This window comes from Equus caballus, chromosome 9 (assembly GCF_041296265.1).
Source record: "Equus caballus isolate H_3958 breed thoroughbred chromosome 9, TB-T2T, whole genome shotgun sequence".
NCBI lineage: Eukaryota > Metazoa > Chordata > Mammalia > Perissodactyla > Equidae > Equus > Equus caballus.
Window position 1 is genome coordinate 96,919,368 of NC_091692.1, and position 139,781 is coordinate 97,059,148.

The 139,781-nt window shown below is 51.7% G+C and overlaps 5 protein-coding genes and 4 long non-coding RNA genes across 14 annotated transcripts; 3 read left to right on the plus strand and 6 right to left on the minus strand.

Annotated features, from left to right (window-relative positions):
• Positions 1-304: 304 nt before the first annotated feature.
• On the minus strand, positions 305-5,488 carry LY6K (lymphocyte antigen 6 family member K; the record flags this gene model as incomplete). Its single annotated transcript, XM_070221975.1, has 4 exons — positions 305-1,141; positions 2,317-2,418; positions 3,301-3,397; positions 4,805-5,488. Coding segments are annotated over 4 exons (1,167 nt in total), but the record flags the coding sequence as incomplete, so codon positions are not given.
• Positions 5,489-5,665: 177 nt separating this feature from the next.
• Positions 5,666-10,666, plus strand: LOC138915492 (uncharacterized). Its single transcript, XR_011421500.1, has 3 exons — positions 5,666-6,627; positions 6,735-7,388; positions 9,020-10,666. It is a non-coding gene; the product is annotated as an uncharacterized lncRNA (long non-coding RNA).
• Positions 10,667-17,088: 6,422 nt separating this feature from the next.
• CYP11B1 (cytochrome P450 family 11 subfamily B member 1) lies at positions 17,089-26,005 on the minus strand. Of its 2 annotated transcripts, XM_001505013.5 has the most exons (9): positions 25,746-26,005; positions 25,199-25,354; positions 23,444-23,643; positions 23,110-23,313; positions 22,690-22,844; positions 20,929-21,095; positions 20,421-20,499; positions 20,128-20,325; positions 17,089-19,903 (listed from the first exon to the last, which is right to left on the minus strand). In XM_001505013.5, exons 1-9 carry the CDS (start codon positions 25,982-25,984, stop codon positions 19,790-19,792), a joined length of 1,512 nt encoding a protein of 503 aa, XP_001505063.1. In that variant the 5' UTR covers positions 25,985-26,005; the 3' UTR covers positions 17,089-19,789. The 2 variants fall into 2 exon arrangements, with proteins under 2 accessions (XP_001505063.1, XP_070078078.1); XM_070221977.1 differs by lacking the exon at positions 25,199-25,354.
• A 20,162-nt stretch (positions 26,006-46,167) lies between these two features.
• LOC111775049 (glycosyl-phosphatidylinositol-anchored molecule-like protein) lies at positions 46,168-58,475 on the minus strand. Of its 2 annotated transcripts, none has more exons than XM_023649060.2 (4): positions 57,971-58,162; positions 56,754-56,844; positions 56,013-56,120; positions 46,168-46,638 (listed from the first exon to the last, which is right to left on the minus strand). In XM_023649060.2, exons 2-4 carry the CDS (start codon positions 56,824-56,826, stop codon positions 46,349-46,351), a joined length of 471 nt encoding a protein of 156 aa, XP_023504828.1. In that variant the 5' UTR covers positions 56,827-56,844; positions 57,971-58,162; the 3' UTR covers positions 46,168-46,348. The 2 variants fall into 2 exon arrangements, with proteins under 2 accessions (XP_023504828.1, XP_023504827.1); XM_023649059.2 differs by lacking the exon at positions 57,971-58,162 and adding an exon at positions 58,265-58,475 and having other exon boundaries at positions 46,170-46,638.
• A 3,315-nt stretch (positions 58,476-61,790) lies between these two features.
• On the minus strand, positions 61,791-65,084 carry LOC138915493 (uncharacterized). The gene is made up of 4 exons (XR_011421502.1): positions 64,946-65,084; positions 63,442-63,538; positions 62,458-62,559; positions 61,791-62,333 (listed from the first exon to the last, which is right to left on the minus strand). It is a non-coding gene; the product is annotated as an uncharacterized lncRNA (long non-coding RNA).
• Positions 65,085-66,012: 928 nt separating this feature from the next.
• On the plus strand, positions 66,013-78,365 carry GML (glycosylphosphatidylinositol anchored molecule like). Of its 3 annotated transcripts, none has more exons than XM_023649055.2 (4): positions 66,013-66,276; positions 67,695-67,785; positions 68,419-68,526; positions 77,910-78,365. In XM_023649055.2, exons 2-4 carry the CDS (start codon positions 67,713-67,715, stop codon positions 78,197-78,199), a joined length of 471 nt encoding a protein of 156 aa, XP_023504823.1. In that variant the 5' UTR covers positions 66,013-66,276; positions 67,695-67,712; the 3' UTR covers positions 78,200-78,365. The 3 variants fall into 3 exon arrangements, with proteins under 3 accessions (XP_023504823.1, XP_023504826.1, XP_023504824.1); XM_023649058.2 differs by having other exon boundaries at positions 66,228-66,343; XM_023649056.2 differs by lacking the exon at positions 66,013-66,276 and adding an exon at positions 66,438-66,570.
• Positions 78,366-87,836: 9,471 nt separating this feature from the next.
• CYP11B2 (cytochrome P450 family 11 subfamily B member 2) lies at positions 87,837-95,777 on the minus strand. Of its 2 annotated transcripts, XM_023649062.2 has the most exons (9): positions 95,331-95,777; positions 94,783-94,938; positions 93,027-93,226; positions 92,693-92,896; positions 92,273-92,427; positions 90,512-90,678; positions 90,003-90,081; positions 89,710-89,907; positions 87,837-89,485 (listed from the first exon to the last, which is right to left on the minus strand). In XM_023649062.2, exons 1-9 carry the CDS (start codon positions 95,567-95,569, stop codon positions 89,372-89,374), a joined length of 1,512 nt encoding a protein of 503 aa, XP_023504830.1. In that variant the 5' UTR covers positions 95,570-95,777; the 3' UTR covers positions 87,837-89,371. The 2 variants fall into 2 exon arrangements, with proteins under 2 accessions (XP_023504830.1, XP_070078079.1); XM_070221978.1 differs by lacking the exon at positions 94,783-94,938 and having other exon boundaries at positions 95,331-95,611.
• A 23,458-nt stretch (positions 95,778-119,235) lies between these two features.
• LOC111774895 (uncharacterized) lies at positions 119,236-120,895 on the minus strand. The gene is made up of 3 exons (XR_011421749.1): positions 120,652-120,895; positions 120,114-120,204; positions 119,236-119,947 (listed from the first exon to the last, which is right to left on the minus strand). It is a non-coding gene; the product is annotated as an uncharacterized lncRNA (long non-coding RNA).
• Positions 120,896-123,540: 2,645 nt separating this feature from the next.
• On the plus strand, positions 123,541-125,255 carry LOC138915653 (uncharacterized). Its single transcript, XR_011421750.1, has 2 exons — positions 123,541-123,633; positions 124,595-125,255. It is a non-coding gene; the product is annotated as an uncharacterized lncRNA (long non-coding RNA).
• Positions 125,256-139,781: the final 14,526 nt, after the last annotated feature.

Below are 139,781 nucleotides of genomic sequence, written 5' to 3' on the forward strand. Positions count from 1 at the left end.
GAAGGTTCCCGGCTGCCCCACACAGCAGTCTCCCTGTGTCAGAGCAGGTAGGGGCTGGCCGGGGTGAGGGCAGAAGAGAGGAAGGTGAGCAGTGGGGGGGGCTGCACCTGCCCCACACTGACTCAGCACCACAAGGGACAAGCGTCTGTTTTGCGCAGAACTTTGAGTCTGGCTCTCTGCCCTCTTTGGACGGCTGCATCTCCACTGAGCCATGAAAACCAGCTGACCCTGCCGCCGTCTACCCAGCCCAAGTTTCAGACGCTGGACAAATGTGTGTGTGAGAATGTGTGAGTCCACACACCCGTGCCTTGAAGTCCAAGTTTATTCAACAGAATTCCTATCTTCCGGCTCCTGGAGTCTGGTAGGGAGAGCTGAGGAAGAGCAGCCATGTGCCGCCCCCATCAGAAAAGGGCTGTCCCCAGGATGATGCCCCCGCATGCTGACGAGTCCTTCACTCCAGGGATGTCTTACTCCCAAATCATCCTGTCTCCCCTACTGACCCCGATTCCCCCAAAATGTCAGAAGCATCTGAGCACTCCTCCTCATGGGTGCACTTAGCTCCTCCTCCATCAGCACTGAAGCCCTGGGAGGTGAAGAGGAGAGTGACTGTCAGCAACAAACAGAAGTCAAAGAGAAACACTTGTAAACATCATCACTGTGGGGAATGTTTGGGCTGGCCCTGAATGCGAGCTGTGGGCTAGAGCCACCTGGGTTTGCTCCCCACCCTCCTACTCCAAGGTCCCTTGAAGTCAGACCACGACTTAAGGAATGGAAAACAAGTTTAATGCAACAGGTTCCGAGCACTTGCAGCGAGTCCACGTCATTTGTGCGGTGCTCCAGAAGGCGCGCCCTGGGGCTCAGGGCAGCCTGAGGCCCAGGAACACAGAGGCAAGTGTCAGGAAAACCAGCAGCCCAGCTCTACTGCTCCTCACGGCGCTTGCTTTTTTAGGTTTTTTCTTGGTGTTATCTTCTTCGTCTCTGATGTCTGGTTCAGCATCGTTGCATAACGACGTCTGACAGCACATCACGTATAAGAAGGGCATAGGCTTTATGATTACAAACGACTTCTCCAGGTATGGAGGCTTTATTGAACAATACTCTGCACATTGCTTTGAAACATAGAAGAAACGTGGAAATATTCCTAACAGAAAATAGAGAGAGGGAGAAGGAAACACGTGAATTCGAAGCAGCGACACCAACGGTGTTTCTGTCTGTCCCTTCTGGCGCCCCTGCCAGAGGCCCAACTCAAAAAGGCCACCTAGGGAGAGTCAGGAGCCATCAGCGAGGAGGAAGAGGGTCAAGCCTTTGTGTTCAGAGCTGCTTGTGGGGGTGGGAGGCGGCTCTCGTGCAGCCCTCGTCTGACCAAGTGCACTCGGAACCTGGGTCTGGGGCTCTCTGTCAAGGGAAGGTCAGGCTCCATCTGCCTCAGCCTCTCAAACACAGGGTGACTCAGGCCTTTGTGACCATGGACAGACACATGGGAGCAAGGGGCTCCTGGCCATCCTGGCCACAGCCCAGGGCTCGGAGCTGGCCTCTCAGTGAGCTGCTGCCCAGGGCCTGGGTGCGAGGGCCATGACGGTGAGCCTGCCGCACGGGCACAGCTCAGCGCTGGGCTCCAGGTCAGTCTCATGACTTCAACTCACCTTGTCTTCTGTGGTGCAAATCAGTTTCCATTTACTAAGTTATCAAGTCCCCGTGAGGCTAGAGAGGCGTAAGCCTCAACACAGCGCCCCACGCGTTTCCTGGAACGTGGAAGGCCCCGGAATGGTCCTGAACTGAAGCAGAACTCTCGGAACTCTCGAGGGCTGACAACGGCCCTGGGGTAAGGCTGGGCCTTCCACCCACTGCGGGACGGAGCTCATCGTGGGGCCGGAAGTTCTCGGGTGAATTACGGGTGGCAGAGCGCGGTCTCCACCACCCTTCTAAAGGACGCACACTCCTTTCAGAGCACATTGAAGCCCACACCCCGAAGTGTGGACAGCTCTTGGAAAAGCTATTCTCGGTGGGACGTTTGAAGTCACTGAAGCTTGGTTTTTCATTTAAAAATGAAGCTAAGTCTCGACTCATCTCTTCCACCCCCAGTATTTCGTCTTGACCAACTGCGATGCCTGCTGCCCTGGAGCTGCACCATTCCTGCCTGAGCTGGTCACCTCTGTCGCCTGCTTGCACTCCTGGCTTCTCAGGACTTTGCTCTTCAAAGTTAAACAACAGATCACTTTGATATTACTTATCCTCCTTCGAGGAAAACAGACCCTAATTCCTGAAAATAGCGTAGTGGTCTGCCTGTGGGACCCCGGAACGCTCCGAGATACTTACTCACAACAGCAAAAGAACAATACGTCTCTCTGTCGCTACAGTTCGTAGGACCAGCGCAGTTGAAATTATTCTCTCTCTCGCAAACGTGACATCTCAGTACGTCTGAAATGAGGAATGAAAAAGAAAGCGGGATGTTTGTGAAGTTCTCCAGTTCTAGCAGACACCCTCTCGCGCCTCCTCGGGAGCGCAAACCAGTGGGTGCCATCTTCCCCACACCCACGCCCACCGCGTCCCCTGAGTTCTTTCTCTTCTCTCCTGGGCCTCCCTCACCCACGCACAGGGTATGTCTCAGTCACGCTCCCACGCCCAGACACGCATTGCGGCGTGGACATGGACACGGACACGGACACGCACAGGCACCCACCACTACAGCCAGACACTCTCACCCTGACGTGCACGCCCACACCTTCGCACAGACACACCCACACACGACACCCCCACACAGATGTGCACACACTCGCTTTCCCACCCACCTTCCTGGCCCACCGAGCCTCCTCCAGCACCGGCTCCACCCTCCTCGGCCCCCCAGGCCCTGTGTCCTGACCCCTGCGTGGTAGCCCACTGTTGGGTCTGTGCTGGGGCGGGACTCACTCCGGGGGAGAAACTGCTCACCCTCTAGCAGCTTTTCCCCTGCTCAGAGACAGCCCTGGAAGCCCCAACCAGGGCCAGGCCAGGCTTGCCTTCCAGCCTGACGTCTCCCAAGGAGGCAGGGCCACTGAGGCGAGAGCAGGGTGCTGGAGAATAAACCAGGGTTCTGGCCACCCCTGCCGCCCAGGGTGCGCGAGCCCCACATCACGAAGCTCCCCCACTAGGTGTCCAGGTCAGCGGGTCGCCCTCCTGATGCACCCCTGCTCCCTGATTCCTGTGCCCACACCCACCTGGGCTCACTGCCAGGTCCCGACTTGGGTCACTGCCCCGTGTCCGCACAGCCATTCCAGCCTGCCTCCTTCCCCCAGCCCCGGAGGCTGAGGGGCCCAGACTTACCTTGTCTTCCAGACCCGGTGACGTTTGTCTCCACCTGTGGCAGGCCCATGGCCAGGAGCAAAGCAAGGAGGAGGGTCATTTCCAGTGGTGCCTGGCCCTGGACACGAGGAGCAGAGCCACTCGTTCAGCTGTGTGGCTGCAGGGTTACACCCGGCGCCTGTGCACCCACCGGCATTCAGAGCCCTTTCCCACCGGATGCCGGGGGCGGCCCATCTGCTCTGCTCCTCACCCGTGGGCCGGAGCCAGGTGTGGCCTGTTGGTGTGGGTGGCCTGTCACCACTACCACGCCCCCGTGGCCCCCGGCCCCCAGGGACCTCACCATCCCCTAGAGCTCTGTGCATTCACTCACTCCCCCTCCCCAGCACACCTTCTCCAGCAGCCTTTGCTGCTGCCTCTCCCTGAGGCTGCGCCAGTGGTCCCCCAACCACTGCTGGGCCTCCTGCTCTCTCAGGAGCCCCCATGGGGCCCACGTCCACCCTTTCCCCCTTCACCTTCCCCTCCCTCTCCCTGTCTTGGCCAGGTCATCCCTCCTGGTGCTTTCTGACCCCTGTGCACAGGAAGACATGGGTGTCCCTGCAGCGCCTGGCCCGCCTGAGGCCGGCATCAGACCCACCTCAGTGCCACTGCCCCTCTGAGATGCTGAGCCCAGCTCTGTGCTCCTGTGGCCCGCCAGCCTCACCCCCCACACACCCTCGGCCCCGCCCCTTCTGAGGCAGGACAAGGGGACTGCACGCTGATAAAACAAGGGAAGTCCACCCCCAGTCACCAAAGGTTGACGTCAGCACGCAAGTGCCGTATATCCTTCTAAACAGAACACTAAAGAGAACGAGATGATATAATTGGCTTTTCAGAAGATGAAAACGTTCAACAGGAAAACAACATCCAGCAAGAGCATCGAAGAGACATTCAAGAACAGAAAAACAAGATCTCCGGAGGTAAAAGACTCATTGGCGGGCCAGGCCCGACAGCCGGTGGTTAAAGTTCTGCTTGCCCTGCTGCGGCAGCCTGGGTTCTTGGGTTCGGACCCCGGGTGCAGACCGACTCCACTGAGCAGCCATGCTGTGGAGGCGTCCCACACGCAAAGTGGGGGGAAGACTGGCACGGATGTTAACTCAGGGCTAATCTTCCTCAAGCAAGAAACAAAACAAAACAAAACAGAGAAGGACTGGGAATGGATGTTAAATCAGGGGGAATTTTCCTCCCTAAAAAGAAAACCAAAAACACCCCCTCGTTGGATGAAATTAACCACCAACTAGGCTCAGCAAAAGGGAACGACAGGAAACGTGAAGACAGGTCTGTAGAAAATATCCAAAGCGGTAGTCAGAGGAAGAGAAAGAGGAGAACGAACAGAAGTGAGAGAGGGGACTGAGGAGCAGAGCGGACTATGGAGCATCTGTGTCCCTGGAGCCCCAGAAGGAGAGGACCCGGCAACGGACAGCGCAGTCCTTGCAGAGATCCCAGCAGACGGCGGACTTGCCCTGCCGCCGCGGGGATCAGCGCTCACCCCGCACAGTTCAGCGCAGCGGGTCCGAAGCAGAAGGCGCCCAGGGAGACGCTCGCGAGGCGCCACCGTGCAGCCGCGGACGCCGGTGTGAACGCGCGAGCATCCGCCCAGCGGCAGAGGGGAGAAAGGCGGGTCCTTCGGGCCGCAGCGATCCCGAGACGGCTGCACTCTGCACACACACTGGGCGACACAACAGCCGCGAGGACGACACCGTCCCCCAGACTCCGACGCCGCCGAAGGGCGCACACGTCCCCGGCCAAGGGCCAGCGAAGACGGTCTGCCGCGACCCCGGGGGCCGGCTCGGGGCTGGCCGCCCCCACGCGGGAGCTCCGGCCCTGTCACAGCCCTGGAAATCAAGGTGAGGACGAGCGGAGCCGAAGCCGAGGAGCCGAGACGGCCCGGGGCGAGCAGCTGGGCCCGCGGGAGGGCGCGGGACGGGCAGGGGACTATGTCGTCCGCCTGCACCCACGTCAGGACGTCGGGGCGGCACCACTGGGACCGCAGCCTCCCGGGGCACCCGGGACGGTCGCCGCCATGACCCGCCGCCGCTGACCTGGACTGAGGTTCGAGCCTCAGCGCGGCGCACGCCCGCCCGTGAGGCGCCCTGACTTTGTGGAACCTTCCGTGCCGCCCGCGCGTCTGAAGGAAGCGCCCAGAACCCTCTGGAACCTTCTGAGTGCCTGACACACACCCTCGCCCCGCTTAGTGAAGTGCCCAGAACCGTCTGGAACCTTCTCACCCAGGCCTCTGACGGAAGCGCCTTTGGGGAGACGCAGGCCGTCCGCAGGTCAAACGAACCTTCTAGAAGCAGCGCGAAGGCCCACGGGAGACAGCTGAGGACCCGCTCCTGCTGTGGGAACTGCGCTCAGGCCCTGAGCGTCCTCCTGGCGCTCACCCCCGCCTGAGCCCCGCCCGCCCATGCGCGCCCGCAACGTTCAGCTCCGAAGGTTCCAGAATGTCCGGGCGCTTCATGGGGTGACCGTTAAAGAAGGTTCCAGAAGGTCTTGGGGGGAGGGGTCACGGGCAGGCGGCGTGGAAGGTTCCGGAAGACTGCAGGTGCTGCTGGGCGTCCTGTGGGGGTGGGCGGGGCCTGGTGAGTCCACCGCTTCCCTGTTCCCCTGCCCGTGAGGGCCCCCTCAGGAGGGGCTGGGAGCGGGAAGAATGGGGACCCCTGGACTGGTGGCAGGGCGACCACGCAGCGGACCCTAGAAGAAGGAGCGAGGCCACCTCTGCCATGCGTGGCTTCGTGCTCGCTTAATGGAGCCTCTGTCCCAAGTGCCTCTGCCCCTCACAGGGACGCGCGGGAGAGGGCCGCGCTGACCCCCGCCCCCGCCGCCCGCGCCCCCCTCCACCCCCAGGCCGTCTGGCGAGCACAGTTCACGGCAGGGCCGTCAGGGAGGGGGGGTCGCGCTTCTGGCTGCACGTGCCCCCCCCAGCCTCGGCTTCCCCGACGGCATCCTGTTGGGTCCCCAGATGCCCTAGAAGAGGAGAAGAGTTTGCACACTCCTCCCACGCCCCTCCACCATGGAAGAGGCCAGCTGCCAGGAGGTGTGCTCCTCTCTGCCCCGTGAGGCTCTGCTGGGGGCTTGGAGAAGAGAGGAGGCTCCAGACTCTGCTCAGCTCTGGCTCACCGTGGGGGCCCAGCCCTTGATCCTTCTGAGGCTCACGTTCTTCCTACGGGAATTCTCTAGATGAAGGCCCATGTCACCAGACCCCAGTGAGGACAAGACTGGTGTATGGAAAGTGCCCAGGTCTCTGCCTCAACAATCGCTCAGTCAATGGGATGTCTCCTCCCGCCTCTCTATTTGTGGCCCTGCTCTGTGGTGAGTGGGGGATGTGTGACATCTGGAGTGGAATTAAAATATAGTTACCCTGTAGTGAATGTGTCATTCTGCCACGCTGGGCACACGTGTTCACTTGATCTTCACAGCAACCCTGAAAGGGAAGCACTTGCCGTCCCCACTTTACGGATGAGCAAGGACATCGAGGCTCAGAGAATTCATTTAGCTGCACGAGGAGTCGCAGCTCATCCATGGCAGAGGCACCACCTGAACCCAGGATGCCAATCCCACCTCTAATGCCCCATCACCTCTCCTCCTCATTAAAGGACCTGGATTGGGAGCGATCTTGCACAGCTTGGAAACGACTCTCAATATAATACTGAAGAAGTATTGTTGTTCCTGGCCCAGCATTCTGGAAAAGGCGTTTTTCCCGGCAGGGCAAGTTTGAGCCTGTGTGTGGGTTGTTCGAGAGTCGTTTAAGGGGAACCGGCATCTGAGAGTCCCACTCAGGTTTCCCTTCCTGCAGCCTACCCTCCCAGGCAGCTCAAGCATGAACTGTGCTCTCTCGAACTCCTCATTTTGGAATGTGATCCTGCCCACAGCTGGGAAGCAGATGCTCCTGCGCGGGGAGCCTGCAGAGGACAGCAGCCGATATGGACAACTCAACTGAACCCGCGTAAGGCACCCTGAGCCAAGCCACTCCCAGTTTCCTGACCCTCAGAAAACATGTAGGATAGTACGTTTGCTATTTCAAGCTGCGAAGTTCTGGAGGTTTTGTTCAGCAACAAAGCTAACTTATGTAGGTATGTTCAAACACACCTCTATGTGTGTATTTACACAAACCCGTGTACATTACATGGGTTTCTCTGTATAGCTGTCTCTATAATGAAACCGGCACATTCACCTTGAGAATTCCAATTCTGACACCACTGGGAACATTCTCTCCTGCTATCTTTCCACATTTGTAACTCTGTTCTCTAACTCTGGGCCTGTACCATTTTGCATTTTCACCAGCGGCAAATGAGACTTCTGCTCCACATCCTCAACAGCGTTTGGCGGTGTCAGTGTTTTGGATTTTGGCCTTCCTAATAGGAGTGTAGTGGTATCTTGTTGTTTTAATTTGCATTTCCGTCTTGATAGATGGTGTGGAGCATCTTTTCATTTGCTTATTTGCCATCTGTGTATCTTCTTTGGTGAGGTGTCTGTTAAGATATTCGGCCCACTTGTGGGGAGTTGTTCGTTTTCTTATGGTGGAGTTTTAAGGGTCCTTTGTATATTGTGGACAACAGTCCTTTATCATACGTCTTTTGCAAATATTTTCTCCCAGGCTATGGCTTGATTTCTCATCCTCTTGACATTGTCTTTTGTAGAGGAATTTTTTATTTTAATGAAATCCAGCTTATCAATTCTTTCTTTCATGTATTGTGCCTTTGGTATTGTATCTAAAAGGTCATCGCCATGCTAGGGTCATCCAGGTTCCCTCATGTTATCTTCCAGGAGTTTTATAGATTTGCATTTTACATTTAGGTCCATGATGCATGTTGAGTTAGCTTTGGTGAAGGATGTGAGATCTGTGTCGAGACTGATATTTTTTTCGTGTGGCTGTCCGCTTGTCCCAGCATGTGTGCGAGGCTGTCTTTGCTCTGTTGCATTGCCTCTTCTTTGTCAACGAAGAGTTAACTATATTTATGGGAGTCGATTTATAAGCTCTCTATTCCACTCCAATGATCTGTTTTCCCTTCACCGATACCGCACTGTCTTGTTTAGCGTAGCTTTACAGTAGGTCTTGAAGTCGGTTAGAGTCAGGCCTCCAATTTTCCCTTCTCTGTCAATATCGTGTTGGCTATTTTGGGTCTTTTGCCTCTCCCTATAAACTTGAGAATTAATTTGTTGATATCCACAAAATAACTTGGTGGGATTTTTTTCAATTTTTTATTGTGATAAAATGCACAGAACATAAATTTTATCATCTTAACCATTTTTAAGTGTGCAGTTTAGTGTTTTAGGTCTGTCCCTTTTATACTTTATGTAGTTGGAGCTTGCTCGCTAGACAAGTAGAAAATATTTTTCTTTATTAGGTAAGTTAAATCATTCATATTTATTGATATGATTGCTGTGTTTGGTTTCAACTCTCTCAGAGATACTTTCTGTATACATAGTTGACTGCTTCTTTATGTGATGTGGTGTCTTTCTCCTTTTAATAGTTCTTTTGGCATTTACAAGTTTTGTATTTTTGTTTTAGTTTTTACTTTTACAGTTATATCTTTTGAACTGACTTTCTTTCCCCAGGTTTTCTTATTTAACTGTTTATTCCCTAGTCTGTGACTTTTCAATGGTATCTATTCATTCCAACTGATTACCTTGGTTAATGATGGATTACTTAATAACTAATGAGCATATTCTCCTTTTTTCTCCCTTTTTCTCCCATTTTTAGTTCCATTATTTGTGCTTCATCAGAACAGCTAACAGAAAAGTTAAATATTCAGACCTACATATAAAGAGCTTGGAACCATCATTCCCAAAAGAAAACACTTGACAAACTGAAAATTAACATCTCTTAGACCCATCAGAGAGCTGAGGTCACAGGGTAGTCTGATACTCCCAAATCTGGCAAGGCAGGTGTACCCAGAGAAGCAACCGTGAAATATGTTGACCTAGATCAGAAGCTGCTGGAGCCGTAAACTGGTAGGAGCACTTCAGTGTAATTTTGACAAGTGCTGGAGGCTGGTGTGGACCAGCAATTCTCAGGAGTCTCATGTTCTCCTGATAGTCTGCGTCCAGCCTCCAGCAATTTGTAATCAAGTGTTTTCTTTTGGATGGATTATAGCTGAAAGTGCTGCAAAACACAGACTTTCTCCTAGGAGCAACACATAGGAAAGACTCAAAGATAAAATGGGAGACAAAAACAAGGACACTCAAGAAACGTGAAACCTGTGACACCTAGAACCACAGCAAACGTTAAACAGAGCCAAGTCCTTGTCCATACAACATAAATCTTCACACTGAAGACCTGTGCATCAGTTCCTATTAATTTATACAATACGTACAGTTTCAATGAAAAATTACAGGACATGCCAAAAGCCAATAAAAACAGTTTGAAGAGGAAACACAAGCACGAGGACCAGACATATACAACAAAGATATCAGAATCATCTGATAGGGAATTTGAAATAACTATGATTAGTATGCTAAAAGTTCTAATGGAAAAAGTAGACAACATGCAAGAACAGACATGTGAGCATAGAGATGGAAACTCTAAGAATCAAAAGGAAATGCTATAAATAACAATTGCTGTGCCAGACACGAGAAATGCTTTTGATGGGCTCAACAACAGACTTGACACGGCCAAGGAAAGAATCAGTGAGCTGGAAGACATGTCAGTAGTAATTTCCCCAACTGAAATGCCAAGATGAAAGAAGATGAGATAACAGAACAGATTATCCAAGGACTGTGGGACAGTTTTAAAAGATGTAACACACAAGTATCTGAAATGCCAAAAGGAGGAGAGAATGGTACAGAAGAAATACTTGAAATAATCATGGTTAAGAACTTTCTAAAATTAGTGACAGACAACACACCACAGATTCAGGAAGTTCAGAGAACGCCAAGGAAGATAAACACTGAAACACACACACACACACACACACACACACACACAAACAAAAATTACCCACACCCAGGATGTTCAAATTGCAAAAAATAAAAGACAAAGAGAAAATCTTGAGGGAACCCAGAGAAAAACAATACAAGTTGTGTACAGAACAAGAATAAGAATTACAGTTGACTTCACATCAGAAACCGTGTTAGCAAAGAGAGCGTAGTAAGGTGTTTAAAGTGTTGAAAGAAAAAACGTAGCAGCCTAGAATCCTCTATCCAGGGGAATTACCCTCAAGAGTGCAGCAGAATGTACATATATGAGAGCATGTAACATGCATTTTGTCCACTATTTACTTCAATATTTTTTTGGTGCTGAGTCTACAATAAAACATACCAAACACGGTTGGGTGTATAAAAGCCCATGATGTTTCAAATATCCAAATAAATAAAAATAGAAATACACAATAAAAAGATCTGCAAGGAAGCTCTGTTGGTGTATTTATCTGAGTTTTCTCTACCTCCGTGCCTTTTTGCTGATACCAGCCAGGGATGCAATGAGAGTAAGAGTTGCAGGTCAAACTGTCCCTGCACACCAGCAAGGGCACAGCTCCTTTTGTGGGGCTTCTGGCCTCCCAGCATTCACCAGCAGCGACTCTCTGGCTACTGTCAATGCAAACATCCATAATCTACAAATCAAAATTTGGGTGAGTTTATTATGAGCCAGGTTTGAGGACAATAGCCTGGGGCCTTCCCCAAGGAAGGAAGGGCACCAAAGAAGTGGGGTGTACCGCGTGGTTATGTACCATCTTGGAACAAAGAGCATACATTGCATATGACAGAAATATCTCTTCTTTTACTGTCACGAGATGGTTAGCTGGCAAAGTGAGTTGGTGGTCAGCAGGTCAGTTGTCATAAGGCGAGCACAACAAGTCAGTAGTTAATCCTTAGTTTCCAGGAACAGATACTTATCCTTAAATAAATGCTGATATGGGGAGAAGTTACATCTCTATCTTTAAGGGCATCGTACTTGTCTTTGGGATATTGTAAATGTTTAAAACAGTTGTACAATGCATACTCAACAGGCCACATCAGGCCCTTTTGGAAAAACAAGGTCAAGCCAAATTTCAAACCAAATGGCTTTCTCATATACTCCAATATATCCTACTGCATGTCATTAATTTATCGCTACTCTTCCCGACTGCACACACCTCCCCTTCTGGGCTGGGAGCCTCTCTGGGCAGGGACTGGGGCACTAGGCCTTTTCCAACATGAAGCCTTTGCCATGCTCACGCCTTCATCATAGACAGTCATCCTCCCTGCTCTCCAGCAGGCAGAGCGCAGTTGAATCAGTCACGTCCTGGGGCTGCCTCCACGTGGAGCGGGAGGTCCCTGCACCCCCAAATGCTCCTCCTTATTTACTTGGTCACTCCTGACCTCAAAAGCAACTTATGAAAAGTGCTTGAACGGTGTCCGTTGAGGTATTTCCTGCTCGTACATGCACCTTGACAAATGGGGGATGAGGGGTGTTGACTAGAATAGGAAAGCTAAAGCAGAAGATGCCAGAAGCATGACTTGCAAGTGGTTCTTAGTGTGTCCACATTTCCCTCAGATCCTTCAGATCCCAGAAGTGGAATTGCTGGATCATGTGGTAGTTCTATTTTTAATTTTTTGAGGAAACTTCATGCTGTTTTCTATAGTGACTGTACCAATTACATTCCCACCAACAGTGAACAAGGGTTCCCTTTTCTCCACATCCTTGCCAAGACTTGTCTTTAAAAGAAACTTTCACCTTCCCCCAACTGCTTAAAAGAATTTAAGATAGAGTTAGCTCCTTCCTCTTCCAGGAAGGAGCTAATGCCGTAAGATAACATTGTCTACACACTACACAGGTCCCAGCAAATGCACGTTTAACAGACATTTGCATTTCCATCTCCATGTGAATTACCTTCCTACCCCCCCCCCCCCCGCCCTTTATTTATTTATTTTTGCTAAGGAAGATTCACTGAGCTAATACCTGTGCCAGTCTTCCTCTGTTTTGTATGTGGGTTGCCACCACAGCATGGCTGATGAACAGTGTAGTTCCTCACCTGGGACCCAAACCCATGAACACAGATCACTGAAGTAGAGCATGCTGGACTTAACCACTAGGCCATGGGGTCAGCCCCACCTTCCTCCCTTTTGAAGTCCCAAACCACTACCCCCAATATCCACCTTTGTCTTTAGCTGAAGATGGTATTTAAGGTGGAAGCTTTGACCATTCAGGCTGAGTTACTTACCTTTCCTGAGTTTCTCCCATGTGTACACATTACTAAACTTTGATTTTCTCCTATTATTCTGTCTCATGTCTATTTAATTCTTAGACTAGCCAGAAGGACCTAGAAGGTAGAGGCATTGTCTTCCTCCACTATAGGACCTTACACCAAGATATAGTCAGGGAAGTGTCAGGCATCACCATGCTCCCTCTCTCCTTCCCACCTACAGTCACACCAATAGGTAACCAGTCTTAGGAATCTCTGGCTTATCCTCCCACGTGTCTTTGTTTCTTCCTTCCTCCTTCTTTCTTACACAAAAGGTAATGCTGTATAGATACACTTTGCATTCTGCTTTTCCTCTTAACAACGTGTCCTGGAAATCCCTCTGATGATGGTCACAGAAGTTTTCTCCCTTCTTTTCACAGCTGCACATTTGTCTATTGTGAAGATGTACCATACATTATTCAACCACTCTCCTGTGTATGAACATTCAAGTTGTTTCCAATGTTTAGCAATGCTATAATGAATAGCCTTGTGCATACATATTTTCATATTTATTTTGAGATAATTCTAGAGTTACCCAAGAGGTTTTTCTTTGAGGAAGATTAACCTTGAGCTCACTGCTGCCAATCCTCCTCTTTTTGCTGAGGAAGACCGGCCCTGAGCTAACATGCATGCCCATCTTCCTCTACTTTATACATGGGACACCTACCACAGCATGGTTTTTGCCAAGTGGTGCCATGTATGCACCCGGGATCCAAACCAATGAACCTCAGGCCACCGAAGCGGAATGTGCGCACTTAACCGCTGCGCCACCTGGCTGGCCCCGACCCAAGAGTTTTGAGAGAGTGAAGAGTACCTGTATCCTCTCCTCCCAGCTTCCCCTAATATTAATATTTTGCATAATCATGGTGCATTTATCAAAACTAGGAAATCAACATTGGCATAGCAATATAAACTAAACCACATCCTATATTTGCATTTCACCAGATTTTCCTCTGATGTACATTTTTTTTTGCTCCAGGATCTGGTCCAGGACACCATGTTGCATTTTGTCAACGTGCCTCCTTAGTCTTTGATTTGTGGCCATTTCTCTTCTTCCCTCTTTCTTCATGACCTTGACATGTTTAACAGCTTGCCCCTCTATTTGGGTTTGTCTGATGTTTTCTTTTGGTTAGACTGGAATTATGGGTCGTGAGCAAGAACACCACAAAGGAGAACAGCTAAGGGCTATTTTCGTATGTGTTCTTGTGTGCGTGTGTTTGAGTCGTCTGCTCATTAATTTTTACCATTTTATAATATTTTCAGTTTTACTATATTTTACCATATTCATTTTACCATATTATCAAGTTTTTATGTTTTCCCTCAATATTTGGAATTATTTATATATTAAGGACATTAACACTCTAGTGATGTATGTTGCAAATATTTTCTACTGGTTTATCATTTGTCTCTTGATTTGTTTGTGATATTTTTTCAATGTAGAAAACTGTTCTATTTTGTCAAATTTATCAAGCTTTCCTTCTATTTGTTAAAAAGACTTTCTCTATACCCAGACGTATCTCTCAGAGAAAGAAAACCAGTAGGACAAGTAGGATCTCTCTCTGTCTGTCTCTATTTCTCTCTCTCTATATATAATATACAGATATAATATATACACACATATATACATATATATCATGTATCTGTTTATTATATATATACATATTTTTCAAGGAATTAGGTCACATGATTGTGGGGGCTGGCAAGTCCAAAATCTTCAGGGCACATGAGCAGATTGGCAGCTCTTAGGCAGGAGATGATACTGCAATCTTGAGACAGAATTTCTCCTTCTTCAGGAAACCTCACCTTTGCTCTTATGACCTTTCAACTAATTGGATGAAGCCCACCCACATTATTGAGGGTAATCTTAATCTACTTTAAAAATCAATTACTGATAGAAGCCAACCACATCTACAAAATACCTTCACAGCAACATATAGATTATGTCTGATTGAATAACTGGGAGCTATGGCCTAGCCAAGTGGACACATAAAACTAGTCATCATATTGGGTAGGACAGTGAAAGTGTATTGCTGTCCTTGTCAGCTGATAGCAAACTACTCTGGTGGCCTTTGCTAACAGAACTTGTGACAAAAGCATTTGCCAGATCAATACTTGCATACTAGGTTCCAGGGGGCATAGTAATGTGCTCAAGCAATGACACTACATCTGGTACAGCAGCTGCAATTGGGGTCACCACCTGGTTAAGCTTAGGATAATTCACTGTTATTCTCCAAGATCCACCTGTCTTTGCAATGCCAAATATGTGAGTTGAATAGAGACGCCACTCCCGCATCCTTCAAGTCTTTGATGGTGGTACTTCTCACTGCAATTCATCCAGGTATGCAGTGTTGCCTTGGGTTTACTATTTTCCTAGGTAGAGGCAAATCTAGTGGCTTCCACTTGGCCTTTCCTTCAATAATAGTCCTCACAGGTCATGGAACCATTGTAGGGATTCTGCCAAGAGCTGAGTATGTCTATTCTAAAAATGCATTCTGGAACTTGAGAAATAACCATGGGGGGTGGGACAGATGGGGTTCAGGAATTGACTGGGCCCTCTGTGAGATGAACCTGAGCTAAAACCCTGTTGATCTCCTGATCTTCATAAACTCCTACTCTGACTGGACCACCAGTGATGTTTTAGGTCTCCCGAGATTAGCATCAGTTCAGAGCCTGTGTCCAACAACACCGAAAAAGTCTAGACAGTTCCTTTCCCCAGTGCACAGTCACCCTGATCAAAGGCCATGGACCCCTTTCAGGAATGCTGGCAGAAAGATTAACAGCACAAATTTTTGACATGTAGTGGGCTCCTACCTCAAAGGGGACTGGCGTCACCTTCGTTCAAGGGGTTCCAGGTCTGTAAACTGGCTAAAGTCTGGGAATTGATTCAGAAACCATGACTCTCTATATTTATAATTCAAATTAAACTTCAACTCACATTATTTAGAACTCTTCTGCTTATACTAATTAACTAAGAATTTAGTAGACTTTGTATCTATTTTTCTCCTGCGAACACCATGATCAAATAGCCAATACCGTAGATCTTTGTACGTCAGTCTCCACTTATTCTTTGACTCTGCCGTCCATTATGGTAGTCATGCTTACCTTGCCTTTGGTGATTAAGTGCCATCGCTAGGTCCCTGCCATCCCAGGATCCAGTTACTTCCCCTGTATCTCAGGTTTCCAGTTCAGTGACAGCAGTTCTCACTGTAATCTCTGGCCTACAGAGAAGAGCAAACACAGAGCTCTTCTAGGATACTGGCACTCCCTTCACACATTTGTTTCTCACAATCATGGTGAAAGGTGTGTCTTATAGACCTCTAAGGGTGACTGATCTCCATGGATTGGTTCAGGTCTCACAGGATACAGTACAACCTCTCTAACAGTTCAATCTCCTTAAGCCTTTGGATACATTTCCCTACAGTATACCAAGGCACTTCTGGTGTTTCAGCCTCATTCATTGTAGGCCACCTTCTGATCCATGTTCCAGTCAACCCACAAACAAACTGTTAGAGCCCATTTCTAATTCTCAAGCTACAACATTGAATCCAGAATCTCTCTGCTTAATGGGCCCATATCGAAAAATAAAATCTAACAATTTTCTTCCACCGTGATCACACTACCTTAATATCCACTCCCACATGTGGGCTCTTGTGAGCAAGGCTGTACTATGCTTCTTTCCAAAGTAGACCCTGTCTGCTCCCCTGGATGGCTGGGTCCTGGCTGTTCCACTCTCAATTGCTGGCCCTTTCTAGAAATCCCACTCTTAGGTCCATTTACAGGCAATGTTTCTGGATGTGTGTTAGGGAGATTGCAAAATTCTGATGACATAAATCAAAGAAGATCTAAATATTTGGAGATATATACTCTGTTGATGGATTGGAAATCTCAATACAGTAAAAATGTCAACTCTCTTAGAAATGATTTATAGATTTAATGAATTCTTATCAAAATCCAGACAAGTTCACTCTAAAATTTAGGTGGAAATGTAAAGGCCCCAGAAGAGCCAGTACAATGTGAGAAGCAGTGGAGAGGGAGAGCCACTCTTTCCTGGGTTAAGGCCTACTCTGTAATCACAGCGATCCAAACGGTGTGGTTTTGGTGACAGACACATAAATCAATGGAGAAGAATACAGAACTCAGAAATAAACCCACACAAATAGCCCAATTAACTTTTTTCAAAATTGCAAGAGCAATTCAATAAAAGATGTTGGAACAATTGGAGTTTCATTAGTAAAAAGATGCACCACAATGTGAACCTCATGTCTAATATAAAAAGTCACTCCAAATGGATCCTGAAATTAAAGGTTAATCATAAAGCTATAATTTTTTTGGAAAAAAATAAGAGAAAATCTTTGGATATAAGACTAGGCAAAGACGTCATGTACATGACACCAAAAGCATGATCCATCAAAGGAAAAACGGGTATATTGGATATTATAAAAATTAAAACTTTTAGTCTATGAAAAACTTCTAAGAGGATGAAAAGACACACTACACTCTGGGAGAAAAGATTTGCAAATGAGATATCTAGCAAAGGATATGCATGTACAAACACAAAAATTCTCAGAACACAGCATTAAAAATAAAATCCAATTATAAATGGACAAACTCATTTGTCTAACACTTTAATGAAGAGAGTGGACATATGGCAAATTCGCACATTCAAAGAAGTTCATCATCATTAGTCATGAGGGAAATGTATGTTAAAACCGCAGTAAGATATCACTATGCCTCTATTGAAATGGCAATTAAAAAATAATAATAAATAAAACACTAAACACTAGTGAGGACACAGAAAAACTGGAACACTCCTGGATCCTTCATACATCGTGGAATAGAAAATAGCACAGCCCTTCTGGAAAGTAGCTTGGCAGCTTTGTTTTTTTTAAAAAAAATTGGACTTGCCATATGATCCAGGAATTGCATTCTTGGGCATTTATTCCCCTACAAATGAAAACTAATTTTCAAGAAACTTATTCCAGAATGTTCACAGCAATTTTATTTGATAATTCCCCCAACTAGAAATGACCTAATGTCCAACAACGGGTGAATGCTTATGCAAACTGTGGCAATCATACCATGTAACACTGCTTGGCAATAAGGGAAGGGACTATTGATTCACACAATAAAGGGAATTAACTTCAAGGAAATTATGGTGAAAAAAGAAAAACTCAAAATGATGTATACATATGATTCCATTCACATAATATACATGTGATTCCATCCGTATATTATTGAAGATTCTCTTCATGTTGTGAAATAACATAGTTATAGAGATGGAGAACAGACTATTTGTGCCTGAGATAGGGATTAGGGGCTAAGGTGGCTCGAATGAATATAAAGTGGTAGAATGAAGGAGATTTGTGTTGATGGAACAGTTTTGAACCTTGACTGTGTTGGTGGTTATGCAAACACATATGTGTAATAAAATTTTATAGACTTATCCACATACACACACACACAAATAACTGGTAAAATCTGAACAAGATCACTAGATTGTACCAACATCAAATTCCTGGTTTCAGTAATGTACTACAGACTCACAAGATGTTAACTTTGGGGGAAGCTTGTGAAGGATGTGGAGGACCTACTTATACACTTACTTGCAATTTTCTGTGAATCTCTAATAATTTACAAATAATGAGTTTTAAAGAGATTTCTTAGCCTCATTTAGGATTCATGTGACCCAGTTATGAGCAATGAACCCAGATGGGTACTCTGGGGGAACTCTTGATTGAGAGCACTCTGGCCAATTCCTGTGTTCCTGTCTGATGCAGCACCCATTTCCCAAAGTGGAGCAGCAATCTGTAACCACAAAGTCACTAGGCTGAGACCCCAACAACATCATGGAACTACTGACCACCATTGGCCTGCCTACCTCTGGATTTCCCTAGACATGGGAAACAAAATCTCTAATCATCAGCAGCCACCATTATCTGGTTGCTGTGACACAGGTCCAGTAAAAATGATTTGGGAGGGGCTGGCCCTGTGGCTGAGTGGTTAAGTTGGTGCGCTCCGCTGCAGCAGCCCAGGGTTTCGCTGGTTCGGATCCGGGGCATGGACATAGCACTGCTCATCAGGCCAGGCTGAGGTGGCATCCCACATGCCACAACCAGAAGGACCTGAAACTAAGATATTCAACTATGTACAAGGGGGGATTTGGGGAGATAAAGCAGAAAAAAAAAAAAGATTGGCCACAGTTGTTAGCTCAGGTGCCAATCTTAAAAAAAAAAGATTTGGGATAAAGAAGGGTTAGTGAGGTGTGCTCTTAACTGGGGGCACTTCCCCTCTCCCTGTGTTGGTCCACCATAGAGTGACTAGTGATCAAGGCATCTACTTTCCTGACTGAATTAGGAGTACATGAGCACTGGAAGCCTATTGGCTTTGCTAACTGGTTTCTCCCAGTGCCAATCTCAGGCCCCAGAATATGGCATGTGTTTGTACATTGACTGGAGGAATGCATGAACAAAAGTCATCTGTCAAAATTGCTGACCCAATAATGATTATCCTCTTGCCAAGATACCTTTCCAGGGTACATCCAAGCCTCTCCCCCCAAACTTCTCCCACATCCTCAGGAGATGCCCAAGGCCCACAGTAAACGGTGATTTCTGAACAATATCTGGATCATAGGAGATGAGATCTGGGGTACCTGGCTGAACTAGTTGGTTGTGGGGTCACAATTCCCTCTAGAGAGTTTCTTGTCTTGAAAATGGAGATGTGTCAGGATAAGTGATTACAAGGGCCTTTTCACTCTACTCTGCAGATTCCATTCCAAGAGAAAGAATTTCACAGTGCTCAGTGCATTGACTTGAGCTGACTGGGAAGGTAGGCTGCAGCAAGGGATACTTGACCTGGACTCAGGGATTCTGAGTACCCTTTTAATGACTCTGAACCCACACAGATGTAGCATGGGAGCTTGCAGACAAGTAGAAGAAGAATATGACACTGGAGCAGAAGACAAGGGCCAGGATCTGAGGCCCCTTGTAGGGACATATGAAGAGCCTGGAGATAGTGCTGGGGCGACAGTGAGCCAAAGGCCCTCAGAGGATGCTCCCTGCTGGAGAAGGTGCTGGTGGGACTGGGCACACAGCTAGCACCTGCAACCAAGATTCATCCCTAGCTCTGCCCTGGCCTTGATGCATAGCCTGGCAAGCCTGGACCCTCGGAGAGCCCGGGCTGTTCCACTTGTGCAAAGTGCTGGCTGGACAGTGTGTGACACCATAAGCAGGGCCCATGGGAAAAAACAAGGGTAGCCTGGGGTCAGGGAGAGGGGGGCTGGTGGCGTGGCCGACCCAACAGTAGAGACGTGACTAGTTGATGGCCCGGAAGGTAAGGAGGGGGAGTGTGGAGGGCATCAATATGAACCGGTAGATCATCTTCACATCCTCTTGCGTTAGCGTCTCCACCACGAAGTTTTTCAGCACCTAGGACAGAGGCGCGGATTCCCCGAGACCAGCGGATCAGCCCCACGGTCCTGGCCCGGCTTCCCCCGCCTTCCAGGGCCCCGCTACGTGGGCACATCTAAAGGAGAAGCCCCCGGTCTCCAGCCAGGCCGCCCAACAGCCTCGGCCTCCCGCCCCACCCACCTACAGGCCACGCCCAGTCCGACCGCCTCCAGTCCCGGCCCGCCCCGCCCAGGCCCGCTCACGTGGTGCAGCAGAAGCAGCATCTCCACCTCCGCCAGGCGCCGCCCCAGGCACTGGCGCAGGCCAAAGCCAAAGGCCAGGTAGGGGAACCTGGTGCTGGAGGCCCTGTTGTCTAGCCAGCGCTGGGGATGATAGCGCTCGGGCCTCACGAACACGGCAGGGTTTCGACCCAGGGAGTAGAGCAGCACCTTGACTGTTGTCTGCAGGCAGGGGAGGAGGGGCAGGGTCAGCGGCCCGCTGGGCGAAGGTCACGTGGGCTTGGTGGCTGCTGGAGGGGCTGTGGGGCCTCACTCACCCCAGCCGGGATGTGGTAGTTCTGCAGCACCAGATCCGAGCTCACCTCTCGCTCCAAGAAGACACCCACCGGGTACAGCCTGTGGATAGGGGCGCCCGACAGGGTCCTCAGCTGTGACGGGGCCGTCGCTTCCCTTCCGCAGCCTTCCTAGCCAGGACACACCTGCCAGGGGGCGCTCCCCTCCGCCCTCACAGGTGGCTTCTGGCACCAGGAGGTCCAGATCATGAGGAGCTGCCTCCGTGCACCTCCTGAGATCAGCCAAAGCTCCCCCAGCCTGAGCATCCCCGGGCCGGGGAGGACACCGCTGAGGATGGCACCCAGGACACTGAAGTGGGATCCCAGAGGAAGAAGCGCCCGTCCCCTTAGGGAGAGGAAGAGGAGGTGCTGGGGGATGGGGCCTTGGGCAAGGCTGCTTATCAGCCCCGGGATCCCTCTCTGCAAGCCCCAGTGAGGCTGCTCTCCAGACGGAGCCACCGCAGTGGGGGCAGCCAGCGTCTGCCACACCTACCTCAAGGTCTCCTTGAGGGCCGCGCGCAGCAGGGGCAGCTCCGTGGTCGCCCTCCGGGGATTTTCAGAGATCCCGGCCTCAGCCACCAGGCTCTCCTGGCGAAGGGCCTGCTGCACTTTGGGGTTCCGAGCCAGCTCAAAGAGGGTCATTAGTAAGGGGTAGGCCGTCTGCAGGAGCAACAGGTGCAGGGCTCAGACCTCAGCAAAGGCCATGCACCTCAGACCCAGGCCACCCAACCCAGGAAGACGGCCTTCCCCTGGGGGCACGGTCGTCTCAGACCCACTGTGATGTGCATGCCCAGAGCAGGACAGAGCCTGGGGATGTGAGACCTCGAGATCCTAACACCCATCTCATCTCCTTTCCCTGACTCGCTCAGGAAAGGAGTCCCATCTCAGTGAGGACCCAGGCCTCCTCAGGGCCTGGTTCTCACTCTTCTGCGGGATGGGAGGGGCTCACTTTTGCCATTTATTTCAGGGAAAGGGTTCAGGAGTCCAGGTCCATCTGCTCTCCATGGGTGATCTCCTCTGGGCATCCACAGGCAGGCCAGCCCAGCCATCATGGTCATAGCACGAACTGGCCACCCCGGAACCCCAACCAGTTCTTCCTCCTGGCTCATTTCCATGTGTTGGGAGAGGCGCCCACCAGGCCAGCCCGAGATCTGGGGGCTGAATATCTCCTGAATGCCAGTCCCCCGGGCAGTGTGCCCCTGGCCTCGCCTGACATGCAGCAGTGGCCTCCCGCTGCCCCTGAGCTTCAGGCCCTGCTCTACCTGGTGGCACACAGGGACACTTAGGGAGCAGCTCTGACCAAGATGCTCTCCCACTGCCTTCCTCCAGCCTTGGAGATGGGCCTGGTGCCCGAGGCCCTTCCTGATGGGGCCCTGACCCTCGCTGCCTCATCTGCCCAGTTGCCCTGTGTCCTCCACTCAGCCTCCCTCCGTCGCTCGCTGTCGGCTGTTGGAGGCCCTGCAGCACTGCCCTCACCTCCTCCTCTTCATGGCCTGTCCGACTTCTCGGTGGTTCTTCCACACTCAGCTGAAAGGCCCCCTCCTCCCGGGAGCTTTCCCAGAGCTGCCCCTGAGACATGCCCTCCCCTGGGCTCTCTTGCGGTGGCTGCGTCTCAGCCTCTGCTCAGGGAGTTTCTCACTGCGAGTCTGTGCCCTGCTCAGAATCCCGGGGCTGGGGCCAGAGCAGGCCCTCCAAGATGCTGACAGATGAAGGCTGGGTCTGAACCGCGAAGCTTCGGCTACACTCCACACCCTGGGGCTCGCCCTGCCCACCATGCTGGGTTGCCATCTGTCCTCTCCTCCAGGAGCTGGAGGCCTGTGCTGTCATCAGCTTGTCCCCTCCAAGGATCTTTAGTGACAGCCAGATGTCACCTGTCACTGGGAAGGGTCCCCTGTGCAGCCCTCCAGCTGCCTCTCTGCCCTTCCTCCTCTTCCCAGGACCCAGACTGTCCCACTGGGGTCTGTGTGGCTGCACGTCCCCAGGCTCTGTCCACTCTGCACTCTGCCTGGAGCTCAGTTTCCCACGTAACTAACTGCAAACTCCGTCCCTTCCAGGGTGGGCTCCTGTGTTCCCTCCCCTCCAGCCTTCCATCAGTTCAGAAGCTGAGGTCAAGGTCAGCAGTCTGGAGGCACAGTGACTGGGGTGAGGGGCAGGTTTGGAGGGGGAATATGCAGGAGACAGCCGGCATGGGAGGGTGCTGCCTGGGGTTAGGAGGGCCCCCTGTTCTCTGGGCAGGGCTGGTTGCTGGCCTGACCGTGTCCACGCTCCCGGCAGTGAGGTCAATAGAATTGGCCCGGATGGCATCCAGGCTCATGTCCGCACGCAGCAGCAGCTCCGCCACGATGCCACTGTAATGCCGTGGGTGGCCGAGGGCCAGCTCCTGATAGATTTTCTGGATGGAATTGTTGGCTGTGGGGCACAGAGATGGAGGCCCTGGGCCAGGTGCTGGGAGGCACTTCATGCTGTCCTCCGACCCGCCAGCCCTCAGCACCCCCAAGTCTCCCTGCTCTTGTGCCGGGTTCTAGGGATCAGCCCACAGATCACTGCCAGCTCTCTCGGGGACACAAAAGCCACAAGCCCCTTATGTGGCCTCAGTTCTCCTGGACTGTGGTAAGTGGAAGTTGGGGAGCCTCGTGTCCCCACCACGCAGCACTGGCCGGCCCCTGGGCCTCACCATACTGGAAGATGTAGTCCCAGGCCTCAAAGTGCTCCTTCCACGCCTTGGTGCTTGTCCAGCGTGACAGGCTTCTGGGCATGAACATGAGCTGGACGGTGGATTTGAACATGGCCTCCAAAGCACGGATAAAGTGCAGGCTGGCAGGGCTCGGGCTGTGGCCAAGGAGGCCCAGCCGCTCTCCAAAAAGGGCTAAGTTGCTTGCTGCAGGGAGGATGCCATTGCTGAGCCTAAGGCAGCCGGGGCCTCACAGCTGCCTCGCACCGGCCCTCCCGCCCCAGTTCCTGGCCTCCTCCAGTGTCCCCGAGCCCGCACCGCCCCTTGTGCCCCACACCTTCTATGGTGTAGTGGAAGATGCTGGGCCGGGCATCCAGGGTCAGACTCCCCCGGGCATTCTGCAGCACCTTCGATTTCAGGGCCTTTGAGAAGTCCCTTGCCACCCCATCCACCATGGGGATGTACTTCTCAACAGCCTGTGGTGACAGCACGTCTGGGTTCAGCCGCAATCGGTCATAGCGCCATTCGGGCCCGTTTCTGTCGAGCCAAGAGCAGAGCTTCAGGGCAGCCTGAGTCAGCAGCTGACCCCCAGCCCCAGAACCCCATCTTCCTTATCCCCAAAGGGAAACGAGCGAGGCCGGGAGCTGCTCCTGGCCCTCGGGGGCAGGCTGTCGCCTTTGGGCCCCAGCTGCAACCCTTTCTTCCAGCGAGGTTGAGAGTGCTGTGCCCAGGGTGCTCAAGTCTGCAGTGGGGCTGGGACCAGAGCTTCTGGCAGGACGTGCTGTGTGGGCTCACTGAGTCTGCTCGTGCAAACTTGCAAGCCCGTGCCCGGCCCACACATGCGCCATCCCGGCCCTCCCTGGGTGTGGAGGCCTTTTCTCCGAGGAAGGAGGCCGGCCCTGCTCTCCAGCTTTGCCCACCTTGCTCACTCCATGCCCCAGAGAGGGAGAGGCCCTTCGCGACCTTCCTCTCCCCACCCTCCCCGTTCCTGAGAATGTGGCCTCTGGCCGGTCGCCCCTCCTCCTCTCCCTCTACGGTCTCCAGCTCCTCTACGGCAGGAACCAAATTGTGCGTCTCCTTAATGTGCTCAAAACAGAGCCCAGAGCACATGAGGGGCTCCAGGGATGTCCTCATGAGCGACGGAGGGATGTGCATTCTCAGCCGGGGTGAAGCGCAAACACCTGCTTTTCTGCAGCGGCTGCCTGTAGGTATTGAGAACGAGCACGTGCACACACATGCACATATGACACACAAGTGCAAGCACGTGCACACAGCAAGATGCACACAGATGTGCACACACATCTATGCTAACACAGAGGACACACATAGGAAAACACACTTGAACGCAGACACACAATTCTCACATTCACAGTGCACAATACACTTACTCAGACACCCAAAACATGCATGCACACGCAGACTCACATACACACATGCACGCAGGCACACATAAACCCACATGCAGGCACAAACACACGTGCAAGCACAGGAGACACATGACCAACACAGGCAGTGGCACGAACACATACACAGCACACACATGAGCACAAACACAAGAAAGTCAACATGGGCAACCACATATCCATCCACACACATGTAGCACCATCCACACACAGGAGCACATGTGCACACACACGGCACGCATTCTCAGGCAAGCACAGAGGTCCACACAAGCAGACACCGCAGATGTGCATGCCGCTGCTCACCCAGCCTCCTACCCTGAGCTCAGCCTCTGGGCAAAGGCGCCATCAACCTGCTGTCCACTGTCTCCCCATCCCCAGGGCTCTCCCCTCCTGAGCAAACTGTCTCAACCCCAAGACCCTTGGGGCCTGCGTGGAGGGGGCGCTCCCCCATGGTGGCTGCCATCCTTAGTCCTCTCGCTCTGCAGAAAGGGGCCCACCTGTGTGGCTGCTCCCCTTCCCCAGCCCCAGGGCACGATGCCCCCATGGGATGGGCACTCATGCATCGGGGGCTGTGTCCCCCTCTCTCCACTCGCCCAGATAGGCCCCAGGGCAGGCTTGCTTTGGGGTCCTCCCCGTCTCCCTCGTCTCTGCACCCAGGCTGCCCACCTCCCATCCCAACTGGCTCTCACAGCAAGAACACACCATATTTGTGCCCACAATGCTGTCGGTAGGCCAGCCAGGGCCCCACGGTCGCCCGCCTTGGGTGGTGGCTCTCCACCTGCTGCAGCCTCTTCACATCCTCGGGCAGCATCACAAACACCGTTTGTGTCCCTCCCATGTGGTACCTGTGGGACAAAGCGCAAAGCCCTGCTGTGGGGCCGTGTCCTTCCCTGTGCCCGCTGGGCAGAAGCAATCCAGACTGTCTCCTGCTGACCTCCCCGTTCTCCTGGACTGGGGCTCAGAACAGGCGGTCCTCTCGCTGTCTCACTGAAGCCTCTCCCACTCTAGTGTCTGCGTTCTGTGCACTCAGCGGCAAGCCGTGGAGTGCTGCATCCTCACCAAGAGCCACTGTCTCCACCAGCAGAGCTGCCCCCTCCCCACCCCGCCGGCCCTCCTGAGGATGCAGAGCACAGGGGCCTGGCGAGGATGCAGCAGCTCAGGGCGCCCAGCAAGCACTCACAGTCGGTAGGGACAGAGGCTTGGCGTGTTCTCAGCGCGCAGCAGGGAGGGCCGTACCTGAAAATCGGCCCCAGCTCCTGGAAGGTCTGATGTATCTCCAGGTGAAGGTTCTCGGAGCCCTGCTCCCTCCAGATCTGCAGCACCCTCATCCACCTGTTTCCCGGACACTCGGGTATGGCTTCGAAGGGCAGCACCGCCTTCGGGGCGGGAGTGGCTCTGGAGCCCAGTGAGTGTGCCCAGTGCAGGGACAGCAAGGACCCTGCCAGACGCACGTCTGCCTTCGCCCTGAACGCCATCCCTGAGCTCCTGACCCTCCTTTCAGCTCAATCCTTTTATCTCGCCTGAAGGCTGGACTGGCCGACTTGATCACGTCATGGAAGAAGTCAGCCCTGGACCCAGCCAGGAGACCTGGGCAGGGGTCAGGGCTGGAGGCCTCCAATGGGAAGAGGCAGAAAGAGATGGATGGGCACCTAGTGGGGCAATTTCGCAAGGCCTGCTGGGGGTGGATATCAGCGCAGGCGCAGGGTCTGGATGGGGGCTGAGTGGGGGTGGGTGGGGCAAGAGGGCTCTTCCCACTCCCCAGTGGGGGAAGGAGCAAGATGGATGGTCCCTTATCTTATCAAGAGATGAGAGGGGACCTTGGGTAGTTTCATCTCCTTCCTACATGGCCCAGGACAGGGAGGAGTTGGGAGGGGTTTGTGATAATTTCTTTAGTCCACATGCATTTTATCTGCTAGTCCCCAGGCCTTGTGTTGGGTGCAGGGAGTGGAGACATGAGCCAGCAAGGGTCCCTCCCAGTGAGGGCTTTCAGTCCCGTGAGAGCAGTTAGGGGATCCAGAGACACAACTGGGGGGCACTGATGTGCCCGGGGCCGAGTCTGTCGGGGCTTGCACTTCCAGCTAAGGAGAAGTGAAGACCCAGGAGACAAGGGTCGCTGAGGGCTGGCTGCAAGCCACTCCTCAGGCAGAGATGACAGGTGCCACTTGCCTTGGTCCGTGCTTGCCCCCGGGGCCCTGTGCTCTGGCCACACACACTCCTTCCTCATCCTAAGGCTTGTCTCAGAGGTACAGACTCTGAGCTCAGGCAGATGGCGGGAGGAGCAAGGTTGTGAGTGGGGGTGTGGACGTGCGCTACCCGCTCTCCCAGGCATTCTTTCCAGCAGGCACACAGTGGAGCCGACCCCCGGAAGGTAGATCCATGGTTTGGGATCTCGTGTCATCTCACTAAATCCTGTCGGCATGCCCATGAGGTGGATGTCACTGTCATTGTTCCCATTTTCAGATGAGGAGACTGACCCGCGGGGGTTCCGTCACCTCCCAAGGTCTCTGGTGCATCAGAGGGCCCCCGAGCGCTCGGTCCTCAGCCCTCTTCAGCTGTGTCCACAAGCCCTGACTCTGATTTCGGGAGGGCACACTGGGGAGCCATAGCTCAGGCTGGGGAGGCAGATGGAGAGTGTGTGTGGGTTTGAGGAGGAGGGGCAAGATCTGAGTGGCATTTTTAATTTTTCCTTGAATTGAATCCATTCCCCCCTCCTGAGCCTTCCTTGGACGATATTCAGCTGGGGCAGTGAGTCAGAACTGCCAAGGCCCCTTCAGCAAGCATCTGACATGTATGATGTGCCTCAGCCCCAAACGGTGTAAGAGCTGTCCTTGGACAGAGACGCAGGCTGGAGTGACTGCCTGCCCTTGGTGTGGAGGTCATCAGCCACGGCCATGCTGGACACTCCTCCTATTGCCCGTCCCTGCCTGTGTGCCTCCGCCCCACACCCTCTCGGCCTCCCCTGGTCTGTTCTCGGGCTTTCGGGGCTGTTGCCATGTGCCAGCTTCCCATGTCCCCACATGGCCTGCCACAAGGAAGCTGGGGACATGGGTCAGCCCAATGCCAGCCTCTCCTGCCCAGAGGAACTGCAGAGACGGCTGCAACACGAGGTGCCGGCACCAAATGCCCCTGTACTTGCACTGAACTCCTGGTGCCTCCCAGACCCCAAGCCCTGAACCCAAGGCGCAGGTCCGGGAAGAGCCTCCTGCAAAGCGTCACCATCGACGAGGACATGAGGTTTCTGAGAGCGCCTGATCCCCGTGTCAGCCCTGCACTGCCCTGTCTGCCCCAGCGGTCTGGCAGGCCCTCCCTGGAATCTTCCTCCTGCGGAGGAGATCCTGTGCCGAGGCCGAGCTGGGATGTCTCCTCTAACGTGGAGCTGGGGGCCAGGGCTCACCCATCCCGAGAGCACAGAGAGGGCCTGAGAGGGAAATGCCCAGCCCTGACATCCTCCTGTCCTGCTGAGGGTGTGCCAGTGTCCTATGCAGAAGTACACAGGTCACAGGCATCACAGGGCAAGGCATCCATGAGTATGGTGGACGTTCCTAAGGTCCACTGTCAGGAAGAGGGGCCATCAGCCTAGGGGCACACTGTGCCCCCTCCCCCTTCTCTGCCAAAACGCTGAGATGTGTGGGCCCCCTGGAGCACATCCAGCTCAGCCCCCCTTCCTGCCCAGAGCAGGACCTTCTTCCTCCCCTGGGAGCTGGGTCCCAGCTTCTCCACCCTTCATCCCTGGTCCTTCCCTGTCCCCAACTCCAGGGACTGAGCCTGAACCCCCAAGAAGGTTCTCAGACTCCTTCCCCTAGGCTAGGGCTGTGGGACGCCACCCCAAACCCAGCCCAGACCAGCACCCACCGCTGGCCCGTGGCAGGGCTCCAGGAGCCTCTGGCCCGGAAGTCTGAGCTCTTCGTCGCCCCCTGGAGGCAGTTAGGTCAACTGCAGCTGCGCCTCTTGAGCCCAGCCCCCAGGACCCTCAAGGGGTGGGGACTTGAAGAAACAGGTGGCCCCTCTTCTTGGAGTACTGGATACCATAGGATCCAGCAATTTCCACTGCCAGGTCCATGCTGTTAATAACAGTCTGTGTGCAAGAGAAATAGACAAAGAAAAATGGGGAAAAGGCCACCGAAATGCCCTGTTGGGAAGAAGGGTTTTAGAAAGTGGTACATTCCCGCAAGCGAAATTTTTTTTTTTTAAGATTTTATTTTTTCCTTTTTCTCCCCAAAGCCCCCCAGTACATAGTTGTATATTCTTCGTTGTGGGTCCTTCTAGTTGTAGCATGTGGGATGCTGCCTCAGCGTGGTTTGATGAGCAGTGCCATGTCCGTGCCCAGGATATGAACCAACGAAACACTGGGCCGCCTGCAGCGGAGCGCACAGACTTAACCACTCGGCCACGGGGCCAGCCCCTCCCGCAAGCGAATTTTAAGAGTGATGGAGACGAGTGTTCCCCTTTCAGTCACATACTTATCGTAATAAGAATGAACAGCCGTGTAACGTGCATGAGGGAAGGCACTGCGCTCTATGGCATGCGCACCATGGCACCTCTGACAGCTCTGGAAGGGATTATTACAGGACACACGACGAGAGGGATCACCAACAACAGAAGGACTCGTTAGCAGGAGAACCTTGAATAAAAAAGGACAACGCTCAAAGTTCACGGTATCTTGACACACTTTGTGTAGAGTTTCCAGCACAGCTGAGGACTAAGTCTCTGCACTAAATAAACTGGTCAACTTGAGGGTCACAGGCTTGAGAAAGGCAGAGGGCGTGGGGGCGGGGGGGGAGGTTGGGTGCAGTGTTCATTCCATGTTAAAGATCAGGTCTGGGAAAAGGCCCTGGAATTCCAGGCCTGAAGCCCTGAGCCGGTGGTGCACAGGTGCCTTCGCAGCGGGCCTGCTCCGGCGGCCAGGACCCACCAGTCTGCTGACAGGTCACGTGTACAGTGGCCTCTCCCCACCTGTGAGCTGTAGACCCGCAGAGGGCGGGACCCTGGCCACCTGGTCTAGCGCTGTGAAGACACGGAAGGTCCCTACAGCTCTTCCAGCCGGGGAGCTGCAGCCGGGCTCCAGCAGAAGAACAGGCTGACAGTCTTTGCCCTCATAGAGCTCATGCTGCGTTGTAATAAACCTCAGGAAACAAGCCAGCACACTGTAAACCAGAGAGCGCACCAGAAGCTATTCTGCAGCTTTTGCATCGAATCAGACCTCCTGTGCAGTTCCTGCGGGCAAACTTTCTCTCAGGGAAGAAAGGGGGTCCCAAGTGCAGCATGCTAGCCTTCTACCGTTGTCTTGCCCGCTGGACCAAGCACTTGGCCTGGCCTCATGGGTTCCACGGCTGACTCGGGTGAAGACTCAGTCAGTGTTTCTTGGATGAACAAATGCGTGCATTTCACCCTGACCACAAACAGCCCTCGTGTGCAGAGACCAACTGCCACGCAGGCCCTGCGCCCCCTCCTCACTGGCTTCTTTGATGCCCTGGAGAGCACAGGTGCCTTCCTAGGAACCATGAGCATCCCTACACCTCTGTGCCTTTGCACTCCCCATTTCATCTCCAGGATCACCTCCTGCCCGTGTGGCTCTGTGTTTCGGTCATTCTGCTCACGTTCTAGCTGTTGTCCTCCACATTTAAAACTGCAAAGCTCACTGCAATTGGGTCTCCATCAGGCTGCAGCCAGCAGTGGGCAGGAGGGCTGTGTGTGTGTGTGTGTGTGTGTGTCCTGCCACCTCTTATTTTTCTCCTTATGCCATCCAGCTTGCTAGCCAGTTTGAGATGGATGGAGTGTAAGAGGGTAGGAGAGGTTGCTGAATCTTGCCATCCTAGACTGAACTCAGCTCTCTATACCAGGCAGGTGGTTAGGCCGGACACTTCCTCTGGTGGGTGCTTCTAGAGTGGAGATCTCTCTTGCAGTGCCCTGACCTCCCCTCATGCATCTCTAGCCCAAGTGGTCAATTGAGAAGCTTCTGGAAGCCCGGAGACTCATGCGGAGTGTCCCTCTCCACCTACAGCTGCTCTGGTCCCTCCATCCCTCTAGGGAGCCTACTGAGCAGGTCGACCCATGCTGGCTCTCTGTCCTGGGGGGCCCTCATCTGGTCCGCTGAAGACACTAGTGCATCTCCCACCATGGATGCGTCTGTGTCCTTTTGGGTAATACTTGCTGAGATCGACTTTTCAATCCTGTGACTTTCAACCTTTCCGTAACTTGTATTTCAGATGTTACTCCCTTAAACACCATATTGCCCTATCTTGTTGTTTTATGCAGTCTCGCAGTCTTTGTCTTTTAACTCTCACGTTCATTCTGTTTACGTATATTGTGATAGCTCATGTATAATGATTATTTATACTTTATCTTCTATTTTCAGTTTACCTCGTTACCCATTTTTTCTTGTTTTTTGTTGTAGTAAAATACACAAGATGAAATTTACCATCTTGACCACTTCTAAGGATACAGTTCAACGGCATCACACAGCCAGCTTGTTGTGGATCCATCCCAACCACCCAACCCCGCATCTGTTTTCATCATAGACTGAAATTCTGTCCCCATTCAACAATAACTCCCCACTCTCCCTTGCCCTCAGTCCCTGGCAACCTCCATTCCGCTTTCTGCATCAATGATTTTGACTACTCTAAGGCATATATGTGGACTCATCCAGTATTTGGTTTCTTGTGATTGTCTTATTTTAATTAGTCTAGTGTCCTCAAGGTTCATCCATGTTACAGCATATTGCAGAATTTCCTTCCTTTTTAAAGCTGGATAATATTCCATTGTATGTATATTCCACATTGTGCTTGTCCATTCGTCCACTGATGGACACTTGGCATTGTTTCCACATTTTGGCTACTGTGAATAACGCTGCTGTGAACATGGGTGTACCAATGTCTCTTTGAGATTCTGCTTTCAATTCTTTTGTGTGTATACACTCAGAAGTGGAATTGCTGGGTCATATGGTAATTCTGTTTTTAACTTTTCTGAGGAATCACCATACTTTTTCCACAGTGGCTATACCATTTTACATTCCCGCCAACAGTACACACATTTCCAATTTTGCCAAGTCATCACTAAAGCTTGTTGTTTTCTGTTTTTCTGATGGTAGCCGTACTAACTGATGTGGGGTGGCATCTTGTTTTATTTTGGATTTGCATTTCCCTAATGATCAGTGATGTTGAGCATCTTTTCATGTGCGTATTAGCCATTTGTATATCTTCTTTGGCAAAAATGTCTATTCCAATCCTTTGCTCAATTTTTCTTTTATTTTAAATGTTCTCTCTCTCTCTTTTTTTTTTAAGATTTTATTTTTCCCCCTCCTCCCGAACACCCCCTGGTACATAGTTGTATATTTTTAGTTGTGGGTCCTTCTAGTTGTGACATATGGGATGCTACCTCAGCATGGCTTGATGAGCAGTGCTAGGTCCACACCCAGGATCCGAACTGGGAAACCCTGGGCCATCGAAGCAGAGCACGCGAACTTAACCACTCGGCTACGGGGCCGGCACCATTGGCTCATTTTTTAATTAGGTTATTTGTTTTTTGTTGTTGTTGAGTTTTAAGAGTATTCTACATAGTCTGGATATTAATGCCTTTCAGATGTATGACTTGAAAATATTTTTACTCACTCTGTGGGTTGCCTTTTTATTCAGTGGATGGTGTCTTTTGATACACAAAATTTTAAAGTTTTTGTGAAATCCAATTTGTCTATTTTTTCTTTTGTTCCCTGCACCTTCGGTGTCATATCCAAGAAAGCATTGCCAAGTCCAATGTCGTGAAACCTTCCCATGTTTCTTCAAAGAGTTTTATTGTTTTAGGGCTTACATTTAGGTCTTTGGTCCATTTTGAGTTAATTTTTGTACATTGTGTGAGTTAGGGGTCCAACTTCATTCTTTTTCATGTAGATATCCAATCTTCCCAGCATCATTTATTGAAAAGACTGTCCTTTCCCCATGGAATGGTCTTGGCACCCTTGTCAAAAATCATTTGAGCATATATGCAAGGGTCTATTCTATCCATGTCTCTATACGTGTGTCTTTATGTCAGTACCACACTGTTTTGATTACTGTAGCTTTGTAGTAGGTTTTGAAATGAGGAAGTATGAGTCTTCTAGCTTCCTTCTTCTTTTTCAAGATTGTTTTGGCCATTTGGGGTCCCTTGAGATTCCATATGGGTTTTCGGATGGGTTTTCTATTTCTGCAAAAAACCTCATTAGGATTTTGATAGTGATTTTGTTGACTCTGTAGGTCACTTTGGGTAATATTGACATTTTTAACAATATTAAATCTTTCAGCCCATGAACACTGAATGTGTTTCCATTTATATGTCTTTTTAAGTTTCTTTCAGCAGTGATTTGTAATTTTCAGTGTACAAGTCTCTTACCTCCTTGGTTAAGTTAATTCCTAAGTATTTTATTCTTTGATGCTATTGTAAATGGAATTGTTTTTGTTATTTCCTTTTCAGATTGTTCTTTGTTTGTGTATAGAAGGCAACTGATTTTTGTGTATTGACTTTGTATCCTGCTTATTTGTGGAATTCACTTGTCTTAACATCTTTTTTGTGGAATCTTTAGGGTTGTCTACATATGAGGTCATATCATCTGCAGAGAGAGATCATTTTACTTCTTCCTTTCCAATTTACTGGCTTTTATTCTCTTTCTTGCCTAATTGCTCGGGCCAGAACTTCCAGGAGTACATTGAGTCGAAGTGGTGACAGTAGGCATCATCGCCCTGTTCCTGATCTTAGAGGAAAAGCTTCCAGTCTTTTACCATTGAATGTAACACTTGCTGTGGGTTTTTCATATATGGCCTTTATTATGTTGAGGCATTTTCCTTCTCCACTTATTTTGTTGAGTGTTTTTACCATGAAAGGGTGTTTTATCAAATGACTTTCTGCATCAATTGATATGATCGTGTGGTTTTTATTCTTCATTTTGTTGATGTGGCATATTACATTGATCAGTTTTCATATTTTGATCCTTCTTTGCATCCCAGGAGTAAATCCCACTTGGTTATGGTGTGTTATCCTTTTACTATGCTGCTGAATTCTGTTTGCTAGTATTTTGTGGAATATTTTTGTATCAATTTTCGTCTGGGATATTAGTCTGTAGTTTTCTTGTACTGCCTGTCTGGCTTTGTTACCGGGGTTTTGCTGGCCCCATAGAATGAGGTAGGAAGTGTTCCTTCCTATTCTGTATTTTGGAAAAGTTTGAGAAGGAGTGGTGTTAGTTGTTCTTTAAATGTTCGGTAGAATAACCAGCGAAGCTGCTGGGTCCGGGACTTTCCTTTGTTGGGAAATTTTTGATTACTAATTCAATCCCCTTACTAGTTATAGATGTATTCATATTTTCTATCTCTTCATGACTTCCTTTTTCCTAGGAATTTGTCCATTTCAACTAGGTTACCCAATTTTTTGGTGTACTGTTTTCATAGTGCTCGCTGATAATCATTTTTATTTCTGTAGAATCAGTGCAATGTCCTCACTTTCATTTCTGATTTTAGCAATTTGAGACTTCTCTTTTTTTCTTAGTTGATCTAGCTCAAGTTTTGTCTTTTTGTCAATTTTATTGATCTTTTCGAAGAACCAATTTTTGCTTTCATTGAGCGTCTCTATTTGTTTTCTCATCTCTGTTTGCTGTGATCTGCTCTCATCCTTCCTTCTGCTAGCTTGGGGTTTCACGTGTTCTTTGTTTTGAGTTCCTTGTGTAATAGCGTTAGGTAGTTGGTGTGAGATCTTCCTTGCTTTATTGTAAGCATTTATAGCTATGAATTTCCCCCTAGCATTGTTCTCACTGAGTCCCATAAGTTTTGGTATATTGTGTTCTTATTTTCATTAATTTCCTAACATTTTCTAATATCCCTTGTGATTTCTTATTTGATCCATTGGTTGTTTAAAAGTGCTGCGTTTAATTTCCACAGTTTTGTGGATTTTCCAGTTTTACTTCTGTTCTGGATTTCTAACTTCCTCCTGTTCTGGTCAGAGAAGATACTTCATCTGATATCTATGTTTGTTATTTTTTTTTAAAGATTGGCACCTGGGCTATGATCTGTCACCAATCTCTATTTATTTATTTATTTATTTTTATTTTCCTCATCTTCTCCCCAAAGTCCCCCAGCACATAGTTGTATATTCTTGTTGTAGGTCCTTCTGGTTGTTCTGTGTGGGACGCCACCTCAGCATGGCCTGATGAGAGGTGCCGTGTCCGCGCACAGGATCCAAACTGGCAAAACCCCGGGCCACCGAAGTGTAGTGCACGAACTCAACCACTTGGCCATGAGGCCAGCCCCTGTATTACTTATTTTTTAAAGTCTATTGAGTCTTAATTAATGGCCTACCATATGGTAGACCCTGGAAAATGTCCCATGTGCACTAGAGAATATTGTGTAGCCTGTCGTTGGGTAGAGCGTTTGGGATATGTCTATTAGATCTTGTTGGTTTGTTGTCACCTATTTTCTTACTTCTGTCTGATTTTTCTGTTCTTCATTGTGCAAGGAGTATTGGAGTCTCCAACTATTATTCTAGAACTGTCTATCTCTTTCTTCAATACTGCCTGTTTTTGCTTCATATATTTTGATGGTCTGTCATTATGTGCATAAATGTTTATAATTGTTATATCTTTCTGCTGTATTGGAAATTTTTGTTAATATATAATGTTTTTCTTTGTCTCTTGTAAACTTTTTTTGACTTAAAGTCTATTTTTTGTGGTGTTAGTATAGCCACCCCTGCTCTCTTGTGGTTACTATTTGCATGGAATATCATTTTCCATCCTTTCACTTTCAACCTATTTATGTCTTTGGATCCCAAGTGAGTCTCTTGTAGACAGCATGGAGCTGTGTCATGTATTTTCTCCATTCTGCGAATCTGTCTTTCAATTGGAGAGTTTAATCCATTTACATTTGAAGTAATTACTGATAAGGAGAGACTTACTGCTGTCCTTGTACTATTTGTCCATCCTTTCCTGCATCCCTGACTTCTTTTGTGTTTAGGTGATTTTTTGTAGTGAACTGTTTACATTTCTTTCTCACTTCCTTTTGTGTCTATTCTATAGCTATTTTCTTTGTGGTAACTGTAGGGATTATCTTTAACATCCTAAAGTTGTGACACTCGAATTTAAATGTCTACCATCTTAACCTCAGTAACACACAAAACTATGCTCCTTTGTAGCTCCATCCCCATCCCTTTTGGCTGTTGATATAAAAAATTTACATCTTTATAAACTGTGTGCCCCCAAACATAAACTAATAATTCTTTCAAATGCATTAGTTTCCTAAATTATATAGAAAACAAGATTTGGAGTTAAAAACCAAAGTTACGGTAGCATTAGCTTTTAATGTATTAGTCTCTTAAATCATGTAGAAAACAAAATTAAGGTACAGTTTAAAGTACTGTTACAAAGCGTTGTTACAGTAATTCCTGTTTTTATAAATTCCTGTGTATTTACCTATACTGAGACCTCCACACTGCTTTGAGTGACTGTCTAGTGTCCTTTCATCACACCCTGCAGGACTCCCTTGAGCATTTCTTGCAGAGAAGGTCTAGGGTGCACGAACTCACTCAACTTTTGGTTATCAGGGAATGTCTTAATTTCTCCCCCAATTTTTCTCTTTTTTTTTTTAGGAAGATTAGCCCTGAGCTAACTGCTGCCAATTCTCCTCTTTTTTGCTGAGGAAGACTGGCCCTGAGCTAACATCCGTGCCCATCTTCCTCCACTTTATACATGGGACGCCCACCACAGCATGGCATGCCAAGCAGTGCCATGTCCACACCAAAGATCCGTACCGGCAAACTGCCGGCCACTGAAGTGGAACGTGTACCACCGGGCCAGCCCCTCTCCCTCAATTTTGAAAGGCAGTTTTGCCAGATATAGGATCCTCAGCTGACAATTTTTTTGTCTTTTAGCACTTTGCATATATTGGCCCACCGTGTTCTGGCCTCCAAAGTTTCTGATGAGAAATCTCAGTATCTTCTTGTGAATCCCTTGTATGGAGTGATTCAGTACTCCCTTGCTGCATTTAAGGTTCTCTCTATCTTTGGCTTTTGAAAGTTTCATCTTAAAATGTCTCAGTGGAGTTTCTTTGAGTTAATCTTCCTCGGAGTTCATTGAGCTCCTTGGGTGTGTATATTCATGTCTCTCATCAAATTTAGGAAGTTCTCAGCCATTATTTCTTTAAATTTCTCTGTGCCTGTCTTCTCTCTCTTTTCCCGGACTCCCATGATGGGTGTGTTGGTCCACTGGGTGGTGTCCCACAGGTCCCTAAGCTCTGTTCACCTTTATTCCATCTTTTTCTTTCTGTTCCTCAGCCTCAATAATTTCCATTGACCCATCTTCAAGTTCACTGATTCTTTTTTCTGCCTCCTCATATTTGTATTTGAATCCCCTTAGTGAATTTTTCATTTCAGTTGTTGTACTTTTCAGCTCCAGAATTTCTATTTGGCTTTTTATTATGCTTATATCTCTTTATCGACATTTCCATTTTCTTCACATCTTCTTGACTTTCACTACATCTTCCTTTAGTTCTTTGAGCATCTTAACACCCTTGATTTAAAGTGTTTGTCTAGTAGATCTGCCAGTAGGTTTTTTTCAGGGGCAGTTTGTCTTGATTTATTTCTTTCCTTTGAATGAGCCATACTTTCCAATGGCTTTGCATGTCTCATGATTTTTTGGGGTTTTTTGTTTTGTTTTGTTTTTATTGAGTTAATGATAGGTTACAATCTTGTGTGATTTCAGTTGCACATTAATGTTTGTCATTCATGATGTAGGTGCACCATTTCACCCTTTGTGCCCACCCCCACCCCCCCTTTCCCCTGGTATCCACTAATCTGTTCTCTTTGTCCACATTTTTAAATTCCTCATATCAGTGGAGTCATACAGAGATTGCCCTTCTCTATCTGGCTTATTTCACTTAACATAATTTCCTCAAGGCCCATCCATGTTGTTGCAAATGGGATGATTTTGTTCTGTTTTGCAGCTGAGTAGTATTCCATTGTATATATATACCACATCTTCTTTATCCATTCATCTGTTGATGGGCACTTAGGTTGCTTTCATGTCTTGGCTATTGTAAATAATGCTGCAATGAACATTGGGGTGCAAAGGACTTTTGGAACTGCTGACTTCAAGCTCTTTGCATAGATACCCAGTAGTGGAATGGCTGGATCGTATGGTAGTTCTATTTTTAATTTTTTGAGCAATCTCCATACTGTTTTCCATAGAGGCTGCACTAGTTTGCATTCCCACCAGCAGTATATGAGGGTTCCATTCTCTCCACAACGTCTCCAACATTTGTTACTATTAGATTTAGATATTTTTGTCATTCTAATGGGTGTAAGGTGATATCTTAGTGTAGTTTTGATTTGCATTTCCCTGATGATCAGTGATGATGAGCATCTTTTCATGTGCCTATTGGCCATCCGTATATCTTCTTTGGAGAAATGTCTGTTCATGTCTCCTGCCCATTTTTTGATCGGGTTGTTTGATTTTTTGTTGTTGAGTTGTGAGAGTTCTTTACATATTATGGATATTAAGCCTTTGTCAGATATATGACTTGCAAATATTTTTTTCCCAGTTAGTGGGTTGTTTTTTTGTTTCAATCCTGTTTTCATTTGCCTTGAAGAAGCTCTTTAGTCTGATGAAGTCCCATTTGTTTATTCTTTCTATTGTTTCCCTTCTCTGAGAAGACATGGTGTCCGAAAAGGTCCTTTTAATACTGATGTCAAAGAGTGTACTGCCTACGTTTTCTTGCAGAAGGCTTATGGTTTCAGGTCTCACCTTTAGATATTTGATCCATTTTGAGTTTATTTTGGTGAATGGTGAAAAAGAATAGTCAATTTTCATTCTTTTACATATGGCTTTCCAGTTTTCCCAGCACCATTTGTTGAAAAGACTTTCTTTTCTCCATTGTATGCCCTCAGCTCCTTTGTCAAAGATAAGCTGTCCATAGATGTGTGGTTTTATTTCTGGGCTTTCAATTCTGTTCCATTGATCTGTGCACCTGTTATTGTACCAGTACCATGCTGTTTTGATTACTGTAGCTTTGTAGTATGTTTTGAAGTCAGGGATTGTGATGCCTCCAGCTGTGTTCTTTTCTCTCAGGATTGCTTTAGCAATTCGGGGTCTTTTGTTGCCCCATGTAAATTTTAGGATTCTTTGTTCTAATACTGTGAAGAATGTCATTGGGATTCTGATTGGGATAGCGTTGAATCTGTAGATTGCTTTAGGTAGAACGGACATTTTAACTATGTTTGTTCTTCCAATCCATGTACACGGAATGTCTTTCCATCTCCTTATGTCGTCATCCAATTCTCTCAGAAAGGCCTTGTAATTTTCATTATATAGGTCCTTCACTTCCTTAGTTAAATTTACCCCGAGGTATTTTATTCTTTTTGTTGCGATTGTGAATGGTATTGTGTTCTTGAGTTCTTTTTCTGTTAGTTCATTATTAGAATATAGAAATGCTACTGATTTATGTAAATTGATTTTATACCCTGCAACTTTGCTGTAGTTGTTGATTACTTCTAAGAGTTTTCCAATGGATTCTTTGGGGTTTTCTATATATAAGATCATGTCATCTGCAAACAGTGAGAGTTTCACTTCTTCCCTCCCTATTTGGATTCCTGTTATTCCTTTTTCTTGCCTGATTGCTCTGGTCAGGACCTCCAGTACTATGTCAAATAAGAGTGGTGATAGAGGGCATCCTTGTTTCATTCCTGTTTTCAGGGGGATGGCACTCAGTTTTTGCCCATTGAGCATGATGTTGGCTGTGGGTTTGTCATATATGGCCTTTATTATGTTGAGGTAGTTTCCTTCTATGCCCATTTTGTTCAGAGTTTTTATCATAAATGGCTGTTGGATCTTGTCAAATGCCTTCTCTGCATCTATTGAGATGATCATGTGGTTTTTATTCCTCAGTTTGTTGATGTGGTGTATCACGTTGATTGATTTGCGGATGTTGAACCATCCCTGTGTCCCTGGTATGAATCCCACTTGATCATGATGTATGATCCTTTTGATGAATTGCTGAATTCTGGTGGCCAAAATTTTGTTTAGAATTTTTGCATCTATGTTCATCAGCGATAATGGCCTGTAGTTCTCTTTTTTCGTGGTGTCCTTGTCAGGCTTTGGTATCAGCATGATTTTGGCCTCATAGAATGTGTTAGGAAGTGTTCCATCCTCCCTAATTTTTTGGAATAGCTTGAAAAGGATAGGTATTAAATCCTCTCTGAAAGTTTGGTAGAATTCCCCAGGGAAACCATCTGGTCCTGGGGTTTTATTCTTTGGGATGCTTTTGATTGCTGTTTCAATCTCTTTCCTTGTAATTGGTCTGTTCAAATTGTCTGCTTCTTCTTGAGTGAGCTTTGGGAGATTGTAGGATTCCAAGAATTTATCCATTTCCTCTAGGTTATCCATTCTGTTAGCATAGAGTTTTTCGTAGTATTCTCTTATAATCCGTTGTATTTCTGCAGAGTCTGTGGTTATTTCTCCTCTTTCATTTCTGATTTTGTTTATTTGAGCTTTCTCCCTTTTTTTCTTTGTAAGTCTGGCTAGGGGTTTGTCAACTTTATTTATCTTCTCAAAGAACCAGCTCTTTGTTTCATTGATCCTTTCTACCACCTTTTTCGTTTCAATAGTATTTATTTCTGCTCTGGTTTTTATTATTTCTCTCCTTCTGCTGACTTTGGGCTTTATTTGTTCTTCTTTCTCTATTTCAGTTAGGTATAGTTTAAGATTGCTTATTTGGGATTTTTCTTGTTTGTTAGGATGTGCCTGTATTGCGATGAATTTTCCTCTTAATACAGCTTTTGCTGTATCCCATATGAGTTGGTATGGCATGTTATCATTTTCATTAGTTTCCAGGTATTTTTTTATTTCTTCAGTGATCCATTGCTTGTTCAGTACTGTATTGTTTAGTCTCCACATCTTTGTGCCTTTCTCAGCTTTTTTCTTGTAATTAATTTCTAGCCTTATAGCATTATGATTGGAGAAGATGCTTGTTATTATTTCAATTTTTTTTTAAATTTGTAGAGACTTGCCTTGTTTCCCAACATGTGGTCTATCCTTCAGAATGTTCCATGTGCACTTGAGAAGAATGTGTATTCAGCTGTTTTAGGATGAAGTGATCTATATGTGTCTATTAAGTCCAATTGTTTTAGTTTTTCATTTAGCTCCACTATTTCCTTGTTGATTTTCTGTCTGGATGATCTGTCCATTGATGTGAGTGGGGTGTTGAGGTCCCCAACTATTATTGTGTTGTTTTTAACATCTTCCTTTAGGTCTGTTAATAGTTGCTTTATGAACCGTGGTGCTCCTATGTTGGGTGCATAGATATTTATAAGCGTTATTTCTTCTTGATGAAGTGTCCCTTTGATCATTATATATTGTCCCTGTGTGTCTCTCTTTACCTGTCTTATTTTGAAATCCATTTTGTCTGATATAAGAATTGTAACACCTGCTTTTTTTTCCTTACTATTAGCTTGAAGTATTGTCCTCCACCCCTTCACTCTGAGCCTGTGTTTGTCCTTGGGGCTGAGGTGTGTTTCCTGGAGGCAACAAATTGTTGGATCTTGTTCTTTAATCCATTTTGCCACTCTGTGTCTTTTTATTGGAGAGTTCAATCCGTTTACACTGAGAGTGATTATTGATGCATGTGGACTTAAAGCTGTCAATCTGTTGCTCATTATCTGGCTTTCCTGCTTTTCTCCTCCTGTGTGCTTTATCCTATCCATTTGATACTGCAATTTCTTATGCTGTGTTTCTTAGATTTTTGCTTATTTATGTTTTGTGTCTCTGTTCTGTTTTTTAGTTTAGTGTCTACCCTGAAGTTTGTATTTAGAATCTCATGTATAATACAGTCTGTTCTCTGGTGGTCTCTTACTTACTTGGCCTAGACTAATTTAGTCCCTTTGCTCTTCCCCTCCTAAATTATTATTTTCACTTCTTGTTCCAACTTGTGTTATGAGTTTGTAGTTAGAGTGATATGATCGTCTTTGCTTTGGTAGTTTCCTTACCTCTATCCTAATGCTATAGTTGAATATTTGCTGTCCTATTCTGGTTCTATCTATCTGTCTCCCTACTCTGTGGTTTGTGACACCTTTCTCTCTTTTTTCTTATTTCAGGTATGAGAGCCTTCTTGAGGATTTCTTGTAGTGGAGGACTTTTGGTTACAAATTCCCTTAACTTTTGTTTGTCTGGAAAAGATTTAATTTCTCCCTTATATCTGAAGGATATTCTTGCTGGATAGAGTATTCTTGGCTGAAGATTGTTATCTTTTAAAGCTTTGAATATGTCACTCCATTCTCTCCTAGCTTGTAATGTTTCTGCCGAGAAATCTGCTGAAAGTCTGATAGGAGCTCCTTTGTAGGTTATTCTCTTTTGTCTTGTAGCCCTGAGTATTCTTTCTTTGTCATTCATTTTTGCCATTTGTACTGCTATGTGCCTTGCAGTAGGTCTTTTTACATTGACAAATCTAGGAGATCTGAAAGCTTCCTCTACACGCATTTCTCCCTCAATCCCTAGATTTGGGAAGTTCTCTTCTATAATTTCATTAAGCACACTTTCTGCTCCATTTTCCTTTTCCACGTTCTCGGGAATTCCTATGATCCTTAAATTCTTTCTCCTCGTTGACTCTGCTATCTCTCTAATACTTTCCTCATTCCATTTGATCCTTAGTTCTCTTTCTTCCTCTGTCTGGAGCCATTCAGACTGTCTATCTTCGACTATGCTAATTTGCTCCTCTATGGAGTCTACCCGGGCATTCAGGGAATCCGTATTCTGTTTTATCTGGTCCATTGTGTTTTTCATCTCTGGTAATTCTGTTTGATTCTTCTTTATAATTTCAATCTCTTTTGCGAAGTAACTCCAGAACTCAGCTTGTTTCTCTATCTTTCTCTCTACCTCATTGAGTTTTTTTATTATAGCTGCTCTGAACTCATTTTCATTTAGTTTACCTAATTCCAAGTCCTCAGGACTTAATTCTATGTTTTTATTGTTTTCCTTCTGGTCTGGAGCTTTTATAAGTGGCTGGATGGTAGAGGAGCGGTTTTTTCGCACGATGGTAGAATTCGGTTGCAGTTACAGCCTGTCGCCACTAGATGGGGGTCGAGAGCCACGTGTTCTGAGCTCTCTGTCTTCGGGCAAGATGGCGGCGCCCAGTGTGCTTTGCCGGGGGTGGGGGGCTGGGGGGGTTTTCTCTCGCACACCGATCTGGATTCGATCAGTTCTATTCTCTGCTCTCCCGGGGCCCTGCATTTATGGGGTCCCCACGCACGGAAGCTTTCCCCTTCAGCCGGTTTCCACTGTACTGGTGGCAGGAGTCCTAGACGATCCCCTGGTCGTGCGCTGCCTCCCCCGCTCCTTCCCAGACCCGCAGGGCGATCCCGGTTTCTAGGGGATGGAGCGATGTTCTCTCTTACCCCGTTCCAGCTCCTCCAAGGCAGGCAGCAGGGGCTCCTTCCTCTGTCTTTTGATACTGTGGGTCTCTTAGTTCTGGAATTAGGTTCATTAGCTGAAATTCAGGGTTTTTTTCAGTCCTTTGTTGTACTTCGGAGGGGAGAGAGTCCCAGGTCAGCTCACCCAGCCATTTTGCTCCACCCTCAAATCCTCTTCTGGTTCTTCTATCATGATTTTTTGTTGAACCTAATAATGTGGTAACTCTGGAAATGGGATTCTCCTCCCTCTTCAGGGTTTGCTGCCTTTTGTTATTGTTTCTGATTTTTTTTTTTTTTAATTGTAGGTTGTCTCTGTGCAGAGGATCAGCCTGAAGCATAGCATTAATGTCTTCTCAGGTGGACTTTTTGAACTTTCTCTGAGCATGCATGATCACTTTCTGGTTTTCCCTATATATGCAATTGTTTTTTAATGTCCTAGTCTTTAATGTCTGTCTCCTGAAAGGATGAAAAGCAACAACAAAAAAATGAAGGAGTGGGTAGGACACCAACCATTTAAATCCCCTGGAAGTCACTTCAGCTCCACGGGGAGGGGCTTCTGACAATGGGGAAGGTGCAAAAACAGCTGCCTGTTTTCTGTGTGCATTTGTGTGACCCAAAGCAGCAAGCAGCAAGCAGAGCACAGACCCCTAGAATGTGGAGGACAGAGTCCTGTTCTCTACCCCAGCTCCTGCAAGCTTTGTGTAAGCTTCTCTCCAGGGACATGTGCACAGCTGCCTGCCATGTGGCTGGGGTAGGGAATGGGTAGCTGCTACTGAGCTAAGAGCTCAAATTGACCTAAATTTACTGCAGCTTGCTATCCAAGTCTTTGCCTGGAAGTGGCCAACATTAAACAGATTCCAGATTTCCAAAAGAGTTGCATCAAACAGATTCCACCAGTGTAATTGTTGTCCAGGTAGGGAGATGGATTCCTGGTCCTTCCTACATCACCATCTTCCCCAAACTCTCTTCCAGCTATCCATTTTTAAATTCAATTTTCTTCTCTCCCACTTCGGAAGATATATACTCCATTTCTATCATTTTAGTCATTATCTTAAACATTTTTAAATGAATTTTGTAACTTAAGGTATAAAATTATTCAACCTTTTATCCACATACACAAAAATACAGAAACTTTAGAGGTCTTTTTCATTACAGTTATTTTGTTTCTCTAACACCATACAGTAGATGTGGTTAATGTTTGTTTCCATTTACTCACGTCTACTATTTTCTGTGCTCACCATTCTTTTCTATATTAAAAACTCTCACAGGAGATAAATTCTATCCTTCCTGGAGATCATTCTTTAAAGTTTCTATGGATGAGGCTCTGTTGGTAGAGATTGCTTTCAGAACTGTTGGTCTGAAAATGTGTTGATTTGGACTTTTATCTTCAGGGATCACTGTGTGGAATGTTTGTCTCCAGTTAGGCACTGCTTTTCTTTTGGCCTCTTGAAGATGTTAGGTGCGGCAGATGGTGTTAGCAGTCCACCAATCACATGTCCTCTGCTTCCTAGATACGTATATAGGCTACCCTGCCCAGCATCCCTTGCAGTTTGTATAGTCGTGTGTTTGAGGTGTCTTTTTTTTTTTTAAGATTGGCACCTGAGCTAACATCTGTTGCCAATCTTTTTTTCTTCTTCTTCTCCTTCTCCTCCCCAAAGCCCCCCAGTACATAGTTGCATGTTCTAGTTATGAGTGCCTCTGGTTGTGCTATGTGGGACGCTGCCTCAGCATGGCTTGATGAACGGTGCCATGTCCACAGCCAAGATCCTAACCAGCAAACCCTGGGCCGCTGAAGCAGAGTGCACTGACGTAACCACTCGGCCACGGGGCTGGCCCCGTGTGTTTGAGTTTGAGCCAATGGAATCAGGGCAAACATCATCTGTGTGTCTTCTGGTCCTAGTCCATGGAAAGGTCCCATGTATGGACCTCCATGTTATTTCCCTTTCCACCAGCTTTCCCTGGAGAACTTGGGCACCATACATTGAATTTACTGGTGGGAGAACTATTAGCTTATTAGAAATTGTGATTTTAGACTTTATGTCAGAAATAGTTTCTTTCACGTTGGAGCCACACACATCTTTGGATGTTGCGTCGTATCAGTAAGCATGAACTACCACATGACTCCACTGTCACCTGGCTTACGTTGTTGATGCTGAAAGGTTGTCTATGAGTCGAATTGCCATCCCCTACATGTGATCCCAATTTAATCTCTGGGTGCTTTTAGGAACTCTTGGTTTTCCATGTTCTTTAGCGTTATTATATGAAGACTACGTATGAGTCCCTTTTTATTTACACTGCTGATAATTATGTCTCTCCTCCCCCTTCTCTTTCCCTCTCTCATTCCTCCCCCGTCCGGTCCTCTCTCACTACGTGTGTTTAGATCCCTGTTGGTTCTGTTCCTCTGGAGAGCCCTGCCTCAGAGACCCAGCATAGGCGAGTCCACAGAGACCGCAAGCAGAGCGGCGGCGGCCAAGGCCTGCGAGAGGATGAATGGGAGCAGCTGCCTCTGTGACCTGGGGTTGCTCTTTGGGCACAAAATGTTCTGGAATCAGACAGTGGCGATGGTTGCACACATTGCGAATATGCTAAAAACCACTGATTGATACCCTGTTAAAAGGGTGAATCTTTATGTCAGTGAACTTTGTGTCAGTCATTGAAACTCAGGTATTGGTTTAAAGGAGGAGGAGGGGGAGGAAGAGAGCAGAGAGGGTCTTGATTTTCTGTTCCCTCCACACCATTTTCCAATACCGACCCCGGGCGCCATGAGAGCGATGGCAGCAGCCGGGAGCTCCCCCTGCCATTTCAAGGCAGTCACCAGCCGGCTTGAGGCCCCCTCACCCTTCTCAGATGTCAGCATCTGGGCCAACGTCCCAGCGCGTGTGTGAAGCCAGGAGCCATTTGGAGAGAGGACTCCAGGTCCTGCAGAACTCGTGTGACTGACCCACACAAAGCGCCGGACAGCGTCGAATGTCAGGCCCTACTGACCACGGCTGCCTCGTCACCAAGCACCCTCCCCGCTTCTGTCGTCCCGACCCGAGAACTGCAAGGATGGAGTCTCAGGTGGCCTCAGGCACCGGTGGTCTGAGCATAGTGGGACCTCTCTTTCAGCTGACAAGTAGACCGTGCCCTGTAACCGCTTTGCTTCTGACTGAAATACTCAGCCTCTGTATGCTAAAGTGGCAGGATGTTCTTGCTCGACTCCTGAGGTGATGTCTAAAGAGGGAAAAACAGATCAAATACTGAAACCACAAAGAAATCTCTGAGTACACAGTCCCCAACCAATAACGTTCTTTACTTCTCTCTTGAAATAAGCTGAAATGGGTAACTGGCCAACGGGGGACCTGTGGATCAGTGTCTCTGGTTCACAAGAGAGCAAAGGAGGGCGAACTTGCTCTGAGAAATGGAGGGAGATGATCAAACCCTCCAAGGAGGGCTTCTCACGTCAGTGAATTGCTGATTAGGATGGAAGCAAAGCTCAGGAAAAACGTGGACTCCCCCAAGCGCACCGTTCCTTCTAACACCTCCTCAATTGGCTCCGGGGGTACAATGTCCCTCTCAACATTAGTAGGTCCTGCGTGATTGCAAGTGTTATGATTACAACACTGAACATAATAGAAACTATTTGTTTTAAATCTTCTTGGGGCTTCAGGAGGCATTTGGGGTGTATATATAAACGTGCAGTTGTATGTACAGTTCTTGTAGATGAGTAGTTCGCGCAAGTTCAAACCTAAAAGAGAAGTAGAGATGAAAATCATTGATTTCACATTTTCTGCTTGCCAATATCACAGCACATTCCCTGTCCCTGCTCCATGCCCACATTCGACAGCCCGCGTGTTACTACGTTGCCAGAATTCTGTACTGAGAAGGAACATCCGGGTGTGCTACAGGCTCTGCTTACCCCACGAACAACTTCTCCTGGCCGTGGCTGTCTATCTGCACTGCCCCTCACTTCTGCCTCTGCCCTCCCTAAATAGCATTATGGCACCTCATCATGTCGCTCTGCAAGTGAAATGTCCTACTCACTCTTCGTCATAGGAATTCCAGGGCTCTAGAAAGAAAATGGAGACCAGGAAACACGTATTGCTCGTGTCCCAAAGATCACACGGACCCTCAAGCGGAGTGGCCCTGTTAGTGTGGCCTCCAGCTGGTCTTCTGCAGTTGGCATGGCCCCTTTAGTTGGCATGGCTCCTGCCTGGGCCGCACAGCCTGGCATTCCCAGCTCCTGGCCCAACATATAAACACTGATACGCCCTTGATGCCAACCTGCGCCCCAGCGCTGACTCGATGCACCATCCGAAGGAGGGTCCCACAGCTCCTGGGATCACCGTCGCTGGTGGGCTCGCCCAATGGCCTGGGCCAACCAGTGCTGCCTGACCAAGGCTCCATCTGAGGCCTCCTTCAAGAATGCCTGGGTTAAATTCCTCAGCCCTCATTCGCCGGTTCTGTTCCCCTTGTAGCCTCACAGTGTTTACACAAATACTTGCTCCTGGAACTTGCCACGATCCGTTTATCCCTTCACGCCTCTGGGGTGGCCTCCTGACTAACACCAGGAGGCACAAATGGCTAAACTCCAGTCACCTGGTTTTATTTTCTATGTAAAGAGTTTATGGAACTCCAACATGCTGCAGAAAACTGCATGATCTTAAGTCGACAGCTTAACGGATTTTCACAGAGTACACACGACTATGGAACCAGCGTCCGGCTCAAGCAACAGAGCTGGATGAGAGCCCCTGAAGTCCTCACTCTGCTCCTCTGTTCGGGCATATGAGCAGCCACGGCCCAAGCTACAAAGTGTCTGGATTTCTAAGCCTATCCTTTGGTTTTGCCTGTTTTTGAAATTTACGAAAAGGAAATCCTACCCTGCCTGTTGTTGTGTCTGGCTTCTTTTGCCCACGTTGTGTTGGTGGCCTTCGTCCCTGCTGGGCGCCTCGTCACAGAACGTTCACTCTCTTAGCTGTGTGCTGTTCCATTGACGACTAGGCCGCAGTGTCTTGCGATGGACGCTGAGGTGCTTTCCGAGTGTTATCTGCCCCGAGTGGCGCTGCAGGGCCTAATCGCGACCTCGTCTGGAGGGGAGCCCGTGGAGGCTTTGTTAGGTGTGCACCTGGGGGCGGGAATGCTGAGGCTTTGAGATGCATACGCACGACTGCAGCAGACACCAAGAGTTTGCCAGAGTGCTTGGACCTATTTACACTCCAAAGGATCGTGTGCTCCTCACAGTCTTGCCAACACATAGCAGGTGGTGTTTGAATGCTCAGTCATTCCTTTTGGGTTTATTGTATGGTGGTTTCCGCCGTATTTCCACCAAGAATGATGATGTTGAGCAACTTTTCTTAGATTAACTACCCCTTGAGATGTCACTTTCTGGTCCATTGCTGTCAAGCTTTCTGCTCAAATTTCTCTTGGAGGACTGCATTTTCAATTATTCATTAGTAGGAGGCAGCTCGTTCTATCTTCTGAATGTGAGTCCTTTAGCACATGCGTCTTGAAGGCTTTCCCGACCTCAGTGGCTTGTATTTTTACTGTCTTATCACTGTCTTCTGAGAGGCAGTCGTCTGATAGTCAAGACACGGCGAATTTTTGTGTAATCCCATTTAACACCTTTTTCTTATGTGAGTACCACAATTGTGCTCTGTTTTTTAAAATTCTTAATTATCCCCAGGACATAAAGGTATTCTTCTAGGTTTCCCTTTAAAAGCAACTTTATTCTTTTGGTATTTACATTGAGATCTACAAACCACCTGAAACTGTTTCTTTCGGACACTGTAAATATTGTCTGTAACGTCTCATCTGTCCACCCCTCGTGACTGCAGCACAGCATCCTTTCCCACCAGGCTGCGGGTCAGCTTTGTCAGGAGGACGCACCTGGATAGATGTGGCTTCTGCGTTCTCTTCTCTCCTCTTTTGGTCTATGTTTCAATCCTGACACCAATACCACGCTGTTTAATTAGTGAAATGATGTATATAATCTTGACGGTGAAGAGTGCAAGTCCTCCAGCTTCTTTCTTCCACACGATGGCCTTCGCTGGGGGCCAGCCCCGTGGCCCAGTGCTTAAGTTCGCGTGCTCTGCTTTGGTGGCCTGGGGTTTCGCGGGTTCGGATCCTGGACATGGACAAGGTACCGCTCATCAGGCCATGCTGAGGCAGTGTCCCACATGGCACAACCAGAGGCGCCCACAACGAGAATACACAGCCAAGAACTGGGGCGCGGGGGGGAGGGGTGGTTAGGGGAGAAGAAAAAAACATCAAAAAAGAAGACTGGCAACAGTTTTTAGCTCTGATGCCGATCCTTAAAAGAAAAGATTTCCTTGGCTGTTCCTGGCCCTTTCTATCTCCAGAAACATTTGAACATTTGGCATCTACTGGTCCCAGAGACACACACACACACACACGCACACACGCACGCAGAGGAACCTGCTGGGACTCCGAGTGGAATTTCACAGAGTTTGTGGATGCATTGTGGAGAGCAGCCATCTTGGCTCTATTGGGTCTCACGACCCATAATCTCGGGGCATCCTTCTAGCGGCTTCGGTCTTTAACTTCAACAGTGGTGACGCAGTTTCAGGGTGGCGATCTTGCACAAATCGAATTGGGTTTCTTCCTAGGCATCGATACTGTGGTGCTTTTTAAAGCGGCATGGTCTTTCGTATACCTCATATTCAATTTGTTGTTGGTGTATAAAAAGACAATTGATCTTTTAAGTTGAGTTGTGAGTCCGGACCTCGTATGCAGGGCCCTTGCTAAGATCACTCGTCGTTTCGAAAGTTCGTTGTCTTGGTGAACAGCGGCCATTCACTTCCCGTCTCTCCACCCCCATGTATTCTGTCTCCTCCTGTGGCCTAGCTGAGCCAACCGAGGACTCTGATGCACGGGGAGCGGGAGGGGCGAGAGCGGCCCTCCTGCCCCACTTTCTCCTCAAGGGAAAGTCTCCCTACGTTCTCATCGAATTCTCACAGTTTCCTGGAGATAAAATTTCCTTTCTGCTTCCATTTCTTCAGTTTTCTTTTTAACTGGGAAAGAGTGTTGGATTTTTTATCAAAAAGTTTTCAGCATCTACGATCGTGATTATGTGACGCTTCCCATTCTTTGTTAAAACGGTGAATTGAACTAGGGAGCCTCAAGCTGTACCCACAGCGCAATTCTGTGACTAACCCATGAGGTAGGGGTTATGATGTGTGTGAGTGAGCGAACTTCTTCGTTCAAAATAGTCTCAGGTTTGCAGAAACGTTGCAAAGATAGTACAAAGAGCTCCTACGTACCTCACGCCCAGTCCCCTCGTCTCTCACTCCTTACACCACTATGGCACATTCGTCCCAAATAACGAAGGAATATGGATACAACCTTCTTCACTCAGCTCCACACTTTATTCAGATTCCATTCATTTTCCTTAATGTTCTTTCCTGTCCCAGGATCCCATCCAGGAGACTGCGTTGCCTCGGGTGTGGGCTGGCTTACATGTACGAGGACTTTCTCGGTTAAGATTTGGTTGGCATTTTTGCATCTCTAGCCATAAGGGAGGCTCATCGGTGATTTCCCATTCTTCCAGTGTCTGTGCTGGGCTTTGGTGTTAGGGTTAAGCTGTCGTCGTGGAGGGGCTGGGCAGCGACTCCTTCTTGTTTATTATCTAGAAGAGTTTGCATAGGGTTGGGGTGATTTCTCCCCTAAAACTAGTGAGCCGTTGGCCGGGGGCAGCCTCTGGGTGGGTAGGTTTTTCAGAAAGGATTCGGGACACTTCAGCTTTACAATCTCATTGTGGGTCAGACAGGGTTAAGTTGTGTTTTCAAGCTTTTGTTCACTTCCTCGGGAATGCCAGGTTTCTCATGGGAACACTGTTCATAACAGCCTCGTCTTTTCTTTATAGGGTCTGTAGGGTCTGACTGATGCCTCTCTTTTCGCTTCTGATATCAGAAACGTGACTTTTATTTCTCTGTCTTTCATTTCTCTTACTGTTTTCCCAATACTACGAATCCTTCCAAAGAACCGCCTATTGGCTTTGTGGATTTTACCTGTGTGGGGTTTTTTCCCATTGTGAATGTTTCTACTCTCCTCCTCATAGTCCCTTCCTCCTGTCTTTGGGTGGATTCTCCGTGTGTTTTCTATCTTCTTGAACGGAAGCTTAGCTCTTTTTCACCCTTTCTTCTCTCCTACTAGATGCCAGCAATGCTATAGATTTTGCTCTAAGCACTCCTTTAGCTGCTTCCCACTCAGTTTTGACATGTCACATCTCCATAATCATTCAGACCTTAATAGTTCCTAATTTCTGTTGTGGCCTCTCTTTTGTGTAATTGGTTATTGACAGATGCATAATTACTAAGCTGTTGGGGGTTCTCTAGTTCACTGCTGAGTAACAGTTTCTAGCTTCACTGCACTGCATTAGAGAAGGAACTCTAAATAAATTGCATCATCTGACATTTGTTGATGCTTGCGTTACACCATGGCATGAACTCAATTTCATAAATATCATACGCCACCTTGTAAAAAGAGTGTGCATTTAATCCTCTCTGGCTGTGCTGTCATATGTGGTGATCACTCCTTGTTTATAACGGCGGTGTTCACATCTCCTATAGCAGAGGTTGGCAAACAAGAGCCCACGGGACAAATCCAGTCCACGAACCGTACTTACAAGTACAGCTTTGTTGGAACATAGCAACGATCACGTGTTACTTCTCCTCGATGACTGCTTCACCCCCACAAAGGCAGTGTCGAGTCGTTGTGACAGTAACTAGATGACCCTTCACCATCCGGTCCTTTACAGAAGAAGTTCCTCGACCCCTGGTCTATGGCCGTAATAAGTCTCGCCTCCCCGCTCTAGCCTCCAGAAGCTACGGAGAGCTGTGTTAACGACAACTACACTCTTGTGCATTTGCCTGCGGTTCCTCAGTTCTATCCAAGTTTTTCTGTATGTATTTTCTATTTCTTTTTTTTTTTTTGAGGATGATTAGCCCTGAGCTAACATCTGCTGCCAATCCTCCTTTTTGCTGAGGAAGCCCGGCCCTGAGCTCACAGCCATGCCTGTCTTCCTCTACTCTATGTGTGGGACGCCGACCACAGCATGGTGTGCCAAGCGGTGACATGTCCACACCCAAGATCCAAACAGGCGAGCCCCGGGCCGCCGAGAAGCGGAACGTGTGCACTTAACCGCTGTGCCGCCGGGCTGGCCCCTCTGTATGTTTCTTCATCCCGTGTTATTGGGCACGTCCGAATTTAGATCGCGCTCACTTCCTGGTAGACTTATCCCGTCATCTCCATAAAACGTGGCTCTTCACACAGTAATGCTCTTGTCTTAATGTTTACTTTGCCTCAGTGTGTGTAAGAGCCTCCTTGAGGCAGTAGTTAAATTGTGTAGCATTTTCTCTATTTATATTCAAACTTCTTGTGTTCTTCTTTTAAAGCACGTCTCTAACAAACAGAACATACGACTCTTCGCTCACTCTCAACGTCTTAGGCTCCTAACTATAACCATTTTGTAGGCACGTAATTGATGGCATGCTACTTTTTAAATTTCTTCTCCGTCAAACATTTCACTTTCAGATGACTGTATATTCAAATGCAGTTGCAGGAAGTGCAGAAAGGTCCCGTGTGTCCCTTACTCAGTTGCTTCCAGAGGTAACATCCTGCCCAGCTGCAGCCCAATGTCACAATTAGCTAGGGTACCGGCATTCAAAAGAACGAGGGCAGAGAACGGTTTCATCGCCCCCATTGTCCCTTCCACGGGACCCACTAACCTCTTGTCCGCACAAAGCCCCAAACCTTGACCCCCACAAAACTAACTTGGTGTCCATCCTTCTGAGCTTGTCATTCCTAGAACGCCACAGAAATGGGGCTACATGCCATGGAACCTACGCAGATTGTCTTTTCGGCTCAGCATAATTCCCTGGCTCGTCATTCAAGCTGGTTCGCCTATCCACACTTGGCTCTCTCTCCCTGCTGAGTAACGTCGCACGCTGAGGAGGGCCCGTGGTTTGTTTACCCTTTACTAAGTGAGGGACATCCCGGCTGCTTGCAGGTTCGGAGTATCACAAATGAAGCTTCTGTCAACACCCACGTGAGTGTTTCTGTGTGGACGTAAGTTGGCACTTCTCTGGGGAAGACACCCAGAAGTGCAATTTGGGGAACGTGCGGTCGTTGTAGGCTTACCTTTGAAGGAAACTGCCACTCTCTTCTCCACGGTGCCTGCACCATTCTCACTGTCACTGTCAAAGCAGGAACAACCTGGCTGCTTTACATCCTGGCCAGCATTTGGTTCGGGCACCACTGATTATTTTGGCCACTCTGATGAGTGATCTCTAACTGTGTTTTTAACTTGCCTTTGCCCTAGTGGGTAAAGATGTTGAAGTCTATTCGTGTGCTTAATTACTCTGTGCGAAGCCACTCGGTGGTAGGTCTCTTCATGTCTTTGTCCATTTTATGATGAGATCGGCTGCGTTTTTACTGTTGGCTTTTGAAAGTTCTGTGTGTGCTCAAGATACGACTCCCTTGTGGGACATGTGGTCTGCACGAACTGTCCCCCACGCTGCAGCTCATGTCTTCATCCTCTGAACAGGGGCTTTCACACAGAAACGTATTCTAACTGCTGGAGGTCCAGTGTGACCAATTTACTTTTCATTGGTCGTGCTTTGGCATCAAGGCCGACAACTCTTTGCTTGCCGTAAATGCCAAAGACTTTCTCCCATGCGTTCTCCTTTTGTAAAAGCTTGAGTTTTACCTTTTACATTTAAGCCCATGATCCATTTCAGCTGACCTGTGTCGAAGGCTTGAGGTTTCGGTCAAGGTTCACTTTTGCCTGTGGATGTTGAAGAGGCTACCCCTTCTCATTGATTGCTTTGGCATCTCTGTCAAAACTCATTTGGCCATATTTGTGTGGGGTTATTTCTCGGTTCTGTATTCTGTCCCACAGACTATGTGTCTGTCCGTCCGCCAATACGTCAATGATTCTTGGTGTCAGTGGAAGCTGTCTCTGACATTCCAAATGTCTCCATGGAGGTTTTCTGTTTACCACCCTGCACAGCCCCAGAAAGCAGCAAATACCCTGAAGGGGAAATTATCTGATCACGCCAGCACTCCCAAATCTCTGCCAAGTGCTCTCCTAAATGCTCTGTCCCAGAATCCATCAGGGTCATTCAGGAAAACCGAACCTCTGAGCTCTATGGGGGGGTAAGTTATTCAATGCAGGTGTTCTGACTTCCCTGCGTGTGGGAGGGGCTGAGAAAGGGAAGTGTATGGTGTGGGGGCTGACGGTCACAGACAGCCCAGCCAGGGCCACCTGAAGCCGAGGCAGGGCAGAAGAACGCCGCAGAAAGATATCGAAAGCCGTGCGCCTCTGTCCTCTGTTCTGGCCCCCGCGGGAAGCCTTACACAGATGTTTGCAGTGCTGCGGCAGAGCAGCTGTCGCTTATGCAGGCAGCGCCAAAGCACCGGCGGGAGCCTCAGGAACCGCCTTCGGACGAAAGGCCCAGCAGTGGGGATGATGGGATGGACATGGAGCAGGGTAAGAGCGAGGACAGGCTGGGGTCCCCTGGCGTCCACCACTGGGTACCACCACCAGGACCTTCCAGAGTAACCATCTCTGCTTCACCTCTGCCTTGTAAATCTCACACAAGTTCTCCCTGGGCCTCGTATAACCCAAGCCATACAGGGCTGAAGCTTTTGGGAACAGCTCCCAGGACCCCTCCGGAGCCGTAATCCCAGCATGACGACACACGACTCACCCTCGGGTCTCAGACATGCTGCTGCGCAGCCCTGACAGCTGGCTTTTCTGTTTGAATGCAAGTGCCTGGCTTTGTGTCAGCTTTGCAAGTGTCAGCTTTGATTGCGGAGGCCCCCACTTCAAAGGGGCATCCACGGCTGAGGCAGCTATCCCCAAGAAGAAGGTGAAAGCCACAGGACTCCGTAAGAGCCAGCCCCCACCCCAGGCTCCTCTGTATCACAGATCCTGGTTGGTTTCTAAAACTGACTTTCGGGGCCTCTTCTGTTTTCTCTTCCTGAACTCTAAATGCCCACTCTTATGTTTTAGATTCACCAACAAAGAGAGAACCTGCAAAACCCTCGGCCCCCCTCTCGACCCCAATAAAAGCAGCATCCCAGACCCACGCTTGCTCACTCTCTCTCCCCACGACGTCGCTGTGTGGCCCCAGGCGGGCTGTGTACTTTCCAGGTGTTGTAGGTAATAAACCTTTATTTCCTCAAAGTTTCCCAGTGGCTACTGCTGAAGGGCATCTCGCAGTCATGAGAAGAACCACAGGGGCCGGGTCAGCCAGAAGACTGGATACTGGTCGGCAGAGAGCCCCACCAGACAGGTGCCCACTGCAGGAGCAAAGCACAGTTTCTCAGCTCCCGCCTGTGTCCCAAGTCGGCAGATGCCCGCAGGGTGACGGCAGCTGGTCCGATGAAGAGATGGAATCAGGGGGCTGGTTTGTGGGGTGCTTTGGACACAAAATTGAGTGTGAAGACGCAACGAGAGTCACCGTCCCTGGGAGAACAGGAGCCAGTGGGCCTGCGCAGGGCCCCAGACAAGCCTCCAGCGCCCCGCCAGGCCATGCCCAGGCTGCGGCCTCCCAGCTTAATCAAACGTGTCCCGGCCTGGCCGTACGGGTTCCAGAGGCCTGGACCCTCGGGAGAGGGACGCCTTTCTCAGAGAATGAGAGCATCTTGGAAGACCAGGCTCTGCCCTGACCCCACACTTGGCCTTGGCATCAGTGTGGAGTAGGCATTGCTCCAAGGAGTGCAGGGTGCCTCCACTTGTTGGGCCTGCTTAGCTGGAAGCCCTCCCCAGATGGCCAGAATCAAACGTGCAACGAGGAATAGCCCAGGCAGCACTGGGCATCTACACACGTGACCAGGGACCACGAGGGCTGGAGGCCTGGGGGCGGCAATCCTCCCAGCCCCTGGAGGCCTCGCAGGAGATGCGGCTCTCCCGGACGGGGCACGCAGCCCTTTCCTGGGGCCGAGCCTAGCACCTGGGAACATGTCTCAGGATGGGAAAAAGAGCGGGCCAGGGGCCAAGGGCTGGTGCCGAGGAAAAACAGATTGGCCCTGCCCCCTGAAACTGCTCAGGTGGGGTCACTAATTCACCAGGTGTGAGACAGAGAAACAGGTACTTACGAATAGAGACCGTCAGACAGCGCCTGACGTGATAGGGACATGTTCTGACGTTTGCACAACGGAAGGTGTTGATGGCCCAACAGTCATGGCATTTCACATTATAAGTCCCTGCATGCAATGAGAGGCACATCAACATCCTGCTGCAACTTGCCTTTTCCTTCCTGTTCGGGGCCCACCGCCCCCTCCACCAGCAGCTGGCCCTTCCTGCGGCCTCACAGCACTTCCAGAGGCCTGCACAGACCAGCCGCCTCGGTGGGCTCTGAGTCTGGGCAGGACTGGCTCCCTGGGTGGAAGCCGGGTACACCCAGGACCTTTACCTGTCCCCAGAGACACACCGTAGGGAACGCCCCCGGACGGCCAGATGAGGGGAGCCCACGCTCTGTACAGCGGGTCCACGAGCCTTAGGAAGGCCTGACCATCGTGAGAGGCCAGCGCCGTCCCAGATTTCCCTGGACTCGGCCACATCTGCCTGTCCCAGATGCGCAAGGGACGCAGCTAGAGACCCCTCCTCAGGTCTGCGGGTCACTGCTGTTTGGGGAAAGCCCTGATCCCTCTGACCCGCTCACGGACCTGACCTCGCTCATGGACGCTCTCCAAATCCACCCTGGGCCTACCAACCCCACTGACAAAGGAGACCTCAGCTGGACCAGGTGATGAAATTTCCACTCACGCACTTCCAGCGACCCAGATGACCCCGGGAATTCTCAGCCCCTCCAGGCCGTCACAGGGCCTGATACTTACAACCGCTTCCAGTTGCATTCATATCAACCACTGGCAACACCACGGCCAGGAGCAAGGCATAGGCGAGCATCATTTCCTGCAGGAGCTGACCCTGCAGGTGAGGAGACCCAGGGTGCACATCAGCAAGGGCATGGCTCCCAGCATCCACCAGCAGTGACTCTGGCTACAGGAACTGGGGGGCTGGGCCTTTCCCGCACACGAAGCTTTTGCCATGCTCACGCCTTCATCGTAGACAGAGCCATCCTCCCTGCTCTCCAGAAGGCAGAGCGCAGCCGAATCAGCCACGTCCTGGGCCCACCTCCACGTGGAGCACACGAGGTCCCCGCGCCCCCAAGTGCTTCTCCTTATCGACTGGGTGACTCCTGACCTCAGGGACAACTTGTGAAAAGTGCTTGAACACACTGTCCGTTGAGGTATTTCCTGCTCGAACAAGCACCTTGACAAGTGTGTGGGGGGGTGTGACTCAAATAGGGGAGCTAATGCAGAAGATGCCAGAAGCCTGACTTGCAAGCGGTCCCCAGTGTGACTAGGAAAGTATGCCCCCGTGGAATGCTGTCTTCCCCAGCCTGGGTATCATGCAGCCCTGAATTAACGGCAGGGGAGAGTGTGTGGCACGTCAACCCTGAGTCCAGGTGTCAGAAGCACTGTGCGCAAGGGAATGCCCCCTCCCCCCCTCCCCCCCTCTCCCCAGCACGAGGCAGTCTCTGCACCGGACACATCTTCTTGCAGGGACCCATCTGCACCCTCACTGCTGCAGAAGCCTGTGGTCCTTCCGGAAACTGCCTGCCCTGGCCCCAAGCTGCCCGGCTCCCTGGGCACCCCATCTCCCTGTTCGGGAGTAGGATCACCCCTCAGTGCCAAGCCTCTCTGAGGGGAGGGGCCTCCCCTGCTGGCTGCCCGTCACCCCGAGGAGACCCACCCAGGTGGTGGCAGCCCCTGACTCTCACCCTCAGCGGATGGGCTGAGGGGCTCAACTATGCGGGCACCTGAAGCCACGGGACCTGCGCAGAAGGGCGCGGTGGGGGGGGGGGGGGTCCTGTGTGGGGGCGGGAGTGCCTGGGACGGTGAAGGGGCGCCGCCTGGGGCGGGAGGGCGCGGGACGGGCAGGGGACTATGTCGTCCGCCTGTACCCACGTCTGGACGTCGGGGCGGCACCACTCGACCGCACCCTCCCCGGGCACCCGGGATGGTCGCCGCCATAACGCGCCGCCACCGACCTGGACTGAGGTTCGACCCTCAGCGCGGCCCACGCCCGCCCGTGAGGCGCCCCGTCCTTGTGGAACCTTCCGTGCCGCCCGCGCGTCTGACGGAAGCGCCCAGAACCCTCTGGAACCTTCTGAGTGCCTGACACACACCCCGCCCCGCTTCGGGAAGTGTCCAGAACCGTCTGGAACCTTCTGTACCACCCAGCGCCCTTAGAGAAGCACCCACAACCTTCCCGAACCTTCTCACCCAGGCCTCTGACGGAAGCGCCTTTGGGGAGACGCAGCCCATCCGCAGGCCAAACGAACCTTCTAGAAGCAGCGAGAAGGCCCACGGGAGACAGCTGAGGACCCGCTCCTGCTGCGGGAACTGCGCTCAGGCCCTGAGCGTCCTCCTGGCGCTCACCCCTGCCTGAGCCCCACCCACCCGCGACGTTCAGCGCCGAAGGTTCCAGAGGGTTGGGGGGGGGGCGGTCACGGGCAGGCTCCGGAAGGTCTGGGCGCGGGGATGGCGGGCGGGCGCGGGCAGCTTGGACTTTGGTCCAGGTCAGCATCCGCGGGTCCGGGGGGCGGCCCTCACACGGATGCCGGGCAGGGTCAGCCCAGCCGCCCTCGAGCAGGGGTCCTGGGGTCCCGTTGGTGCCACCCAGCCATCCGTGCGGCCGCGCCGCACTCCGCACCCCGCGCCCTCCCGCCCCCGCGCCGCGCCCCCTGCCTGCCCCGCGGCCTCCCGCGCCCGCGCTGCCCGCCCCCGGGCTCCCAGCACCCCCTCCCGCTCCCGCCTCTGCCGTCTGCGAGGCCTCCGGGCGGGCCCTTCGTTGGCCTGGAATCCGCTCTCGGGTCGTGGCGGTGGCGGTGGCGGTGCGCGCGGTCTCGGCCCTCCTGCGTCCCGCGTCCACTTGCAGAGCCTGCTTTTCCTGCCGCGTCGCTCGAGGCTCCTTCCGTCCCGGCTTGATCCTTACACTGCCCCAGATGTGTCGTTTTTCCCCTGGGAATGAGGAGGGGCATCTGTGATTTGGAAGGGTGCTCTTACTCTGCAAACGCCGAGATTTTCTGGGTTTCGCTCCGGGCCCATTTCTTGCCAGACGCCGCCGTGGCGGGAGGAGGCCCGCGGAGGGCGTCTGCGAAGGCGCTCGCGGCCCCGGTTCGCCCTCGCGCGGCGTCTCCGCGCGGCTCTGGCCCGGCCGTCCGCGCCGGCTCCCGCGGGCCCAGCTGCTCGCCCCGGGCCGTCTCGGCTCCTCGGCTTCGGCTCCGCTCGTCCTCACCTTGATTTCCAGGGCTGTGACAGGGCCGGAGCTCCCGCGTGGGGGCGGCCAGCCCCGAGCCGGCCCCCGGGGTCGCGGCAGACCGTCTTCGCTGGCCCTTGGCCGGGGACGTGTGCGCCCTTCGGCGGCGTCGGAGTCTGGGGGACGGTGTCGTCCTCGCGGCTGTTGTGTCGCCCAGTGTGTGTGCAGAGTGCAGCCGTCTCGGGATCGCTGCGGCCCGAAGGACCCGCCTTTCTCCCCTCTGCCGCTGGGCGGATGCTCGCGCGTTCACACCGGCGTCCGCGGCTGCACGGTGGCGCCTCGCGAGCGTCTCCCTGGGCGCCTTCTGCTTCGGACCCGCTGCGCTGAACTGTGCGGGGTGAGCGCTGATCCCCGCGGCGGCAGGGCAAGTCCGCCGTCTGCTGGGATCTCTGCAAGGACTGCGCTGTCCGTTGCCGGGTCCTCTCCTTCTGGGGCTCCAGGGACACAGATGCTCCATAGTCCGCTCTGCTCCTCAGTCCCCTCTCTCACTTCTGTTCGTTCTCCTCTTTCTCTTCCTCTGACTACCGCTTTGGATATTTTCTACAGACCTGTCTTCACGTTTCCTGTCGTTCCCTTTTGCTGAGCCTAGTTGGTGGTTAATTTCATCCAACGAGGGGGTGTTTTTGGTTTTCTTTTTAGGGAGGAAAATTCCCCCTGATTTAACATCCATTCCCAGTCCTTCTCTGTTTTGTTTTGTTTTGTTTCTTGCTTGAGGAAGATTAGCCCTGAGTTAACATCCGTGCCAGTCTTCCCCCCACTTTGCGTGTGGGACGCCTCCACAGCATGGCTGCTCAGTGGAGTCGGTCTGCACCCGGGGTCCGAACCCAAGAACCCAGGCTGCCGCAGCAGGGCAAGCAGAACTTTAACCACCGGCTGTCGGGCCTGGCCCGCCAATGAGTCTTTTACCTCCGGAGATCTTGTTTTTCTGTTCTTGAATGTCTCTTCGATGCTCTTGCTGGATGTTGTTTTCCTGTTGAACGTTTTCATCTTCTGAAAAGCCAATTATATCATCTCGTTCTCTTTAGTGTTCTGTTTAGAAGGATATACGGCACTTGCGTGCTGACGTCAACCTTTGGTGACTGGGGGTGGACTTCCCTTGTTTTATCAGCGTGCAGTCCCCTTGTCCTGCCTCAGAAGGGGCGGGGCCGAGGGTGTGTGGGGGGTGAGGCTGGCGGGCCACAGGAGCACAGAGCTGGGCTCAGCATCTCAGAGGGGCAGTGGCACTGAGGTGGGTCTGATGCCGGCCTCAGGCGGGCCAGGCGCTGCAGGGACACCCATGTCTTCCTGTGCACAGGGGTCAGAAAGCACCAGGAGGGATGACCTGGCCAAGACAGGGAGAGGGAGGGGAAGGTGAAGGGGGAAAGGGTGGACGTGGGCCCCATGGGGGCTCCTGAGAGAGCAGGAGGCCCAGCAGTGGTTGGGGGACCACTGGCGCAGCCTCAGGGAGAGGCAGCAGCAAAGGCTGCTGGAGAAGGTGTGCTGGGGAGGGGGAGTGAGTGAATGCACAGAGCTCTAGGGGATGGTGAGGTCCCTGGGGGCCGGGGGCCACGGGGGCGTGGTAGTGGTGACAGGCCACCCACACCAACAGGCCACACCTGGCTCCGGCCCACGGGTGAGGAGCAGAGCAGATGGGCCGCCCCCGGCATCCGGTGGGAAAGGGCTCTGAATGCCGGTGGGTGCACAGGCGCCGGGTGTAACCCTGCAGCCACACAGCTGAACGAGTGGCTCTGCTCCTCGTGTCCAGGGCCAGGCACCACTGGAAATGACCCTCCTCCTTGCTTTGCTCCTGGCCATGGGCCTGCCACAGGTGGAGACAAACGTCACCGGGTCTGGAAGACAAGGTAAGTCTGGGCCCCTCAGCCTCCGGGGCTGGGGGAAGGAGGCAGGCTGGAATGGCTGTGCGGACACGGGGCAGTGACCCAAGTCGGGACCTGGCAGTGAGCCCAGGTGGGTGTGGGCACAGGAATCAGGGAGCAGGGGTGCATCAGGAGGGCGACCCGCTGACCTGGACACCTAGTGGGGGAGCTTCGTGATGTGGGGCTCGCGCACCCTGGGCGGCAGGGGTGGCCAGAACCCTGGTTTATTCTCCAGCACCCTGCTCTCGCCTCAGTGGCCCTGCCTCCTTGGGAGACGTCAGGCTGGAAGGCAAGCCTGGCCTGGCCCTGGTTGGGGCTTCCAGGGCTGTCTCTGAGCAGGGGAAAAGCTGCTAGAGGGTGAGCAGTTTCTCCCCCGGAGTGAGTCCCGCCCCAGCACAGACCCAACAGTGGGCTACCACGCAGGGGTCAGGACACAGGGCCTGGGGGGCCGAGGAGGGTGGAGCCGGTGCTGGAGGAGGCTCGGTGGGCCAGGAAGGTGGGTGGGAAAGCGAGTGTGTGCACATCTGTGTGGGGGTGTCGTGTGTGGGTGTGTCTGTGCGAAGGTGTGGGCGTGCACGTCAGGGTGAGAGTGTCTGGCTGTAGTGGTGGGTGCCTGTGCGTGTCCGTGTCCGTGTCCATGTCCACGCCGCAATGCGTGTCTGGGCGTGGGAGCGTGACTGAGACACACGTGTCTTCCGTGGTGCAAATCAGTTTCCATTTACTAAGTTATCAAGTCCCCGTGAGGCTAGAGAGGCGTAAGCCTCAACGCAGCGCCCCACGCGTTTCCTGGAACGTGGAAGGCCCCGGAATGGTCCTGAACTGAAGCAGAACTCTCGGAACTCTCGAGGGCTGACAACGGCCCTGGGGTAAGGCTGGGCCTTCCACCCACTGCGGGACGGAGCTCATCGTGGGGCCGGAAGTTCTCGGGTGAATTACGGGTGGCAGAGCGCGGTCTCCACCACCCTTCTAAAGGACGCACACTCCTTTCAGAGCACATTGAAGCCCACACCCCGAAGTGTGGACAGCTCTTGGAAAAGCTATTCTCGGTGGGACGTTTGAAGTCACTGAAGCTTGGTTTTTCATCTAAAAATGAAGCTAAGTCTCGACTCATCTCTTCCACCCCCAGTATTTCGTCTTGACCAACTGCGATGCCTGCTGCCCTGGAGCTGCACCATTCCTGCCTGAGCTGGTCACCTCTGTCGCCTGCTTGCACTCCTGGCTTCTTAGGACTTTGCTCTTCAAAGTTAAACAACAGATCACTTTGATATTACTTATCCTCCTTCGAGGAAAACAGACCCTAATTCCTGAAAATAGCGTAGTGGTCTGCCTGTGGGACCCCGGAACGCTCCGAGATACTTACTCACAACAGCAAAAGAACAATACGTCTCTCTGTCGCTACAGTTCGTAGGACCAGCGCAGTTGAAATTATTCTCTCTCTCGCAAACGTGACATCTCAGTACGTCTGAAATGAGGAATGAAAAAGAAAGCGGGATGTTTGTGAAGTTCTCCAGTTCTAGCAGACACCCTCTCGCGCCTCCTCGGGAGCGCAAACCAGTGGGTGCCATCTTCCCCACACCCACGCCCACCGCGTCCCCTGAGTTCTTTCTCTTCTCTCCTGGGCCTCCCTCACCCACGCACAGGGTATGTCTCAGTCACGCTCCCACGCCCAGACACGCATTGCGGCGTGGACATGGACACGGACACGGACACGCACAGGCACCCACCACTACAGCCAGACACTCTCACCCTGACGTGCACGCCCACACCTTCGCACAGACACACCCACACACGACACCCCCACACAGATGTGCACACACTCGCTTTCCCACCCACCTTCCTGGCCCACCGAGCCTCCTCCAGCACCGGCTCCACCCTCCTCGGCCCCCCAGGCCCTGTGTCCTGACCCCTGCGTGGTAGCCCACTGTTGGGTCTGTGCTGGGGCGGGACTCACTCCGGGGGAGAAACTGCTCACCCTCTAGCAGCTTTTCCCCTGCTCAGAGACAGCCCTGGAAGCCCCAACCAGGGCCAGGCCAGGCTTGCCTTCCAGCCTGACGTCTCCCAAGGAGGCAGGGCCACTGAGGCGAGAGCAGGGTGCTGGAGAATAAACCAGGGTTCTGGCCACCCCTGCCGCCCAGGGTGCGCGAGCCCCACATCACGAAGCTCCCCCACTAGGTGTCCAGGTCAGCGGGTCGCCCTCCTGATGCACCCCTGCTCCCTGATTCCTGTGCCCACACCCACCTGGGCTCACTGCCAGGTCCCGACTTGGGTCACTGCCCCGTGTCCGCACAGCCATTCCAGCCTGCCTCCTTCCCCCAGCCCCGGAGGCTGAGGGGCCCAGACTTACCTTGTCTTCCAGACCCGGTGACGTTTGTCTCCACCTGTGGCAGGCCCATGGCCAGGAGCAAAGCAAGGAGGAGGGTCATTTCCAGTGGTGCCTGGCCCTGGACACGAGGAGCAGAGCCACTCGTTCAGCTGTGTGGCTGCAGGGTTACACCCGGCGCCTGTGCACCCACCGGCATTCAGAGCCCTTTCCCACCGGATGCCGGGGGCGGCCCATCTGCTCTGCTCCTCACCCGTGGGCCGGAGCCAGGTGTGGCCTGTTGGTGTGGGTGGCCTGTCACCACTACCACGCCCCCGTGGCCCCCGGCCCCCAGGGACCTCACCATCCCCTAGAGCTCTGTGCATTCACTCACTCCCCCTCCCCAGCACACCTTCTCCAGCAGCCTTTGCTGCTGCCTCTCCCTGAGGCTGCGCCAGTGGTCCCCCAACCACTGCTGGGCCTCCTGCTCTCTCAGGAGCCCCCATGGGGCCCACGTCCACCCTTTCCCCCTTCACCTTCCCCTCCCTCTCCCTGTCTTGGCCAGGTCATCCCTCCTGGTGCTTTCTGACCCCTGTGCACAGGAAGACATGGGTGTCCCTGCAGCGCCTGGCCCGCCTGAGGCCGGCATCAGACCCACCTCAGTGCCACTGCCCCTCTGAGATGCTGAGCCCAGCTCTGTGCTCCTGTGGCCCGCCAGCCTCACCCCCCACACACCCTCGGCCCCGCCCCTTCTGAGGCAGGACAAGGGGACTGCACGCTGATAAAACAAGGGAAGTCCACCCCCAGTCACCAAAGGTTGACGTCAGCACGCAAGTGCCGTATATCCTTCTAAACAGAACACTAAAGAGAACGAGATGATATAATTGGCTTTTCAGAAGATGAAAACGTTCAACAGGAAAACAACATCCAGCAAGAGCATCGAAGAGACATTCAAGAACAGAAAAACAAGATCTCCGGAGGTAAAAGACTCATTGGCGGGCCAGGCCCGACAGCCGGTGGTTAAAGTTCTGCTTGCCCTGCTGCGGCAGCCTGGGTTCTTGGGTTCGGACCCCGGGTGCAGACCGACTCCACTGAGCAGCCATGCTGTGGAGGCGTCCCACACGCAAAGTGGGGGGAAGACTGGCACGGATGTTAACTCAGGGCTAATCTTCCTCAAGCAAGAAACAAAACAAAACAAAACAGAGAAGGACTGGGAATGGATGTTAAATCAGGGGGAATTTTCCTCCCTAAAAAGAAAACCAAAAACACCCCCTCGTTGGATGAAATTAACCACCAACTAGGCTCAGCAAAAGGGAACGACAGGAAACGTGAAGACAGGTCTGTAGAAAATATCCAAAGCGGTAGTCAGAGGAAGAGAAAGAGGAGAACGAACAGAAGTGAGAGAGGGGACTGAGGAGCAGAGCGGACTATGGAGCATCTGTGTCCCTGGAGCCCCAGAAGGAGAGGACCCGGCAACGGACAGCGCAGTCCTTGCAGAGATCCCAGCAGACGGCGGACTTGCCCTGCCGCCGCGGGGATCAGCGCTCACCCCGCACAGTTCAGCGCAGCGGGTCCGAAGCAGAAGGCGCCCAGGGAGACGCTCGCGAGGCGCCACCGTGCAGCCGCGGACGCCGGTGTGAACGCGCGAGCATCCGCCCAGCGGCAGAGGGGAGAAAGGCGGGTCCTTCGGGCCGCAGCGATCCCGAGACGGCTGCACTCTGCACACACACTGGGCGACACAACAGCCGCGAGGACGACACCGTCCCCCAGACTCCGACGCCGCCGAAGGGCGCACACGTCCCCGGCCAAGGGCCAGCGAAGACGGTCTGCCGCGACCCCGGGGGCCGGCTCGGGGCTGGCCGCCCCCACGCGGGAGCTCCGGCCCTGTCACAGCCCTGGAAATCAAGGTGAGGACGAGCGGAGCCGAAGCCGAGGAGCCGAGACGGCCCGGGGCGAGCAGCTGGGCCCGCGGGAGCCGGCGCGGACGGCCGGGCCAGAGCCGCGCGGAGACGCCGCGCGAGGGCGAACCGGGGCCGCGAGCGCCTTCGCAGACGCCCTCCGCGGGCCTCCTCCCGCCACGGCGGCGTCTGGCAAGAAATGGGCCCGGAGCGAAACCCAGAAAATCTCGGCGTTTGCAGAGTAAGAGCACCCTTCCAAATCACAGATGCCCCTCCTCATTCCCAGGGGAAAAACGACACATCTGGGGCAGTGTAAGGATCAAGCCGGGACGGAAGGAGCCTCGAGCGACGCGGCAGGAAAAGCAGGCTCTGCAAGTGGACGCGGGACGCAGGAGGGCCGAGACCGCGCGCACCGCCACCGCCACCGCCACGACCCGAGAGCGGATTCCAGGCCAACGAAGGGCCCGCCCGGAGGCCTCGCAGACGGCAGAGGCGGGAGCGGGAGGGGGTGCTGGGAGCCCGGGGGCGGGCAGCGCGGGCGCGGGAGGCCGCGGGGCAGGCAGGGGGCGCGGCGCGGGGGCGGGAGGGCGCGGGGTGCGGAGTGCGGCGCGGCCGCACGGATGGCTGGGTGGCACCAACGGGACCCCAGGACCCCTGCTCGAGGGCGGCTGGGCTGACCCTGCCCGGCATCCGTGTGAGGGCCGCCCCCCGGACCCGCGGACGCTGACCTGGACCAACGTCCAAGCTGCCCGCGCCCGCCCGCGCCCGCCCCCGCCCGCCATCCCCGCGCCCAGACCTTCCGGAGCCTGCCCGTGACCGCCCCCCCCCCCAACCCTCTGGAACCTTCGGCGCTGAACGTCGCGGGTGGGTGGGGCTCAGGCAGGGGTGAGCGCCAGGAGGACGCTCAGGGCCTGAGCGCAGTTCCCGCAGCAGGAGCGGGTCCTCAGCTGTCTCCCGTGGGCCTTCTCGCTGCTTCTAGAAGGTTCGTTTGGCCTGCGGATGGGCTGCGTCTCCCCAAAGGCGCTTCCGTCAGAGGCCTGGGCGAGAAGGTTCGGGAAGGTTGTGGGTGCTTCTCTAAGGGCGCTGGGTGGTACAGAAGGTTCCAGACGGTTCTGGACACTTCCCGAAGCGGGGCGGGGTGTGTGTCAGGCACTCAGAAGGTTCCAGAGGGTTCTGGGCGCTTCCGTCAGACGCGCGGGCGGCACGGAAGGTTCCACAAGGACGGGGCGCCTCACGGGCGGGCGTGGGCCGCGCTGAGGGTCGAACCTCAGTCCAGGTCGGTGGCGGCGCGTTATGGCGGCGACCATCCCGGGTGCCCGGGGAGGGTGCGGTCGAGTGGTGCCGCCCCGACGTCCAGACGTGGGTACAGGCGGACGACATAGTCCCCTGCCCGTCCCGCGCCCTCCCGCCCCAGGCGGCGCCCCTTCACCGTCCCAGGCACTCCCGCCCCCACACAGGACCCCCCCCCCCCACCGCGCCCTTCTGCGCAGGTCCCGTGGCTTCAGGTGCCCGCATAGTTGAGCCCCTCAGCCCATCCGCTGAGGGTGAGAGTCAGGGGCTGCCACCACCTGGGTGGGTCTCCTCGGGGTGACGGGCAGCCAGCAGGGGAGGCCCCTCCCCTCAGAGAGGCTTGGCACTGAGGGGTGATCCTACTCCCGAACAGGGAGATGGGGTGCCCAGGGAGCCGGGCAGCTTGGGGCCAGGGCAGGCAGTTTCCGGAAGGACCACAGGCTTCTGCAGCAGTGAGGGTGCAGATGGGTCCCTGCAAGAAGATGTGTCCGGTGCAGAGACTGCCTCGTGCTGGGGAGAGGGGGGGAGGGGGGGAGGGGGCATTCCCTTGCGCACAGTGCTTCTGACACCTGGACTCAGGGTTGACGTGCCACACACTCTCCCCTGCCGTTAATTCAGGGCTGCATGATACCCAGGCTGGGGAAGACAGCATTCCACGGGGGCATACTTTCCTAGTCACACTGGGGACCGCTTGCAAGTCAGGCTTCTGGCATCTTCTGCATTAGCTCCCCTATTTGAGTCACACCCCCCCACACACTTGTCAAGGTGCTTGTTCGAGCAGGAAATACCTCAACGGACAGTGTGTTCAAGCACTTTTCACAAGTTGTCCCTGAGGTCAGGAGTCACCCAGTCGATAAGGAGAAGCACTTGGGGGCGCGGGGACCTCGTGTGCTCCACGTGGAGGTGGGCCCAGGACGTGGCTGATTCGGCTGCGCTCTGCCTTCTGGAGAGCAGGGAGGATGGCTCTGTCTACGATGAAGGCGTGAGCATGGCAAAAGCTTCGTGTGCGGGAAAGGCCCAGCCCCCCAGTTCCTGTAGCCAGAGTCACTGCTGGTGGATGCTGGGAGCCATGCCCTTGCTGATGTGCACCCTGGGTCTCCTCACCTGCAGGGTCAGCTCCTGCAGGAAATGATGCTCGCCTATGCCTTGCTCCTGGCCGTGGTGTTGCCAGTGGTTGATATGAATGCAACTGGAAGCGGTTGTAAGTATCAGGCCCTGTGACGGCCTGGAGGGGCTGAGAATTCCCGGGGTCATCTGGGTCGCTGGAAGTGCGTGAGTGGAAATTTCATCACCTGGTCCAGCTGAGGTCTCCTTTGTCAGTGGGGTTGGTAGGCCCAGGGTGGATTTGGAGAGCGTCCATGAGCGAGGTCAGGTCCGTGAGCGGGTCAGAGGGATCAGGGCTTTCCCCAAACAGCAGTGACCCGCAGACCTGAGGAGGGGTCTCTAGCTGCGTCCCTTGCGCATCTGGGACAGGCAGATGTGGCCGAGTCCAGGGAAATCTGGGACGGCGCTGGCCTCTCACGATGGTCAGGCCTTCCTAAGGCTCGTGGACCCGCTGTACAGAGCGTGGGCTCCCCTCATCTGGCCGTCCGGGGGCGTTCCCTACGGTGTGTCTCTGGGGACAGGTAAAGGTCCTGGGTGTACCCGGCTTCCACCCAGGGAGCCAGTCCTGCCCAGACTCAGAGCCCACCGAGGCGGCTGGTCTGTGCAGGCCTCTGGAAGTGCTGTGAGGCCGCAGGAAGGGCCAGCTGCTGGTGGAGGGGGCGGTGGGCCCCGAACAGGAAGGAAAAGGCAAGTTGCAGCAGGATGTTGATGTGCCTCTCATTGCATGCAGGGACTTATAATGTGAAATGCCATGACTGTTGGGCCATCAACACCTTCCGTTGTGCAAACGTCAGAACATGTCCCTATCACGTCAGGCGCTGTCTGACGGTCTCTATTCGTAAGTACCTGTTTCTCTGTCTCACACCTGGTGAATTAGTGACCCCACCTGAGCAGTTTCAGGGGGCAGGGCCAATCTGTTTTTCCTCGGCACCAGCCCTTGGCCCCTGGCCCTCTCTTTTTCCCATCCTGAGACATGTTCCCAGGTGCTAGGCTCAGCCCCAGGAAAGGGCTGCGTGCCCCGTCCGGGAGAGCCGCATCTCCTGCGAGGCCTCCAGGGGCTGGGAGGATTGCCGCCCCCAGGCCTCCAGCCCTCGTGGTCCCTGGTCACGTGTGTAGATGCCCAGTGCTGCCTGGGGTATTCCTCGTTGCACGTTTGATTCTGGCCATCTGGGGAGGGCTTCCAGCTAAGTAGGCCCAACAAGTGGAGGCACCCTGCACTCCTTGGAGCAATGCCTACTCCACACTGATGCCAAGGCCAAGTGTGGGGTCAGGGCAGAGCCTGGTCTTCCAAGATGCTCTCATTCTCTGAGAAAGGCGTCCCTCTCCCGAGGGTCCAGGCCTCTGGAACCCGTACGGCCAGGCCGGGACCCGTTTGATTAAGCTGGGAGGCCGCAGCCTGGGCATGGCCTGGCAGGGCGCTGGAGGCTTGTCTGGGGCCCTGCGCAGGCCCACTGGCTCCTGTTCTCCCAGGGACGGTGACTCTCGTTGCGTCTTCACACTCAATTTTGTGTCCAAAGCACCCCACAAACCAGCCCCCTGATTCCATCTCTTCATCGGACCAGCTGCCGTCACCCTGCGGGCATCTGCCGACTTGGGACACAGGCGGGAGCTGAGAAACTGTGCTTTGCTCCTGCAGTGGGCACCTGTCTGGTGGGGCTCTCTGCCGACCAGTATCCAGTCTTCTGGCTGACCCGGCCCCTGTGGTTCTTCTCATGACTGCGAGATGCCCTTCAGCAGTAGCCACTGGGAAACTTTGAGGAAATAAAGGTTTATTACCTACAACACCTGGAAAGTACACAGCCCGCCTGGGGCCACACAGCGACGTCGTGGGGAGAGAGAGTGAGCAAGCGTGGGTCTGGGATGCTGCTTTTATTGGGGTCGAGAGGGGGGCCGAGGGTTTTGCAGGTTCTCTCTTTGTTGGTGAATCTAAAACATAAGAGTGGGCATTTAGCGTTCAGGAAGAGAAAACAGAAGAGGCCCCGAAAGTCAGTTCTAGAAACCAACCAGGATCTGTGATACAGAGGAGCCTGGGGTGGGGGCTGGCTCTTACGGAGTCCTGTGGCTTTCACCTTCTTCTTGGGGATAGCTGCCTCAGCCGTGGATGCCCCTTTGAAGTGGGGGCCTCCGCAATCAAAGCTGACACTTGCAAAGCTGACACAAAGCCAGGCACTTGCATTCAAACAGAAAAGCCAGCTGTCAGGGCTGCGCAGCAGCATGTCTGAGACCCGAGGGTGAGTCGTGTGTCGTCATGCTGGGATTACGGCTCCGGAGGGGTCCTGGGAGCTGTTCCCAAAAGCTTCAGCCCTGTATGGCTTGGGTTATACGAGGCCCAGGGAGAACTTGTGTGAGATTTACAAGGCAGAGGTGAAGCAGAGATGGTTACTCTGGAAGGTCCTGGTGGTGGTACCCAGTGGTGGACGCCAGGGGACCCCAGCCTGTCCTCGCTCTTACCCTGCTCCATGTCCATCCCATCATCCCCACTGCTGGGCCTTTCGTCCGAAGGCGGTTCCTGAGGCTCCCGCCGGTGCTTTGGCGCTGCCTGCATAAGCGACAGCTGCTCTGCCACAGCACTGCAAACATCTGTGTAAGGCTTCCCGCGGGGGCCAGAACAGAGGACAGAGGCGCACGGCTTTCGATATCTTTCTGCGGCGTTCTTCTGCCCTGCCTCGGCTTCAGGTGGCCCTGGCTGGGCTGTCTGTGACCGTCAGCCCCCACACCATGCACTTCCCTTTCTCAGCCCCTCCCACACGCAGGGAAGTCAGAACACCTGCATTGAATAACTTACCCCCCCATAGAGCTCAGAGGTTCGGTTTTCCTGAATGACCCTGATGGATTCTGGGACAGAGCATTTAGGAGAGCACTTGGCAGAGATTTGGGAGTGCTGGCGTGATCAGATAATTTCCCCTTCAGGGTATTTGCTGCTTTCTGGGGCTGTGCAGGGTGGTAAACAGAAAACCTCCATGGAGACATTTGGAATGTCAGAGACAGCTTCTACTGACACCAAGAATCATTGACGTATTGGCGGACGGACAGACACATAGTCTGTGGGACAGAATACAGAACCGAGAAATAACCCCACACAAATATGGCCAAATGAGTTTTGACAGAGATGCCAAAGCAATCAATGAGAAGGGGTAGCCTCTTCAACATCCACAGGCAAAAGTGAACCTTGACCGAAACCTCAAGCCTTCGACACAGGTCAGCTGAAATGGATCATGGGCTTAAATGTAAAAGGTAAAACTCAAGCTTTTACAAAAGGAGAACGCATGGGAGAAAGTCTTTGGCATTTACGGCAAGCAAAGAGTTGTCGGCCTTGATGCCAAAGCACGACCAATGAAAAGTAAATTGGTCACACTGGACCTCCAGCAGTTAGAATACGTTTCTGTGTGAAAGCCCCTGTTCAGAGGATGAAGACATGAGCTGCAGCGTGGGAGACAGTTCGTGCAGACCACATGTCCCACAAGGGAGTCGTATCTTGAGCACACACAGAACTTTCAAAACCCAACAGTAAAAACGCAGCCGATCTCATCATAAAATGGACAAAGACATGAAGAGACCTACCACCGAGTGGCTTCGCACAGAGTAATTAAGCACACGAATAGACTTCAACATCTTTACCCACTAGGGCAAAGGCAAGTTAAAAACACAGTTAGAGATCACTCATCAGAGTGGCCAAAATAATCAGTGGTGCCCGAACCAAATGCTGGCCAGGATGTAAAGCAGCCAGGTTGTTCCTGCTTTGACAGTGACAGTGAGAATGGTGCAGGCACCGTGGAGAAGAGAGTGGCAGTTTCCTTCAAAGGTAAGCCTACAACGACCGCACGTTCCCCAAATTGCACTTCTGGGTGTCTTCCCCAGAGAAGTGCCAACTTACGTCCACACAGAAACACTCACGTGGGTGTTGACAGAAGCTTCATTTGTGATACTCCGAACCTGCAAGCAGCCGGGATGTCCCTCACTTAGTAAAGGGTAAACAAACCACGGGCCCTCCTCAGCGTGCGACGTTACTCAGCAGGGAGAGAGAGCCAAGTGTGGATAGGCGAACCAGCTTGAATGACGAGCCAGGGAATTATGCTGAGCCGAAAAGACAATCTGCGTAGGTTCCATGGCATGTAGCCCCATTTCTGTGGCGTTCTAGGAATGACAAGCTCAGAAGGATGGACACCAAGTTAGTTTTGTGGGGGTCAAGGTTTGGGGCTTTGTGCGGACAAGAGGTTAGTGGGTCCCGTGGAAGGGACAATGGGGGCGATGAAACCGTTCTCTGCCCTCGTTCTTTTGAATGCCGGTACCCTAGCTAATTGTGACATTGGGCTGCAGCTGGGCAGGATGTTACCTCTGGAAGCAACTGAGTAAGGGACACACGGGACCTTTCTGCACTTCCTGCAACTGCATTTGAATATACAGTCATCTGAAAGTGAAATGTTTGACGGAGAAGAAATTTAAAAAGTAGCATGCCATCAATTACGTGCCTACAAAATGGTTATAGTTAGGAGCCTAAGACGTTGAGAGTGAGCGAAGAGTCGTATGTTCTGTTTGTTAGAGACGTGCTTTAAAAGAAGAACACAAGAAGTTTGAATATAAATAGAGAAAATGCTACACAATTTAACTACTGCCTCAAGGAGGCTCTTACACACACTGAGGCAAAGTAAACATTAAGACAAGAGCATTACTGTGTGAAGAGCCACGTTTTATGGAGATGACGGGATAAGTCTACCAGGAAGTGAGCGCGATCTAAATTCGGACGTGCCCAATAACACGGGATGAAGAAACATACAGAGGGGCCAGCCCGGCGGCACAGCGGTTAAGTGCACACGTTCCGCTTCTCGGCGGCCCGGGGCTCGCCTGTTTGGATCTTGGGTGTGGACATGTCACCGCTTGGCACACCATGCTGTGGTCGGCGTCCCACACATAGAGTAGAGGAAGACAGGCATGGCTGTGAGCTCAGGGCCGGGCTTCCTCAGCAAAAAGGAGGATTGGCAGCAGATGTTAGCTCAGGGCTAATCATCCTCAAAAAAAAAAAAAGAAATAGAAAATACATACAGAAAAACTTGGATAGAACTGAGGAACCGCAGGCAAATGCACAAGAGTGTAGTTGTCGTTAACACAGCTCTCCGTAGCTTCTGGAGGCTAGAGCGGGGAGGCGAGACTTATTACGGCCATAGACCAGGGGTCGAGGAACTTCTTCTGTAAAGGACCGGATGGTGAAGGGTCATCTAGTTACTGTCACAACGACTCGACACTGCCTTTGTGGGGGTGAAGCAGTCATCGAGGAGAAGTAACACGTGATCGTTGCTATGTTCCAACAAAGCTGTACTTGTAAGTACGGTTCGTGGACTGGATTTGTCCCGTGGGCTCTTGTTTGCCAACCTCTGCTATAGGAGATGTGAACACCGCCGTTATAAACAAGGAGTGATCACCACATATGACAGCACAGCCAGAGAGGATTAAATGCACACTCTTTTTACAAGGTGGCGTATGATATTTATGAAATTGAGTTCATGCCATGGTGTAACGCAAGCATCAACAAATGTCAGATGATGCAATTTATTTAGAGTTCCTTCTCTAATGCAGTGCAGTGAAGCTAGAAACTGTTACTCAGCAGTGAACTAGAGAACCCCCAACAGCTTAGTAATTATGCATCTGTCAATAACCAATTACACAAAAGAGAGGCCACAACAGAAATTAGGAACTATTAAGGTCTGAATGATTATGGAGATGTGACATGTCAAAACTGAGTGGGAAGCAGCTAAAGGAGTGCTTAGAGCAAAATCTATAGCATTGCTGGCATCTAGTAGGAGAGAAGAAAGGGTGAAAAAGAGCTAAGCTTCCGTTCAAGAAGATAGAAAACACACGGAGAATCCACCCAAAGACACGAGGAAGGGACTATGAGGAGGAGAGTAGAAACATTCACAATGGGAAAAAACCCCACACAGGTAAAATCCACAAAGCCAATAGGCGGTTCTTTGGAAGGATTCGTAGTATTGGGAAAACAGTAAGAGAAATGAAAGACAGAGAAATAAAAGTCACGTTTCTGATATCAGAAGCGAAAAGAGAGGCATCAGTCAGACCCTACAGACCCTATAAAGAAAAGACGAGGCTGTTATGAACAGTGTTCCCATGAGAAACCTGGCATTCCCGAGGAAGTGAACAAAAGCTTGAAAACACAACTTAACCCTATCTGACCCACAATGAGATTGTAAAGCTGAAGTGTCCCGAATCCTTTCTGAAAAACCTACCCACCCAGAGGCTGCCCCCGGCCAACGGCTCACTAGTTTTAGGGGAGAAATCACCCCAACCCTATGCAAACTCTTCTAGATAATAAACAAGAAGGAGTCGCTGCCCAGCCCCTCCACGACGACAGCTTAACCCCAACACCAAAGCCCAGCACAGACACTGGAAGAATGGGAAATCACCGACGAGCCTCCCTTATGGCTAGAGATGCAAAAATGCCAACCAAATCTTAACCGAGAAAGTCCTCGTACATGTAAGCCAGCCCACACCCGAGGCAACGCAGTCTCCTGGATGGGATCCTGGGACAGGAAAGAACATTAAGGAAAATGAATGGAATCTGAATAAAATGTGGAGCTGAGTGAAGAAGGTTGTATCCATATTCCTTCGTTATTTGGGACGAATGTGCCATAGTGGTGTAAGGAGTGAGAGACGAGGGGACTGGGCGTGAGGTACGTAGGAGCTCTTTGTACTATCTTTGCAACGTTTCTGCAAACCTGAGACTATTTTAAACGAAGAAGTTCGCTCACTCACACACATCATAACCCCTACCTCATGGTGTTAGTCACAGAATTGCGCTGTGGGTACAGCTTGAGGCTCCCTAGTTCAATTCACCGTTTTAACAAAGAATGGGAAGCGTCACATAATCACGATCGTAGATGCTGAAAACTTTTTGATAAAAAATCCAACACTCTTTCCCAGTTAAAAAGAAAACTGAAGAAATGGAAGCAGAAAGGAAATTTTATCTCCAGGAAACTGTGAGAATTCGATGAGAACGTAGGGAGACTTTCCCTTGAGGAGAAAGTGGGGCAGGAGGGCCGCTCTCGCCCCTCCCGCTCCCCGTGCATCAGAGTCCTCGGTTGGCTCAGCTAGGCCACAGGAGGAGACAGAATACATGGGGGTGGAGAGACGGGAAGTGAATGGCCGCTGTTCACCAAGACAACGAACTTTCGAAACGACGAGTGATCTTAGCAAGGGCCCTGCATACGAGGTCCGGACTCGCAACTCAACTTAAAAGATCAATTGTCTTTTTATACACCAACAACAAATTGAACATGAGGTATACGAAAGACCATGCCGCTTTAAAAAGCACCACAGTATCGATGCCTAGGAAGAAACCCAATTCGATTTGTGCAAGATCGCCACCCTGAAACTGCGTCACCACTGTTGAAGTTAAAGACCGAAGCCGCTAGAAGGATGCCCCGAGATTATGGGTCGTGAGACCCAATAGAGCCAAGATGGCTGCTCTCCACAACGCATCCACAAACTCTGCGAAATTCCACTCGGAGTCCCAGCAGGTTCCTCTGCGTGCGTGTGTGCGTGTGTGTGTGTGTGTGTGTGTCTCTGGGACCAGTAGATGCCAAATGTTCAAATGTTTCTGGAGATAGAAAGGGCCAGGAACAGCCAAGGAAATCTTTTCTTTTAAGGATCGGCATCAGAGCTAAAAACTGTTGCCAGTCTTCTTTTTTGATGTTTTTTTTCTTCTCCCCTAACCACCCCTCCCCCCCGCGCCCCAGTTCTTGGCTGTGTATTCTCGTTGTGGGCGCCTCTGGTTGTGCCATGTGGGACACTGCCTCAGCATGGCCTGATGAGCGGTACCTTGTCCATGCCCAGGATCCGAACCCGCGAAACCCCAGGCCACCAAAGCAGAGCACGCGAACTTAAGCACTGGGCCACGGGGCTGGCCCCCAGCGAAGGCCATCGTGTGGAAGAAAGAAGCTGGAGGACTTGCACTCTTCACCGTCAAGATTATATACATCATTTCACTAATTAAACAGCGTGGTATTGGTGTCAGGATTGAAACATAGACCAAAAGAGGAGAGAAGAGAACGCAGAAGCCACATCTATCCAGGTGCGTCCTCCTGACAAAGCTGACCCGCAGCCTGGTGGGAAAGGATGCTGTGCTGCAGTCACGAGGGGTGGACAGATGAGACGTTACAGACAATATTTACAGTGTCCGAAAGAAACAGTTTCAGGTGGTTTGTAGATCTCAATGTAAATACCAAAAGAATAAAGTTGCTTTTAAAGGGAAACCTAGAAGAATACCTTTATGTCCTGGGGATAATTAAGAATTTTAAAAAACAGAGCACAATTGTGGTACTCACATAAGAAAAAGGTGTTAAATGGGATTACACAAAAATTCGCCGTGTCTTGACTATCAGACGACTGCCCCTCAGAAGACAGTGATAAGACAGTAAAAATACAAGCCACTGAGGTCGGGAAAGCCTTCAAGACACATGTGCTAAAGGACTCACATTCAGAAGATAGAACGAGCTACTTCCTACTAATGAATAATTGAAAATGCAGTCCTCCAAGAGAAATTTGAGCAGAAAGCTTGACAGCAATGGACCAGAAAGTGACATCTCAAGGGGTAGTTAATCTAAGAAAAGTTGTTCAACATCGTCCTTCTTGGTGGAAATACGGCGGAAACCACCATACAATAAACCCAAAAGGAATGACTGAGCATTCAAACACCACCTGCTATGTGTTGGCAAGACTGTGAGGAGCACACGATCCTTTGGAGTGTAAATAGGTCCAAGCACTCTGGCAAACTCTTGGTGTCTGCTGCAGTCGTGCGTATGCATCTCAAAGCCTCAGCATTCCCGCCCCCAGGTGCACACCTAACAAAGCCTCCACGGGCTCCCCTCCAGACAAGGTCGCGATTAGGCCCTGCAGCGCCACTCGGGGCAGATAACACTCGGAAAGCACCTCAGCGTCCATCGCAAGACACTGCGGCCTAGTCGTCAATGGAACAGCACACAGCTAAGAGAGTGAACGTTCTGTGACGAGGCGCCCAGCAGGGACGAAGGCCACCAACACAACGTGGGCAAAAGAAGCCAGACACAACAACAGGCAGGGTAGGATTTCCTTTTCGTAAATTTCAAAAACAGGCAAAACCAAAGGATAGGCTTAGAAATCCAGACACTTTGTAGCTTTGGCCGTGGCTGCTCATATGCCTGAACAGAGGAGCAGAGTGAGGACTTCCGGGGCTCTCATCCAGCTCTGTTGCTTGAGCCGGACGCTGGTTCCGTAGTCGTGTGTACTCTGTGAAAATCCGTTAAGCTGTCGACTTAAGATCATGCAGTTTTCTGCAGCATGTTGGAGTTCCATAAACTCTTTACATAGAAAATAAAACCAGGTGACTGGAGTTTAGCCATTTGTGCCTCCTGGTGTTAGTCAGGAGGCCACCCCAGAGGCGTGAAGGGATAAACGGATCGTGGCAAGTTCCGGGAGCAAGTATTTGTGTAAACACTGTGAGGCTACAAGGGGAACAGAACCGGCGAATGAGGGCTGAGGAATTTAACCCAGGCATTCTTGAAGGAGGCCTCAGATGGAGCCTTGGTCAGGTAGCACTGGTTGGCCCAGGCCATTGGGCGAGCCCACCAGCGACGGTGATCCCAGGAGCTGTGGGACCCTCCTTCGGATGGTGCATCGAGTCAGCGCTGGGGCGCAGGTTGGCATCAAGGGCGTATCAGTGTTTATATGTTGGGCCAGGAGCTGGGAATGCCAGGCTGTGCGGCCCAGGCAGGAGCCATGCCAACTAAAGGGGCCATGCCAACTGCAGAAGACCAGCTGGAGGCCACACTAACAGGGCCACTCCGCTTGAGGGTCCGTGTGATCTTTGGGACACGAGCAATACATGTTTCCTGGTCTCCATTTTCTTTCTAGAGCCCTGGAATTCCTATGACGAAGAGTGAGTAGGACATTTCACTTGCAGAGCGACATGATGAGGTGCCATAATGCTATTTAGGGAGGGCAGAGGCAGAAGTGAGGGGCAGTGCAGATAGACAGCCACGGCCAGGAGAAGTTGTTCGTGGGGTAAGCAGAGCCTGTAGCACAGCCGGATGATGTTCCTTCTCAGTCCAGAATTCTGGCAACGTAGTAACACGCGGGCTGTCGAATGTGGGCATGAAGCAGGGACAGGGAATGTGCTGTGATATTGGCCAGCAGAAAATGTGAAATCAATGATTTTCATCTCTACTTCTCTTTTAGGTTTGAACTTGCGCGAACTACTCATCTACAAGAACTGTACATACAACTGCACGTTTGTATATGAAGCCGAAATGCCTGCTGAATCCCCAAGAAAATTTAAAACAAATAGCTTCTATTATGTTCTGTGTTGTAGTGGTATGACTTGCAATGAAGGAGGACCTACTGATATTGAGAGGGACATCGGACCCCCGGAGACAATTGAGGAGGTGTTAGGAGGAACGGTGCGCTTGGGGGAGTCCACGTTTTTCCTGAGCTTTGCTTCCATCCTAATCAGCAATTCACTGACGTGAGAAGCCCTCCTTGGAGGGTTTGATCATCTCCCTCCATTTCTCAGAGCAAGTTCGCCCTCCTTTGCTCTCTTGTGAACCAGAGACACTGATCCACAGGTCCCCCGTTGGCCAGTTACCCATTTCAGCTTATTTCAAGAGAGAAGTAAAGAACGTTATTGGTTGGGGACTGTGTACTCAGAGATTTCTTTGTGGTTTCAGTATTTGATCTGTTTTTCCCTCTTTAGACATCACCTCAGGAGTCGAGCAAGAACATCCTGCCACTTTAGCATACAGAGGCTGAGTATTTCAGTCAGAAGCAAAGCGGTTACAGGGCACGGTCTACTTGTCAGCTGAAAGAGAGGTCCCACTATGCTCAGACCACCGGTGCCTGAGGCCACCTGAGACTCCATCCTTCCAGTTCTCGGGTCGGGACGACAGAAGCGGGGAGGGTGCTTGGTGACGAGGCAGCCGTGGTCAGTAGGGCCTGACATTCGACGCTGTCCGGCGCTTTGTGTGGGTCAGTCACACGAGTTCTGCAGGACCTGGAGTCCTCTCTCCAAATGGCTCCTGGCTTCACACACGCGCTGGGACGTTGGCCCAGATGCTGACATCTGAGAAGGGTGAGGGGGCCTCAAGCCGGCTGGTGACTGCCTTGAAATGGCAGGGGGAGCTCCCGGCTGCTGCCATCGCTCTCATGGCGCCCGGGGTCGGTATTGGAAAATGGTGTGGAGGGAACAGAAAATCAAGACCCTCTCTGCTCTCTTCCTCCCCCTCCTCCTCCTTTAAACCAATACCTGAGTTTCAATGACTGACACAAAGTTCAGTGACATAAAGATTCACCCTTTTAACAGGGTATTAATCAGTGGTTTTTAGCATATTCGCAATGTGTGCAACCATCGCCACTGCCTGATTCCAGAACATTTTGTGCCCAAAGAGCAACCCCAGGTCACAGAGGCAGCTGCTCCCATTCATCCTCTCGCAGGCCTTGGCCGCCGCCGCTCTGCTTGCGGTCTCTGTGGACTCGCCTATGCTGGGTCTCTGAGGCAGGGCTCTCCAGAGGAACAGAACCAACAGGGATCTAAACACACGTAGTGAGAGAGGACCGGACGGGGGTGGGATGAGGAGAGAGTGGAAGAGAAGAGGGAGGAAGGAGCCTGGTGTTCCAAGGAGTCACAGGTCTTGGCAAGTCTAAAATCTGTAGGGCGGGCTGGCAGGCTAGAAACTCAGGTAAGAGCCATGTTGCAACCTCGAGTCTGAATTCTGCAAAGCAGCGGGCTGGAAGCTCAGGCACAGTGTCTAGGTTGTAGTCCTCCAGGGAGGATCCTTCTACTTCAGGGAGCCTCAGTCTTGGCTCTTTGGGCCTTCAAATGACTGGATGAAGCCCGCTCACATTCTGGAGGAGAATGTGCTTTACGCAAAGTCTGTTGATTGAAAAGCTAATCATATCTAAAAATACCTTCATAGCAACATCTAGACTGGTATTTGACCAAACAGCTGGTGGCATAGCTTAGCTACGTTGACACATGAAATTACCCGTGACACTGGACATTTCACAGAAATGGTTCATACAGTATTTGCCCTTTTGTGTCTGGCTTCTTTCACTTGGCATAATGTTTTCAAGGTTCATGCATGTTGTAACACGTATCAGTATTTCTTTTTTTATTTGTTTGTTTAAATAGTTTTATTGAGATATAATTCACATATCATGCAATTCACTCATTTTGCGTATAATTCAATAATTTTTAGTATATTCACAGGTACATCAACCATCACCATAGTCATTTTTAGAATATGTATTTCACCTCGTAAAGAAATCCCATACCCATTCGTGATTACCCCATTACCCTGTCTTGGCTCACCCCCATCACTAGGCAGCCACTCATGTCCTTTCTGTCACTATGGATTTCCCTGTTCTGGACATTTCTTGTGAATGGAATCATACCATATGGAGTCTTTCGTGACTAGCTTCTTTAACTCAGCAAAATGTCTTCAAGGTTCCTCCACATTGTAGTTTGTTTCAGTACTTCGTTTTTGTGGCTATACTATACTCCATAGTATGATTATACCACATTTTGTTTATCCATTCATCAGTTGATAGACATTTGAGTTGTTTCCACCTTTGGTTATTATGAATAATACTGCTATAAACATTCATGTAACCATTTTTATGTAGACATATGTTTTCAGTTCTCTTGGGTATATGCCTAGTAGAGGGATCGTTGGGTCCTGTGGTAACTCTGTAATCATTTAGAGAACTGCCAGGCTGTCCCCAAAATGACCGCACCATTTTCCATCCCCACTAGCAGTATATGAAGTTCCAATTTCTCCATGTTCTCACCAGCACTTGTTATTTTCTGATTTTTTTAATTCTAGCCATTCTAGTGGGTATGAAGTGACATCTCCTTGTGGTTTTGATTTGCATTTCCCTGGTGATTGATGAGGTTAAGCATCTTTTCCCCTGTGTGTTGGCCATTTGTTTATGCATCTTCCCTGGAGAAATGTCCTTTCAAATCATTTGCCAATTTCAAAACTGGGTTGTTTTATAAGAGTTTTCCGTATCTTCAGGAAACAAGTATCTTATCAGCTATATAGTTTGCAAATATTTTCTTCCATTCTGTGGGTTGTCTTTTCATTTTCTTGAGTGTCCTTTGAAGCACAAACATTTTCAATTCTGAGGACGTGCAGTTTATCTACTGTTTCTTTTGCTACTCATGCCCTTTGTGTCATATTTTAAAACTCTTTTGCCAAATGCAAGATCATGAAAAATTATCTCTCTGTTTTCTTCTAATGTTTTTGAGTGTTGGCTCTTATGATTAGGTCTTTGATCCATTTGAGTCAATTTTTGTATATAGTCTGTGGTAAAGGTCTAACTTTATTCTTTTCCACGTGGCTATAAAGTTGTCCTGACACATTTTGTTGAAAAGACTATACTCTCCCCATTGGACAGTCTTGACACCTTTGTCAAAAATCAGTTCACCATAGACATACTATTTCATTTTTGAACTCTCAGTTCTATTCCATTGATCTGTCTGTCTGTTCCTGTGCCAGAGCCACACTGTTTTCATTACTGTGGCTTTGTAGTAAGTTTTGAAATAGGGAAGTGAGTCACCCTACTTTGTTCTTTTTCCGGATAACACTGGCCATTCTAGGTTTCTTGCATTCCATATGAATTTCGGAATCAGCTTGTCAAGTTCCACAAAGAAGTCAGCTGAGATTTTCACAGGGATTGCATCAAATCTGGGGACCAAGGAGTATTGATCATCTGGGGATGTGGAGTGTTGTCTTCATAGCAATATTACATCCTCTGATCCAGGGCACAGGATGTATTTCTAATTATAGAGATCTTTCATTTCTTTCAACAATGTTTTGTGGTTTTTGGAGTCTAAATTTTGAATATCTTTTGTTAAATTAATTCCTAAGTATTTTACTCTTTGTGATGCTCTCATAAATGGAATGGTTTTCTTACTTTTATTTTCAGATTCTTCGTTACAAATGTAGAGAAATACAGTTGATTTTGTATAATGTACTTATATCTTGAAATATTGCTGAACTTCTTTATTAGATATAGTACTTTTTAAATGACTTCCTTAGGAGAGTATATCCGCAAGATCATCGTATGATCTGTGAATAGAGATAGTTCTACTTCTTCTTTTCCAATCGGGATGACTTCACTTGTTTTTATTGCCTAATTGCTCCAGCTAGAACCTCTAGGACTGTGTGAGTAGGAGTGGTGGGAGCAGACGTCCTTGTTCCTAATCCTAGGAAGAAAGCAGCCAGACCTTCACCACTAAGTAGGATGCTGGCCCTTGTTCAGGTTGAAGGAGTTCCCCACTATCCCTAGCTTGTTCAGGATTTCTTACCATTAAAAACCAAGTTGGATTTTGTTAAAGGCTCTTTCTGCATCTATTGAGGTAAGAGTGTGACTTTTCTTTTATATTCCACTGATGTGTTATTGTGCTATTGATATCAAACCTTAAGTGAGTTCACTCACCCGTTGCGCAGCAAGCCAATCTCTGACACCGGGTGTGGTGGAAGAAAACAGAAATTTTATTATTTCACAGTGCTGAGCAAGGAGAGAGGGCTGCTAACGCTGAAATCCCAAACTCCCCGAAAAGCTAAAAGGAAGGGTTTTTATTGGGGGTTTTAGGTAGCGGAGGCAGGAGCATATGGCTCTGCTGGTCGGAGCTTTCCCACCAGCCTGTCTTTGGCTTTGAGACGCTTGCAGAGAGGAGGGAGCCCATGACCTTGCTGGTCAGCAGCTTTCCCACCAGCCTGTATCTCTTTGTAGGGAGGAGATAATGAATCTAGGTGCTTGTCCTTGGTGGTGTCTGTCCCCATGGAGGAGAGTGGATTCTGGAGCCAGGAAGCCAGAGAGTAAGCAGGGAATGAGGCTTTTGGTTTTAACCCCCTATATGCTGGGTTTAATGTAGGGAAACTGATATCAGGGTTGGTATCACTATTACACCTAATTAATTTTCGGATCTTAAACAAACCATTTATTCATGGGATGAATTCTACTTGTTCAGAATGTATAATTCTTTGAACATGTTGATGGTTTGGGTTTGCTAGTAATTTGGTGAGGATTCTTGGAGCAAACCAGGGGAATAGGGAGGAGCCAGAAAGGGCCCTAGAGAAGGCAGCAGGGCAGGGAAGTGAGCTGGAGGAAATGCAAAAGGCCAGAGGAGGGACTCATGGTCCTTCTCCAGCCTCAAGGTGTCAACTAATGGGGGAGGGGGAGGTCCCTACAGTGGAGCTCCCCTGCAGGGGTGGAGTTGGCACCCACCAGCCACACCCTATCCTCCACTCTGTGTCTGCCCGACAGCGCCCTGCCCCACAGCCCCCTTCACCTTGCTGGCCCAGCTCCGCCTTGGCCTGCCTTCAGCCCCTTAAGTGGCCTCCCACGCCTGGTCTCAGACAGTGGAGGGGCACTTTCTCTAGTGACCAGGAGCATGACCCTGGACTCCCTCCTTGTGTGCCAGCTCCCTCAAATACTGCCTGTGGGCCCTCAGCAAGTCACTTCACTCTGTGCCCAGCTGTTGGCATAACATGCAGATGATGATGGTGCTTATGAAGGGACTAGATGAATGACTATTTGCAAAGTGCTCAGAGCTGTTTTTGGTGCAGACGAGGTGCTGTCTGTGTGTTTATTAATAAGTCGATAAGAAGCTAATTATCTGGCTAGGTGAGAGTGACGTTTCTTAGTATTTTTAGTCTCTTTTGCTGCACTAGATTCTGAGTTCCATGTCAAGGCTCCATGAGTGCCAGGTCGCTGGTCTCTAGAAGAGAGAGCTGGTCATGCTTGTTGAAACCTAACCCAACGTAGACAGAGCAGTGGCCACTGCAGGGAGGTCCCCTGAGGGCTCCCATGTAGCCTCTGCTGCCATGCCCTGACACTGGCCTCAGTGGGGACACACCCTTCTTGCCTTCCCCTAGACGTGGGTCATTTCCTGGAGAACTGTGAGGACGTCCTGTTCTCCTCCTGGACTGAGGCCAGTGCCTGATCGAGACTGTTCTGGAGCCCTGAGGCCTCTTGCACTCATCCACTTCCTGTGATTGGGGCTCACTGCTCCCCAAACAGATGGCTGATTCGTGACTGCCTTTCCCTCCTGCCACAGGAGTCAGTCTTGCTCTTTCTGGGATCTTCCGTGGTGACCAGGCAAGCCCCAGGCACATCACCCCCGCAGAGACCAGGTCAATGGCTCCCCACCTCTACGTCTCCACCCCAGGATCTGAAACATGCTCCCAGCGACTTGTGTCATGGGAGGTGTGCCAGCTGGCATCCTGCGGGGTGTGGGGTCTCTGCAGGCAGCTGGTGGCACAGTGCTGGCGGCTCTCCAGATCTCACCTGGAAGGAAGGTGAGGAGTCTAGGTAACCACCACGGAGCAGGGACACACAGTCTCTGAGCGAAGTAGATAAGACTTTTACTCTGGTGATCAAGTGAAGTGTCCTCAAAGGGCTGTGGGAAGGAGGGGGCTGACAATGTTGTGCGCCCGAGCACCAGGACCCCGATGAGGACCACCTGGAGGCCTAGCTGGGGTGGTAAGCCACAGGCGCACCAGAAATGTTCTTTGGGTGGAGGTCTTGAGGGGGATAGAAGTGTCTGTTACCAGAGGATCCATGTCATGCCTGGTGATCCCCATGCATCGTCAGGATGCAGCGAACTTACCCGTGAGCGTGGGCGGTGTGTGCACGGCTCTCCATGGGCAGGTGGGTACAAGTTGATGTCAGTCTATGGGGAGAGATGTTAGTCCTGTTGGCAGCTCCCCCTTTGCTGGTGACATGGGGGGCCTGGAGTTTCTTATTTCAGATGCTGAGGCGTGGAGGGATGCAGGACACTCAGCCTCACAGACCCCGAGGAATCCAGAGTCAGTCTGGGGTCTGGGGTCCTTCAGACTGTCTGCCTGGGGACAGCTGCCCAGTGCTGCCCCTCCTCATGCTCACTGAGCTCCTGACCCACACGAGCACTCTCTCCCCTGCCTGGCGTCGTGGGTGAGCCCAGGTAGAGCTTGGCTCTGCAGTCACAGGGACAAGGGTTCCAATCCCCGCTCTCCCACGGATGAGCCCTGTATCCTCTGGCAAAGATCCTCATTTGCTGGGCCTCCATTTGCTAATCGATAAAATGGGACGGTGACAGTTCCTCACTCATGGCCTCGTCTGTACGGGGCCGATATAAAGTGGGGAACAGGTAACACGAACGTGCTCAGTGGTGCTAGTGGTTGACATGTTAAAGCATTATTATTATAACTGTTGTTGCTATTATTCCTTCATATTGTTTTGCAGATTAAGGAAAACTCCAGAGGACCAGAAGGAGTTAAACCACTTGTCCAAGCTCACGCAGTTGTCCCTGAAACTGCATCCAGGACGCTCCCAGCTCGTGGGCAAGGCACCTCTGGGGCTACCTGAAGGAGCCTTGCACCATCCAGGAGCCCCTGCACTCCCTGGTGCTGGGAGTGAGAGGCTGAGCATCAGGACGGTGCCCCTGGCACATGCTGAAGGCTAAGAGGGGCTGATTCCGAACAGTGACGAAGAATACACGTCACCACAGGGAATCACCTCTGGAATGTTCTAAGTATTTGAAATCATGTACTATTCACAGGATTTGGGCCATTGAGCCTCTCCATAGTTGGTGATTAATTGTCTCTACACAATTGAGCCAACTTTTGTGCCCACACTGGCATTCTATATCCCTCATCCTATCTCGGGTCCACTTTCCTTTTTTGGAAGCAAATTCTGAGTAGTGCTTTTGATGAGGGTCTCTGATTAGCAAATTGCTCTTTCACTCACTGTCTTTGAAAATGCTTCCTTTGGCCGGTATTCTTGAACAGACATTTAGGTGGATTTAAGTCCCTGTACGGACAGTCATTTTTCCCCATGCACTCTGAATATATCCCTCTATTGTTTTCTGACATCTAATGGTCTTGTCACGACAAACTTATTGGACATTTGTCTTTGATTTCTAAAGGCTTTTAGATTTTTCTCTTCATATTAATGTTCTGTTAAAATATAGCGGAGTCTCTGTTTATACCATGGTGTGTGTGTGTGTTGCATGTACGTGTGCATGGGGGGTGTATTTGCAAGAATGTGTGAGCCCATATATATACTGGTATTAACTTTGTCACTTGCCTTTTTAGTTAATACATGATGAACATTATTCTATACAAATACTTACAGATGTACCTCATTCTTTTTTTGCTGATGCCTGGTGTTCTAATGAATGGACACATCAAAAATTAACAATCCTTTTAATAAAAGAAAATTACGTTGTGTCTGATGTTTTTTGTAGGGAAGATTCGTCCTGAGCTCACGTCTGTTGCCAATCTTCCTCTTTTTTTTCCTCCCCAAAGCCCCCCAGTACATGGTTGTGTATCCTAGTTGTAAGTCCTTCCAGTTCTTCTATGTGGGACGCTGCCACAGCATGGCTACTGGCAGCTGGGTGGTGTGTTTCCGTGACCACGAAGCCAACCCAGGCAGTCAAAATGGTGAGAGCACTGAACTTTAAACAGAAGACCATCAGGGCTGGCCCTATTGTGTCTATTTTTGACATTACTGAACTTATTGAAATAAATACGTCAGCATCTATTTCTATAGTTTAGACTCATAGAATATAGTTCCACTGAGAGCAAGGACTTTTCTTTCTCACTACCATATGGCACATTGCCTGACACATAGAAGGTCCCAACAAATATGTGCTAAGTGATGAATGAAAGGGGTACTTGGCAATCTTAAACTTTGGCTGGCAATCTCCCCACTGCCCAAAATTCTACCAGCACAGAAGGCCAACAAGCAGTAATTCTAGGAGCCCTCTTGCAAGCTGGGCAAATATTTCTGCAAGAAAGCTGAAAAAAAATTGGAAACAGAATGAGACTTCACATTGACAATTGTGAGGATGCTCCACACATATAGGCAACCCTGTCCTCTCTCAGGGAAGCCCCAGAGAGCTTCCAGACACCACCTGTTTACTCAAATGCCCCAGTGAATGTCCCTCAGCATCTAGCAAAATTATGGAGCTAATACTCTAAAATCTTTGCACTTCTAGCAACTATAAATGATCAAAAACTTATAAAAATGCATTTCTGGACTGGCAAAAAGGACAAGACACCTTCAGGATCCTGAAACAAAAAGGGATCTGGACTAGGGAGCAGCCAGCACAGAAGCCAGCACAGCATCCACCAGGGGAGGCCATTTTTAATAATCTGGTGGCTCCAGTTACGTGGGGGAAAAGATGCAAGCCATGGGACAGAAGTGAGATTGGAAAATTCAATTGGAGCCTCCCTGGAATGGCAGGACTTTTAAAAGACTCCAACAGTGCTGAGAATGTAGTCCAGAAATATTCTATCCAACAGTATAGGGAGATAAGAAGGAAGCTTAGCTTCTTAAGGCTGGGGTTGAGGAGCAATAAGTATTCCCCCCTAAGAACCAAGATAAATGCCCTCACATCAGTTTAAGAGTTATGTTACTCACAGCTTAGAGGAACCCCTAGGATAAGTAAGTAATACACAAAAATGGCCTGGGAAAGTGATAACCTTTGGGCAACTGGAAGAAGCAGCAGAAACACTCAGATGGAACACAGCCTCAGACAGGCCTCTCTGCCCCTCTGGAACATTACAGATGTTCCATTTCTTGACATCGGGTATTTTAAAGACAATACTATTTCCATTGAAAGAAGTGAAGAGGAATATGAATTATGACTATTAAGCAACAGAATATCAAGATGACATAGAGAATTTTTACAAAGAGCCAAATGGACACTCACAGCCAAAAGGCACAGGAAACTCCAAGCAGGATAAATAAAAAAGGACTCCTACATAGACCTGACAGAGCAAAACTGAAGAAACACAGAGAACCAGAGATGATCTTAAAAGCAGCCAGAGATACTTTAACTTGGAGGTTGTTTCCACGTTGTGCAAGATTGCTCCCAATCCAGGTCCTTTAATGAGGAGGAGAGGTGATGGGGCATTAGAGGTGGGATTGGCATCCTGGGTTCAGGTGGTGCCTCTGCCATGGATGAGCTGCGACTCCTCGTGCAGCTAAATGAATTCTCTGAGCCTCGATGTCCTTGCTCATCCGTAAAGTGGGGACGGCAAGTGCTTCCCTTTCAGGGTTGCTGTGAAGATCAAGTGAACACGTGTGCCCAGCATGGCAGAATGACACATTCACTACAGGGTAACTATATTTTAATTCCACTCCAGATGTCACACATCCCCCACTCACCACAGAGCAGGGCCACAAATAGAGAGGCGGGAGAAGAAATTCCATTTATTGAGCGCTTGTTGAGGCAGAGACCTGGGCACTTTCCATACACCAGTCTTGTCCTCACTGGGGTCTGGTGACATGGGCCTTCATCTAGAGAATTCCCGTAGGAAGAACGTGAGCCTCAGAAGGATCAAGGGCTGGGCCCCCACGGTGAGCCAGAGCTGAGCAGAGTCTGGAGCCTCCTCTCTTCTCCAAGCCCCCAGCAGAGCCTCACGGGGCAGAGAGGAGCACACCTCCTGGCAGCTGGCCTCTTCCATGGTGGAGGGGCGTGGGAGGAGTGTGCAAACTCTTCTCCTCTTCTAGGGCATCTGGGGGCCCAACAAGAGGCTGTAAGGTGGCTCAAGGCAGCCAGAAGCATGAACCCCTCCTCCCTGATGGCCTTGTTGTGAACTGAGCACCTGGTCCTCACCAGATGGGATGGGGATGGGAGGAGGAGGAGCTGAGTGGTCCCACCAACAGCCTTGCCTTGGGCCCCTTTCTGCTCAGGGTGGCCCCAGACCAGGCAGTGTGGGGCAGGCTGCTCACTCCTGCCAGCCAGGCCCTCACGGGTCTCGGCTGCTCAAAGCCTCTCCCCCACTGAGGTCAGTGCGGCCCTATCCTGTGGGTCCCTGTGAGGGGCCGGGAGCACTTGGGACAGAGGCTCCATTAAGGGAGAGCACGGCCATGCCTTGCCGAGGTCACTTCACCCTTTCTATTAAGGACTTATATGTGGGCGCCCTGCCACGTGCCAAGGGGGTCACCATCCTTCCTGCTTTCAGATGAGTACCATTGGCCCAGATGTCCGAGTTGGCAACGTGGAGCCTATTCTTCTAGTAAACACCACTCACGACTTGTCAATCTAGGCCCTTGGCCTGGGGCTTGAACCACACCCCAGAGGACTGGCACTGCCGGGAGGAGCCCAAGTGGGCTGAGTAGAAAAGGTAGAGAGCAAATCATCCAGCCTGAAGGTCACGTCTAGGCAAGAGAGTTGCAGAAAAAGAGTATAACATTTGAAACAGCAATGAGCAGAACAGGGGACCCCGAAGTTGCCAGCTCTGGCACGGCGGCAGGATTGAGTACAGAGAGTATACGAGATGGGACAAGTAGGCAAGTGGCAGGATCTGAAGTTCCTTCTGTGGACACTTGAAGAGACTGGAGCTAGGGCTGGGGCAACAGGGAGTCAAAGGCCCTCAGAGGATGCTCCCTGCTGGAGAAGGTGCTGGTGGGACTGGGCACACAGCTAGCACCTGCAACCAAGATTCATCCCTAGCTCTGCCCTGGCCTTGATGCATAGCCTGGCAAGCCTGGACCCTCGGAGAGCCCGGGCTGTTCCACTTGTGCAAAGTGCTGGCTGGACAGTGTGTGACACCATAAGCAGGGCCCATGGGAAAAAACAAGGGTAGCCTGGGGTCAGGGAGAGGGGGGCTGGTGGCGTGGCCGACCCAACAGTAGAGACGTGACTAGTTGATGGCCCGGAAGGTAAGGAGGGGGAGTGTGGAGGGCATCAATATGAACCGGTAGATCATCTTCACATCCTCTTGCGTTAGCGTCTCCACCACGAAGTTTTTCAGCACCTAGGACAGAGGCGCGGATTCCCCGAGACCAGCGGATCAGCCCCACGGTCCTGGCCCGGCTTCCCCCGCCTTCCAGGGCCCCGCTACGTGGGCACATCTAAAGGAGAAGCCCCCGGTCTCCAGCCAGGCCGCCCAACAGCCTCGGCCTCCCGCCCCACCCACCTACAGGCCACGCCCAGTCCGACCGCCTCCAGTCCCGGCCCGCCCCGCCCAGGCCCGCTCACGTGGTGCAGCAGAAGCAGCATCTCCACCTCCGCCAGGCGCCGCCCCAGGCACTGGCGCAGGCCAAAGCCAAAGGCCAGGTAGGGGAACCTGGTGCTGGAGGCCCTGTTGTCTAGCCAGCGCTGGGGATGATAGCGCTCGGGCCTCACGAACACGGCAGGGTTTCGACCCAGGGAGTAGAGCAGCACCTTGACTGTTGTCTGCAGGCAGGGGAGGAGGGGCAGGGTCAGCGGCCCGCTGGGCGAAGGTCACGTGGGCTTGGTGGCTGCTGGAGGGGCTGTGGGGCCTCACTCACCCCAGCCGGGATGTGGTAGTTCTGCAGCACCAGATCCGAGCTCACCTCTCGCTCCAAGAAGACACCCACCGGGTACAGCCTGTGGATAGGGGCGCCCGACAGGGTCCTCAGCTGTGACGGGGCCCGTCGCTTCCCTTCCGCAGCCTTCCTAGCCAGGACACACCTGCCAGGGGGCGCTCCCCTCCGCCCTCACAGGTGGCTTCTGGCACCAGGAGGTCCAGATCATGAGGAGCTGCCTCCGTGCACCTCCTGAGATCAGCCAAAGCTCCCCCAGCCTGAGCATCCCCGGGCCGGGGAGGACACCGCTGAGGATGGCACCCAGGACACTGAAGTGGGATCCCAGAGGAAGAAGCGCCCGTCCCCTTAGGGAGAGGAAGAGGAGGTGCTGGGGGATGGGGCCTTGGGCAAGGCTGCTTATCAGCCCCGGGATCCCTCTCTGCAAGCCCCAGTGAGGCTGCTCTCCAGACGGAGCCACCACAGTGGGGGCAGCCAGCGTCTGCCACACCTACCTCAAGGTCTCCTTGAGGGCCGCGCGCAGCAGGGGCAGCTCCGTGGTCGCCCTCCGGGGATTTTCAGAGATCCCGGCCTCAGCCACCAGGCTCTCCTGGCGAAGGGCCTGCTGCACTTTGGGGTTCCGAGCCAGCTCAAAGAGGGTCATTAGTAAGGGGTAGGCCGTCTGCAGGAGCAACAGGTGCAGGGCTCAGACCTCAGCAAAGGCCATGCACCTCAGACCCAGGCCACCCAACCCAGGAAGACGGCCTTCCCCTGGGGGCACGGTCGTCTCAGACCCACTGTGATGTGCATGCCCAGAGCAGGACAGAGCCTGGGGATGTGAGACCTCGAGATCCTAACACCCATCTCATCTCCTTTCCCTGACTCGCTCAGGAAAGGAGTCCCATCTCAGTGAGGACCCAGGCCTCCTCAGGGCCTGGTTCTCACTCTTCTGCGGGATGGGAGGGGCTCACTTTTGCCATTTATTTCAGGGAAAGGGTTCAGGAGTCCAGGTCCATCTGCTCTCCATGGGTGATCTCCTCTGGGCATCCACAGGCAGGCCAGCCCAGCCATCATGGTCATAGCACGAACTGGCCACCCCGGAACCCCAACCAGTTCTTCCTCCTGGCTCATTTCCATGTGTTGGGAGAGGCGCCCACCAGGCCAGCCCGAGATCTGGGGGCTGAATATCTCCTGAATGCCAGTCCCCCGGGCAGTGTGCCCCTGGCCTCGCCTGACATGCAGCAGTGGCCTCCCGCTGCCCCTGAGCTTCAGGCCCTGCTCTACCTGGTGGCACACAGGGACACTTAGGGAGCAGCTCTGACCAAGATGCTCTCCCACTGCCTTCCTCCAGCCTTGGAGATGGGCCTGGTGCCCGAGGCCCTTCCTGATGGGGCCCTGACCCTCGCTGCCTCATCTGCCCAGTTGCCCTGTGTCCTCCACTCAGCCTCCCTCCGTCGCTCGCTGTCGGCTGTTGGAGGCCCTGCAGCACTGCCCTCACCTCCTCCTCTTCATGGCCTGTCCGACTTCTCGGTGGTTCTTCCACACTCAGCTGAAAGGCCCCCTCCTCCCGGGAGCTTTCCCAGAGCTGCCCCTGAGACATGCCCTCCCCTGGGCTCTCTTGCGGTGGCTGCGTCTCAGCCTCTGCTCAGGGAGTTTCTCACTGCGAGTCTGTGCCCTGCTCAGAATCCTGGGGCTGGGGCCAGAGCAGGCCCTCCAAGATGCTGACAGATGAAGGCTGGGTCTGAACCGCGAAGCTTCGGCTACACTCCACACCCTGGGGCTCGCCCTGCCCACCATGCTGGGTTGCCATCTGTCCTCTCCTCCAGGAGCTGGAGGCCTGTGCTGTCATCAGCTTGTCCCCTCCAAGGATCTTTAGTGACAGCCAGATGTCACCTGTCACTGGGAAGGGTCCCCTGTGCAGCCCTCCAGCTGCCTCTCTGCCCTTCCTCCTCTTCCCAGGACCCAGACTGTCCCACTGGGGTCTGTGTGGCTGCACGTCCCCAGGCTCTGTCCACTCTGCACTCTGCCTGGAGCTCAGTTTCCCACGTAACTAACTGCAAACTCCGTCCCTTCCAGGGTGGGCTCCTGTGTTCCCTCCCCTCCAGCCTTCCATCAGTTCAGAAGCTGAGGTCAAGGTCAGCAGTCTGGAGGCACAGTGACTGGGGTGAGGGGCAGGTTTGGAGGGGGAATATGCAGGAGACAGCCGGCATGGGAGGGTGCTGCCTGGGGTTAGGAGGGCCCCCTGTTCTCTGGGCAGGGCTGGTTGCTGGCCTGACCGTGTCCACGCTCCCGGCAGTGAGGTCAATAGAATTGGCCCGGATGGCATCCAGGCTCATGTCCGCACGCAGCAGCAGCTCCGCCACGATGCCACTGTAATGCCGTGGGTGGCCGAGGGCCAGCTCCTGATAGATTTTCTGGATGGAATTGTTGGCTGTGGGGCACAGAGATGGAGGCCCTGGGCCAGGTGCTGGGAGGCACTTCATGCTGTCCTCCGACCCGCCAGCCCTCAGCACCCCCAAGTCTCCCTGCTCTTGTGCCGGGTTCTAGGGATCAGCCCACAGATCACTGCCAGCTCTCTCGGGGACACAAAAGCCACAAGCCCCTTATGTGGCCTCAGTTCTCCTGGACTGTGGTAAGTGGAAGTTGGGGAGCCTCGTGTCCCCACCACGCAGCACTGGCCGGCCCCTGGGCCTCACCATACTGGAAGATGTAGTCCCAGGCCTCAAAGTGCTCCTTCCACGCCTTGGTGCTTGTCCAGCGTGACAGGCTTCTGGGCATGAACATGAGCTGGACGGTGGATTTGAACATGGCCTCCAAAGCACGGATAAAGTGCAGGCTGGCAGGGCTCGGGCTGTGGCCAAGGAGGCCCAGCCGCTCTCCAAAAAGGGCTAAGTTGCTTGCTGCAGGGAGGATGCCATTGCTGAGCCTAAGGCAGCCGGGGCCTCACAGCTGCCTCGCACCGGCCCTCCCGCCCCAGTTCCTGGCCTCCTCCAGTGTCCCCGAGCCCGCACCGCCCCTTGTGCCCCACACCTTCTATGGTGTAGTGGAAGATGCTGGGCCGGGCATCCAGGGTCAGACTCCCCCGGGCATTCTGCAGCACCTTCGATTTCAGGGCCTTTGAGAAGTCCCTTGCCACCCCATCCACCATGGGGATGTACTTCTCAACAGCCTGTGGTGACAGCACGTCTGGGTTCAGCCGCAATCGGTCATAGCGCCATTCGGGCCCGTTTCTGTCGAGCCAAGAGCAGAGCTTCAGGGCAGCCTGAGTCAGCAGCTGACCCCCAGCCCCAGAACCCCATCTTCCTTATCCCCAAAGGGAAACGAGCGAGGCCGGGAGCTGCTCCTGGCCCTCGGGGGCAGGCTGTCGCCTTTGGGCCCCAGCTGCAACCCTTTCTTCCAGCGAGGTTGAGAGTGCTGTGCCCAGGGTGCTCAAGTCTGCAGTGGGGCTGGGACCAGAGCTTCTGGCAGGACGTGCTGTGTGGGCTCACTGAGTCTGCTCGTGCAAACTTGCAAGCCCGTGCCCGGCCCACACATGCGCCATCCCGGCCCTCCCTGGGTGTGGAGGCCTTTTCTCCGAGGAAGGAGGCCGGCCCTGCTCTCCAGCTTTGCCCACCTTGCTCACTCCATGCCCCAGAGAGGGAGAGGCCCTTCGCGACCTTCCTCTCCCCACCCTCCCCGTTCCTGAGAATGTGGCCTCTGGCCGGTCGCCGCTCCTCCTCTCCCTCTACGGTCTCCAGCTCCTCTACGGCAGGAACCAAATTGTGCGTCTCCTTAATGTGCTCAAAACAGAGCCCAGGGCACATGAGGGCTCCAGGGATGTCCTCATGAACGACGGAGGGATGTGCTTTCTCAGCCGGGGTGAAGCGCAAACACCTGCTTTTCTGCAGCGGCTGCCTGTAGGTATTGAGAACGAGCACGTGCACACACATGCACATATGACACACAAGTGCAAGCACGTGCACACAGCAAGATGCACACAGATGTGCACACACATCTATGCTAACACAGAGGACACACATAGGAAAACACACTTGAACGCAGACACACAATTCTCACACGCACAGTGCACAATACACTTACTCAGACACCCAAAACATGCATGCACACGCAGACTCACATACACACATGCACGCAGGCACACATAAACCCACATGCAGGCACAAACACACGTGCAAGCACAGGAGACACATGACCAACACAGGCAGTGGCACGAACACATACACAGCACACACATGAGCACAAACACAAGAAAGTCAACATGGGCAACCACATATCCATCCACACACATGTAGCACCATCCACACACAGGAGCACATGTGCACACACACGGCACGCATTCTCAGGCAAGCACAGAGGTCCACACAAGCAGACACCGCAGATGTGCATGCCGGTGCTCACCCAGCCTCCTACCCTGAGCTCAGCCTCTGGGCAAAGGCGCCATCAACCTGCTGTCCACTGTCTCCCCATCCCCAGGGCTCTCCCCTCCTGAGCAAACTCTGTCTCAACCCCAAGACCCTTGGGGCCTCCGTGGAGGGGGCGCTCCCCCATGGTGGCTGCCATCCTTAGTCCTCTCGCTCTGCAGAAAGGGGCCCACCTGTGTGGCTGCTCCCCTTCCCCAGCCCCAGGGCACGATGCCCTCATGGGATGGGCACTCATGCATCGGGGGCTGTGTCCCCCTCTCTCCACCCGCCTAGATAGGCCCCAGGGCAGGCTTGCTTTGGGGTCCTCCCCGTCTCCCTCGTCTCTGCACCCAGGCTGCCCACCTCCCATCCCAACTGGCTCTCACAGCAAGAACACGCCATATTTGTGCCCACAATGCTGTCGGTAGGCCATCCAGGGCCCCACGGTCGCCCGCCTTGGGTGGTGGCTCTCCACCTGCTGCAGCCTCTTCACATCCTCGGGCAGCATCACAAACACCGTTTGTGTCCCTCCCATGTGGTACCTGTGGGACAAAGCGCAAAGCCCTGCTGTGGGGCCGTGTCCTTCCCTGTGCCCGCTGGGCAGAAGCAATCCAGACTGTCTCCTGCCGACCTCCCCGTTCTCCTGGACTGGGGCTCAGAACAGGCGGTCCTCTCGCTGTCTCACTGAAGCCTCTCCCACTCTAGTGTCTGCGTTCTGTGCACTCAGCGGCGAGCCGTGGAGTGCTGCGTCCTCACCAAGAGCCACTGTCTCCACCAGCAGAGCTGCCCCCTCCCCACCCCGCCGGCCCTCCTGAGGATGCAGAGCACAGGGGCCTGGCGGGGATGCAGCAGCTCAGGGCGCCCAGCAAGCACTCACAGTCGGTAGGGACAGAGGCTTGGCGTGTTCTCAGCACACGGGCAGGGAGGGCCGTACCTGAAAATCGGCCCCAGCTCCTGGAAGGTCTGATGTATCTCCAGGTGAAGGTTCTCGGAGCCCTGCTCCCTCCAGATCTGCAGCACCCTCATCCACCTGTTTCCCGGACACTCGGGTATGGCTTCGAAGGGCAGCACCGCCTTCGGGGCGGGAGTGGCTCTGGAGCCCAGTGAGTGTGCCCAGCGCAGGGACAGCCAGGACCCTGCCAGACGCACGTCTGCCTTTGCCCTGAACGCCATCCCTGAGCTCCTGACCCTCCTTTCAGCTCAATCCTTTTATCTCGCCTGGAGGCTGGACTGGCCGACTTGATCACGTCATGGAACAAGTCAGCCCTGGACCCAGCCAGGAGACCTGGGCAGGGGTCAGGGCTGGAGGCCTCCAATGGGAAGAGGCAGAAAGAGATGGATGGGCACCTAGTGGGGTAATTTCGCAAGGCCTGCTGGGGGTGGATATCAGCGCAGGCGCAGGGTCTGGATGGGGGCTGAGTGGGGGTGGGTGGGGCAGCAAAGATGGATGGTCCCTTATCTTATCAAGAGATGAGAGGGGACCTTGGGTAGTTTCGTCTCCTTCCTACATGGCCCAGGACAGGGAGGAGTTGGGAGGGGTTTGTGCTAATTTCATTAATCCACATGCATTTTATCTGCTAGTCCCCAGGCCTTGTGTTGGGTGCAGGGAGTGGAGACATGAGCCAGCAAGGGTCCCTCCCAGTGAGGGCTTTCAGTCCCATGAGAGCAGTTAGGGGATCCAGAGACACAACTGGGGGGGCACTGATGTGCCCAGGGCCCAGTCTGTTGGGGTTTGCAAGTCCAGCTAAGGAGCAGTGAAGACCCAGAGCAGGTACTAGAGGAGAAGAGGTAGAAACAGTGTATAGAGACAATTCTCTGGCATTTTCTTATAAAAGAAAGTGGAGAAATGGGAGGTAGCTGGAGAGAATATTAAAGATCAAGAAAAAAATCATTGTGGAAGAGCATGATCCCAGCATGTTGATGCTCCAGTGGCAACAATATTTTAGCAAGGGGGGCAACTGAGGTGCAGGACAGAAAGAAGACAATTCCTGGAGCCTTGTGCTTGAGCAGATGAGAAGCGATTGGTGCAGTGAGGACTGGGGGCTGGCCTCATGGTTCATCTGGAGCGATTGGCGGCCACCAGAGCACATGCGCAGCTGCAGGAAGATGTGGTGGGCAGAGCATGTGGCCTCCTCTGAGGATGGCTTCTGTGTTCTCAGTGAAATAAGAAGCAAGGTCATGACCTGAGAATGTGGAAAAGTGAGGCGGTAGTGGAAGTGTGGGGAGTGAGGAGCTGGGCAGTACTGATCTAGTCAAATGGGGGAGTGAGCCAACTGGAGAAGTCTTGTAGGGCCATTGAGTCATTCCACTGGTTTGCACCTGGTGCTCACTAGGACCTGGCACTGGGGTAGAATAACATATGGATAGGGACATGGTGTCCGGTCTCATGGGACTTAGGGCCCAGTGGCTGTGATGGGGGCAGTGGCCATTGTTTTTTAGGTACCACCCTCCCTCTCCTGACACAGTGCACCCCCTGCAGCCTTGACGGCTAGGATGAGTGAAGTCAGAGACCGTCTGTAGGGGATTTGAATTGGCCACCTAAAGATATGTCTCTTTGGCGTGAGGATTATTTTGGGCTGGTTACTTTGAAAAACTGCAGACATGAGAGAAACTCTGGAAAGCAGAATTTACTTACCCTTTGTTAAGAGACGCTTTTGTGGGTAATCTAAACAGAATTGTTGGGAACAAATGATTTAGATATAAATGAAATAAGAATTTATAGATAAAACTTTAGCAATAATTATAGTTTATGGCATGTGTATTTAAAATAACTTCCAAAATCTCTTTGGTAACTTGAAACATTGAACTTTTGCTAAGTTAATTTAAATGATAAAATTCATTTGCGTATCTAGATAATTTCTAAATAAGATAAGATATTAGACGTTAATTACTAAATGTAACTTTATCTACTTTTGGCTTCTTATTACAGAGAAACTAAAAAGTGTTTGGGTGTATTAGTAAACATGCTTTGTGTTTTATTACTGTTGACAAATAGAAATGGCAAGCAATAGGATATATTGAAGTATATGAGGAAGCCATTTGGTGTAAACCTAATTCTGCCTGACTTTGTTTTTTCCAAAAGGGCCTGACCATGACCGTTGAGCAGGCATTGTGTATCTGCTTTAAACATTTACTATGGCAAGAACAAATGGCCTTAAAATAAAGGTGCAACTTGCCCCCACATTGGCATTTCCTTAAGGGTAAGCATCTTTCCTTAGGCTAGGAACTGATTGCTGCACTCACCTTTGACCACCCAGCTCACCTGTGACCACCCAGCTCGAGACAACAGACTGCCACCCTGCTGTGTCCACAGAGACAGCAGACCTACCTGCTGTGTCCATCCATCGCTGTGCCAACAGAGCAGTCTCACGACTATTGTAAAAGGGACATTTCAATCATATATGAAACATCCTCTTTGGGGGTATATAACCACTCTGTACACCTCACTTCTTTGGTGCCCTTTCTTCCCAAAGGCCCTGGGCCATGGTCCTCACATTTTAGCTCAGAATAGACTCACCCAAATTTTCATTTATAGATTGGTTATGGATTATTTTTGTTGACACTGTGAAGTGAAGTACTTCTAGAAATTATGAAAAGTGTTTAGAATGCTGTTATAAAAGACAGTTCATGACTGCTTACCTTTTAAGTTTTTACTAGGGTCTGTAAGGGTTAAAAATTCTAATTAATGATTTGATCCAGGTGATGTCAGCAACATGGTGGCATGAGCTCACCCAGGACTCTCTCCCCTTCAAATTACAACCAAAAAGAGCAACTCCAAATTACAAACCAAAAAAAAAATCCCAATAACAGAAATTGTCGGAGACCCACAGCAGCCAAATGACGGAGGGCGGAGAGGCTGGAGCCCCCATTGGAGGAGCTGGAACAGGGAAGAGAGAACTTCGTTCCCTCCCCTAGAGACTGGGATCTAAGTGGGGGAGGGGCTGCGTGTCCAGGGATTGTCCAGGACTCCCAATTCCCATGCAGCAGAAACCCTCTAATGGGGGAAAGCTTTCATGTGGGGGTACCCCAGCAAGCCAGGGCACCGGGAGACCAGAGAGCAAGAGCTGATCTGAATCCAGGTCAGCGTGCAAGAGAAAGTGCCCCGCCTCCCTCAACCCGTGCTGCATGCCACCATCGTAGCTGAAGGAGGAGGGCTCAGAACGCACTGCTCTCGACCCCCACGTAGTGGTGACAGGCTGTAACTGCAACCAAATAATAGCATCATGCGCAAAAACCACTCCTCTACCATCCAGCAATTTATAAAAGATCTGGTCCAAAAGAAAAACAATAAAAATACAGAAGTATGTCATGAGGACTTGGAAATAGGTAAACTAAGTGAAGATGAGTTCACAATAGCTATCATCAAAATACTCAATGAAGTAAAGGGAAATATGGAGAAACAACTCAATGAGTTCTGGAGTTACTTCACAAAAGAGGTTGAAACTATAAAGAAGAATCAGTCAGAAATACTAGAGATGAAAAATACAATGGATCAGATAAAACAGAATATGGATTCCCTGAATGCCCGTGTAGAGACCATAGAGGAGCAAATTAGCATACTCAAAGATAGACAGGCTGAATGGCTGCAGACAGAGGAAGAAAGAGAACTAAGACTTTAAAAAACTGAAGAAAATCTCAGAGAAATAGCTGACTCAATGAGAAAATACAACTTAAGAATAATCAGAATTCTTGAGGGCATGGAAAAGGAAAATGGAGCAGAAAGTGTGCTCAACGAAATAATAGAAGAGAACTTCCCAAATCTAGGGATTGGGAGAGGAATGTGTGTGGAGGAAGATTTCAGATCTCCTAGATTTGTCAATGTAAAAAGACCTACTGCAAGACACATAGTAGTAAAAATGGCAAAAATGAAGGACAAAGAAAGAATACTCAGGGCAGCAAGGCAGAAGAAAATAACCTACAAAGGAACCCCTATCAGACTTTCATCAGATTTCTCTACAGAAACCTTACAAGCTAGGAGAGATTGGAGTGACATATTCAAAACTTTAAAGGATAAAAACCTTCAGCCAAGAATACTCTATCCAGCAAAAATATCCTTCAGATATGAGGGAGAAATTAAATCTTTTCCAGACAAACAAAAGCTAAGGGACTTCGTAGTCACAAGATCTCCACTACAAGAAATCCTCAAGAAGGTTCTCATACCTGAAATAAGAAAAAAAGGGAGAAAGGGGTCACAAAACACAGAGTAGGGAGACAAATAGAATCGGAAAAGGATAGCAAATATTCAACTATAGCATTAGGATAAAGGGAAGTAAATCACCAAAGGAAAGACAATCTTATCACTCTAACCACAAACTCACAACACAAGTTGGAATAAGAGATGAAAATAATAATTTAGGAGGGGAGGAGGAAAGGGACTGAAACAGTCTAGGCTAAGTAAGTAAGAGACCATCAGAAAATGGACTATGTTATACACGAGATTCTGAATACAAACTTCAAGGTAGCCACTAAACTAAAAAACAGAACAGAGACATAAAACATAAATAAGGAAGAATCTAAGAAACCCGGCATAAGAAATTGCAGAAGTCAATGGGTAGGCTAAAACACACAGGACGAGAAACAAAGGAAACACAGGAAAACTAGAAAACAAGCAACAGAATGACAGCATTAAGCCCTCATGCATCAACACTCACCCTCAACGTAAACGGATTGAACTCTCCAATGAAAAGATACAGAGTGGCAAAATGGATTAAAGAACAAGATCCAACAATTTGTTGCCTCCAGGAAACACACCTCAGCTCCGAGGACAAACACAGGCTCAGAATGAAGGGGTGGAAGACAATACTCCAAGCTAATAGCAAACAAAAGAAAGCAGGTGTCGCAATACTTCTATCAGACAAAACAGACTTCAAGATAAGGCAGGGAAAGAGAGACATAGAGGAGCCAATATATGATGATCAAAGGGACGCTTCATCAATAAGAAATAATGCTTGTAAATATCTATGCACCCAACACAGGAGCACCAAAGTTCATAAAGCAACTATTAACAAACCTAAAAGAAGACATCAAAAATAACACAATAATAGTAGGGGACCTCAACACCCCACTCACATCAATGGACAGATCATCCAGACAGAAAATCAACAAAGAAACAGTGGAGCTAAATGAAAAGCTAAAACAGTTGGACTTAATAGACATATACAGAATGCTCCATCCAAAAACAGCAAAATACACATTCTTCTCAAGCACGCATGGAACATTCTCAAGGATAGACCATATGCTGGGAAACAAGGCAAGCCTCTACAAATTTTTAAAAAATTGAAATAATAACAAGCATCTTCTCCAATCATAATGCTATGAAGCTAGAAATTAATTACAAGAAAAAAGTTGAGAAAGGCCAAGGATGTGAAGACTAAACAATATGCTATTGAACAAGCAATGGATCACTGAAGAAATTAAAGAAGAAATCAAAAAATACCTGGAGACAAGTGAAAATTATAGCATGCCATACCAACTCACATGGGATACAGCAAGAGCTGTATTAAGAGGAAAATTCATCACAATACAGGCACATCTTAACAAACAAGAAAAATCACAAATAAGCAATCTTAAACTACACCTAACTGAATTAGAGAAAGAAGAACAAACAAAGCCCAAAATCAGCAGAAGGAGAGAAATAATAAAAATCAGAGCAGAAATAAATTCTATTGAAACAAAAAAGGCAGTAAAAAGGAGCAGTGAAACAAAGAGCTGGTTCTTTGAGAAGATAAATAAAATTGACAAACCCCTAGCCAGACTTACAAAGAAAAAAGAAAGAAAGCTCAAATAAACAAAATCAGAAATGAAAGAGGAGAAATAACCACAGACTCTGCAGAAATACAACGGATTATAGAGAATACTATGAAAAACTATATGCCAGCAAGATGGATAACCTAGAGGAAATGGATAAATTCTTGGACTCCTACAATCTCCCAAAGCTTAGTCAAGAAGAAGCAGACAATTTGAACAGACCAATCACAAGGAAAGAGATTGAAACAGCAATCAAAAGCATCCCAAAGAATAAAACCCTAGGACCAGATGGCTTTCCTGGGGAATTCTACCAAACTTTCAAAGAGGACTTAATACCTATCCTTTTCAAGCTATTCCAAAAAATTAGGAAGGATGGAACACTTCCTAACACATTCTACGAGGCCAACATCACGCTATACCAAAGCCTGACAAGGGCAGCACGAAAAAAGAGAACTACAGGCCAATATTGCTGATGAACATAGATGCAAAAATTCTAAACAAAATTTTGGCAACCTGAATTCAGCAATTCATCAAAAGGATCGCACATCATGATCAAGTGGGATTCATACCAGGGACACAGGGATGGTTCAACATCCGCAAATCAATCAACGTGATACACCACGTCAACAAACTGAGGAATAAAAACCACATGATCATCTCAATAGATGCAGAGAAAGCATTTCTCAAGATCCAACAAGCATTTATGATAAAAACTCTGAACAAAATGGGCATAGAAGGGAACTACCTCAACATAATAAAGGCCATATATGACAAACCCACAGCCAACATCATACTCAACAGGCAAAACCTGAGCACGATCCCCCTGAAAACAGGAATGAGACAAGGATGCCCTCTATCACCACTCTTATTTAACATAGTACTGGAGGTTTTGGCCAGAGAAATTAGGCAATAAAAAGGAATAAAAGGAATCCAAATAGGGAGGGAAGAAGTGAAACTCTTGCTGTTTGAAGACAACATGATCTTATATATAGAAAACCCCAAAGAATCCATTGGAAAACTCTTAGAAGTAATCAACAAGTACAGCAAAGTTGCAGGGTATAAAATCAATTTACATAAATCAGTAGCATTTCTATACTCTAATAACAAACTAACAGAAAAAGAACTCAAGAACACAATACCATTCACAATCGCAACAAAAAGAATAAAATACCTCAGGGTGAATTTAACTAAGGAAGTGAAAGATGTATACGATGAAAATTACAAGGCTTTTCTGAAAGAAATGGATGACAACATAAAGAGATGGAAAGACATTCCATGCACATGGATTGGAAGAATAAACATAGTTAAAATGTCCATTCTACCTAAAGCAATCTACAGATTCAACACTATCCCAATCAGGATCCCAATGACATTCTTTACAGAAATAGACCAAAGAATCCTGAAATTCATATGGGGCAACAAAAGACCCCAAATTGCTAAAGCAATCCTGAGAGAAAAGAACACAGCTGGAGGCATCACAATCCCTGACTTCAAAACATACTACAAAGCTACAGTAATCAAAACAGCATGGTACTGGTAAAAAACAGATGCACAGATCAATGGAACAGAATTGAAAGCCCAGAAATAAAACCACACATCTGTGGACAGCTTATCTTTGACAAAGGAGCTGAGGGCATACAATGGAGAAAAGAAAGTGTTTTCAACAAATGGTGCTGGGAAAACTGGAAAGCCACATGTAAAAGAAGAAAAATTGACCATTCTTTTTCACCATTCACCAAAATAAACTCAAAATGGATCAAAGACGTAAAGCTGAGACCTGAAACCATAAGGCTTCTGGAAGAAAATGTAGGCAGTACACTCTTTGACATGAGTATTAAAAGGATCTTTTTGGACACCATGTCTTCTCAGACAAAAGAAACAGTAGAAAGAATAAACAATGGGACTTCTTCAGACTAAAGAGCTTCTTCGAGGCAAAGGAAAACAGGATTGAAACAAAAAAAAACAACTAACTAACTGGGAAAAAATATTTGCAAGTAATACATCCGACAGAGGATTAATATCTATAATATATAAAGAACTCACACAACTCAACAACAAAAAATCAAACAACCCGATCAAAAAATGGGCAGGAGACATGAACAGACATTTCTCCAATGAAGATATACGGATGGCCAATAGGCACATGAAAAGATGTTCATCATCACTGTGCATCAGGGAAATGCAAATCAAAACTATGCTAAGATATCACCTTACACCCATTAGAATGACAAAAATAACTAAAACAAATAGTAACAAATGTTGGAGAGGTTGTGGAGAAAAAGGAACCCTCATACACTGCTGGTGGGAATGCAAACTGGTGCAGCCACTACGGAAAACAGTAGGGAGATTCCTCAAAAAATCAAAAATAGAACTACCATATGATCCAGCTATCCCACTACTGGGTATCTATCCAAAGAACCTGAAGTCAGCAATTCCAAAAGTCCCATGCACCTCTATGTTCATTGCAGCATTATTTACAATAGCCAAGACGTGGAAGCAACCTAAGTGCCCATCAACAGATGATTGGATAAAGATGTGGTATATATATATACAATTGAATACTACTCAGCCATAAAAAAGAACAGAATCTTCCCATTTGCAACAACATGGATGGACCTTGAGGGAATTATGTTAAGTGAAATAAGCCAGATAGAGAAGGACAATCTCTGTATGACTCCACTCGTATGAGTAATTTAAAAATGTAGACAAAGAGAACAGATTAGTGGCCACCAGGGGAAAGGTGGAGTTGGGGGTGGGCATAAAGGGTGAAGGGGTGCACCTACAACACGACTGATAGGCAATAATGTACAACTCAAATTTCACAAGGTTGTAACCTATCATTAACTAAATAAAAAAATTCTAATTAATATATGTAATTAAAACAAGTGGAAATTAATAAGGCAAGCATCTTTGTATTCAAGGAAAGTAAAATGTATGTTTTTGGTAAAGAAGGTATAAAGAATGGAAGCATTTTTGTTTCTTGGGTTAAGAAAGATAAATTTGTCCTAAAGTACTAGAAAGGAAGAAAAGCATGGGACAAATTCTGAAGGTAAAAGGAAAGTTATAGAAAATTTGTGAAAGAGTGATTCTGAAGAGAGTTTTATGCCTGGTCAGGGTGGCTAAGATTAAAGTAAATCCAATTAAGTAAATAAGTTTTAATGTCAAAATTAAGCGGGTGAAAAAATTAAAATTTGGTTTTCTCATTCAAAAGGATAATTTTCTTGAACTTTTGGTCTGCTCTTGATAAACAGGTTATAAAAAGTGTTTGTTTGAGTAAGTCTACCTGAAAGACAGAAAATCTGTTTTGTTAAAATAATTTCCTATGTTCAGAAGGACTGAGGTCTCTCTGTTAAGACATTTTGACTGTTTCTGTTGTCATTTTGCATACATACCTGAGCATTGTTTCACAGTGAGTGTTGTTTCCTATTTGAACAAGTGTTTTAAAACCTTTTGATATTTTTGACAAGATTCTCCCTCAAAAAATATCCAAATCCTGAATGAAGGCTTTCTTTTGACTTGGAAGAAGGAAGAGAATTTCTATGAGGATTTTCAGAGGGCCTCTGAGACTTCTCAAAGAAATATGCTCTCTCTTCCTATAAGGAGGCAAATACTAAACTAGTTAGGCTTCTTTGGTATGTTAAATAACATGGGAAATATTGTCAGATAAGTGATGATAAACTTTCTTAGGTGGTATTATGTGGGTAAATGTTATTGATATAAATTTCTTGAAATTATATAATATTCCTAAAATTCTGATCTGTCCTCATTGTCAGCCATAATCCTGGTTATTATTTTAAACCATTGCATGACAAAAAATTAACTAAATTTCTTTGTCAGCTGCCACTTTTGGATCTTGTTGTTTACAGACCGTTATGGTTTTACTCTGATGCTTTTGCAAAGTATGTTTTGCCTTCACAGAAATTCATGGGAAGGACTTTGACACTCTAGAATACAGGTTTACGATAAACTTTCAGATCCATAAAACTTAACTGGGTAAGAAATTACAGAACTTTAACAGAGAAACTGATGACTCCATGAAACTGCTAACAAGATTAAGAGAAAGAATCAATTACACAGGACCGTACGAACTGATGAGGACGATTATAATTTTTTATGAATTTTATTTGAAATATTGTTGATTTTTTGATGTTTTGTTTTCTAAGATTTAAGAAAATCTTTTTCTCTTTTATGCTAACTATGACTTATAGCAATTTGATGAAATTATACCTTTGTGAGCAAAACTGAAACATTTATCTTTTTCTCCCTACTTGATCCCTCCAGAATTTGGAAACTCTTAGTAAGCATTGTTATTTTCATGGCAGTACGGTTATTTGCATAAGTTCAATAAGAATCTGTTCTCCTTGTAACAGAACATAATTGGAAACATTGGTTATATTACCAAGGCTCTGACTGGAATATCGTATTTGAGAGAAACAGGCATAGACTCAGGTATGACCAGACAGCTTTTGAGAAACAAGGATTGGACTTCATGGAATAAAGCCACTTGGAAATATTGGTCTGGTACCTTATTGTTTCCTAGCAACCCAGGGTAAGTAAGGAAGGTCACTTATCTGGCAGGTGCCTGGAACCTTGAAATATTTGGGGAACCTCAAGAGAAGAGAGGAATTCACCCAAATGTAAGGTACTGCAGGCTAGGCCTGATGAAAAATCCTTGGCTTGGCTTTCCTGGCCTTGAGAGGCCTTTAATGTTCAGTCTGAGATTCCTTATAAAAGTTCCTGCAAAGTGGATTTAATAAAGCCTATATGATCAATGACTACTCTTGCCGTACTTACGTAAATAATTGGGCCAAGTTTATTGAAACTAAACTTATTTTGCAAACCAATTAGTCGTAATTTGGCTATCTTTGATAAATACGTGGGTGATTTTAGAGAGAACAATTATGTTTCAGTAAAAAACTATAATACACATTCGTGGATATTACATCCGAGTTCTGTTCATTGTCTTTGAGGGTTTTTTCTCTACCTGTGAACTAGACTGGACCCTGAATTCTTCTAGTCTGCTGAAATATCTGGTTACAAATCTCCAAACTAAGGTTTTCCATTTTTTCCATCATTTTCTTTCAGAATCATTGAGAACTGAACCTGTCCTTTTTCTGGAAGCCTTGCAAACTAAAGCTGAACAACTTGATATAAACTGAAGAGAGATACATGTCTGCTGCTGTGTAAGCCACTGAGAAAGATCCCTGAACACCTGATGACATCATCAAAGACATCTCAAGCTGCAAAAGATGCTTTGACTCTGACATCTAGAAATCTTGACTGGCTGCCCCCTGGGCTCAGGAACTGGTTTGTAATTTGCTCCAACCATTGACCTTGTTATTCTCTTTGTTCCCATAGAAATACTTCTTATTAAACACCTGATTGCTTGCTTCCACAATATAGGCCTAACTTTTGGAGCCCACCTGCATCACTGCCTTCTAAAAAGGAATTTAACTGGACTGATCTATTATCAGGACTAAGAAATGTATTCAGTGAGATGAAGCCATCTACCACTCAGCTTCTGGACTGTGAAACTTCTTAAAGTTACAAAAGACTGTGAAACTTAAAAGTTTCAAAGACGAGACTGTGGGGGACTGGAATTGGCCACCTGAAGATATGTATCTTTGGCATGAGGATTATTTTGGGCTGGTTACTTTGAAAAACTGCAGACATGAGAGAAACTCTGAAGTAGAATTTACTTACCCTTTGTTAAGAGACATTTACAATGTAAAAGAAATCTCCATCTGTAAAGATGTCTCCATCTCTGTACCAGGAAGAAGGGGGGATGACCTTATCCCTAGAAACTCTTATCAGTGCAGAAGGCAGGGACTTAAATCTGCATAATAACCTTACTGTTGTTTACTGTGCTTTTCTGGTAACCTCCTGTAACTGACTCCCCCACCGCCAGCGTCCTCCTATGCCTTTAGCTGAAGATGGTGTTTAAGGTGAGAGCTTCTGCCATTTTGGCTAGTTGCTCAGTTTTCCTGAGCCTCTCCCATGTATACATGTTATAAAGCTTTGTTTAATTTTCTCCTGTTATTCTGTCTCATGTGGATTTAATTTGTTGTCCATCCAGAAGGACCTAGAATAGGTAGAGGAAATGTCTTCCTCCCCTACACAGGGATGGTGCTGATTTTCCTTGGTGAAGTGGTGGTTGTCTCTGAGTCATAAATAATGAGAATCGAGGCTGCCCCAGGGAGAAAAGCCCAAGGCGTCCTGCCCTTCATACCGATCTATATCATCCTCGAGGAAGCATAGGACGTCTTGACCTGATATCTGATTCTTATCTAAATTTATAGGACCAGCCGATGACCAGACCCCACCTGCACTGATACCATTTGAATGACTTTTTAACATAATCTTTCTTTCATTTTGTAAAGAGATAACTCACATACCTATGTCTAAATTTAGCCCTACCCTCAACCCATGTTTGCAGCTCTCCACTGCCCATGGGTCCTGTCCCCAAGCTATTCTCTGAATAAAGGAGCTCTACTGCCAGACCTTGAGAGTCCAAGGAATCTTCCTTTTGACTCCTCAGCTCACCGAGCCCGCATCATTAAACACCAGACCACTCAACATATCACACTGAGGACAAGGTGCCCTTGTCCCTGCCCACTGGTAGTCCCTACCCCCTTGGGCACAACTTGAAGAAAAGAAGGGAAAACAAATAAAAAGAGGATGCTGTAGCTTTCATAAAATTAGGGACCCAAGAACACCTGTTTCAAGTTATGTCCCCTCAACACCCTTGGAGAGCATTCAGTTAAGAGGCCGCCACGTTGCAGAAACATCTAGAGGCAAACTCACTGCTAGCACCACTCCTCCATGTGTGAGGGATCCGAGTAGGGACAGAGAGGCGCCCAGAGTGAGCAGAGGGATCAGGGCAGAGCCCCTCACTCGGCTCTGTCCTCGGGGGCACGGAGCCAGGAGGGAGGAGGCCGAGGAGTCGGGTGGAAAGAGGGAGCAGAGGGGCCTGAGCACTGCGAGCAGAGGCATCTGAGGAGTAATTTCATGTACTCACCGTGACACTGGGAATCAATTACAGTGACAAATTCCGTCCTCGTTCTAGAAAGCCACTGGAGAGGGGCCAGACCCTCATCAGAATGGGTGGCAGAGGAGCCGGAGAAGATGACCTTTGAGTTGCGAGGGGGCAGAAAAACAAAACTCACCCTTATCAACTTCAAACTGCGGTCAAGGGCTAGTTGCGTCCTGGAAAAAGGCTCATTTTCAGTGAACATTTCCAGGCCTCTGCGTTCATCGGCTGGCCCCAAGGCTGGGCTCTTCTGCGGGCCCTCCCCAGTCTCTTCGGCTGAGGGGAATGGATTGGGCGCATGCCCTCAGACCCTTGGACCCTGGGGGTGGGGAGCTGAGTGATGGGCCTCCCAGGACCTAGGAATCTGGAAGCAGAAAGCCTCCTCGGGGCCCTCCCTGGGCAGCCTCCGCTCTCCCCACCATCCCCGTCCCCGCAGGCTCCAGTTAGGGGGTGGCCTTGCCGATGCTGCTGACCCCCTCACAAGAGCAGGGACTTCTGGAAGCCTGTGATTTCAGGAAGCTCTTCCCTGGCGGCAACTCGAGCCATGTACAAGTGGCTGCAGGATGGAAAGAACTTAGCTTTTCAGACATGGCAAGGGCCCCACTTAACTGAAGAGCGCTGAGCAGCGGCGCCCCACACGCCCACCTGGGGAGTTCAGGGGAGGGGGAACAGAAAAAGGGGAGTCTCAGGAGACTCCCTCGTGCCCAGGGCTTCTACAGGAGCCATCCGGCAAGTGGGGAGGGGGTGGGCTGGGCCTCCCGAGCCTGCTTCCGTCCATCATGGGCAGGCAGTGATCCCGGGAGTCATCTGCCGCTCTCTGCAAAGGGGTCTGCACAGACTCCTTGTGAGACACTGTCACCCCAGAGGTGACTGCCCATCCTGCACAGGCACCGCACACCTGCCCCATCTCTCTTTCCACTCATGCAAGACCTCAGTCGCCAGCATCCAGTTGGGACATCATCCTTGATGCCCTGACCTCACCTCACACCTCCCCTCTGTTGTAATTCCACTCTCTGACAAGATCTAAGTGATGGGCCCAAAGTATAACTCTGACCACTTAGCTGAGGTCCCACCCACCTGTCTGGGCGATGACATTCAGATCCCTTACCAAGTGCAGAATGTCTGCCACTCTGTTCACTTCTCCAGACTCGCTCTTCCATATGTACCACACACGGCCCGAAGACCCCGGGTCCCCGAGCTCCCAGTCTCTGAGCCTCCACTTACCAGAGGTCTATGAATGTTTGTCTCATCTTACAGAGGCCAGGAGAGACTGCGCTCCCCCCCTGAGGTCACACACCTGGTGAGCCACATGCTGGGTGCTGGATTCTCACCTGTGAGATGCCACGGGCACCTGGGCTTTGCCGGAACCTCTGGGGTTTGGGCTTCAGGGCTTCTGGGTGAGGGGCCAAGGGTCTGCAAAGCCACCAAAGCGATAGTGTGCAACTTTTCTGAGCAACAATTTTACTTGATGCTGCTTTAAAGCATTGTTTTCTTATTAAGCCAAGCATGAGCATCTTGTGGAGAGAGAGGCAACATACACACGCAGTTTTAAGATAAAAATAGAGACTTCAAAGATCTTTCACATTTGTGATAGGCTGCTTTGGGCTGTCACTTCCTTCCAACTTCCTTCACCCTAAAGACCCCTGGAAGGAATTAGTCATTCCTCAGTGGAAGACTCTGGAAGCCTGCCAGGTGCTATCTTGATTACGTTCCTTCTGAACAACCCATAGGGGCCCTTCGATGCATGGGGTGTGCCTGCCTGGGGGCAGCTGCTGAGGAATGGAGGGGAGGGCGTGTAGGATGCAAGAGGTGTGGTAGAGATAGTGGCAGCACAAACGAGGGGCCCTAGGTGCCAGAAGAGCAGAGGGCCCAAGCATCCGCACCAAGGGGGAGTCGGAGACAGCAGCTATGTATGGTCCTCCCGCCGTCCAGCCCCAAGCAATCCCAGAGGGTGGCAGGCGCCAAGATGAAGGCTGTGGCTCTGTTGGCTGCACGGCTGTGCCGGGAGAAGGGGTGAGGTGAGACTCGGGGGGCACCCCACTTCCCAGCCTCATCTTGTCCACTCCTAGCCACATGTCCTCCAGTTTACTTTCTGACCCCCCACTGGGCTCACCTGATCTCCTCCTCCAGGGCCCTGGCGACCCCTCCCCCAGGTGGTCTTTCCCAAGCTCCCCCGCCCACCCTGCCCCCTCCCTGGAGCAGCCTCGATCCTTTGCCTACGTCTCTCCAGGCTTCTGGAACTTGGGCTGCAGGTCAGGACCTGGCTCCTTTCCCCGTCACCGCCAGGAATCTGGGCTTCCACACCACTGGGGGACCGATGCTGACCTCCCTTCTGTGCTCCCCCGCCCCCGACAGCCTGAGCCTTAAAATGCCACAACTGCACTAACGTCAATGGTGACACGTGCTCCGGACCAACAGACTGCCTGGACAATTCCCCAGTCTGCATTTCACATGTAATAAATCCCTCACCACCCTCCTCCTGCCGGGCAAGGTCCTCCTAGAAGCCGAGAAGGCGAAGTGGGGCCTGAGATGCTAGGCAAGGTTGGGGGTGCAGGGTGGGGATGGGGATACAGGGAGAGGGGGTGGGGTTACTTGCCCTCCTGGGAAGGTGGCAAGCCTGGCTCTATGAGGAAAGCCTGAAGTCAGAAAGAATCACTGGGGCTGACTCCCCAGGGGTCCAAATGTGGCTCCATAGCAGACGCCAGAGCGGGCTGCATGGATGCTCCTTGACCTCGGGTCCAGTCGGGGCTCTGAAGCCCAGCCCCGCCCTCTGGGCACTGTTGGACACGTGCCAAGGAGGGGAGGAGGCCCATGGGCTCTCAGGACTTAGCTCCAGGGTGGGTCCACTTCAGGGTCAGGAGGAAGGTCTGGGTGCCGCCAGCGGACCCCACAGCCTCTGGATGTTTCTTCCATGTGACAGGCATCAAAAGCCAAGGCAGGGAGTACACCGAGGCAGCAAAGGGGTGCGTGGGCCCCTGCGATGAGCTCGTACCCTTCCAGGCCCAGACTTCCGTCCAGGAGGTGCCCATGCACCTCCACCCTGACTGCTGCAGCACCGCCCTGAGTGATGGGGCCAGGGGCCTGGTCACCCCGCTGAGGGTCTTTCTGTGACCCAGAGATGTGAGAGATGGGTGAGGCAGCACAACTCAGGGCCCGGACCCCCAAGCACCTGTCTCCGTCCGGTTGTGCGTGGGCGACACGAACTAAAGACGGAGCACAAGTAGGCCAAGACCCGGGCATGGCTGTCAGTCTCCTGGGAGCCCTCTGATCAGAGGCCCTCATCTACTCAAACTAAGTCTGCAAGGCTGACCAGGCACCCCACGCCAACGCCCCGACACAAAGGAGCCTGCTGGTGGTCTGCCCTGAGCCCTCGGGGTCTTGCTGTGTCTGGGTGCCCTCCCTGGGTCTTCCGTCATCAGTGCCAGCCCTGCCTTCTCCTTGGAGGAGCTGCTTGCCCCGTTGCGCAGAGGAGACATTCTCTTCCCCTGGACCCTGGCCAGGCAGTGGTGGAGTGGAGAACTTCGGGCCTCGCTTACACGCCAGAGCCCTGGGGCGCCAGGCTGTGCCCTGCCCTCGCCGTGCAGTCTCTCGTCCCTGTCCAGAGCCCTGGGGCGTCAGGCTGTGCCCTGCCCTCGCTGTGCAGTCTCTCGTCCCTGTCCAGCTCCCTCACCCCCTCACCCCATCCCCAGGAGTGCCTCTGGAATAAATGTCATGCAGGTGAGCCCTCATCTCAGGGTCTGCTTTGAGAGAACCAGAACTGAAACCCAGCCACATGCTCCGCTGTGGCCCGTGGCCCGTGACCCCGTGGCCTGCAGGCTGTGGAGAGTGGGAGCGCATGTGCTCACTCTTGTGGGATTCCAACCTCTGTTTGGGGAACAACTCCTCTCGCCTTGTAGAACCATTAAACAAAACCGCAAAGCGTACAATTATTGTGGAACTGGGGTGGCCAGACAGGAAGTGCTCGGAGTGTCAGAGGAGGCATGGGTCAGGTGGCCCTCTGGGGAGAAAGCCAGGGCAGCCACAGGCCAGGGGGCAAGGATTTGGGCAGGCCAGAGCACTAGGCGGCCTGGTAGCCTCCTCCTCCTTCTTAGGCAACGGGGACAAAGCCCCCAGCAGCTTCTGCTGCAGCTTCTCAGGGACCAGAGGAAGGACCCTGGGCAGGGCTGGCCTCTCCCAGGCGCGATGCTTCCCTGGACTCCATCAACCAGAACTCAACCTTGTGGTTGGGGGTTCTTAGCTCTTCAGAAAGGGTTTAATGAGCTCATTCCCCAACACTTACTGAAGCCTTTTGACCATAAGGAACTGGAGGTACGTGCCCCCCATGCCGAGCCACGTCTGCATCCACGGGCTCCCCCGTGATGGGTGTCTTTTTGATTCACAACCCGGCTGCAAAGCCAAGGGTGGCTGTGGAAGGGGGGAGGGTGTTCTGCATGGACCCCGGGCACCGACCCTGAGTCAGGCTGCCCCCTACACTGCTGGGAGAAGCGGGGCCCTTCCAAAGACCCTGCTAAAGGTCAAAGGAGAAGTAACTGGGGGCAGGTCGTTCACCACCTTGTCTCGTTTGGACCTGAAACCATCCCCAAGAACCAGGCGCCATTGTCATTCTGCTTTTTGTGGAAAAGGAACTTACAAGGTCTGTGTACTCGGCAGCTCGGGCTGCCGTGGCAAGCCCCACGGCCTGGGCGCTTCAACACAGAAGCCAACTGTCTCCCAGTCCTGGAGGCTGGAAGTCTGAGACCCAGGTGTCAGTAGGGCTGGTTCCTCCTGAGTCCTCTCTCCCTGGTTTGTAGACGGCTGTGTCCTCACATGGTCGTCCCTCTGTGCGTGTCTGTGTCCTAACCTCTTCTTATAAAGACGCCAGTCAGACTGGATCAGGGCCACCCTAGTGGCCTCATTCTACCTTAATCACCTCTGCAAAGGCCCCATCTCCAAATCAGTTATATGCTGAAGTCCTGGGGGTTAGGATCACCATATGGATTTTGGAGGACACAACTCAGCCCATCACAGCCTAGCAGCAAAGGAGGAGCAGGGTAGACCTGTGACTGTGGCATGCACTGGTCATGTCACATGCTGCATGGAAATCTGGAACAGCTGACTAAAGGCAGGGCAGGAGCACCAGCTCAGAGGAGATACTGGGAAGTATGTGTCCCAGTGCTGTCTTGGTGCTCTACCCTGGAAGGTCCAGGAACCAAGGGGCAGAAACAGCAGGGCCTCACTCACCACCACTCCCAATGATCCATGCGGTGCTTTGTGCTCTGTACCCACACCTCCAGGATCTGAGGTGTTGGAGGTCGCGGTCCCCAAGGGGGGCATGCTGTCACCAGGATACAGAATGTTGGTCCCATTGAGCTCCAAGCTGAGGCCCTGTGGATCCCGTGTCGGGACAAGGAAGGAGGCCGCTTGTGCACAATGGGGACAGGAGGAACACATGTGCAACCCCGTGATGTGTGTGGGCCTTTGTGAGTAAAGAACTTCACCTTACCCAAAGGGGCTCTGGTCTCTGCCCTCAGCTCTGGGAGGTCGACGCCAAGCCCTTGGACTTGTGTCCAGTGTCCCTGTTTTCCTGGGACCTTGGGCCACACAATATCAGCTCAACTTCCTGGGGGGCTGGAGACTGAGGTCAGCTGTGTGGGCAGCCAATGAGGTCTACGTGACAGAGGCCCCGATAAAGACCCTGCACACAGGCTGGGGGCTTCCCTGGTTGGCCACACTCCGTGCATGCTGTCACATCGCTGCCAGGGGAGCTAAGGCTGCCCAGGAGTCCATGGGGAGAGGACAACTGGGAGCTCCGTGTCCGGGCACTCCTGGGCCCCGTCCTGTGCACCTCTTCCATGGCTGAGGCCAGTCTGCTTCCTTTCCCTGAAATTAACCATAAGTGTGACAGCTCTCATGAGCTCTGGGAGCCCTTCTAGAGAATTATTAAACCTGAGGGTGGTCTTAGGGACCCAGACTCTGCAGCTGGTGTCAGAAGTGAGGGGGTTGTGGGGTCTGCTTCCTAACTTCACAGCTAACAGAGTTCGTACCACCTGCCTCTTACAGTGGACGTGAGGAGTCTGTAAGATGAAGGATGGAAAGAAGGTATAACGTGCCTATCCCACAGTGAGGAACAAATGAAAACGAACAACAGTGAAAGTAGGGAGCCTGCCATTCCCATTTCAAAATGCTGACCCACTGCGGGTCTCAAGCTCCCGTTGTGGTCCATTCCTGCAGGACCTTGCCATCAGAGACCCTAAATTGATACTTGTCAAATGCTATCAGGCTGACAACTCTTCATAGTGAAATCTGAAAGATAAAGAGTCCAAGAAATTACTCCGAGTAGGTGAGATGCAGGCACTAGAACCCTCCGAATCTGTAAGAATCTTTAACCATTCAGCCCAAGTCCCATGTGGCAAGCAGGACGCACAGTGGGTGGTCCAACCTCCCAGGCATGGCCTTCCTCCCCAGCCATGGACAATGAGGCTCCAAGAGGCTAACTTCCCCAGCAATGCTCCAAAGTCTGCCTATCTAGACCCCCTACACAATAACACCGCATCCTAAGGTAATTTGCCCGGGGAAAGAGTGGGGCCAGCAGAGGGGGGCGGGAGAAAGTGTCAGGTCTAAAGTCTTGCCTGATTTGGAGAGCTGAGTTGAGTTCAGCATAGGACAGCGAGATTCAACAGCCTCTCCTACCGTCTTACACTCCATCCATCTCTAACTGGCTAGCAACCCTGGTGGTGGAAGGAAAGAATTAAGAAGTGACAAGACACACACACTTGTCTGTCCCAGCCTGACAGAGACCCCAGTGCAAAGCAGGAAGGATGTGTGTGGCTGACCCCTGGCCCCTGGTTCACCCATTAGCTCAAGCTGGCGTGACAATCACCAGCCTGCACAAAGGGACGGCCAGGCAGCTATGTCAGACTCCAGGCAGTGTGAGATACAAGGGGCACCTCTGTCTGCTCCTTGAACGCTGGCCGCAGCCACAGACAGGTGGGCTCTGGGAGTCCACAGGGAATGAGAGCAGATCCATCACACCCTTGGCAGCAGACACGCCAGCTGCGGGGAGCACACACATCATGCATAACACCTCGACCCCGAGTCCTCACCTGCAGAGAACCGTGAGCCCGTGGACCTCGGGGTCCTGCTCGCTCATGGGTGGGGCCATGGCAGGAAGATGGGAGGGCATAGGAGGGCCCTCCCTAGAGACCCTGGGGCGGCATCCTCCTGGCCACCTCTTCAAGACGGGGAGCAGGACTCCCTGGCCCTTCCTCCCACCCAGGGCCCAGATGCTGGGACAGGGTGGGGCAGACCAGGCTCGCGGCTCCCTCGAGAGCAGAGAAGAAAGAGCACTCACTACCTGGGAGTCCTCCCCTCGACCAGGCAGCGCGTCCACTTCCACCAGCCACACGAGGCGGTGGCCCCTGCTCCATTCTCTGATTGCCACAAGGGCAGTTAGCCCAGCTCTGGGCTCTCTGAGTCCCACAGGATGTCCCCTTGTCCCGCCCCCTGCCTCTTTCCACCACGCTGGGTGGACGGAGAGGACCAGTAAGCCAGGAGCCCATGCCGGGAGCTAGAACTGTGGGGCACGAGGCACCCTCACATCTGGTCACGCTCGGGGTCCTGGGCTGAGGGCAGCTTGCAGCCTGGTGGGGTGGGGAGCTCGGGCAGGAGGGGCCTGGCAGCAGGGTGTGTCCTGTCTGGCTGTTCCCCTTGCACATCCTCACAATGGCCTCACACACTCCCCACCAATGCCCACAATACCCACTGGGTCATACCAGCACACTCCCTGACCTGGCTACTAGGGACACAGGCTTTAGGGACCCCACAGCCTGGGGAGAAACTCACAAGGGCCATTCCAGGTGCAGGGCAGAGGGCAGGGTTGGCAGGCATTGGTCACGGCAGTGGTGTCCCTCTGGGCACTGTGTCAGATGGTAATTGTGTGGAAGGGGGGCTGGGACCGCCACGGGAAGCGCTGTTCAACGTGCACCCATCCCTGTAGGAACCGCCTGAGCGTCCCTGCAGGCGGGACTGCCCCGTGCCTGCTCATGACCCGACTCAGCTCTGACGGCCAGGCCTTCACCAGCTGGCCAGCCCGTCGGCCTGTGTCTAGCACTGTGCAGTGGACACACTATTCCAACTGCCTGGCTGCACACACACTGATGGGGGCTGCCGGACACCGGGCACCTTGAATCTACCCGTCTCCTCACCTGGCGACGGGTCCTGACAACCAGAGATGCCGCACATCCCCCCACCCCAACACGTCCTGTCCGCCCCCCCCCAGTGCCGCCCCCCACCAGGCACTCAGGCAGAAGAGGCATCCTGTCTCAGCCACAGGTGCAGTTCCCAGGACCATCGTGGCCTGAAAGGGATGGTTCAGTCTCAAGGAGCCGTGTGTACTCCAGGCCGCGGGAGGCTGCTGAGGCAGCAGCCACCAAGCCCCCTTTCCCCACAGTGGGGCGTCCTCACCTCCTGGGCTGGAGGCATGGCTGAGGAAGAGCTCTGGCTTTGTTGAGAACAAGGCCCTGGTATGCACTTAGGGTCAGAGGGCACCCACAGCCTAGTGTAGGGCTGCGGGAGAGGTTGTGAGAGGTGGGAGCGGGGAAGACCCGGAGGAGAGCGGACGCCACGGAGCCCCACCCTGTGGGAAGGCGGAGGATGTCTCATAAACGGAGCCTGTGGTGGGAAGCCCCCGTTTCTTCACGGAAGTGTCAGCGCAGGCTCCCTGCTCACGTGCCTGTCTGCGGGGTCCCCTTGGGGAGGTGCCGCTTCAGGGGCTTCAGATCAGGGGGAGAGCCAGCTACACCCCAGTGAGGAGTTGATTAAAAACTGCTTTTTATAAAACAGATACACGGTTCAGGGGAACAAGAAACTGACCAAGGCTGTGAATCTGGGCCTGGAGGGGCGAGGCCAGCAGAGGGGCCTAGGACACATTTATTACCTCCCAGAGCCACCTAACTGTGACAGCCCCGGGAGACCAGCAGAATACAGTACCCTGGACAGCAGCAAGGATCCCCAGCAGATACTTCCCCAAGTCTCATTGTGCCCAGTCTCTCCTGGCATCTCTCCAGCGGGAGGTGGGGCTCGGAAAGGAGAAGCATCAGGCCTGAGGTCACACAGCATGTCGGTGGCTCCATGGGACCTGGCTCCAAACTCCTAATTCTGCAACTCTTGAGCATTCCTGAGGCTGGTCCCACTGCCAGCTGCTGAGATGGGCACCCAGATGCTGGCGATGGCACTGGCGCAGAGATCTATATTACAACAGGAGGCCGTGGGGCAGGTCAGACTCTCCTGGAAGCCAGGGCAGATGTAAGCACATAATTCACGACTATCGCTTCCTCCTGCCTGGGGGAAAACACAGGGCAGAGGGCTATTTACTGAGACCTGGGAAATCCACTCCTTGTCCCTCTGAGCAAGCCCAGGTCTCCCAACAGCCTGTCCTGGCCCTTCCACATTATTCTCCCACCTTATAGGAATGCACACAAGAGCTAAGTGGGGTCAGGGCTCAGAGTGTGAGCAGGGTCAGGGCTCAGTGTAACTAGGATCAGAGTTTGCCTCCTCTCCCCCACTTTCTGTCTTCCTTTCTGGGCAGCCTTTACCCTCCGTTCAATAATTATAACAAATGTCCAATTTGAGTGTTTCCTGTGCCACACAGAGTGTTGCGTGTCCCACATGGACCCTCGCATTCCCTCCTCCTAGGGACCTCAGGATGGATTCGACAGGCCGGTTCCCATTTTGGAAGAAGCAGACTGAGGACCAGGCGGTTACAGCAGTTCCCTGATGCATCACTGGAAAGGGGGTGCTTCTCAGACTCCTCTGATCTCTCCAGCCACTCCCTGCCCTCCTGCTAGAGGACAGAGTGCCAGGCCTGTGTGCTCCACAGGGGCGCCTCGGCCACCTACCCACCAGGAGGGAGGCACTCTCTGTTCCAGGTGGTCTGGGAGTAGCAGGTGTTCTTTTTGCAAGACGTGGGCTGAAAGCAACTCCCTGTGGCAGAGATGCGCTCCTAACACCCCAGCACCTGGGTTAGGGAGACCCAGCTGGTCAGAGGCCAAGGCTGTTCCTGCCTGACCTGCCACACCACAGCCACCCTGGAGTGGGCCTGGTGTGGGGCTGACAGCACCTCCCCGGCTAGCTCTTTGGGAAGCACCAGCTTGCCAGGCACCCCTCCCTCTGCCGGCACAGGGAGCCCACACACAGACTCAGCAAGGAAGCTGCTCAGATGCAGGGCCTGTGGCTGCTTTCTGTTGAGGGCCCCAGAAGCCCTGAAGGCGGGAACTCTGAGCATCCAGAGGTCCAGGTAACAGAGGATCCTGGCCCCTTGGCCCCCTCGCAGCATCTCTGGGGAAGTCCACCAGCCCACTGGAGAGCAACTCTGCAGAAGCAACAGCAGGCTCAGCGGCATCGCTGAGTGAGTTCGGGAGACACAGAGGGGTACACGTAGGTTGGGGCTGGAAGCAGAACTGGGGAACCCAGGCGTCGGTCCTGTTCCCAGCTCTGGCTGCCTTTTCCATGGGACCTCCGACAAGTCCTGACGACTCTGTGCCCTGGCTTCCCCCACTGGACAGCAGAGGGCCCCTCCAAGCTGGGTCAGCTCGCAGCTCTCTGAACAGCAGCCAGGGTCCTCAGGGACCGTGAGGACCCAGAGCAAGGATGCCCATTGGTTCATCTGGCCAGGCCAGCAGGAGCAGAGGCTGCAGTCAGAGCAGGATGTGGTCCTTATTGCCCGGGCAGGGCAGGCAGGTGGGTGGTGTCCCCGTCCAGAGCGCAGGGGTCTGACCTAGACCAGTCAGCTCGTCTTTGTAGGACGCTCTCCAGCTGTGATTCGGGTGGGGCAGTTGTGGCCCTCATTTACTCCTGGCTCTTCTTCCAAACGTGTGTCACCACCCGAGTTGCGATCAGAGCACTAACTTCCCCAGGGATTTCCACCCTGCTCTCCAAGTGCCCGTGGTTGCCCAAGCCCCTGGCCCTAGCACTCCAGGACCTCCCCTCTCCGGCCCCTGCACACACCCCCTCTTTCACCCCTCCCTCCACCCAGCAGCCATCCACAACAAGGTGCAGAGAAGTGGGACCCAGGCTCGTCATCTGTCAACTGTGATCGCGACTTCTCGGGAGAACAGATGGGTCTCTCCAGCTCCGGCTCTCTCTAGACATCTGTATCATTTCACAGCATCGCTGGAGGTTTGCTGGGTGACATTTCAGTGCGGCTGGGGAATGTGTTCAGGTTTTACTTTATGATCTTCTCTAAGGCTTGTTTTTAAGTGAAGTCTTATCTCTTCAGCCCCACAGTCAGCCACGTGGACATGGGGCCAGGTGGGCAGCCATGGGACACCAGGTGGCCCAGGTGCAGCCTGCTTGGCTGACCCTCCTCTCCACTGCCACCTCTCTGGCTGTCCTGCCCTCCCTGTAAGTTCAGTGACACCAGAGCTGCTGCCCTGCTGGCTGTCCCTAGAGGCGTGACACTTAAGAACCAGACCTCAACAGGAGGAGAAGGAGCAGCCCAAATTCAGAGTCCGCGGCCATTCCGCCTGGGGTCCAGTGAGAGGAGAGAGCACGAGGTGCTGTCAGAGCGATGGGTCTCAGGGCGCCCCGGCCCCGGCCCGGCCCTGCGAAGAGCCCAAGGGTCCAGGCCGGGCCCCAGAGGCTGCGGCACCAGCCCCTTCCCTGGGCGCCCAGGGACTCACCAAGGTTGACGAACACCTCGTTGGAGACGCAGACCTGGTCTGTGGAGTTGCACACGGCGGGCTCGCACGACGCCGGGCTGGAGACTTTGAAGCACTGGTAGCAGCTCAGGTTCAGACCTGTGGGGCAGCCACAGGCCTGGGTGGAGCTGGCTGCGCACCTGACCCGGGCGCGAGGTGCGCCTCTGAAGGCGCGTGTAAGAAATGCGGCGCAAAGAGCCCCAGCGCCCCGCCGGAGCGCCCTGCAGCCCACTAGAGGCGCGGTCTCGCCCAGCTCGCCCCTTACCTGGCTTTGCTGAGCCTCCACCAAACTCCACAGACACCAGCAAAGCCCAGAGGCCTAGAACCAGCCCCTCCATGATGCCAGACGGCTCAGCCTGAGGGGGTGGGGTGGAGCAGAGAAGGAGGCTTCACCCCAGCACATCCCGGACTCCCTGAGCCACAGCTCCCCTCCCCTCGGTGGTCCCGCCTCCCTGGACCCTCCTCATTCCATGCCCTTCAGATCCTGGTTCTCTCGGGACCCTCCTCCCAGCCCCTCCCCTCCGCCAGGCTGCAGGGAGCTGGGCCCTTTGAGAAGAGTCAGCCCGGGACGGGAGGGTGTAGGGGACTCCCAGCCCCTCCTCAGCAGCTCCTGCTCTGGGCAGGGTCCCCTGGGCTCCCTGAGGACGGCAACCTCAGCCTCTAGCCACCTCCTACTGGAGCAGAAGCCGGGCAGGGACTGCATCTCCCCTGCCTGTCCACCCCCTGGGCAGCCTCAGCCCAGGTCAGCTCTGATGGCCCTTCTCGCCCTGTGACAGACCGTGTGCAGCAGGGCTCCCCCCTACCGTTGGCGCCCTGGGGACTTGGGATCAGGTTGCGTCCCTGCCTCAGGGGCACTCGGATGGCTGAAACAGAGACGTTCCTTCCCTGAGGGGTAGCAGGAAGTGGTCTGATGCTGGAGGTGGAGGAGAGGGCCGGAGGGCTTCAAGGGGGAGGAGGGATCATTGGAGCTGGAGAGCAGGTGATGTGTGGACAATGAGGTGAAGCAAAGGCAGCCCAGTGGGTGAACGTCCTGAGCCAGGCGGCAGCAGGAACCCAGGAAAGTACCGCTCAAGGGCCAAGTGGGGGGAGGAGGGGGGGGGGAGACGAAGGGGGAAGAGGAGGAAGGAGGAGGAGGAGGAACAGGGGATCAGGTCACTGCACCGACTGTTGAATCTTTGCATTCTTTCTCCAGGGCTTGGAGTGACTTTGAAACCAGCAAGCAGTTAGCCATTGATGATTAAGTAGCTAGGAACTAAAGGTTTTTTTCCTTTTTGCAATTACTGAGTTTTTGCAATTACAGCTTTTAGCTGTTTGACCCGCCCATTGTTAACTGGCCGCTTAGGCAATACGCTGACTCCCACTAGGCTCCTGTGGATGACAGCTCCCTGGAGCCTGGGTCACCGTGGTAATGGGCGTGTGAGCTGTTCTTCAGCAATTAGAACCCCTTTGTCCACTTCAGGCCGGTTGAGACCACCAACCCCATCAACTGGGCCCGCGCAGATGTCCAACAGGCGACATTTTGACATCAAGAGACTAAAAACTCCACCTCAGGTCCCGCTAATGCCACTATTTTGTGGGCATGGGTCCTGTGAAGAGGCGTGGAGTCTGACTGTGCTTGCACAGATCGACAATTCCCTCCCCTCTCCTCACCTCCAATCACCTCTCTCCACATTTCAGACCACCTTGCCCGCCATCCCATAAATGTCCCTGAGTCCCCATTTTCGAGGAAGCGAATCTGAGGCTCACGCTCTCGCTTCCTCACATGGTTGCCTTGTGAGTAAACTCTCTCTCTGCTGCAATCTCCTCGTCTGGGTGTTTGGCTTTGCAGCTGGGTGGCAGGCAAAAACGAACCTGGCGCGGTAACAACTTTCCCGCTCCCCTGTGTGATGGGGTGTGGGAGGCCAAGGAGGAGGGAGGAGAGCCTGAGCGTCGGTGGGCACCTCTACCCAGGCGGCCTCTTGGCCCTGAGGGACTGCGGGCATGCTTGTCCCACCGGCCACGGCTCTGTCCACCGCGGGGCACCGGGCTGTGCTGCCTCCAGGACCTGGGAAGGTCTGGGCCCCTGCAGAGCAGCTGGAGCCTGAGAGCCTGGGCTGCACAGGGCCTCACCCTTGTCTGCATGCTGCTCTTCTCCTCAGCTCCACCTGGGGTCGCATGCAGCTCCTCTCGTCCACTCCACCCAGAACCACACGTGGCTCCTTTCCTTCTGCCCGGGGCTGCCGCCCACTGCAAGGTTGCATTGGGTTTTGGAGACTGACGTCCTCAGCTACTGCCAGGCTGCCTCCAACAGGGCGTCTTTCTCCCGTGGCTGAGTCCCTTGGGACCGTTGACTGTCCCTGTGATGGGCCCACGGGGTCTACCAGGGGGTTTAGATGTGCTTGGGCCCCATGGAGTTTCATTTCCCGAATCTCCCCCGCCTTGTAGGGCCGCAGGCAGAGTGTGGGGGCCCTTCCCCTCACAGCGCAGACCCGGACCCCTCCCCACCCAGCTCCTCCGCTCAGCCCCCTCCTTTCTTCTTGTTTTCAGAGCCCACTGGCTGACACGTTCTCACTGGGCCCTGGTGCCCAGGAACCTGTCCTCAGGGGAACCAGCCTTAAAGAGGAGAATCCAGCAACACTTGTTCCAGCCCAGTGAGGCTCACTCGGGGGAGGCTGGGGCTGTCACAGTGGGTGCAGGTCCCGCTGCAGCGGGCGAGAGCTGGGGCTGGACCCTGAATACAGCAGGGGCAGCGGGGCTGACAGCCAAGGAGCAGTGGGGGCGGGGCGTGGAAAGTACTGAGAGGAAACCTGGGGGCGGTTCCGGGTAAACCAATTTGACAGGATTCTTGCTGAAGGCAGCAGGATGGTCAGACCTCACCTGGGGGGTGGGGGACGAGGAACCGGATCAGATATCCAGGGCTGGGGTTCTCTCTAAAACTGGATTTACAAGGAAGGGCACAGCTGGGCCCCGGAGGAGGTTCCGGAGATGACTAGAGGTTGGTCAGGCACAGATCTTTGTCACCAGACAGCACGCAGCTGACGACGCAGCATGGAGTCCGCGCCCTGAGGGCTGGGGCAGTGGTCCAGGGTGGGGCCTCGCCCCTCTGGGGGTGCCGTCACCCCCTTATGACCTCACCTGGGACCAGTCAGTTCTAAGGGCCCGATCTGCGCCCAGGTGTGGGCAGGAAACGCTGCCCTGTCCCCTGACCCTCCCCATCCCCTGTCCTCCACAGCTGTCCCCAAAGGTGCCCTCAGCTGGGCGTCAGGCGTTCGCATAGCCTTCCGCACTGTATCCCGTCAGTCCAGTCTTCCCCCGGTTCCTTCTTTCTCTGGTCCTTCCTGACTTTGTTTGCTCAGTCACAGCCTTGGAGCACCTGCGATGAGCAGGCAGGGGCCGCCGGATCTGGGCAGGCAGGTGCTGCCACCCGGCCCTGCCCTCAGGGCCCCAGCCAGAGGCGGGTGAGTGGGAAGACAGAAGGGGTGGCTAGTGGTTGGGAAAGGCCGTCCCTGACCCCGCCGTGACTGCTGCCCGCCACCTCCACCAGTGGCCACCGGTCCACCTGGTGATCCAACCAGCAGGACTGTCCCTGCTCCCTGTCTTGCCCAGGGTACGTTCTAGGGATCCGCCTAGCCAGGCACAGCCTCCATGGGGTTGGTGGGCCCGGGGTGTATGGGACTGAAGAGGTTCATTCACTGCATCCTGTGTTTCCTCAGCTGTCCATTCATGCTGCCATCATGTTGAACATGAAGCTGGGGCTGTGAAACCCACAAAGCCGACAATCGGAAGGATGGTGGTGCTGGATGCAGGTGTGAGAAAGGGGCCTGGGCAGGGGTGGGGGTGGGTGGCAGGCACGGCTGTCCCGGGAGGAGCGGGGCTGGTTCATCTGGAGCAGGGCTGATCGCACGCTGTCCTGGCCACACAGGGGGGACGCGCTCAGGTCACACCGCTGTCAGCACCCCCACACAGGAAGTGGCCATCCTCCCAGGTGACCACTCTTTCTCTGGCACTGGGCCAGGGACGTCAGCGGGCACACTGGGCAGCGATCGCTCGACTTCCAGCTGCCCTCCCGGCCTCGTTTCTGATCTCGCTTGTGAAGGAGCTGCTGGGAAGCTGGTTCCTGGAGGCGATGGGAGTGGCTGGGGACATGAGGATGCAGAAGGCTCAGAAGCAGGCGGGGAGGGCAGGGCGCTACGGGGAAGGGAGGAGGTCCACCTGGGCCTCCTTAGACCCGGCACACGGGTGCCTGAGCTTCCACGGTCCCTGGCACCAGGACGGGGCCCCACCAACCCGCCTCTGCCCCAGCCCGGCGATGGGTGGGTCCCTCGGGTCCCGGCAACTGCCACTGTCATGGTCCCCAAGCTGAGTGTGCTCATGGTGTTGGTGTGTGGCCTTCGCCCCGAGCCCGGACAGGAACTGTGGGAGTTCGGGCCTTCTCGGGCATGGGAGGAGGGCAAGCCCACCTGGCTCATGGCTGTGACCCGCCACTGGCCAGCCTCAGGTGGCACAGACAATGAGTCCCTTGTGGGACGGGGCATTTGGTAAAACTCATCTCTGCTCCCGGTGAGCATTCTCTTACCCACACGGCTGCGCCCCAAAGAGGCCGCTCTGCAGCCCCCACTTGTCAGCTGAACACTGAGAGGAAAGAGCCCTCACTCCGAGCAGGCAGGGCCCGGCCTGTGGTTCTTGCTCCCCGAGAGACCAGCCCATGGGTGTCAGCCCCGTCCCTGCCTGGGCCTGCACATGACTGCCCCCTTCGTCCCGAGACAGGAACAGCAGGGAAAGACAGCGGCCTGCCAGACCCCGCTGAGGCCAGACACCGCTGGGGAAAGGTCCCTGCAGGTGGATCCCCTGGGCTTCTGGCTCTGCCAGGGCGTCCACTGGGTCCTGGTGGCATTGACACTCGCTCCAGGTGTGGCCCTGTGCATCCTGCTGACCCGGCCACACCGTCCAGGCCCCGCACAACCATCTTCGGTTCCTGTTTGGGTCCCGAGCTCATTGCGTCGGACGACAGCACTGGGTTCGCAGCCCAAGCTGTGCAGCAGTGGGCCCATCCTGGACGTGCAGGGGACTCTCCAGGCCCCATTTCACCCTCAGGCCACAGGGTGCTGGAGCGAGCCAGCGGACAATTAAAGGACAGGCCCAGGCAGCCGACGAGGGGGACAAGAGGACCCCCACCGGACCGCACATCTCGGGCAGCCGTCTGAGTCTCATGTGACTGCGCGGCGACGGGCTCTTCTCACTGACCGCACCATCCACCCTGCCATTGGCCGGCACCCTTCCTTCCAGGCACTGACGCCGCGGCCTCCGTGGGAGACCCTGCAAGGGCCTTCTGGCCCCTCTGCCCGTTTCTTAAGACTCAAACAGATGGGAAACTAAGACGGCTATTAAGCGGCTATGTGAACCCATTTGAGAATAGTTTAGAAATTCAGGATTTGGTGCTGATCAATTCTGGAACAGGACGGATTCACATAGAAATGTGTTTCTGTTAAATGTTCCGTCCTTGGGTGATGGAAGTTCGAGATGAAGAGAGCAAGCAGTTCTCTTAGTAACGTGGAGTTTGACGACCGAAGGGGACACACTGATGACAGCACTCGGCCTGGCGCTGGGGGAGGCCGGGAGGGGACACTCACGGGCTGTATCCAGACTTGCTCCTGGAAGCTCCTCCTCCTCCTAAACAAACAGACCAAACCCACGCAGGACGAAACACTCCGGTGCTGCCTTTCCGAGCGGCAGCACTGAGTGGCTGGTGAGCCTGGGTCAAGCGGGGCCGACAGGGGGGCCTGGTGGGAGGCCCCAGGGCAGGGGCCCATGACGAAGGCCTCACTGGGAGCCCTGTGACCCTGCCGGTCCATTTCATGTCCTGACATCCCAGCTTCCGTGTGTCCGGGGGTACCCCACGTGCCCTGTGGGACTGTGTTTCTCCTGTGAGACTGCATTTCTCCCATGAGACTGTGTTTCTCCCGTCAGAACTCTGCCCAGCCCTGGTGCCATGGGCTCAGCCTCAAGTCACTGGCCAGAGCTGGCCACCTGAGCTGCTGCATGGCACAGGTGAGGACGATGCAGGCGGAGTTCTCTGAGGTAGACCCGGTGGGCTCGGCGTCATCTCTCCCTGCCGTGGTCCTGATGAGATGCACAATTGAGGTCCACGCTCCAGGCTGGCCCCATCGGCATGCTGGGAGTGACCTTGATCCTGGACTTGGTCCACTGATGCCTCTGACTGCTTGCCTGGTCACTGTCCCAGCCCCTCAAAGTCCCAGCCATTCGGCTCTGTGATGGGCAGCCTGTGTCTCACTCAGGTCCCGAGAAACCGAGGAGTGGAGTCAGGTCATCCGGCTGCAGGCAGGACCCCTGTGTGTGCTTTCAGCTACAAAGGCTCTCCCAGCAGGCGGGCCTCGGGGCCAAGTGCCCCCACAGCTGACGTGGGGCTTGGTGGAGCACTGCAGCCTCTCAGGGGCATCAAGGACGCAGGCCCCCAGCCACTACGCCCCGACACACACCTGCAGGCCCAGCGCAGGTGCCACTGGCCTCCCTTCAGCCTGTCCCCGACCTCTGGGTCCTAAAACTGCAGGAGCCCTTGCTCAGGGTTCCCTCATGGGGAGATGACCCCCCACCCCCAAGTCAATCAGACATGCTGTTCCACACTGTTCCACGCAGGGAAACGGAACAGGGGGAGGTGGCGCTTCCCTCCACTTCTAGCCTGTGGCTCACACTGTCACAGGAAGCGCTGAAGACCCACCCTTCCCTCCATTTCTGCTCTGGCTCTTGGGCTCCTCCGACCCCCTGACAGCTCAGCTCTCTCTGCAGCTCAGCTGAGCTCCTGGCAGCCCCCACGGGCCCCGCGCTACTGGGGGTTATGACGGTCTTTCAGGTCTCGGGACATGAATGACAGCTCACACCCTCATCCCACAGTTCCTGAAGCGTCTGGTGTCCCCTTGCCTCCGTGGACAGTCCCCTGGGCTAAAGCCTGCGCACCTCTGGGGGAAGGGCTGGGGTCCCTACCCGTGTGCTCCTGTTGTGGTGAGTTCCTTTCTTCCGGGGACCCAGCACCCCCAGCCCATGAGTCCCAGGTCTGAAAACTGGCTGAGGTCCTGAACCCGGGTGAGGGGCTGCGACTTTTTCTTGGGGTGACTGCACTCAGCCTCCCATTTACCGTCTAGACCTCCTCTGCTGGGGCAAACCGCGGCACGAATGGGGAGCTGGGAATGGGGAACCGGGAACAGTGGACAGTGCTCTGGTGGCTGACCATCCGCTTTGCCCTCAGGGTCGCCATGTTCTACCGTCCCTCTCGGTGGCTCTCTGTGGAGTAGGTCCCTGGACCGCCACCCTGACGCCGGTGGATGGGATAGTTACCGCCCCGGACTCTGGCTGCCGAGCGCTGCCCTCTGTGAGCCAGTGCCGCCACCGGGAGCTCGCGGACACAGCGGCCGTGGTGGTGGGAGGGAGGCTGCGCGGGGGTCCAGGAGCAGGACGCCCCCACCAAGGCTGCTGCTGCTGCTGAGCCCCCCACATCTCGGCACCGAGACTGGAGCCGCCCGCAGAGCACCGTCCTGCACGGAGGCCACCAGCCACCCGTGGGGAGGGTTTGTGCCAGTCCCGCCTTGCGGGGGGGGGAGTCTTGGTCCTGCTGGAATTGCTGCCTGTTCCAGATACGGGTTTGCTTTGCTTTTTTGCCCCAAGGGCCTCGATCGGCACCTTTCTCTGAGAATCACAGAGCGGTGTGCTGCCAGGAATCTCCTGTGATATCACCTCAGACAAAGGGACAAACTTCACACCCACAGACCTAAGTGTCCCAGGGCTGCTGGAAGGAACTCCGTGCATTTGGCCTACTCACAACACAAGAAGCTCGTGTGCTCACAGCTCTGGAGCTGGAGCTCCAAAATCAGGGTGCCGGGAGGCCGGGCTCTCTGAGGGCCCGGGGACGCTCCTCTGTGGCCCCTTCCAGCCCCTGGGGGTGCCGGCGCTCCTCGGCGCTCCTCGCTTTGCAGCAGCATCACCCCACTCTGTGCCCCATGTTCACATGGTCTCCCCTGTCTGCATGTCTCTGTATCCCAACTTCCCTCTTCTTACAAGGACACAGTCATACTGGATTTGGGGCCCACCCTAATCCTAATCCCTTGGTCTCTGCAGGCCCACAGTTGCCGAGCAAGGAGGGTGCGATGCAAACGGTGGACTCCTTGTCCGTGTGCCCAACATCATTCCTCGTGCTCTGGGGTGAACTATGTCCCCAGAAGGACGTGCTCAGTCCCACTCCTGGAACCTGTGACTGTGACATTATTTGTGGATAGGGCCATGCACATGGAATCAGGTTAAGATGAGGTCGGACTGTTCTCCATAACGTTACCGTCTGCTGCAACAGAAGGCCTGGCGCAGGATGGGGGGTCCCCGGGGGCCCGGGAAGGGTTCTACTACACGGAAATCTGTGTTGCCCTCTGGATGTTGTGGGGTCCTCCTGCCAGTAGAACAGCCAGCAGAAGAGGCGCTTTGTTGACAGGGCTGATTGACGACCTGGGGTTGCCTCTGAATCCTGGTGAAGAGAGGAAATCCGTAGGAAGATGGGGCGGTAACCGGGCTCTCCTCGGTGCCCCGTGCCTGCTGATAGCCTGGCAGGCGGGCGATGCTGGCCGCCACAGGCAGACAAAGGCACCCTGGGGGCAGGCCCAGAGCCCTCGTGAAGGGTTGCATTACTCCTGGCAAAGCATGTCGGGGGAGTCACGAGGGCACCCTCCCCTCCGCCTCCAAGACAGACCCACCCTGCTGCCCCTTCAGGGCCTGCCTCCCCCTCCAAGCCAAGGCCAGCCTCTGAGACAGGAAGGAGCACGAGTGAGCGGGCTTTATGCACGGAGTGGAAAGGTGATGACGTTTGGAAATAAATCAACGTAACTCACCGTATTAAAAGACCAAAACGAGGGAAAAACTGTGCGTTCATCTCAATAGACACAGAAAAGCCATTTGACAAATTTCGGCTCAATTCACGATCAAACTAGTACTGGAAAGGAACTCCCTCAACTGGGGAAGGGGCTGTGGGAAACCCAGGGCTGGTGTGGATCTGAAGGCGACAAACTGCAGCTCCCCGCCAGGGGGAGTCGGCGGCTCCACGACGTCTGCTCCTTTCACCAGAGGACTTGGCCAGTCAAATAAGGCAAAGAAAAAAGAACAGGTTTTCAGGGTGGACAGCAAGAAGCAAAACCGTCCTTATTGTGCAGGCCTCGTCATCTACGCGGAGAGTCCAGGGATCTTCACGCAGTTCCTAGGATGCACAGAGGACGAGATTGATAGAAACATTGATTGGATTGCTAGAGTCTAGCAACAAATAACTCAAGACTGAAACTTAAAATTCCATGAGACGACCCCAAAAGTGCAATCTATTAAAGGAAAAATGGACAAAAAAAAAAAAAAACAAGGGAAGAAAAATTGGGCTTCGTTAAAATGAGAAACTTTGCTCTGTGGAAGCCCGTGTGAAGGGGATGAGAAGGCGAGATGCAGACTGGAAGAAAATGTTTGCAAACCACACGCCTGGCAAAGGACTTGTGCCCAGAATGCGGAGGGAACTCTCGGAACCCAACAGTGAAAAACAGACAAATAAACAGTCTCCTTAGAAAACAGGCGAAAGACCTGGCCCTGAGGAGGGTCTGCCGAGCAAGTGCGCCTGGGAGCGTGGTCGGCGCCATCGCCAGGGAGATGAGCACCGAACCACAAGGAGCCATCACCACACAGCGGGCAGAGGAGACAACGTGAAGTTAACCATGGCGCAGCGGTTAAGTGCGCACGTTCCAATTCTCAGCGGCCCAGGGTTCGCCAGTTTGGATCCCGGGTGCGGACATGGCACCGCTTGGCAAAAGCCATGCTGTGGTAGGCGTCCCACGTATAAAATAGAGGAAGATTGGCATGGATGTTAGCTCAGGGCCAGTCTTCCTCAGCAAAAAGAGGAGGATCGGCAGTAGTTAGCTCAGGGCTAATCTTCCTCAAAAAAAATAATAAAAGAACAAATGTAGGTAAGGATGCAGAGAAGGCGCACACCGTGCACATCGCTGGAGGGAATGAAAAGTGCACAGCCACTCTGGAAAAGAGTTTGCAAGCTTCTTGGAGAACTACATATGCATTTCCCACCTGATCCAGCGGTTGCACTGTTGGGCATTTATCCCAGAGCAACGGAACTTGCGTTCATACAAAAACCTGTGCACGAATGCTTGCAGCAGCTCTGCTGGTAACGGCCAAGAGCTGGGACAGCCCAGATGGCCTTCAGCAGGTGGACAGTTAAACAAACTGTGGTCCATCCACGTCGTGGAACCCTCCTCAGCCTCAAAAGGATCGCACTATTGATACACGCAACCTGGATGAATCTCCAGGGAATTCGGCTGAGGACAGAAGCCAGTACCAAAAAGCTACAGACCGCAGGATTCCACTGTTGTCGCATTTTTGAAAAGGCAAGATTTTAGAAACGGAGAGCAGATGAGTGGTTGGCAGTTGGGATGGAGTGGGGCGAGAGGGAGGGAGGTGCGTGTGGTTACGAAGGCAATGGGGGGAGACCTGGTGGTGACGGACATGTTCCGGAGTGTGACCATGGGGGGGATACAGGAACCCCTCCAGGGGATGAAATCATGTAGGACTGAATCCGCTCGCACACAGGGAGTTCACAGGGAAATGGGAAGACGACGGGTGGGGCATCAGTGTCCACACCCTGCTGGACACTGTGCTGGAGCTTTGCCTACGTCCCCATCAGTAGACGCTGAGTGCAGTGTGCGCAGATCTCTCCGCTGTTACTTAAAACTCCAGGCGAATCTACAGTCATCTCAATGAAAATTTAAAAATTAAATCACAGAAAATAAAAAGATCAATGTGGTTTAGAATATCATCCAAAACATGAGATACTTAGGAATAAATTTAACAACATGTGTGCAAACAAATCAAAGAAGCCTGAAACGTGTGGAGAGCTTTACACGTCGGCGGACAGGAAGATTCAGTCCTGTTGGGGTTCGCAATCTCCCCACCCGGGTCTTCCTGTCCGCGCCATCTCAGGCAACCCCAGCTGGCTTCTGTGAAGAGATTAATCAGATCACACGATTGGATGAAAATGCAAAAGGGCGGAAACAGCCAAAACAGTTTTGAAAAAGGGGAGCAAATCTGAAGACAGAACACTACCTGATTTTGAGTCTATCAGACCTGTAACTAAGACAGTGCTGTTTCTATGTATATATAAGACATATATGGGGGTTTTTTTGATGAGGAAGATTGACCCCAAGCTAACATCTGTGCCAATCTTCCTCTATCTTCTATGTGGGACACTGCCACACCACCACAGCATGACTTGATGAGTGGGGTGTACGTCTGCACCTGGGATCCGAACCTGCGAACTCCGGGCCACCAAAGCAGAGCGTGCAAAGTTAATCCCTATGCCGCTGGGCGGGCCCCAAGGCAGCGCTGTTTTTGACGTAAGGATGGATGTAGAGATCTACGAACCAGATGGAGGGTCAGAAATAAACCCACACATGTACAGTCAATTGATTTTTACAAAGTCGTCAAGGTGATTCAATGAGGAGACTGTCCTTTCCATAAAAGGTGCTGGATTATTTGGATGTCCACATGGGAAAATAAACCTCCACGCACATCTCCAACCGTGTTCATACACTGGCCCTATTTATCAATAATCTCTGAAAGGGATCTAATACCCAAACATAAGAGCCAACACTACCAAACTTCTAGGAGCAAATATAGGAGACAATCTTTGTGACTTTGGGCAAAGATTTCTTAGATAGGACGCAGAAAGCATGATCTCTAAAGGAGAAAGATGCCAACTAGACTTCACCAGAATGAAGCACTCCTGCTCTTGGAAAGAAAGATAACTTAAGGAAATAAAATTGAATTCCAAGGCCAGAAGAAAATGTTTGCACACATTAAAAAAGAAGTTGTATCTGGAAAACATAAATTGTTCCTATGATTTAATAAAAACAAACTATAATAAATGGGCAAAAGATATGAATAGACACCCCAGCGAGGAACACATTCAGGCGGCAACAGGCGCATGAGAGGATGTTCAGCATCTTCACTCGTTAGGAAAAATGTCAATTAAAACCACGGGGACGTAGCAGGACCACCTATGAAAGCGGCCAGACGCGCGCGGCGTCGCGAGGGTGTGCGGGGCCTGACGCCCACATCTGCCAGCGGAGGCGGGAGACGGCGCAGTCCCTCGGGGAAGGGGTTTGGCGATTTCTTCTAAAGTCAACCATCCTCTTCCCACGTGACCCAGAAATCCCGCTCCTAGGTTTTTACCCAAAAGAAATGGAAACATCCGTCCCAACAGACCTGTGTGCGCACATTCACGGCAGCGCTGTTCACGCGTCTGTACGCGCACGCGACAGCCTCGCTCCGCGGGGGGAGGAATGACCTACACGAGCGGCACCAACACGGCCGAAGCTCCAAAGCATCACGCCACGTTAAAGAGCAAGGACAGGAAAAGGTCACGCGTACCGTATGATTCTGTGTGTAACTCTAGAAGTGGAAGTTCCAGAACCCCACTTACTGAAATTCTAGGCAGGACAGCAAGAGCGCAGCAGAAGTCAGAGCAGCGACCCCAAGGCTGGGGGCCCAGGGGAGCTGGCCGCAGGGGGCCGGGCCTCTCAGGAGGGAGGAAAGTTCTCTACGAGATTGTGGTCGTAGTTACTGAACTGCATATATTTGTCAAAACTCATGTAATTGCATACCTAAAATTCATAAATTTTATTTTTACAAATAATACCTCAACATGCTGATTTAAAAGAGACTTTCCACAAAGAAAAACTCCAAATTTAGATGCCCTCAGTGGTTAATTCTTCCAAACATTCAACGAAAACATAATACCAATCTTCCAGAACCTCTTTCAGAAGAAAGAAATGAACACTTCCTACTCCATTTTAAGAGGCTCACAGAATCCTGATTTAAAAAAAAAAAAAAATGGACAAGGTATTACAAGAAATGAAAATTCCAGGGCAATCTCCCATGAAAATTAATGAAAACACATCCTAAAAATAGTATCAGAAAATCACCTGTGGCCCACAGACAGGAAAGCATACAGTATGTTCCAATATATGCAGAAAATCACTTGATAAACTCAGCGCAATTTCTGGTGACTCCCTCGGCAAACTGGGACCAGCAGGGATCTTTCCCGTCTGAGGAAGGTCACCTTGAACCAGGCCACAACTTGCACCCTTCTGGTGAACACTGAGCTCTGTCCCCGTCATCACCATGTCTAGTCACTCTCCTAGAAAAAGGAACAAGGGGCAATTTAAGATGAGAAATTGCCTCTCATCATTTGTACATCATATGAGTTTGAAGTTAGAATATGAGGTACAGAGAAAATATTGGAATTAATAAGACGTATTTAGAAAGATCATTAGCCATGAGATCAATACATAAAAATCGATTGCATTTCTATATACCAGCAGTAATACATTTAGAATCTTCAATGTGAAAACCCACTGGATTCCAGGCTGCCCCAGGATAATTTCAGCGGCCTCCATCCAGACGATTTACTCTTCTGAGCACAAGGAGGAACACAGATCAACAGAGAGGGAATGAGCCCCGGCTTTCCCAGGGCCTCAAGATGCAGGGAGGTGGAGACGCTCAAGCATCAGTGACCTCTTTGGACCTGGGGCACCTGGGGTGCAGAGTGGGTGTCACTGGGGAGACCAGGAGGAAAGGGGAGGCAGGAGTGAAGGGCCCGCGAGAGTGAGGGACCCAGAGAGGAGCCACCTCAGGAAGAGGCCAGCCCTCGAGGGGGGAGCCTGGAAGTTGTCCTCAGACCTGGTGGTCAGAGGACTGATTAGAGGCGACCCACATGGGAGGATGTGGGGACGCAGAGGCAGTTGGGAGAGGCTTCTTGAGGAGCAGACCCGTAGGAGGGGTGACACCCTCTGAGGCTTGGTGACAAATGGAAAGAAGAAAGGAAGAAGGGAAATTAAGGGCTGTAGCCAAAAGAGACTCATAATATTGCAGGGCACCCCACGCCCCGCCTCCAGACAGCAGACCCCAGGGGAAGAGCATTCGCTGGCGCTGCACTTCCCTGTGCAGCCCGAAGAGGGCAGCCTTGGGCCCAGGAGGCCTGTGAGCCGCGCGCACGCTGTCCGCGCGCCGCCGCGGATCCGTCTCCTCTGCAAGGAGGAAAAGGCGAGAAGGAAGCGAGCCGTGCTGTTGGCGAAAACCGCCCTAGAAAACCAACCGTGGAGCAGAATCCGTCCGTTAACGCCTGAATGAACACGTCTGAAGATACGGAAAAACACCTTGCGTGAGAAATTCAGAACCTCGAAACAAAAATAGGCAGCAGAAGGGAAGATGTGACAGGAGAACTGACCAAACTGAAGAAGAAATGGAAGGAAGACGGAAAGACGGACGTGGAAGTGAAGACCGGCCCACAGAGTCCCCGGGAGCAGCACGCGGAGCTGGAGGTCGCAGACTGCGGGGGGAGCGCGGCAGGAGGAGGGAGGGGCCCCCAGGAACCAGGTGCCACTGAGAGGGCTCACCCGCCCGGGGAAAGGATGCTGAGCGGTGACCTCTAAGACGCCCCCGTGGAGATTTAGGTCAAATGATACAGAAACGATCCTTAACGCCTAGAATGCAAAGAATACATGTAAAGGAAAAACTGGGTGGTTATCAGACTTCTCAACAGCAACGTAGAAAGCAAGACACAGCGAAGTAGGAACAATAAAGACAAACAGGAAAATAAGGCTGAGCCAAGCCTTTTGTGCAGAGTCCAGCTGTCCCGCAAGTGTCACTGCCAGAGACGGAGTTTCTAAAGCCCTAAAGTCGGATTTCAGCGAAAGGGGAAGGAATGACATGAGTCCAATTCCCAACTCCAAAACCCGGGAGAAGGGAGCAAACGGGACAGAAGGAAGTGCGGGGAAGGAGATGATGGAGGTGGAAGTGAGCGCCTGGCATAAGGATGAAAACCAGCGGTTAACACACGGAACCTCACTTCCCTGAGAATCAGCATATCGGATGAGCGGCTGACTCACCTAATCGCTACACGGAGACAGGACAATACACAAAATCACAAATACCATGTGAGGTCATGGTCGAAACAGGGAAATTTAAACACCACGAGAGACTGTTTCGTACACCCTTATCCAAACAAAAGACCTGGGAGAAGTGGATAGACACCTGGGAAAATGCTGGGAACCAAAACGTTTCCCGGTGGAGACAGGACACTGGAAGAGTCAGTGTCCGCAGAACATAAGGACACATGAGAAGAAAGACCCCAGAAAGAAAGGCCGCATTCAGAGGACTCCACACAAAATTGTACAACGTCTTCAAAGACCAGATTTTCCCAATGACACGTAGATTGTTTGAGCACATAAAAAGAAACACAAATTCTTTCAGTGAAGGAGATATAATATTGATAACTGACCTAATAAAAATTGTAAAAAGAAAGAGTCACAGACCACCATCCCTCGGATATGTCCATGCAAAACTCTTCAATAAATGTTAACAAACAGTATCCAACAGCACGTTACAAAAATAATTCACTGTGACAAAGTAGGACATGTTCCAGGGAGTCAGTGAGAGTTGCATGTTAGGGAATTTGTTAATATAATTCATCATTTTAACAGATATGAAAAAACATCACAGGAGTAAGTCCACAGACTTTGAAAATACCTTTGAATACATTAAGTATCCTTTCTTAATGAAAGATATTCAAGAAAAATATGATCTCCTAAAGTCGTCATCTTTCATTATAAGAAAAATACCAAAAGCATTCCCATCACACTTTGAAATTTGATCAGAAGTTTTCACCAATGCAATTAGAAAAGATTTAACAATTAGAGGCATTGGAATGGAGAAAGCAGTAAAATCAGTCCGTTTGTTGAGGATATGATACTGGAAACCCTAGAGAATAAATAATACAAGCAGCAGGCTTGGAAAACAATCAGTAATGAATCAGGATGCAGAATAAACACGTAAAATCCAACAGCCACCAGAGGGCTTCCCTTATCTGAGAGGATGAGGGGGACCACGGCAGCGGAGCAAGAAGGAAAAGCCAGACAGACTGCAGATGTGCTGAGCAGGCTGTTGGACAGCTGAGAGGGGACCACCGTTGCGTGAGCTGGAGTTCCAGGGGAGGAGAGACCGCTGAGGTGAGCTGCTGCCCGCCAGGCCCTTCCCAGGCGTGTCTGCGACCACAGCAGAGCCAAGCCGCGGTCCACAGTCTCAGTTCATAGTGTCAGGTCTGGGGAAGTGAAACCAATGATGATCTGACAGCCAGTGAGAAATTTGTAGCCCAAATGCATTTTTCCACGTGGACCACATGCTGAGTTCTAGATGCAGGAGCTGGCACCCTGTTTAGAAGGAAGAGGGAAACCACAGGAGTCTCTGTTTCTCAGGAGTCCAATCCCCACCAGAGGCAGGAGGCCCAGGTCAAGCACAGGTGGATCCTGCTCTGAGGGATGCGCCAGACTTTGCAGCTGCAGCAGAAGCTGGGAGGGGGAGGCTGAGTGGCAGAGCACAAAGGCGCCAGTGGGCAGGGCAGACTCCCCCACGCTTTCCAGGCAGAGCACACAGGCCTGCCAGGATCTCAGCCAGAAGCCTGGGGTGGGGGGCCTTGCCTGGGAAAGGGGTGAGCAAGAGGTGACAGGGGTCTTTCTGAAACTGCCACCCAGCCCCAGCCAGACTCAACCTCTGATGGAGCTGACATGATGAATCCTTCACACGCACGGATCTGGCTGGAAGAGGAAAGGAGGGCCCGTCTCCTATAGATCCATATTCGGCCTCCACGGCTCCTCCTTATACAATGCCCAGCACACAGAGAAACTCCTTAGACATGAAGAGGAAGTTGACCACACAGATGATCCAGATGAGGGAGTTAGCAGAAAAGCACTTTAACTATGACAAGCGTGAGCAATAAAATGGAGGAGAATATGACCAGGAGAGATTTAAAAACTGAGAGTTTTGACAGAGGATGGACTCGATAAAACCAATCAAATGGGCTCCCTGTGTGGTAGTCAGCAGCCTCCAGAGAAGCAGCAGAATGTGTCTATGTACAGAAAGGGACTTATTTTAAGGAACTGGCTCCCACAATTATGGAGGCTGGCAAATCCAAAGTGTGCAGGGTGGGCCGGCAGCCTGAGACCTGGGGACAGCTGGCGCAGCAGAGCGGTCTGAAGGCTGTCAGTGGCACCATTCCCTCTTGCTGGGGGAGGCTGGTCTTTGTTCTGCTCAGGTCTGCAACCGCTGGGATGAAACCCGGCCACATCATGCAGGGCAATCTGCTTTACTCCAGTTTCACCAATTTAAATGTTCACCTCATCTAGAAACACCCGCACAGGAACATTCAGAATAATGTTTGACCACATAAAGTGGCCCAGTCAAGTTGACACATAGAATTAATCATTACGTTCTGGAATTAAAAAATAAAACATCTGAAATTAAGAATTTACGTGGATGGATTGAAGAGCAGAAGCCAGCATGAGGGCAGACAGACACAGGACAATAGCAAACAGCCCCAGGGAAGCTGGAAAGAAGCAGACAACGGGAAGAACAGTCCAGAGCATGAGGGCGTGTGAAAACGATCTGACATGCCAGACACTGGAACCCAGAAGGAAGGAGGAAGGACGGGGTAAACAAACACTCGGAGAGAGAAAATTTTTCAAAACTGGCAAAAGAGAAGCCACAGATTCACAAATCACAGCCAACTCTAAGCAGAATAAATGCAAAGAACACCATCCCGGCCGGTCACGTTGCAATTGGGAAGCTGAAAACAGAGGAGACGATCGTGTCGCAGCCGGGTGGGGGTGGGATGCGTTATCGACAGAGGAAGAGCACTCAGGATCCAGAGCCGACTTCGCAAAAAATATGGACGCCAGAAGAAAATGAAATTGCATCTTTAAAGTGACGAATGACAAAATTTGGCAACCCTGGATTCTATACCAAGCAAATATATGATTCAGAGATATAGAAAACAGGAGTTTTTTGTATATGAGTTGAGATAATTTGTTGCCAGCAGACTCATACCACAAGTAAGAAAGAAGTTCAGGGCCTGCTTGGTGGCACAGCGGTTAAGTTCGCACCTTCTGCATGGGCAGCCCAAGGTTTGCCGGTTCACATCCCAGGTGTGAACATGGCACCGCTTGGCAAAAGCCATGCTGTGGTAGGTGTCCCACATATAAAGTGGAGGAAGATGGGCAAGGATGTTAGCTCAGGGCCAGTCTTCCTCAGCAAAAAGAGGAGGATTGGCAGCAGTTAGCTCAGGGCTAATCTTCCTCAAAAGAAAGAAAGAAAGAAAGAAAAAGTTCTTCAAGTCCTCAGTGAAATGGTCACAAACAGGAGCGTAAACTCTAGGAAGAAAGTTAGAGAAGCAGAAATGATAACGACTGTGATAAACATGAAAGAATACCTATGGTCTAAAACAACAACCCCAACATCTTGTGGGTTTATGACATACATGCAGGTAAACGGTGAGACGACAAAGTGCAATGGGGCGGAGGTGGTGAAGCTTTGCCATGCCGGGTGCCTGAACGGCTCGGGACGGGCAAGAGCACTAACGCGAGGTGGATTATGGCAAGTCAAGGACTCAGACTGTCATCTCCGACCACCACTGTAGGAAATACACCTATAAAGGAGAAAAGGAAATATGAAAAATGTTTCATAAGTCCAAAAGAGTGCAGAAAGAAAGTGAAAAGACAGTTGGGAAAAGTGAAAGCAAAGAGCAGAGTGGGGGACCTCGCCTGCATGCCTGTTGTGTCTGCCCACCAGTATCCAGTGTGCTGGCTGGCCCGGCCCCTGTGGTTCTTATTATGGCCGTGAGACACCCTTCAGCAGTAGCCATTGGGAAACCTTGAGGAAATAAAAGTTTATTACCTACAGCACCTGGAAAGTACACAGCCCGCCTGGGGCCACACAGCAACGTCGTGGGGAGAGAGAGTGAGCAAGCGCGGGTCTGGGGTGCTGCTTTTATTGGGGTCGAGGGTGGGGGCCTAGGGTTTTGTGGGCTCACTCTTTGTTGGTGAATCTAAAACATAAGAGTGGACATTTAAAGCTCAGGAAGAGAAAACAGAAGAGGCCCCGAAAGTCAGTTGTAAAAACCAACCAGGATCTCTGAAACGAAGATGCCTTGTTGGGGGGTGGGCACGGGCTGGCTGTTTATCTCGTCCAGCGGCTGACAGCATGTTTTTCATCACTGAAGTGGGCGCCTCTGCAATCAGCACTGATGCCAGGCGCTTGCGTCACTCACAGAAAGGCCACGTGGCAGGGCTGCACTACATTAACCCAACTATATTAGTTCTCACAAGAAAGGTAAATGACCTAACTTTCCAACATAACGGGAAAAATCTTCAGATAAAAATAACAATAAACTGGTTACAACCCTCATTGTGAAATGAGGATACAGAATAGCTGGAAGGAAAAGAATGGAGAGAGATGTGATGCTGAACCTCTTAATCTCAAGTTCGTGGGCCTGACGCCCAGTAAGCCAAACTCTGAGACGTCCATGCTTGGAGACGGAGAAAGGTTTATTCGAATTGCCCAAAACGGGTAGGTGGGAGCCTGGGTTCGCTCAAATCTGTCTCCCCGAGAACAGAAAGCAGGGTGTTTATGGAGCTAAGGGGCTTGGCAGGAGGAGCTTTGGGGAAACAGAGGGGCCGCTCCCCATAAGCCCCTGGGCGATCTGACCTGTGGGCTCCAGGGGCTGCTGAGGGCCGGTGAGCGCAACCTCCCAAAGGCATTCTCTTCCTTCTGCAAAACAAGCTCACAACCCTGGAGACCCAAGTCACCTCTCCAGTTAGACAAGGAAACAGCAAATTGCTGATTGAACATCTGCGTACCCCTCAGGCACCCGGCCTCAGATGCACCGTGCTGATGGTAAGCTAAAGAAATGTAGTTTCACCACATTAATGCCGAGGAAAGTACACGCTACAGTGAGAAATATTACTGAGATAAGAGACATTTTTAGAGTGATAAAGGGCCAGTCCAACAGAAAGATACGTCTGCCCCA

What these genes read in the sequence shown, in the direction of transcription:
- CYP11B1 (XM_001505013.5), bottom strand. Translation starts at nt 25,984, where the DNA reads ATGGCGTTCAGGGCGAAGGCAGACGTGCGTCTGGCAGGGTCCTTGCTG. An exon ending in GGACTACATCTTCCAGTATG is followed by an intron (nt 22,845 to 23,109) that starts GTGAGGCCCAGG and finishes TGTGCCCCACAG; the next exon opens with CCAACAATTCCATCCAGAAA. An exon ending in TGCTGCTTCTGCTGCACCAC is followed by an intron (nt 19,904 to 20,127) that starts GTGAGCGGGCCT and finishes CCTCTGTCCTAG; the next exon opens with GTGCTGAAAAACTTCGTGGT.
- LOC111775049 (XM_023649060.2), bottom strand. Translation starts at nt 56,826, where the DNA reads ATGATGCTCGCCTATGCCTTGCTCCTGGCCGTGGTGTTGCCAGTGGTT. An exon ending in GAATGCAACTGGAAGCGGTT is followed by an intron (nt 56,121 to 56,753) that starts GTAAGTATCAGG and finishes CATTGCATGCAG; the next exon opens with GGACTTATAATGTGAAATGC. An exon ending in CTGTCTGACGGTCTCTATTC is followed by an intron (nt 46,639 to 56,012) that starts GTAAGTACCTGT and finishes CTTCTCTTTTAG; the next exon opens with GTTTGAACTTGCGCGAACTA.
- GML (XM_023649055.2), top strand. Translation starts at nt 67,713, where the DNA reads ATGATGCTCGCCTATGCCTTGCTCCTGGCCGTGGTGTTGCCAGTGGTT. An exon ending in GAATGCAACTGGAAGCGGTT is followed by an intron (nt 67,786 to 68,418) that starts GTAAGTATCAGG and finishes CATTGCATGCAG; the next exon opens with GGACTTATAATGTGAAATGC. An exon ending in CTGTCTGACGGTCTCTATTC is followed by an intron (nt 68,527 to 77,909) that starts GTAAGTACCTGT and finishes CTTCTCTTTTAG; the next exon opens with GTTTGAACTTGCGCGAACTA.
- CYP11B2 (XM_023649062.2), bottom strand. Translation starts at nt 95,569, where the DNA reads ATGGCGTTCAGGGCAAAGGCAGACGTGCGTCTGGCAGGGTCCTGGCTG. An exon ending in CTGCCGGGAGCGTGGACACG is followed by an intron (nt 90,679 to 92,272) that starts GTCAGGCCAGCA and finishes TTGCTCCTGCAG; the next exon opens with ACGGCCTACCCCTTACTAAT. An exon ending in ACTACCACATCCCGGCTGGG is followed by an intron (nt 89,908 to 90,002) that starts GTGAGTGAGGCC and finishes CCCTGCCTGCAG; the next exon opens with ACAACAGTCAAGGTGCTGCT.